Below are 121,896 nucleotides of genomic sequence, written 5' to 3'. Positions count from 1 at the left end.
CATGACTTGTTTTTCCTGGGGAACCATGGGAGGCAGCGAGATACATAGTACCCCACATCCAGGAAGGTGTAAAGTAGCAAATGGAACTGTACAAGCCATGAACCAGAGAGACTCCAGGCTGTCCCCTCACTCCAGCAAGACACAGCTGTGACTTGTGAGCCTGCCTGAAAGGTGGAAAAAATTAGCTGGCAAGAGGACCAGACTTCAGAGACTTTGAGACTGCAGGGAGGGGTGTGGTGGCAGATCTTGGATGGGCCTGTGGTTGGACATTAGACAGCAATGAGGACATTTCAGCATTCATGGATGAATGGTGGCTAGAGACCAGACACTTCCTGTAGGGCCTCAGACCATGAAAGCTGCTCCCTCATGTGGTCATGAATTTTACTTCAATGAAACTTTAGTTTTATTTTAAGTACAAATACATTTGAGTATAAATAAATAAGACTTATTTTTCCTTTGTTAAGATAAAATTAACATACCGCACACTTCACCCTTTAAAGGGTACAATTCAGTACTTTTGAGCATATTCACAGGCTCATGCAACTATCACCACTGTCTATTTCCAGAACATCCCATCACCCCAAAAAGAAACCCTATACCCATCTGTAGTCATTTCCTATTCCCCCCCTTGCCCCAGTCTCCAGAAACCACTAATCTACTTTAGGTCTCTATGGATTTGCCTAATTTCAGACATTTCAATATAAATGGAAACATAAAATACTTGTTCTGTGACTTTGTTCACTAAATATAATGTTTTCGGGTTAATCCACATTATAGCATATATCACTACTTCATTCTTTTTTATGGCGAAAAAAATTCCATTGAATGCATATACCACATTTTCCTTATCCATTCATCAGTATGGATGTTTGAGTTATTTCTACTTTTTGGCTGTTATGAATAGGCTTCTATGGATATTCAGGTATGAATTTTTCTGTGGATATGTTTAGAATTATTTTGAGCATTGTATTCATTTTCTATGGTCACTGTAACAAATTACCATGAATACTGGCTTATGACAAAAATGTCTTATCCTATAGTTCCATATTTTAGAAGTCTGAAATTCATTTCACTGGACTAAAATCAAGGTGCCAGCAGAGCTTCATTCCCTTCCAGAGGCTCTCCCTTCCTTGCCCTTCCCAGCTTGGAGAGGCTGCCCACAGTCTTTGGCTCATAGTTTTCTTCTTTCATCACCAAAGACAGAAACTCTGGGAAATGATCTTTACACATTCCCACCTCTCTGGATCTCCTTATTTGTATCTTTCTCTAATTCTTTTATTACTTTAAAGATTACATTGGGCCCACCTTCATCATCCAGAATAGATCTACTTATTTTGAGGTCAGCTGATTAATCTTATCTGCAATCTTACTATCCTCTGCGATTTGTGAATTCTTTGCTTTAATTAATGATTAATTAATTAATTAATTAATAAGCTCTATGCTCAATGTGGGGCTTGAACTTACAACCCTGAGATTAAGAGTTGCATGTTCTACTGACTGAGCCAGCCAGGCACCACAATACCTTTGTCATGTAACACATTATAATCACAGGTTCCAGAAATTAGGACAGAATTGCTGGGGCATTTGGTCATCATATCTCTAATTTTTTGATGAACCACCAAACTGTTTTCCTAAGCAGACATACCATTTTACACCCCAGAAGAAGAGTAAGAGTGTTCCAATTTCTCCACATTCTCAGCAATACTTGTCATGTCTGGTTTTTGATTATCGACATTCTTGTGTGTGCCAAGTGTATTATGTGATTGTGATTTACATTTCCCTAATGACTCATGATGTTGAGCAATTTTTCATGGGATTCAAGGCCATTGGTACATCTTCTGCATAGAATTATCACTTCATTTAAATTGGGCTTCTATGTTTTTTATCATACATTTGTAAAAGTTCTTTGTATATTCTAAATACTAGCCCTTTATAAGATGTGTGATTTGCAAATATTTTCTCCCATTTTATGACTTGCCTTTTCACTTTTTTGATGGTGTCCTTTGAAACATAAAGGTTTTTACTTTCATGAAGTCCAGTTTATATATCTTCAAATACATTAGTTATTTCTTCTGCCTGTTAAAATCTGCTTTGGGCCTCTTTAGCTAAATTTTCATTTCAGGTATCATCTTTTACAACTCTATAATTTCTATTTCATTACTTTTATAATATCTATATCTATATATTTACTGATATTTAATTTTGTGAATCATTGTTCTTACACTTGTCTTTAATTATTTAGACGTGGTTATCTTTAGTTCTTTGAACATATTTATAATAGCTGATTTAAAGTCTTTGTCCAGTAAGTCCAACATCTATCTTCCTTATAGATTTTTTTTTCCTGTCTTTGGACTGTACTTTCTTATTTGTCTTATGTCTCATAAATTTTTTGTTAAAAACTAGACATTTAGAATTGTATGATAATTCTGGAAATCAGATTCTCCTCCCTTCTCAATGGTTATTTTTTTTGCTATTTGTCTATTTAGTGATTTCTTCGAAGTACTTATGTAAATACTGTCTGTATTCCTTGTGTTTGCAGCCATTGTGGTCTCTGCTCAGTTACTTTAGTGTTCAACTAGTGATTGGTTTTTTTTCAATGCCTTGAGCCATTAAGCCACCTAGCCTTTGCCTAGGGGTCTAACGTGTGTTGAAGCATGTCTTCAACATTTGAATATTGGGTCTTTTCTGGGCATGCACACATCCCTGCATATGTGCATAGCCTTTCAGATTCACAGGAAGACATCAAAGCTTTTTCAAACCCTGCTACAGACATCTCTTTCCCAGTTTATTTTGTTCTAAGGTTTTTGGTCAGCCTCTTGTTAGCTTCAACTGGTTAGCTGTGATGTTAAAGAATTGCTGCTTGTTGTTTTCAAAAAACATCCTAGTGATAAGGCTGTTAGCCCCAGATGGCTCTGAGTTAGGTAAAAGACCTACACTCTCTGAGAAAGGCTTTTTGCAGTGAGCTGCAAGAAACGTCAAACAAGGATGGTTCTCTGAGGCTTTCAGGAAGCTCAGAAGCTGTTCTGGCCCTCCAGTGGCTGGTATGGTTGATAGCTATCAAGATTCTCTTGGAACTGGAGAGAAAGGGAAGAGAATAAGGCAAGTTAAAAATACTACAAAGCTCACTTGTCTTACTGTGATTTAGCCACTTTTCTTGAATACACTCTCCTTGGATTGTTTTAATCCCTTAGTTAATGTCCTAATGTCTGAAAATTTTGATTGCAACGATTTCTTCCAGTGTTCTTGTTGCTTTTATGGAGAGAGGGGATTTCTGAAAGGCCTTACCCTGCCACCTCAGAAGTACTTTTTTGCAGTTCAGAATTTAAATACAACTCTGGGAAAGAATGGGATTAAATCCAAGCTAGATTAGAAATATGTTTTTTCATTAACACCAAGATTTTTTCCCCTCATATTTTAACATCCATGAAGTTGAAATGCAATTGGCCATCACTATTTGCCAGTCAGCAGTCTTAAGAATTTGTTCTTATCTCCTTGTGGACATTAAAATTGCAGACTATATCAGTAGCTCCAAAGAAAATCCTGAAGATGATAGTAGTACACCCTTTAGAAAGCGGTGTATCATCATTGCTTCTGATGGTGTAGAGGACAACTGTGGGTTGAAAAATCATGGAAAATTAATGACTCTTATCCAAAAAGTGATTCAGAAGAGAGAACCTGTGAATACAAATGTTTTAAGAATACCTTAAGTAACGTGTTTCACTTGTATTTTGCTTTTCTATATATACAAGCATGCTAATGTAATAAAAATTTGTCAATAAGCCTAAAAGTCTTTTCAGCAAATATACAAGTTCAAAGTAACTACTGTTGACTGGAGATATAACATGAGTGTAGCTACTGCAGATCTTCTGGGAAACATGTTAAAAATGTAAAAAGGAACAAGTAAAATTAATTTTCATGTATTTTTATTTAACCCAAAATGTCTAAAATGCCACTTCAATGTCATCAGTATAACACAATGATTAAGATATTTTACATTCGTTTTTCATAGTCTTGGAAATTCAGGGTGTATTTTACATTTCACATCTGAAATCTGATGAGCCACACTTCAGCTGTTCAATAGACTTGTGTGGCTTGTAGCTACTGTGTTTGACAGCACACAAATTCTCACTAATTACAGCATTTTCTCCCCTAGTGGTACACAAAAGAAAGATGTATCTCATACTTAGTGATGTCTTAGATGAGATGAAATATGGTAGCTTTTACCTTGTGTTGGGAAAGGGAATTAAGATAGAAATGTTTAGTTATGAAAAAAACTAGCTATGCTTCTCGTACACACCGCCGTGTAGATGACAGCTGTCCAGAACACCATTGCTTGCTCAGGATTCCTAGGTCAGCTCTGAGCCTAGGTCAGCCTCTTGGAGCGCCTATGGTGAGGCAGCCATAGTACCATGGCCGCTGGTTCTTCGTTTACTGCCGCCCAATATGGCTTCCAAGGTGACTGTGTGTCTTCCCCTAGATGCTCTGTGCCAGACCTCACTCAAACAGGTTTCATAGAGGAGAAGAGCAGTTCCAAAGTAACTTCTGCAGTGACTTTAGGCCAGCAGTGTTTTTAAGACAGCCAAGGGGCATGCTGTTGTTCTAATCCTCTTTTCTTCTCCCTCCTTGTGAGGATCAGGAAGTCAGTAATGACAGGAAGACATTTCTCAAAGTCATTGATTTTTCTTTTATTTTTGTGATCAGTTTCTCAGCTGGCATCTCATTGTTTTCAGGTTAAGTACTGCTTGTTTCTCCAGCATGATGCAATTTAGTTAGGACAGTAGCTGGGAATACAGTTGATGGAATGCCAGGCCTCCATGCGTGTGCTTTCTCTACTCCACATAAGAGGTACTCTACTCACTAGGTGTGACGAACATAGACACTAGCTTCTAATAACAAAATGAAAGTTATACTTGCCTGACACATGTAGTTTAGATGCATTTTAGTGTTCTGGATATTCAGAGAACTTGAAAAGCCTGAATCCTTTGTTAATCTGCATACATTTCATAGCACGGTTTCTTAAAATATTCAAAATATAATTATCCTGAAAAGCTGAGCCCTTGGACTATTGGGGTATGGGATACTTGAATATTAAGGCAGTACCTCTAGGTACTAGAGACTGCTTTAAGAAGCCTAACATAATGGTTCTAACTGTGGGCTCTGAAGTCAGACAAGGGTTGCAAGCCAACCTCTGTCATTTCCTGGCTGTGTGATTATACACTGATGAATTAACCTCTCTGAGTCCCAACTTTCCTGGGGCTAATATAATATCTACCTTAGAAGGTGATTTTGTGAGATCTATGTGCAACCATCTACTACAAGTCTTGCTTAAATAGTTCTTGGTAAATTGTACAGTGCCCCCAACCCCCGACCTTATCTCTAGGGGATATATTCAAAGACCCTGATTGATTCCTGAAACCAAAGATAGTACTCAGTGCTATATATATTATATATTTTTAATACATATGTACCTATGATAAAGCTTAATTTACAAATTAGGCATGGGAAGAGATGAACAATAACTAATAATAAAATAGAACAATTGTAACAATACATTGCAATAAAAGTTATATGAATGTGGTCTTTAAGTATATGATTGTGCCACACTCATCCTTCTTGTGATGATGTGAAATGATAATATGCCTACATGATGAGATGAAGTGAGGTGAACGATGTAGGCATTGTGACATAGCATTAGACTGCTGCTGACCTCCTGGTGATAGGTCAGGAAGATCATCTGATTCTGGACCACAGCTGACCTTGGGTAACTGAACCATGGTAGGCAAAACCATGAATAAGGGTGGGGACCTCTGTATTTGTAGTGGGAGGTGGCAAACCTTTTTGTAAAGGGCCAGATAATTAACGTTTTAGGTTTGGCAAGTGGACTGTGAGGTCTCTCGCAACTAAGCTCTTTGTATGTGGCAGCATAGACAGCATGTAAACAAGTGAACAGGGCTGTGTGCCAATAAAACTTTATTTACAAAAATAGGCTGTGGGCTGCCGTTTGCCAACCCCTGTTCCAGGCAATGAGGTGCCAGTAGAGGTTTAGTGCAGGAGGGCGTTTGGCCTGCAGGGCTCTGTGCTCCAGGGTCTCTTGAACACAACATTTAAGTGCACAGAGCTCAGTCAGCCCGCTGAGCTTTTAGCCAGGAGGCAGTTTTGTCTCTGAGTGGATGCCTTTGCTATGCAAGTGGTGTCAAAGATCCCTGGCACTTGTAGTTCACTCCCCCTCACTTCAGCCTTCCCTTTCCCTACCCTGCTCTTCATCCCCGTCTCCTTCCCCTTGTTTCTCCCTCATCTCTGTGCAGCCTACCCGAAGTTGGTCCTGTTCTCCCCGCTCAGTCCTCCCAAGAGCATCCAGATGGCAGAGACCACCAGCCAGTCCCCCGGGGAGGCACCTCCACATCCAGGGAGGGGCCGGCTCATCACTGGCTGCTCTCTGAGCATCTTTCTAATCAGGGCCCTCGGGGCAAGGCCTGCGTTTTAATGATCTGGAAGCAGGCAGTCATGTTGTGGGAAAAGAAAAATGACAGTAACACAAAGGTAGTGGGAGCCCTCTCTGATTCAGCACAACAGTCAGAGGTGATTTATGTCTCCCGAATTCCCCAGCTGCTCCTATCAGTCCTCACATCAAACACCCCGAATGCCTCCCTTCAAGGCTTCCTTTACATTCCACCCAGAAAGCACAAAGGACTGGGAATTTCTTTCTGGGAGCCTGATTAACCGATTTTCCCTTCACACAGCAAGCACAAAAATACCAAGGCTGATGTGACATTGCAGTGGGTTAAGGTGACTTCACTGTCCCTAGGCCTTCCCTCTAATAACTTACATGTATTTTACATATATATAACTAATAACTTACATATTTTTTCTAAGACCCGAAACCCTGTCAAGCTAAGGAAGACTCTCCCAAGGCGATAAATTAACCAAAATGCTGGGCTACTAACTCCACCTAAAGATACGTCAGCCTAATACGCCTTTCCTGCTTGTTTTTGCCACTGTGGTTCTTTGCATTTGACAATTACCCCTCGGATGAAGACGGCCCCTGCTTCCGGTCTGAGGCCCCAGGGGTGGCCCTGCTCTCAGTTCCAGGGCATGCTGTTGTTACCTTGTATACAAATTTCTAATGAGATTTCGGCTTTGTGCCGCCCTCTCCTAGGGATGGCTCGGGATTCTGACGGTCGCTCATTTGTATCCGTGACTTTTACAAATTAAAACACAGAAACTTCTAGACAAATGAAAACATGTTTTATTTACAAGAAAAAAGTCTGTACACTGTGTATACATAAAAATATACAAAACCAAAATAGAAAATATCAAAGGTGTTAAAATGTATACAAACACTTTTAAAATGTGACTCCTGGAAAAACCTCAGGCCTTCATTAGTTTGAAGGGTACACATTCCAGTTTAAAAATTATCATACAAAAAAATTCCCAAAGCTGTTAAAAAAGTTCACTGGTTCCCACCGGAAAAATGTCATACGTGTTTTATCTGGAGTAGAACACGATGTGCGGCATCAGAAATGTTAGGTGTTAGCACTATCAGTGCAGTTAATTTGTGTGAAACCTACCTGGTAAGAAGACTATTTTCCACGAAGCCAATAATCACTTTTGCCCCTAACCTTGTAAAAGCCATGAGCTATATAATAAATAACCTTCTCATCAATGTTCAGCGTCACATTCTGATGAGGCCACAGTGTTCAGGGTTCTACCTGCATAGTGCCTTTTAAATATTTCTGCCATACTTTTTAACATACCCAGGGTGTGTAAAATATCAGTGTGTGGGAAGACCGAATTTTTTTCTTTAATAGAAGGACATATAACATTTACGTTTTTCTATTAAAACACTGGCGTTTGCATAATTAAAATAAAATTGGTTGTAAAGGTTTTAGGAAAAGTTTGATGAAAAAAGACAATATAAAACCAACATGTGTGTAGATACGTATATATACAATTATATAACTATATCTACATGCACACTTTTGTAACAAAAGTAAGAACTATAGCAATGTCTTTAATTCTTTAAATTCTATCATTCCAAGCTTGTAGAGGAGTATGCTGGATTATTACGTCTTACTAAAAGGCTTCATTTATTTAAGAAAACAAGAATCAGAACTTACATTTTATCCTTGAATTCACAGAGAGATACCTTTCATTTACCAATTGTGTAAATAATGCCCAAGTGACAAGAACATGCAGAATATTTTCACAATGGAAATGTCCAGAGTATAAAAAGAAACAAGTTTGAACGCAGGCACATTTTACCTAAGCAGTTAACTTCTAAATGTAGCTGCCTTCGTTGGCTGTCACAACTGAGAAAGAGTTCTAACCTATCAGAAAGTGGGAAGTCGAATCGGATAATGTGACAGAGTATCAGAATATATTCAGAGACTGTTTGGCCTGTCATGGATTTCTCGATAATTCCCTACCTCCCTCTCTGCCTCTTCCCATAGTTGAGCAGAAATGAGACCAGGTCACTCTACCTATCAGCCTTGAACATGCACTGTGTGTTGATCTCTTAAGACAGGCTGGAGAGAGAACTTGAATCATGTCACTTGTGCATAAAAAATGCTTCCATCATATGCCATTACTCACGTGAGACTGATCCCACTTAATGCAGCCGAACAGGACCTAGACCTAATTAATTCAGTGGATGTACGTGTTCCTGCCCGGAAGGGTCAGCTAACAACATAAGGTATTAATCTGTTCCACTGGAAGTAACTGGCTCATAAACACGTAACAGAGCAATCCCATGGTAGTTTCAAACTGTTACTTTTATTTCCCAATTTTGAAAATGCTAACGATTATTTCAGCATTGCTTTGTCCAGACACTATGGCTACAATGACAGATTATTACTGGTGAGTTCAGGATTGATTAACTGTCTGGCTCAGAGACCTAGGGCAGGACACACTGGAAGAGTTGTGACTGACGCAGGGCTCCTGGAGTTCTACATACAGGCAGACAAGGAAAGACCCAATAATTGGAAGATGTGCAAAAGTCCCTCACTTTTACTACATTTTATATTCATTTTAATACATGCCCTTGATGTTGCATGGTGCATATATGCAACTTTTAATTGACCACCTCTTGGCCTATGCACAAAGTTCCCGATAAAAGCAGCCTTGTTAAGGACTTGGGCTGGAGGGAAGGTCAGGTACCCAGGGCTGGCACTGGTATTCCCTGGGGACAGTGAGCTTTCAACACCTATTAAACCCCATCCTCATACCTGGTAGAGGAACTGGGGAAACTAGTCAGGGAAAATCTAGATAAAGGTGCCTTGTCATTCTTGGTCAACATTTGTTTTTTTGTGATAACAACCACCACCACCAAAGATCTCCTGAAATTATCTTCAATTGAAGATAATGGCTTCAGGTTGCACCTTAAGGATTTTATCAGTGTCCCTTCCAGAAGTGGATGGAGCATTTTAGAAGGGACAGAGCCTGGGAGAAATGTAATAGGACAGCATTTATTGTTAACTACTCCACAGAAGAGCTGTGTGTTTATTGCAGTTCAGTAAATGTAGCCTAGAAGGACTTAATCAATGTCTGGCAAAATACTACCACTTAGGACCAATTTAGCTAATACCAGATGCAGTCATCATGTTAACTGTAACTGCCTGATATTTTTCAGAGGCTAAACAATTTAAACTTTCAAACAGAAGAATGCCCAGCCATGCTATATTAATATGTGTACCACATTTTCTGAATGTTTAACAGACCCTGATTCCCAAGAGTCTTTAAGGCCATAATAAATTCAAAAATTTTAATTAAATTTCCTTTATGCTCTTCAGTCTTTCTTGTAACCTCAGTGAGACTGAAAGGACTTTTTAAAGTACACGCGTTACAACAAAATGCTATTTAAAAATCTTTGAAGTGTTTTCTGGGGCTTCTGAACTTGAATATTTATATTGACCCAGACAAATTTTCCTTTAGCCAAGCTCTTATGTCACTGAAGGGGGTTGTCCTGGATAAAAAGAAGGTAAGAAGGAAATCCACCAGGAAGGCTACCAAAGGAACTTCAATGTCATGGGCATTTGAAGGCAGAGCCTGGAAGGTCCAGGGAGAACCAAGGCCACAGGAGGACTGCTCACTCACCGTGATCAGAGTTACCTCACCAGCATCCAGTCACTGAACTCCTCATTCCACATGGGGACAAAACTAAGCTCTTTCAGGAAACCAGAGAGAAAAGTGGCTTGACCATGTCTGCTCACATATAAGCTAATGTGTAGGATAAAATTATGAATCTATTTTCATAGTTCAAGAAAGAAAGTTCTAAAAATAGGCTTTTAGTGGATACTGTCATGATTAAAACTTTTCAGTTATTCCTACACTTCACTATCATAATAAGCCATAGGAGATGTCTATTACCTAACCTGATTTCTGGGGAGTTAGCCTAACCAAACAGAAGCTGTCAATTTCTATAAACCATTCTTGCTCAAGAAAGTAGTTTTGAAAGCACTCAGGAAAAAACCAATCCTGGAACAAAAAAGAAAAAAGAAAAAAAAAACTTTCCCACAAAACTCTCTTGACATCTACACGCTTGCAAGGGAGAACAGATTTTTAATGAAAAGAAGTCTTATGTGTACTGCTGAAAAATGTTTCGGTTATATAGAGAGATAGCATGTTTAATTAAGGTATTCCAAAATGTTTCTGTTTCACTACATTCATAGCAAAAAAAACCTGTTTTTCAATGTATCAGTGACAAAAGCTGAGATAAAAACCAAAAGAAAACAGAACCGAATACAGTTAATGCACTGGGGTGACACCTTCCTCCCCTCTATGAGCTGTTGCCTCTCAAGCATGTAGGTATTTTCCTTCTTGTTAAAGAGCAACCTTTTCACACAATTTTACTTAATTATGTGGCTTGTGTGTTGCTGACATAAAATATATCTGTGAAAACAGGGGCAGGGTTCCTCACTGTCTGTCTGTAGGGAGAATTAGTGAAAATCCAGAACATCACTGCTAGGTTTCCAGCAGCTGATATTGACCTGAAAGAAATCCCCATGAAAGAGACAGGTGTGCATCCCCAGAAGCACAGAATGAAGGCTCTGAAATTCTCCTTCTAGATTACCCCCCCTCACGGACAAGGGGGTCACAAGTGTCTTGAGTGTAACAGCGTAAGGGCTGTGCGAACTGGCAGCCGAGGAGGTACAGTGCGCAAAAGCTGGAGCTGGGAACATCCTGGTCCCGGGCCACCCTGCAGCCAGCCCAGTGATTCTGTGTCTACTTGCCAGAGTAAGAAAATACTGCAGGAAAACAAAGTGTCTCCTTTGCAGTGCTATTCCAGGAGTGGCTTTTTCTTGGACTGCTTGAGATGGATGCTTTATGGTTTTAGAAACAAAGCAAAAATTCAGTGGGCAATGGGAAATGGAGCTGGGGAATATGCAACAGTTGGTGAACATGTGCATCTCTCAACATATACTGGGGATTCTGCTGTTAAACACATCTGAGTGATAATTCAGATGGTCGTCATAAACTCTAGGGTATTTAATAACGAATGAATGTACAAGGGACACATTAGGTGCTATAGATACCGTACCTTGACAAGGGTGTATAAACCATTTCATAGTATCAGGTATATCATGGAAAGAAACCTGTAGCTGAAACCCACCCTGATAAGGGGTGCCCATGGCATAAGAAAAGGCTAACATTTCTGGAGGTATAGTACCCATTCGTCACACATTTGCTTTTTTCTTTTTTTTTTTGCATCTTTCTTGAGCTTTTTCCTTTTAAACTCCATTTCTGTATTCAAAGTAGTAATAAATACTCAATGGCTTAGAAAAAGAGGAATTCTCGCGGCCACCACTAAATTACAGTCTAAAGACTGAAGACTACATTGCCTAAAATACATCTTCAAGTATTCTTCTGGGACTCAGAGTACGACAGTAGTACCTTATTGCACATGGGCTCTCAAGAACCCCTCTTCAAGAGTGCGGACCGACGCGCCTGGGCGCAGGGCAGCGCACCGCCCGGAGCCCCGGCAGGACCACCTTCCCCTTGCGGTGCAGGTCCCCCTGGGCGCCCGTGTTCAGCCGCTGCACCAGCAGCTTCTCGTAGAGCAGCGGGTGGTACGCGCCGAGCGTGCAGGCCGCGTCGTAGTACAGCTCGTGGTAGTGGCACAGCTCCGTCTGCCGGATGGACGGGATGTATTCATACACGTGCACTTCGCTGCACATGGACATCATGATGAGGATTCCTGCCGCAGGAAAGAAAGTTAGAAGCCAATGAACAACTCCGAGCGGGAGCGAGAATGTTCTGGAGCCGTGGTGGACGGAATGACTGTAGCAACAGGCGCTTGCCCTGGGCTCGTTTTCCTGTTACTTTTACCGTGGCAGTGTCAGAACCTCCAGCAAGTGGCCTGTCTGTGGCTCAGGGGCTGTGGGGGCCTGAGATGTGGTACTGTTATACATTCACAGGATTCATAGGATTATTGTGGGAGGCGCAGTTACTGTACTTAACAAGACATAATCTAGTGAGTGAGGTTCGCATTCTCCAAGTTCACGTGTTGCAGTCCACAGACAGGTTCTGTTCTCATTTGCAAGAGTAGGGCTCTTACATTCCAAACAAACACATGTTAAAAAAAAAAAAAAAACAAGGGCTATAAAATAGCTTCTTGATTATAAAATATATGAATGGAAAGAGATGGAATTGGGAAAGAGAGTTTAAGATTCATAATATCAAAATTATCTCCCTATGTTGCAAATAGAGTGCTATCAAACCTCATCCTAGGCTAGGCAGCTTTCTTTTCCCAGCACCACCACCACCTTTGTTCACATCCTTTAAACTTTAAGAAAATATATATGCTTATGCCTTTTAGGAAAGAGGTATCCTTTATGAAAACAAGATGGTGGCAACAGTTAGCTCCTGTTAGAGGCAATATCTATCTGCAGAGGACAGTTATATTTCTAATTAATCAACCATGAAAACCCTTACAGCCAGAGAAATTCACACATAAGGGCCACTGGGAGAGAAGAGAGCAGGGGCCAAATGTTGTCTGGGGGTTCAGAGGAGTTGCTCAGGGAGGTGAGGCCTGCACCTATGGGGCAGCCTGGCAGACAAGGGGACACAGGGAAGCAGGAGAAAGGGATGCTGGTCCAGAGGTGACAATGGCATCCTGTTTAGAAGTCAGTAAAGGTATGACTTGAGAGCCATGATGTAGTAGTGTGGCTGAGAGTAAAAGATATTCCTAACAGAGAGAAGGAGGTGCTTCTGTTCACAGTCTCAAAAGCAAAACTGTTCTCAAGAGCTATGTCAAAACTTCAAGCTACTGGTCTGTTCCTCCCCTTTTCCTCCCACAACCCACTTCTTCTTCCTCCTCTCCCATGGCTGACTTGCTGCCAGGTTGTGACCCCTTCCTTGGGAAGGCCGAAGGTGACAGCGATTCAGGTGGAGCTAAGGGCAAGAACCTTCCTCCTGAAGTCACCGAGGAGAGCGGGTATCACTACCTGAAGATACAGCACAGGTGATAATGGATAATCCTCCTTCTGATAATTACTGCTCTAGGAACATTTTGTCCCCCTCCTCATAAAATCATCTGTAAGGAACTCACATTGCAAATGAGAAAGCCATGTGCCCAGGGCGAACTAAATCCCCCACCTTTTTTCTGGTTACTTTACACCTGCAACAAACAATGTGTATGTTCTTCATCAGGGAGTGTCACAGGACCTGTGTCTATGGAGTTGAGAATGGCTTCAGTGTTTTCATTATATATTTTTTTAATGTTTACTTTTGAGAGAGAGAGAGAGAGAGAGAGAGAGAGAGAGAGAGACAGGATCCGAAGTGGGCTCTACACTGACAGCACAGAGCCAGATGTGGGGCTCAAACTCACGAACCACAAGACCGTGACCTGAGCAGAAGTTAGATGCTTAACTGACTGAACACCCAGGTGCTCCAGCTTCAGTGTTTTTTAATCAGGAGCTATGGAAGAAGTTCTTGAACCGCAACACCTGGAAGCTGGCTGCTCTCCCTCCCCTGGGCATGGTACGTGGCTATGCCAGCTTTGCACAAGGAACTGCTTTGAAGTGTCCTGGCATCCCTCGCCTACCTAGATGCCTTTCATTAATACAATTATGACAACTACTTTCCTGCAGATGGCAGTGAAGAGCCTTTGAGGGCGTCTTGCACAAAGGCATCTCGAAAACTAGCAATGGAATTGGACCAGTCTCCGTTTACCTGGGTTGTGTTGTCAGCCAGTAAAAGAAACTCTTCCCTGAGGGCTGTAGCCAAACGTGTACGAGTTGCCACTTTTGCAACTCTGGTCATTAGAGTGTTAGAGTGGATGGCTTTCAGAAGTTAATCTCATAGTTAAATGTCTTAGCCACGTTATTGGCTCTTCTCCTAAAGCAGTTCTCAAGCTTCAGCATGAAAAAGAATGACCAGGGCAGCATGCTAAATGTCAGTTCCTGAGACTTGTTCCCATCTCCAGAGATCTGGGTGCCACTAGTGTATGTTGGGATCCAGGAAACTGCATTTTTAAAAAAAATTTCCTCATGGCACAAAAACAGACACTCAGATCAATGGAACAGAATAGCGAACCCAGAAATGGACCCACAAACTTATGGCCAACTAATCTTTGACAAAGCAGGAAAGAATATCCAATGGAATAAAGACAGTCTCTTCAGCAAGTGGTGCTGGGAAAACTGGACAGCAACATGCAGAAGAATGAACCTGGACCACTTTCTTACACCATACACAAAAATAAACTCAAAATGGATGAAAGACCTAAACATAAGACAGAAAGTCATCAAATTCCTGAGGAGAAAGCAGGCAAAGATCTCCTTGATCTTGGCTGCAGCAGCTTCTTACTCAACATGTGTCCGGAGGCAAAGGAAACAAAAGCAAAAATGAACTACTGGGACCTCATCAAAATAAAAAAGCTTCTGCACAGTGAAGGAAACAATCAGCAAAACTAAAAGGCAGCCGACAGAATGGGAGAAGATATTTGCAAATGACATATCAGATAAAGGGTTAGTATCCAAAATCTATAAAGAACTTATCAAACTCAACACTCAAAAAACAAATAATCCAGTGAAGAAATGGGCAGAAGACATGAATAGACACTTCTCCACAGAAGACATCCAGACGGCCAACTGACACATGAAAGAATGCCCAACAGCACTCATCATCAGGGAAATACAAATCAAAACCACAGTGAGATACCACCTTACACCTGTCAGAATGGCTAACATTAACAACTCAGGCAACAACAGGTGTTGGCAAGGATGCCGAGAAAGAGGATCTCTTTTGCATTGTTGGTAGCAATGAGAGCTGGTGCAGCCACTCTGGAAAACAGTATGGAGGTTCCTCAAAAAACTAAAAATAGAACTACCCTATGACCCAGTAATTGCACTACTTGGTATTTATCCAAGGGATACAGGTGTGCTGTTTCGAAGGGACACATGCACCCCCATGTTTATAGCAGCACTATCAACAATAGCCAAAGTATGGAAAGAGCCCAAATGTCCATTGATGGATGAATGGATAAAGAAGATGTGTACACACAGACACACACACACACACACACACACACACAATGGAGTATACTGAGCAATCAAAAAGAATGAAATCTTGCCATTTGCAATTATGTGGATGGAACTGGAAGGTATTATGCTAAGCAAAATTAGTCAGAGAAAGACAAGTATCATATGACTTTACTCATATGAGGACTTTAAGAGGCAAAACAGATGAACATAAGGGAAGGGAAAGAAAAATAATATAAAAACAGGGAGGGGGACAAAACATAAAAGACTCTTAAGTATGGAGAACAAATAGAGGGGTTGTGGGAGGGGGGAATGGGCTAAATGGGTAACGGGCATTAAGGAATCTACTCCTGAAACCACTGTTGCACTATATGCTAACTAATTTGGATGCAAATTAAAATAAAATTAAATTAAAAAAATTTCTTTAAAGTTCATTTATTTTTGAGAGCAGGGGGGGGGAACACGTGGAGGGGCAGAGAGAGGGAGACAGAGGATCTGAAGCAGGCTCTGCACTGACAGTAGAGAGTCTGACGTGGGGCTCAACCTCATGAACTGTAAGATCATGACCTGAGATGAAGTCAGACACTTAACCAACTGAGCCACCCAGGAGCTCCAGAAAACTGAATTTGTAATAAGCATTCCTAAACTATGTGTGGCAAAAGGCTGTTAAAAAAAAGTCCAATCTATCACAGACCATTACTTCTACAAAATACAGTACAATGATTTACTAGAAAAGTTATCACATGTTTGGATGCCATGCTATGTCAAGTTACTACAGAAGTTTCTAAATACTGTCAATTTCTACGATGATCTACTTGTAGACCAATGCCGGTCTGCCTACAATGCACTGATGGCCATTCTTTGAGGATTATGTTGGTCTAACACACATATTCTTTGAAAACGTCTTCTGTCAGGGATGCCCATCCTGTCTCTTTAGTAGCTAGACATTCCACATATTAGATTAAATCTAGAGTTGAGTTTGCTACCCACACCCAAGTAAGAAGATCCTTGGGTGGTTTCTCAAGTACTTCCTATTGTCTTCAGCTCAAAGAGCATCTACTAACATGTTTGAATCAGATTATTTTTTTTCTCTAGGAAGTTTCCCAGAGAAAATTTTTACTCTTGCTGCTAGTTATTACATTTTAAATCATGCATTTGCTAGGTATACAATATAGATTTTGTCAGAAGACTGGGCAAGAAGTTTTGGTTTCCCTGCAAGTAAATAGGTACGTTTTAGCACTTTCATATAAAAATACTTTATATTTAAAAATAACTTCTAGGGGTACCTGGATGGCTCAGTCAGTTAAGTGTTCAGTTTCAGCTCAGGTCATGATCTCATGGTTCATGAGTTTGAGCCCCACATAGGGTTCTCTGTTGTAAGCCCAGAGCCCACTTTGGATCCTCTGTCTCCCTCTCTTTCTGCCCGTCCCACCCCTCTCAAAAATAAACTTAAAAAAAATTAAAAATGATTAAATGACTTCTAGAGCTTCAGAAATGCAGAAACTTGGTTCTTCATTTTAGACAAAATGAAGGCGAGTGGAGGTTAAGAAAGTGTGGGTTCTTGCCTTGAGTTACCTGCACAATTCCTCCTGATCTTTCCTTACCTGATACAGACTTACAGGAGCAATTATCCAGCCCAATGTGTACTCATACAAACTTGTGGCTTTCTAGAACCATGAGCTGAGAGCATCGTAAAACTTAAACAAAAGCAGAATCTGCCCTAAGTGTTTAAATGTCAGCCAGCTATAGCACTGACATCACAAATGGTATGGCAACACCTTCAAAAGGAAGGGGAAAAGCAATTTACAATTTGTTGGCTACACGTGAAAGGTGGACAAGATTTATGGCACCAAAGCTGGAGAATATTTTTATTATTCAAAAGTTTTTTTCAGACAGCATGGTCAATTCATTTGGCATATGCATACTCCACTTTTCGATTTATTAGGGCCATGATTACACACAGATGGGAGTTTAGATTCTGACTCTCTCATATAATAAATACTAAAAATCATTACTGTTAAATGTGGTCAAATAGATACAATAGTTATGCTAGCAGTTAAGAGTACTTAGCCATAAATAAAATCCTAAAGATGAAATTTCTTCTTGTTTTGCAAAAAGGAGCTAGGTAGACATCAATATTTGGAGTTATATAATAGCCCTGGCACAGTTCTCAGTACGCGTGTTAGGGAACTGTGGGATGTGGGTGTAGACACTGCAGGGAGGCAGGGCTGGGACGGGGCTAGGAAAGATCAAAGGCTTCACATTCTGCCGGAGGCCTCTTCAGTTAAATCCAACATTTATTAAACTGGGCACAGTGCTAATCATTGGGGATTAAGAGAAAGTTTCTTTAAGAAAAGAAAGTTAAAGAACTAACCTTTAAATATAAAAACAGGTAGCAAGCCCATAACTGGCAATTCTTTGGATGACTTGGAGAAAGAGTCTTACGTGATGCACTGAGAAAGAATGTTTGAGTACTACCACCAGCATTGCTTCTCAAGTGTTGTGACACTGAGCCCTACTGTTCACAAACAATGTAAATACCAACAACACGTGGTTCTCCTCTGAATTACCACCAATAAAGTGCCACATTGAGAGCCCCCAACTCACCCCCTCCCCAGGTTTGCTGATTCACTAGGAGGACCCACAGGACCCAGTATATAGTGCTACTCTGCTATGATGTATTAAAGCAAAAGGATACAAGGTAAAAACAGCAAAAGTAGAATTTATGTGGGCCAAACTCCAGGAAAAACTAAGGCCAAGTTTCCACTCCCAGTGGAGTCACACAGGGTTTGCTTCATACCCCTAGCAACACATGTGAAATGCTGCCAATCAGGGAAGCTATTGAGAGAGTTGGTGCTCAAGGTTTTAACTGGGAACTGGTCATGCAGGCAGTCTCTGCCTGGCACATAGCAAAATTCCAGACTCCCAGAATGAAAGCAGGTGTTCAGCATAAACCATAGTGCTTGCGTGAACAGTCTAGGCAAGGTGAATTACTCTTATTAGTTTCGAGGTTGGGAACCTTCCCAAATCAAAGATCCCAGATGCCAGCCAAGGGCCAGCTTTGCAGGCATGCCTTCCTAAATATCAGCAGTCAGGCCTGTCAGGTTAAATCTTTTCTGCAAAGATACCATACATGGATAAATTCACAGTATCATGTTACTTCATAATCAATTCCCCATGCCAGAATTCACATGGCAAATTCACATCTGGTTATGCTAAAAATGTTTTTAGTATTTTTTTTCATTTCCTTTCTTAGGACTGCTCAGGATCGCCTAAAAATCAAAAAGGATACAAATAATTTAATACTAGGCTATTCAGTAAAGAATTTTTTAAAAATCACTTAAACTTTTATGTCAAGTATTTTGTTTATGGACTACCAAAAAGTAACTGCTTTCATCACTAATAAAATTTTACTGCTTTCACCCAGCATTCAAAGAAGAATTAATACCAATCCTTCTCAAACTCTTCAAAAAACACAGAGGAGATGGGAACATTTCCAAATTCATTTTATGAGCCCAGCATTACACAGATACCAAAAACAGAAAAGGATACCACAAAAAAAGAAAATTACCAGCCAATATCCCTGATGAGCACAGATGCAAACATACTCAACAAAATATCAACAAACCAAATTCAGCAACACATTAAAAGGATCATACACCATAATCAAGTGGGATCTGTTCCAGGGATGTAAGGATGGTCCAGCTTCTGTAAATCAATCAATGTGATAGACCCACATTAACAAAATGAAGGAGAAAAATCACATGATCATATCAGTAGAGGCAGAAAAGCATTTGACAAAACAACACTCATTTATGATAAAAGTTCTCGACAAAGTGGGTTTAGAGGAACTGTACCCCAACATAATAAAGGCCATACCTGAACAGCCCTCAGCTAACATCATACCCAATGATGAAAAGCTGAAAGTTTTCCCTCTCAGATCAAGAACAAGACAAGGATATCCACTTGTGCCACTTTATCCAACATAGTATTGAAATTCCTAGCCAGAACAATTAGGCAAGACAAAGAAAAAAAAAGCATTCAAAGTTAGAAGGATAGAAGGAGAGAAAAGGAAGAAGTAAAACTGTCACTCTACAGATGACATGACACTATATATAGAAAACTCTGAAAACTAGCCCAAAAGCTATTAGAACTAATAAATGGATTCAGCAAAGCTGAAGGATAGAAAATCAATGTACAAAAATCTGTTTTGCTTTTCTACACTAATAACAAACTATCAGAAAGAAAAATTAAGGTAACAATCCCATTTACAATTGCACTATAAAGAATAAAATATCTAGGAATAAACTTAACTAAGGAGGTGAAAGATCTGCACACTGAAAACTGTAGGATACTGATGAAAGAAACTGAAGAAAACACAAATAAATAGAAAGATATTCCATGCTCATGGACTGGAAGAATTAATATTGTTAAAATATCCATATTATCCACAGCAATCTACAAATTCATTGCAGTCCCTATCAGAATCCCAATGGCATTTTTCCCCCACAGAAATAGAACAAACAATTTTAAAATCTGCATGGAACCACAAAAAAACCCCAAATAGTCAAAGCAATCTTGAAAAAGATCAGAGCTGAAGGCATTACCATCCCTGATTTCAAACTATGTTACAAAGGTACAGTAATCAGGACAGTATGGTACTGGCATAAAAACAGACGCATAGCTCAATGGAACAGAATACAGAGCCCAGAAATAAACCCACACACATATATGGTCAATTAATTTCCAACAAAAGAACCAAGAGCATACAATGGGGAAAGGACAGTCTCTTCAATAAATGGCACTGGGAAAACTGGACAGCAACACACAAAAAATGAAATCGGACTGCTATCTTATACCATACACAAAAAATAACTCAAAATAGATTAAATACTTGAACTGTAGCCATGAAACTCCTAGAAGAACACATAGATATTAAGCTCCTAAACAAGGATCTTGGCAATGAGTTTTTGGATTTGCCACAAACACAAAGGCAAAAAGAAAAATGAAAAGAAAAAAAAACAAAAAGAAACAAGTAGGACTACGTCAAACTAAAAACTTCAAAGCAAAGGAAACAATCAACAAAATGAAAATATAGGTTACTGAATACAAAATATTTGCAAATCATGTATCTGAAAAAGGGTGAATATCCAAAACATATAAAGAACACAGGCAAAAAAAAACCCCAAAACAAAACAACAACAACAACAAAAAACCCAACAATCCAATTTAAAAAATGGGCGGAAGACTGAATGGATAGATTTCCAAAGAAAACATAAAGATGACCAACAGGTAAATGAAAAGATGCACAAAATCACTAATTATCAGGGAAATGGAAATCAAAACCACAAGGAGATATTACATCACACCTCTCAGAATGGCTATCATGAAAACAATAAGAAATAAGTTTTGGCAAGCATGTGGAGGAAAAGAAACCCTAGTACAGTGTTGGCGGTATTGTAAATTGGTACAGCCACTGTGGAAAACAGTATGGGGGTTCCTCAGAAAATTAAAAATAGAAATTACCGTATCACTCAGTAATACCACTTCTCAGTATTTATCCAAAGAAAACAAAGCCACCTGGAAAGATATCTGCACCCTTATGTTACTGAAGCACAATGTTCACAAGAGCTAAGATACAGATACAACCTGAGTCCATTGCTGGACTCTGTTTCTCTTAACAAAGAATCCTTGAAGGCATTGATAAGTGAAGTAAGTTAGAAGATGTTATGCTAAGTGAAGTAAGTTAGACACAGAAAGACAAACGCCTTATGATATCATTTATATGTGGGATAAAAAAAAGCCCAAGGAACAAAAAAATACCCTTATAGATACAGAAAACAGATTGGTGGCTGCCAGTGGTGAGGGGTGGGCAAAACAGGTGAAGGGGCTCAAAAGGTACAAACTTCCAGCTATAAAATAAGTATGTCATGCGATATAACATATGGCATTGAGACTATAGTTAACAACACTGTATTGCATATTGGAAAGTTGCTAAGAGAGTCCATCTTAAAAGTTCTCATCACAAGAAAGAAAACTCTGTAAACCACATATGGTGACAGATGTTAATTAAACTTATTGTGGTGATCATTTGGCAACAGACACAAATATCAAATCATCATGCTGTACATCTGAAACTAATATAATATTGTACATCAATTAAGCCTCAATGAAAAGTTCCTGCTCCTGACACGAAGCCAGACTTTTAGATAGGCAGATCAATATTTAGACACATTTTAATGTATTTTCCTAAGCCAATCAGATGGGCACGTGGCCAGCTTTTTAAAATCTGTAAATATAATTCAATTAACATTCAGTTTCTTTGGCCGGTTTTTACAAACGAGTCCATACTAGGGATTCATTTAAAGGGGAAAAAAAAGTGCACATTTTTCTGGGCAATCATGACTCAAGAAGCATTCATTTGCCAAATTACATGTCTTTAAGTACTGTATAATGCAATGTAATTATCAAACCAATTAAAAAGCATTTCAACTGGTCTTAATAAAAATGTCACATTATCTGACTCAGCATACTAACAGTAGATACACTTATTTATTTGCTCCAAAGCCAGGATACAAAGCAAAGTACAACCCATGTTCAGAGTACCACAAATTCTAAATCAGTGAGGCTTCCTCTGTAAAATTCTACTTTGCGTGTCTAGCTGTAGTTGATGTGTTTTCAGATCAGGTATAGTGTGTTTGTATATTTTAATCGTGATTAAAATTATCTTGCTTTCACCTGAAGTATTCAAAGTAACGACCAAAATTGTTCAGGATGACAGAATTTTCTCCTTGCTGAATGGATCCTTTTAACACGTGGCAAAATAAACTATGGATATAAACAACACGATGCAAGTGACAGAAAAAAACACTGGCTTACATCAATTCCAGTTAACACTTGAACATAATTCATATGTGAGGTAAATTAGGAATTTCTGAGCATGACCAACACAACACTGCAAACCAGATTTCTGAATAAGTGGTCCGAGTGCAAGAAAATCTAAGTGTATGGAATAGGCCAGTCTCATAGGAATCTAGCACCCCTGTCAGGTTTCCCCATAAATTCATCATAAAAGAGAAAATTATGAAAATTATACTTAAGATTATTTAAAAAAATTGTTTATTTATTCTTGAGAGAGAGAGAGAGAGAGGGCACGCAAGCAGGGAAGGTGCAGAGAGAGAGGATGACACAGAATCTGAAGCAGGTTCCAGCCTCTGAGCTATCAGCACAGGGCCCAACACGGGGCTCGAACTCACAAACCATGAGATTATGACCTGAGCTGAAGTTGGATGCTTAACCGACTGAGCCATCCAGGTGCCCCTATGCTTAAGATTATTTGGGAGCAAAAGTGAGTCTTCAAGTAAGACTTCCAGAAAATATTTGTAATTAAAAGGTGGTTTGGAGATCTGAACTTGATGTAGCAAAATAATAGTTTAAGAAGCATCCACCTCATTAGATAAAATCATATAATGCAAGAATGATACCGGAAAGGCCAATTTTTAGCTGATTTCTATTGTATTTATTTCATCGTAACACACATTCAGAATTCATTATTTACAGGGAAATGCAAAGGTATTTCTAATCAATATAACTCTGACATGTTTTACATAATCATAAATATGGATGCTAAGTGGCTTCTTATTTTGTGTTAAACACCTGAGTTTGGATGATGTATTGGAAAATTAGAATCCTCCCCCCTCAAAAACAATACAACATGGAAAAGAAAGTTATGACTTGTTTTTAAGCCTATTATTCTTGTGCATAGTTAAACTGCCTGAAATTATAGTGTCTGCATTTATGAATTCCAGAAATATTAGTAATAATACAATCAGTACTGGCTACTGCCTTTTAAAAAGTGGCAGGAGGTGTTGCTGGTTTCTACAATAAAAATACCGTCAGTTGCTCAATTCCGGATTAAAGTAGAGAGTCTTATCTCTGTGCTGCTGGTTGGGATGTGTGCTACCAGGCCTGTCTGCCTGCTGGTACTTAGGCTATGCGCCACGGATGGCGAAGCTGGTGCCTCCCGGCCTGGCTGGATGCCCTACTGCACGTAGATGACAAACCAATCCAGACATGCTTTATGACCCCAGGTGAATTCACTGACCTTGTATAAAAATATCGGTCTTTATGAGAACAAAATGGAAGCCGTGAGACTCCAAGTAAATTATTCCTTATCCTCAGTCAGGCTATGGTACAGTCAAAACGACTTCAAAGTACCAAATAACAAGATAAATCTCTAGTATCCAACTAGTGATGAAAGACAGAAATGCTACTCATATGTGCACAAATCACTCCCCAGTGGGCTCAGGGTAAGGAACCTAATAAAATAAAAAAGTTGCTCCAAAGAAACAAGTCTTTATGGATCATCAAAATTACCTTGATCCACGTTACTTTCTTTTAACTTAAAAAATGCATGTGCCATCCAAGAGGTGTAGGAATCCCTTTACTGCTTCTCTGGAGAAGGGGATGGTACATGTAATACATTTCCAGTGTATCTACTAGTGTGCCTCTTTCTGGGAACTGTAAGGACAAATATCGTCCGATTAGAAATTCAAAGAAAAAGCATTATGTCAACACTTACCAACAGTCACCTACATGACATGTCATACACAGCCTTTGCCTGGCACTAATACCCTTGGGAATTTATCTTAAGGAAATGGTTTACAAGAAAGAAAAGTTTATGTATGCACATACCGAATAAACTATAGTACTATTCATACAGAGATAGTAATGACTCATCAATAAATTGATGATATCAAATACTTTGAAACAACTTAAATACTCAACAGCTAAAGAAAGGCCTAAGTTATGATATTCCTATTTGATGGACTGATATGGCCTCTGTAATATCAAAGGGAACAAGTCTATTTTTTATGATGTTTTTATATTTGCCAATATGGTCTTATTTGACTAAGCATAAAGTTTTAGATGGAAACATCACAATAATAGTAAAGAGCAAATATTGGCTATTGTGCTAAGCATATGATGATTCAAACATTATGGTAGTACTGGTATCTTCAGTTTCCAGTTTAAAGAACTGAGGTTTGGAGGTTTAGAGTAACTTGCTCTCAAGATCACATATCTAGTTGACAGGTAGAACCAAAGTTTGATTCTGGTCTCTGCAAAACCCAAGGTCTTAACCACAGCACACACATATAGTGTGTTATGGGAGGAAGTGGGCATCCTTCTAGATGTGAGAGCAGCTCTATCAGAGGGGAGAGTCTATAAGGAGACAAGAATCAGAACTTCCAATTCATTTTTTCATGCCTTCACTCATTCAGCAAACATTTACCATGCACCTGTTGTGTGGTGCCATACATTGAGAGAAGCCTCTTCATTACAACCACGTTAAGAAACCCCAATCCTAGATGTGGTTGCCATTTGGAAGAGCACAGACTAAAACAATCAGATGGCAGTATGCGAGGTGGTGGTGGGGTTACTGGGTACTTTAAAAAATGTTTAAATATTTAGTTATGTTATTTTCCCCTTTGCAAAGGAGATTCTTCAAAAATGTTACAAGGAGCCCTCAACAAATACAAAAAGATCGAGATCCTATTGTGCATATTTTCAATGCCATGAAACTTAAAATCAGCCACAAGAAAACATTTGGAAAGGTAACAAATACTTGGAGACTAAAGAACATCCTACTAAAGAATGAATGGGCTAACCAAGAAGTTAAAGAGGAAATTAAAAAGTTCATGGACGCCAATGAAAGTGGTAACACCATAACCCAAAACCTCTGGGACATAGGAAAGGCAGTCATAAGAGGAAAGTAAATAGAAATCTAAGCCTTCCTAAAGAAGGAAGAAAGATCTCAGATACACAACCTAACCTTACACCTTAAAGAGCTGGAAAAAGAACAGCAAATAAAATTCCAAACCAGCAGAAGACAAGAAACAATAAAGATTAGAGCTGAAATTAATGTTATCGGAACCAAAACAAAAAACAAAAAAACAGTAGAATAGATCAATGAAACCAGAAGCTGTTTCTTCGAAAGAATTAACAAAATTGATAAACCACTAGCCAGATTGATCAAAAAGAAAAAAAAGGACCCAAATAAAGAAAATCAAGAATGAAAGAGGAGAGACCACAACCAACACAGCAGAAATAAAAACAATAATAAGAGAATATTATGAGCAATTATATGTCAATAAAATGGGCAATCTGGAAGAAATGGACTAATTCCTAGACACATATACACTACCAAAACTGAAACAAGAAGAAATAGAAGATTTGAACAGACCCATAACCAATAAAGATATCGAATAAGTAATCAAAAATCTCCCCAAAAACAAGAGTCCAGGGCCAGATGGCTTTCCAGAGGAATTGTACCAAACATTTAAGGAAGAGTTACCACCTATTCCCTTGAAGCTGTTCCAAAAAATAGAAATGGAAGGAAAACTTCCAAACCCTTTCTATGAAGCCAGCATTACCTTGATTCCAAAACTAGACAGAGACCCCACTAAAAAGGAGAACTATAGACCAATTTCCCTGATAAACATGGATGCAAAATCCTCAACAAGATATTAACCAACTGGCTCCAGCAATACATTAAAAAAATTATTCACCATGACCAAGTGAGATTTATACCTGGGATGCAGGGCTGCTTCAATACCCAGAAAATAATCAATGTGATTCATCACATCAATAAAGAAAGGACAAGAACCATATGATCCTCTCAATAGATGCAGAGAAAGCATTTAACAAAATACAGCATCCTTTCTTGATAAAAACCCTCAAGAAAGTCAGGATAAAAGAATCATACCTCAAGATCATAAAAGCCTTATACGAAAGACCCAACACTAATATCATCCTCAGTGGGGAAAAACTGAGAGCTTTCCCCCTAAGGTCAGGAATAAGGTAGGGATGTCCACTCTCGCCACTGTTATTCAACATAGTACTGGAAGTCTTAGCCTCTGCAATCAGACAAAGAAATAAAAGGCATCCAAATTGGCCAGGAGGAGGTCAAACTTTCACTCTTCGCAGATGACATGATACTCTATATGGAAAACCCAAAAGATTCCACCAAAAAACAGCTAGAACTGATTCATGAATTCAGCAGTCACAGGATGTAAAATCAATGCACAGAAATCAGTTGCATTCCTATACACCAACAATGAAGCAACAGAAAGAGAAATCAAGGAATCGATCCCATTTACAATTGCACCAAATCCATAAGATACCTAGGAATAAATCTAACTAAAGTGGTGAAAAATCTATACGCTGAAAACTATAGAAAGCTTATGAAAGAAATTGAAGAATACACAAAAAATGGAAAAAGATTCCATGCTCCTGGATAGGAAGAACAAATATTGTTAAAATATCGATACTACCCAAAGCAATCTACATATTCAATGCAACCCCTATCAAAATAACACCAGCATTCTTCACAGAGCTAGAACAAATAATCCTAAAATTTGTATGGAGCCAGAAAAGACCCCGAATAGCCAAAGCAATTTTGAAAAAGAAAACCAAAGCAGGAGGCATCACAATCCCGGACTTCAAGCTATACTACAAAGCTCTGATCATCAAGACTGATAATCAAGACAGTATGGTACTGGCACAAGAACAGACACTCAGATCAATGGAACAGAATAGCGAACCCAGAAATGGACCCACAAACTTATGGCCAACTAATCTTTGACAAAGCAGGAAAGAATACCCAATGGAATAAAGACAGTCTCTTCAGCAAGTGGTGCTGGGAAAACTGGACAGTGACATTCAGAAGAATGAACCTGGACCACTTTCTTACACCATACACAAAAATAAACTCAAAATGGATGAAAGACCTAAACATAAGACAGAAAGTCATCAAATTCTCGAGGAGAAAGCAGGCAAAAATCTCTTTCGTCTTGGCCGCAGCAGCTTCTTACTCAACACGTCTCCGGAGGCAAAGGAAACAAAAGCAAAAATGAACTACTGGGACCTCATCAAAATAAAAAGCTTCTGCACAGCAAAGGAAACAATCAGCAAAACTAAAAGGCAGCCGACAGAATGGGAGAAGATATTTGCAAATGACATATCAGATAAAGGGTTAGTATCCAAAACCTATAAAGAACTTATCAAACTCAACACTCAAAAAACAAATAATCCAGTGAAGAAATGGGCAAAAGACAAGAATAGACATTTCTCCAAAGAAGACATCCAGACGGCCAACTGACACATGAAAGAATGCCCAACAGCACTCATCATCAGGGAAATACAAATCAAAACCACAATGAGATACCACCTTACACCTGTCAGAATGGCTAACATTAACTACTCAGGCAACAACAGGTGTTGGCGAGGATGCGGAGAAAGAGGATCTCTTTTGCATTGTTGGTGGCAATGCAAGCTGGTGCAGCCACTCTGGAAAACAGTATGGAGGTTCCTCAAAAAACTAAAAATAGAACTACCCTATGACCCAGCAACTGCACTACTAGGCATTTATCCAAGGGATACAGGTGTGCTGTTTCGAAGGGACACATGCACCCCCATGTTTATAGCAGCACTATCAATAATAGCCAAAGTATGGAAAGAGCCCAAATGTCCATCGATAGATGAATGGATAAAGAAGATGTGGTATATATGTATATATGTATATATATGTGTGTGTGTGTGTATATATATATGTGTGTGTGTATATATACACACACACACACACACACACACACACAATGGAATATTACTTGGCAATGAAAAAGAACGAAATCTTGCCCTTTGCAACTATGTGGATGGAACTGGAGGGTATTATGCTAAGTGAAGTTAATCAGTCAGAAAAAGACAAATATCATATGACTTCACTCATATGAGGACTTTAAGAGACAAAACAGATAAACATAAGGGAAGGGAAGCAAAAATAATATAAAAACAGGGAAGGGGACAAAACATAAGAGACTCTTAAATATGGAGAACAAACAGAGGGTTACCGGAGGGGTTGTGGGAGGGCAGATGGGCTAAATGGGTAAGGGGCATTAAGGAACCTACTCCTGAAACCACTGTTGCACTATATGTTAACTAACTTGGATGTAAGTTAAAAAAAATAATTAAAAAAAAAGAAACGAAGAAGTTAAAAAAATAATGAAATAGACATTCTTATTCTTGAAAAATCTTATTTTTATTATTTATTATTTGAAGTTAATTTTTAGAAATATTCTCCTGACTTTTTCTGAATGTACTTATTTACTTTATTAATCCGACTAGCTATTCTAATAACAATTAAACCATGTTTTAATTATTGAAACTCAAAAAAAAATGTTACAAAGAAAAATCTTATAAAGCAATAGAATCAGTCTCTCCCTTAAGGTTTGGTCAAAGCTTTGGACCAGTATCTGTGTTGGGATAAATAATCTCTCAATCTCCTTCGACTTACATATGTTAATAATGAGCTCTCTTAAAAGTCAGGTTTTCATTAATTTTCACCTAATGACCTTGTTAACAAAAGTCAGAATATATTCGCACAGTTGTATTACAATATTTGAAAGAAAATATTTGAAAGCACCTGGATGGCTCAGTCGGTTGAGCGTCTGGCTTCGGCTCAGGTCATGACCTCATGGTTTGTGAGTTCGAGCCCCATGTCGGGCTCTGTGCTGACAGCTCAGAGCCTGGAGCCTGTTTCGGATTCTGTGTCTCCCTCTCTCTCTGCCCTTCCCCCGCTTGCACTCTGTCTCTCTCTCTCTCAAAAATAAATTAAAAAATTAAAACAATTTTAAAAATATTTTGAAAGACAATTATCACTAATCAACGTACAACTTTGAATTAGGTTTCATATTTAACTGCAGTGAATATTCATCTCTTTAGGAGTGATTCTTCAAAATATTTTGGTTGGTAGAGTAGTTTGGTAATAACATGGGTTCGATTGTTATAAAAAAAGGGAGAAAACATAGTTCAAAAATGTTAATTTAGAAATCTGAGAGGACCACCTTCAGTACACATTATAGATATTAAATCTTTAATAAGTATCTTAGTAATATTAAAGCTTGTAATGAAAGTATAGTTTAATTCACTTGATATTAGTATGCATTTACATTTTGTCAATATTATAAAAATTGTTCACATATGTTCTTTAAGTCAGTTTTATTACAAAGAAAGCAAACTGAAGTGATTAGCTTTGATAAGTCCTTTATGTATGTGAATTAGAAACTTCTGGAATGTTTTGGGGGCGCCTGGGTGGCTCAGTTGGTTAAGCGTCCAACCTCGGCTCAGGTAGTGATGTCATGTTTCATGGGTTCGAGCTCTGATTCAGGCCCTGTGCTGACAGTTCAGACCTGTGTCTCCTCTGCCCCTCCCCTGCTCGTGCTCCGTCTCTCAAAAATAAATAAATATTAAAAAAAATTTTTAAGAGAAACTTCTGGAATGTTTTTCCAGTGAAGAGGCTCTCAGAGTTTGTTTTCTTCAATGCTAGGTCAATGTGTTCCTTAAATCCTACAACTCCCTGCTCTTTCTTTATAATCAGAAAAGGCAGTTCCTATTACTGTAGACAGAACAAGAAGAATTTATTCAGATGCAAGTTAAATATTTGTGACTGAATCTGATGTTACTAGGACATCTTGCCCAAAAGGAAACTTCTCCGTAGGAGCTGATAATACACAGATCCCACAGAACCCAGGAAAAAGTACAGTGCCTATTTGGGTATTGTGATCAGAGTTGACATTGATGCAGCAACTATTTCCAACCCTGTCCTAAGGAACATTCAGAATGGTGCAGTGGACAGAAGTTACTTCTAGACCCTTCTTCCCTTCAACATGGTAGTTTTCCCTTTATCTGTAGGTTCAGTTACCCATGGTCACCTGCAGTCAGAAAGCAGATGATTCTCCTTCTGATAGGTCATCAGAAGGTCAGTGGTGGCCAAATGCCACATCCCAATGCCCATGTCATTCACCTTATGTCATCTCATCAAATGGGCATTTTATCACCTCACACCATCAGAAGAAGGGTAAGCACATTGCAATACCAGTTTGAGAGAAAGACTGTATTCACATAACTTTTATCATAATATATTGTTATAACCCAGAAGAACACACACATACCTACCACAGCTCCTATCTACCAGGCAAGCCCACATGATTTGTGTGCCATCAAGGAGACTGCTAGTGCAGGACTAGGGGTTGCTAATGAAGGTGCAAATGCTTCTGGAATGGGAGATGTTGGCTGAACTATCTGCCTGAATATTACTGAGGGCGGTTTCCTGAAATCAATGAGAGTTGGGACGTTGCTTATTGGTGCCCGAACTTATACCTGACTAATCAGTACATCCGAGAATCTGGGTCCCAAGATGATAAACCAACCAACCAAACGAACAAAAATCTACTTTTAAGACGGACGTTGACAGGTAGCTGTTATGTATATCATTTCACAAGTTTTAGGGCATGAAAGAAGTCCATCAGTAATGATAAGAGTAAATTTTTTAGCTATGTCTTCAAAGAAACAAAGGAATAATGTATTATTGGTAGCATCCTGTGTTCTCCTGCTGAGCTAAATGCTTATCACCTTGATGGCATGTCTATCAATACAGGACCCACAGACTTGATTTCTGAATTTCCTTCTAACTTCAGGATTCTAAAATGCCAGAAGGGTGGTTCTCAAAGTACAGAACAAGGACCACAGCAGAAGCGTCACTTAAAAACCTGTTAGAAATGCAAATTCTTGCCCCTTCCACCTTCCCAGAAACTCTAGGGGTGGGCCCACTTGTCTGTGTTTTAGAAAGGTATGGTAGCCAGCCTCCAGCATGGCCCCCAATGATCCCTACCTGGTATCCCCATCTTTGGGTAGTTCCATCCCACAACAATGGGACTGACTTGTGTAACAAATAGAATGTAGCCAAGGGGATAGATAGTTTATGACACCATAAAAAGTACTGAGACCTCCTTCTTGCTCTCTTCCTTGGATTGCCTGCTATAGGAAAGCTGGCTGCCATGTTGTAAGAGCATTCAAGTAGACCTATAGAGAGGTGTGGTAAGGAACTGAGGCCTCCAGTCAACAGCCATCTTGTGAGTGAACCATCTAGAAAACAGATCAGCCAAGCCAAGTCCAGACAGCTCAATGCAATCTCATGAAAGATACCAAGGTAAGCCAGCCAGCCAATCTGCTCCTACAATACTGACCACAGAAACTGTACAAGATAACAAATGCTTATTGTTCTGTCCAGTAGCTAAGTTTTGGGGGTAATTTGCCTCACATCATTAGATATCTAATACATAAGCCCTCTCTGGGTGATTCTGACACATGTTAAACTTGAGAACTTTTCAAGTTCTAAGCTAAAACATTCATTCTCCAAATAATTACTTCTTGTACCTCCTATGCGCTAGGCTAAGAGCAGGAACACAATGGGAAAAGCACACACTTCCCAGCCCTTGATGCATCCTGTTCTCTTCCTTCATTGCCCAGTTTGTAATTTTATTTTATTTAGGGAAGGCACACCTATGTAATGTCTGTCACTCGGTGCACCATGAGTTCTTTGCCTGGTTTCCTCACCACTGGGCTGAGCCTGGGCTCAGCATCATGCTTGGCACATAGAGGGGCTTAATTAATACCTACTTACTGGATGACTTTCCCCTTCCATTTTCTCCACCTTTCTCCTGTATGATGAATTCAGGCACCAGGAACAAGTCTCCTAATACCACCAATGACATGACATTTAAAGGGTTCAAGGTGTGTTCCCCTGGGAATCTAACTACCATTTATTTCCATAGAAAGACATGTCTTTTGTGTTCAAAACAGTCAACTTTTAGAGTCCCTCTATTTCACACGTGCAGATTCACAACACGTATAAGGAAAACGTATGCAGCGGGTTTAGAAACATCAGTAATTAAATGTGACACCATTTTCATTTCCAGAAGAGCACATCCATAAAGCAAAGGGCCTCATCTTGCTTCACCTGCAATGTCTTCCCCACAGGTGGAGCCCTGTGCTAATGAGGAAAGCAGGGCGTCAGAATACTGCTCTCCTCTGATAGAAAGCACCCTGCTGATCGCTGTACCTGGGCAGAGCCCAGCGCTGTGCACACAGAAACATCCTGATCTCACCGACCAGCTCTGCAATGGCTTCTTTTTGTCCAGTAATGAACATGAGAGGTTAGTGTCTGGACATGATGAGGTGGTGACACAAGAAGTCAATAGTTTTTTTTTTTTTTTTTCTACGTGACCTTAGAACACGTATTTGGAGGACACTTCTTAATAACAGAAAATGACTCATTGATTTTTAGAAATTCTTATGGCCGACAGATTGAGATGTGAGCGACATCATTCTGCTAATATTTAGGAACATCAGATAAGTTATAAAACAGACTGGCTCTCAGCATATTTCTGAGCAGGATCAAAGAGGAGGCAGACAGATTGCAAAATCAGCAGAGTATTCAGAGGGCGACTGGGGCTCTGCTGGGCACAGCCCACCCCGACTGCATCTCCCGTCCATCCTTAGTGAGAGCTCACTCTTAAATCCGGCCAGGGACGGCAGGCCATGTCTTCTGTGACATCTGTATCCCCAGTCACAGAGCACAGCCCGCCCACTGGGAACTTAAGGCTTCCTTATCTGCTTGCTCTTTTTTCATTCTTCTGTGATTAGCAAAACTTAACAGCACTGTCCTATGCAACTTTGTGTGATGATGGAGATGTTCTTCTGCACTGTCTGTCAAGACAGTGGCCGCCAGTGCACGTGGATACTAAGAACCTGAAATAAGGCAAGTGCAAGAGGAACTGAAGCTTTTCTCTCCTTTAATCCTAATTAATTTAAATTTGCATAGCCACATGTGGCTAATAGTTGTCACTCTGGGCAGGACAGTGGTAGAAAACAGGAACCATTGCCCATCGGCACACCAACTCATCTTTAGAAAGATTTTATGAGTCTCATTTCTCATATGAGCATATTTAAGGCTCACGGGGGTAAGTGACATGCCCATGATCAAAAAGCTGGTAAAGGGCAGAGAAGAATTTACACTTAACCTGCCAGACCCAGCCTCCACTCCTGCAATGACGTCAAACTGCATTCCTCCATATTCGTGTAAAAGCAGCCTCTAAGGCAAGTATCAGCCTCTGAAAACTCCAAATTCTCAGTAAATAGCTATGAAAGGAAGCTGGCCATGTGTGGCAGGATTCCTTCCAACAAAAACACATGGGAAAATATTTCTCTCCAGCTATGACTATCTATGTGAGTCTTTCAACTGCACATTGCTGTAAGTATATCTGACAGCCCCCACTGTGCTCTAAAACTTCTGCTCCAAGCAAGCAGAAGCCCCATGAATTCGTGAGAAGGCAACAATATGAAAATGATTTTATTAAACTTCCGCCACATCCCGTTACGCTGTCTAAGCATTATACTCTCCTACTTACCCTTTGCTGACAAACTGGATTATACTTTCTTTCCTAAAGCAACAGGATCTCACGAAACTGTGCAAAAGATAAAGACACTACGATTTCAAAAAAACTGATTTGGACACAGAGTGTTAAAGGTATGACTTTAAAAGCGGGTTAGCTATACTTAAGGCAGCTAATCTACAGAGTCATATCGTAAATTCTGTCTTGAACTCTAGGTAAAATAGTTCACATTATTGCAATGCCAGAAACTCACTCCAAAATCCACAGGCCTCCATTCAGATACTTATGTGTCCCGTATCCATAATGAAAACAGTGCTATCTCCATAAATCTCTCCTTTATTCAGAGGGACCCAGTTTGCAGCCCAAATTAAGACGCAGGGTGGCTAATTCCTTGAAATTAGGCGGGGAGAACATCACAGTTTTTTGTGGACACAACTAACATCCTTTGGTTCCACTACAGCTTTCATATTGCCAAGGGGATCGAGGATATTCCTTAATATTACCCTACTCGGGTAAAATCAAAGAGATAATGGGATGATTAGCTGAATCATGGGTAAAGAAGTAGAGTAAAACCACAAATTTTGGAGGATCAAAGCCTGGCTGAAAAAAAAATATATATATGTATATATATAATAAGCTAAGTGTGATGATTCTGTTATATGAAAAAAATCCATTTTTTAGATTAGAGCTAGTGGACTCTGGCAGCAAGAGCTGTACAAGGTCTTAGAATTAGTCTCATCAAAGCCTGCACTTGCTATCTTGCAGCACATGACACTATCCTACGGTCACAAATTCAGCTCCTCAATCTGGTATCACGTAAACAATGTGAATGGGTGAGTGGCTAGTGGATCACAGATGACCCAGGTGGGGTCTGTGTGTCTTCCCCCTTGAATCCAGTGGGGCCTTGACTACTCTGACCCGCAGAAGAGTGCAAGTGACATTGTGCAGGTCTCTAGGCCTCAACCTTAAGAAACAGGCAGCTTCTATTTCCTGCCTTTTGGCACACTTGCCAGGGGCCATGAGCTCCCATGTAAGAAGCCCGAGTACCCTGAGACCACCATGCAAGAGACCACGTGCAGGCACAAAGTCAATAGTCCTGGCTGAGCCCGCCCTCCCAGCCATCCCCGCCAAAGGGGCCAACCACAGGAGTGTAGCCATCCCATGAAGCAGGTGAATACCATGAAGTGATTCCCACTGAAGCCTGTGGAACAGAAGAAGAACCCAGCCAAGCCTGTCCTGACCCACAAAACCGACAGAAAATAAAACAGTTTTTGCTGTACATCTTGCAATTCTGGGGGCAGTTATCACGTACCAGTAGAAAACTGGAAAAAACAGAGTGTTTCTACTATCTTCAGCTTATCTATGCTTCCTCTAAAACCACCTTTTAATTGTTCTGATTAAATAATATAACTGTACATTTGCTAAATACTAAGCCTAACCCTAACCCTGAGTGCCTGCCTGATCATCCATTTTTATATATACCTACCAATGAAGCCAGAAGATGGTGGGTTGGGCTGAATCTTCTCCTTGGTGTTCTCCTGGATAATGTCCCAAAGCTGCCATATAAATTTAGGATGAAGAATGTAAAATGGCTGATTTGGGTTTCTCTGCCGGTGCTGAACATATGGAGTGAACAGGTTGTAATCTGGCTTCTTGTACCACTAAGAAACAAACAAACAAAAAAAAATCAACGCAATCAAGTACAGAGAGCCACACTGTGAAAAGGAAACAGGGCAGCACCGGGGTGGGGTTGGAGACTATTTAGAGGCTAAGGGCCCGGGAGAAGGAGGTGAAGTACAGGCACTGCCTCATGGATGAGGGAACCAGAATAAAAAGAGATAGGGTCCCAGTCCTGAGGGACAAGGATTTGTTCTTTAGTGAAATATGGGAGATGAGCTAGGGCAGGGGCCCCACACTTTTCTGTAAAGGGCCAGGTAGCAAACCCTTGAGGCTTTGTGGGCCAGACAGTCTCTGCTGCAACTAGTCGATGCTTCTATTGTACTGAGAAAGTCACAGAAGATACATCATGAATGAGCATGGCTGTGTTCCAGTAAAACTTTATTTACGAAATGGGGCCAGATTTGGTCCACGGCTACAGTGTGCTGACCCTGGGGCTTCAATCAGTGTATTTCAAAACATATTTTTCATATGTAATACACAGTGACAGAAAGCATATCAGTTATTGCCTAGGTCTGGGGCAGTGCTGGGCAGACTGATAGGTGGGGCACAAGGAACTCTTGGGAGTGCTGAAAATATTCCATTTCCTAACTGTGGTGGTGGATACATGACTATATAAATTTGCTAATACTCATCAACATGTATCCTTCCACTGACTGTACATGTTACTGTATGAAAAAATGTACAATAAGGTTGATTTACTTAAAATTTTTTTTTGATGTTTATTTTTGAAGGAGAGAGACAGAACGTGAGCAGGAGAGGGGCAGAGAGAGAGGTAGACACAGAATCCGAAGCAGGCTCCAGGCTCTGAGCTATCAGCACAGAGCCAGACACGGGACTCGAACTCACAATCTGTGAGATCATGACCTGAGTGAAGTTAGTCGCCCAACCAGCTGAGCCACCCAGGCGCCCCTAGGTTTACTTTTAAATGTCTTCAGAACATCTGAGGTGCCACCATGAAAAAATGGGATTTGGAGGTATGTGGCGGAGAGACTTAGTTCATAAGGCTCTGAGGGCCCTGTTATCCCTTCAAACAGACACCTTCGGGAAACAGTAGATACGCACTGAGATCCCAAGTAATATTCCATGGTTGAATGGGTTCTGTGGCTTTAACAATTTTGAGAAGGACCGGGGCCAATCATCTTTTGTAAACTTTGCCCCAAGCCAAGAGGCAGCAGAAGGGAAGCAAGAGGAGTGTGGGCCTCAGTTTCTTCACCCCTCCTCCTGATCCCCAGAGCGCAGGCCACCCAGAAAGCAGCCCGGTTGCCTGGGTTTCAGCACTGTTGCTGTCCCCTCCATCGGGTTGGACAGCTCTGTGCCCTGGGCTTGGATGCTTCCCAAGGAGGAAGAAACAAGGTCCAATAGCTAGAGCTCTCAGTCTGTCCACAGATAGTGAGAAAGCTGTCAGAACTTAAAACCAGAGAACTTCAGACCGGAAAGGAAGCTGAAGAGTTCCAACATGCATTTCGTGCCGGATTCTCGGTAGACGGTACCTGTGAAAATCAGCCAGAGAGCTTTCTCAGAAACTACACACTGGGGCTGTAAGTGATATGTCAGGAAATGGGGCTCTGACAGATACATTTGAAAAAATACTCTCCAGGTGATTCTGGTTTGCGCTCCTGGTTAAGAACCAGTTAGGATTAAAAGAGAGAGGGAGGCAAACCATAAAAGACTCAAATGCAGAGAACAAACTGAGGGTTGCCAGAGGGGTGATGGTGGGGGGAGGGGCTAAGTGGGTGAGGGGCATTAAGGAGGGCACTTGTTGGGTCTTCTACTCCTGAAATCTTTACTACACTATATGTTAACTAACTTGGATTTAAGTGCAATTTTTAAAATTTTTTAAAAAAAGAACCAGTTAGGAATCATGCTAGTTAAATGTCCAGCCTTGGTCTCAAGATGAACAGTGACACAACAGCCCCGGAAGGACCCATCTGACCTTGGGCCGCTGCTCTCTTGGGAAGTCCTCTTGGTAAAGCCAAGGCCTGTTCCCTCATTTCCATCATCTTAAGAAGGATGCATCCTCTTGGGTCATGACAGAACAAGTTGAAAGACGCTCAGTGGCACAGCAGACATTATCTTTCATGAGGCTAAAACTATCACACTTCTTTCCCAGCCCTCCTTAAAAGACAAGTGCATCGGCTTTTCATCCAAGTTCTCACCAGAAGTAACTAGCTGCTTGTTTAGATAGGCAATGATTTGCCAGAATGCCATGAATGTAACTTGCTTATATTTTGATGGCTAGCAGTAATCTTGTTTACACTATATCACATAAGGTAAGAAAGGTTTAGAGGAAAAAGCCAGAGTTGCACACTCAAGAAAAGTCTGTAACAGGTTCCACTTAAAGGGCAGTGAGCTGTTGATTCACAAAGTTTAGATTCTCTTATCAAGCACTTTGAATTTATTTCAGAAGGTCTCGTAACTACGAGGTGTTACGGTGATGTAACCCTATCACAATGGAAAACTCTGAGTTTACTTGGCTTACGGTGATGTAACCCTATCACAATGGAAAACTCTGAGTTTACTTGGCTCAACTTCCAGTGTAACTAGGAATTTCTGAACATTTAGGGCACTGTGATTTGTTTTTGTTTTTAAATCTTCCAGAGCAAAAGCCCTTTTTTCATTAGATAGGTCATGTTCACCAAGTACGCTACCGGAACTGGGTATCAAAATGGTATGAACGCCCATGTATTTCAGTAGTGCCCATGATTGGTTTCATTCTGTGAAAGCTTAATCCTTGACTTGCTCCCATTATTAATTAGTCAAAGGCACTGTCTGATCAGTAGGGTAAGGGCACCAAAGGGAACACTTACCAGGTTAAGATTTGCAGAGTAAGGAGCAGGGTCCCAGGCCACCAAAATGACGTTTTTATACAATGAACTGTCAATGAAGTGATGATTGGGGTTGGTCAGAATCTGCAAATACATACAGAAATCATTTCAAAGCGAGTGGCTCTTCAAAATTATATTTTTAAAAAGAGGAAAGTTTAAAAAAAATGAATCAGAGCAAGAAAAACAAAGTTACTCAGACTTTACTATTTTCCTCTGGGGGAGTGAGAGAGGCAGGCATTGCATGCTAATGAACCTGAAGAAATGTCTGGGGAAACTAGGGTTAAAAATAAAATGTAGGAGGGGTGCGTGGGTGGCTCTGTCAGTTACCCGTCTTGACCTCAGCTCAGGGCATGATCTCATGGTTCATGAGTTCCAGCCCCCAGTCGGGCTCTGTGTTCACAGCCCAAAGCCTGGAGTCTCCCTGGGATTCTGTGCCTCCCTCTGTCTCTCTGCCCCTCCCCCATTCTTGTTCTCTCTCTCTCTCTCTCTCTCTCTCTCTCTCTCTCTCTCAAATATAAATAAACATTAAAAAAATTTAAAAAACAAAATGAAATAAAATTCACGAGTTCTTACATTTTCATCAGCATTATACCCATAGCCGGTGGTATCGAATCAGCTCCTGAAAGATGCGATGCCTTAGCTAATTTGGCACCCCCGACCTCCTCTCTAATTGCCTTCACAGACAACTGGAGAAGGAGGCACAGATATGAATGACCCACATTATTAAGGTGCCTTCAGAGTGCCAGCCTCAGGACAAATGGAACAGGGACAGCCAGCAGACTGGTGACAGCCCACATGCGACTTCCTCCCTCTGTGGTCCTAGAGGAGTCCTTTGATCTCACCTGCCAATCATCTTTTTTAAACTACAGCTTTGGAGGAGAAAAAAAAATTTGGTTTTCCTCAGTGTTGAGGTGCAACTTTTCACAGTTTTTAAGATGCACTCTCTTTCTTCATACAGATTTCTCAAGTCAGGACATATTTTACAGGTGGCATGTATTTTAATTTGTGGGGATGATTAGCTAAAAAGCTGGAAGTGTTAATAAATGAATGGCGACTCTTACAATCCATGCTGTCTATGAAGCAAGGAAACATGGCGATTGTTTCTTCCCTTGCTGCAGGCTGCCTGGCGCAGGGTCCCAGGCAGAAAGCTAATCTTTTCTTCTGCAAGCAACTTGTCATAAATCATCCATCACCTCATGTTCTTTCTATATAGTTTGAAACTCTAGAAACTGCCATGGTTTTGAGAATAATTTTGCTTTGAATTTGGAAAACATTTGTATGAAGAACACCAAAAAGAGAAATACTTCCATTTTCAACAATTTCATTTTTAAAATTTTCAGATAATGGACTAAAGTTTCCAAGCCATCCTACTGACCCTTGGATTTTGTAGCCTTTGCTTTTTCTCCCCTTCATCCCTTGCCTTTCACACCACCATGATTTTTTTCGAAATTTAACTGTCCTTTGCTCCATCTGTAATATACAACACACTAAGACTATGATTATATATATATGCACATACATATACATATATGGATATCCATACATGTTTCTATATCTTCTCTGATTTTTCCTTTTAATCTTATTTACTCATTTCTTCCTAGTCATGTCACACATAAATGCCTATTTATCTGCATTTTTTCTCATCAATTCTTTTATGATTACAAGAACCTACAAATAAGCAAGACCATGGCCATGTACAACTGGGTAATTTCTCTTCATTCACCCAGTTAAACTATTTACCTATAAAATGTACATGCATGAAAACACTCCATCCATCTTACCTGGGAATTAATGATGCGCACGGTGGTTTTATTTCCAACATCTTTCTCATAGCCACGTGTAGGTGCCGAGTTAAATCTCAAAACTGCATCATGAGAATCTAAGAACACATGAGTGACAAAGTTACTTAATTTTTTGCTGTAGAATCAACATAATTTAGAAAAAGTTTTAAAGCAAATTTTTTAATACCTGAAACTAACTGGAAACAACCAGTATAGTTAAGATACCCATACATGTCATTTTCAGTGTCTGTAGCGTTTATTTCGAATGAGGTCTTCGCTAGGGGACAAATCAACATGGGAACATATGAATCCATTACATGTGGTCCAATGTCATCTCAGATATATGTAGGTACTTGTTATGTGTCCATATTCTTTAAAGGGGGCATGCTTTATGCGGGCATTCTCAGAGATTCCAGGGTATTTCGAAGATGGAATCTATGGGAGCACAGAAAGGCTGCAGACAGAGGCTGCTTGTTTGTGGCCTCTTATTGCTTTAGAGCACGAAGGCTGCTCATGGTGTCGCTAAAGAGGCCCCTTGTGCCAGGACAAGGACATCTCCCACACAGTGAGAGCCACAGCCTTCAGTGCAACTTTTATACCTTGGGGTACTGGTTTGTGCTTAAAAAGAACACCAGCCCTATAGAACACTGTACGTTAACTATACTGGAATTGAAATTTAAAAGTTGAAAAAGAAAGAAAGAAAGAAAGAAAAAGAAAGAAAGAAAGAAAGAAAGAAAGAAAGAAAGAAAGAAAGAGAAAGAAAGAAATCAGTAAACCAGCTGATTTCTGTGCTTTACAAATTGCTGCTGATTCCCAGAAGGCCCATGTGAGAGCAATCGAGAGCATTCTGCATTTCCAGCAATGGTATGACCAACTGCCACAGGCCTGGAGGACGGGAGACACCACCAGTGGTACTGGCTGCCGAGGCTCTTGACACTCTTTAAGGGCACACCTTGGTTCACCGAGCCTCGACTACAACATAAATCTGTGTCTCTCTTCGTTCAACTTGACAGACTTCCTCAAGTTCTCAGGGGTCCCGGGTGAAAACACACCTCCCACATCCTGGAGGATGACGAGGACACGAAGAGCTAGAGGTAGGCTAGATGGGAATGGGGACACGTTCCCTTTCCACAAAGCAGTCTAGATGCATGCATATGTCTTGAAATCTCCCAAGCCAGCTACTGTGTTGCCCAGAAACCAGAGTTAATCAGCAATAAGGGAATCGCTACGGGCTATCTTTAGCTTCAAAAATTCTATGCACATTTCAAGCTTACCTTGGAGCAATGACAATGCCTCTGTCTGCGTGAGAGAGAGGTAAGGTTATGTATTTCTGATTCACCAAAGAGCCTGTAGACGTGCCCTATGTTTACCGTGACCATACCCCACACAAGTCCTTAAAGCAGGCCACCTCCTTGAGTGTGCTGCTCCCTCCTGAGCGGTCTTCCTAGGAGAGACTTTCCTACTCCCTAAGTATCAGAGACTGGGCACACATGCCACCATTGAAACAACGTTACCTTAGGGGGGGGCCTGGGTGTCTCAGTCAGTTAAGCATCTGACTTCAGCTTAGGTCATGATCTCACGTGGATTTGAACCCTGTGGATTTGAACCCTGTGTCCGGCTCTGTGCTGACAGCTCAGAGCCTGGAGCCTGCTTCAGATTCTGTGTCTCCCTCTCTCTCTGCCCCTCCCCTGCTCGCACTGTCTCTCTCTCAAAAATAAACAAACATTAAAAAGGAAAACAAACAAAACACAGTTATCTTAGGTGCCTTTCTTGACGGGCCCTGAACTCAGAAGAATTTGTATTCCAGTTTTGAGCACCAAAATTAAACAGAACACAAAGAAGGAATAACGGGTACTTGACTACGTAATTGAAAAAATTCTAAAGGGGAGCCTTGGGTGGCTCAGGGGGTTAAGCGTCTGACTTCAACTCAGCTCATGATCTCGAGGTTTGTGAGTTCGAGCCACATGCCAGGCTCTCTGCTGTTATCACAGAGCCCACTTCAGATCCTCTGTTCCCCTCTTTCTCTGCCTCTCCCCAGCTCGTTCTCTCTTTCTCTCTCAAAAATAAACAAATAAGCATTAAAAAAATTCTACAGTGTTCTTTTAGGGGAAATGGTGCAGGGGGGAGCAAGCTGTGACCACCTGTTTTAGTAAATAAAGCTGGACCACAACACAGACATAGTCATTTGTTTATCTATTGTCTGTAATGGCAGAGGTGAGTTGTGACAGTGACCCCCATGGCTCACAAAAACTAAAATATTTACTACTTGGTTCTTAAAGAAATAAATAAAGAGGTTTGCCAATGTTTACATTCTAGGTGATCCATGCTTTGAATAAATGATGCCTAACAACCTGAACACTTTCTATTTTCTTTACAATATAGGCACTTGTTCATACATTTTTTTTTGTAATGAGCTGTTTGGTTATTTATTTTTATTGGATAGTATTTTCTCATACAAATTCAAATGCTATTGGAGTCAGAAAAATTTGATTACCCAAAGCAGTGGTTCTCACGTTTTGGTCTTAGAATCCTCTTACACTCTTGAAAATTATTGACAACCCAAAGTTCTTTTGTTTATTTGGATTATATCTGTCAATATATGCCTACTTCGGAAGCAAAATAGAAAACTTAAAGATGTTTTGGGGCGCCTGGGTGGTTCAGTCGGTTAAACGTCCAACTTTGGCTCAGGTCACGATCTCACGGTCCGTGAGTTCGAGCCCCGCGTCGGGCTCTGGGCTGACGGCTCAGAGCCTGGAGCCTGTTTCAGATTCTGTGTCTCCCTCTCTCTCTGACCCTCCCCCGTTCATTCTCTGTCTCTCTCTGTCTCAAAAATAAATAAACGTTAAAAAAAATTAAAAAAAAAGAAAACTTAAAGATGTTTATTAATTAACTGATTATTACTTTCTTAAAGTAGGCTTCATGCCCAGAGTGGAGCCCAAGGTGGGCCTTGAACTGACCACCCTGAGACCAACACGTGAGCTGAGATCCAGAGTCAGATGCTTAACCGACCAAGCCACGCAGGCACCCTTACTTACTAATTTATTTTAAAATAAAATATTTTTATGAAAAATAACCATATTTTCAAAAAATAGAGGACTTGCACTGGTTTAAATGTCTGCAAATCTCTTTAAAGCCTGGCTTTTTAGAAGACAGTTGGTTTCTCTTAACTGCTTCTGCATTCTGTTGAAACATATTGCTTTAGTTGAAGTATATGAACCCTCCGATATATCTTTGAAAATGTAAGGAGTACTTAAAGTCTTTCCACATTACTGAGAATATTCTTCTTTGATACTTCATCAAAACTTGACAGGTGCTAGTTTCTTAAAAAAGCTTTCCTAATGTGGAAATGTGAAACCGTATCAATGAACTTGCCATGCTCCGTTACATTAAAATCCATTCAAATAGTTCATCTTGCTCTTAAAATGGATGATTCACCCACGCATGATTTTGCAGCATTGTGCAACGGTCATTTAGAACTACCAGTTTAATAAGTTATGCAGATCTTCCAAATATTGATGCACTTCATTATAAGGTATCCCCCCAAGTCACAGCAGTTAATATTACCATGCATCTCATCAGTTTTTAAGGCTGGGACACTTCTAAGTTTGAAAGAGTGCCTCATGGGGTTAATGAGGTTGAAACTAGCAGAAAGTTTAAAGCTTGTTTTTCTGAGAACTGTTCCCCCCTAATCAGCTGCTGTGTCTTTTCAGACCCCACTAACAGACTCACTTAGCTATTTCTGCAGAAGCCTGGACTCAAGGTCAACTGATATGGTTCCAGCCTAGGAACAAGCAAGGCCCGGCATTCCTTACTCGAGATTACAAGCCCAAGACCCCCTCCAGTTTATACTGGCTCTCAGAGCAAGCCCATAACCCCTCTCCTCATCTGGAGATAACCTCCTGACATCAGGGGCTGAATTCTGCCTCCTTCTGCAGTTAAGTCTCCACCTCAAGGGAACATGGGGTATATGTTACAATAAATGTTTGCTCAATGAACATGCTATCTTTCCTTATGAGTAGTTGTTAAGTTTCCTTGCGCTTTGCATCAATATGTATGCATTCTCAACCCCTATGATTGTAAAAAACTCATTCCCTCCTCCTTGGAGGAAGCAGATTTGAGGCTTATCCTCCCTTCTTCAGGTTTGGCTGCATAAATGAACCCTTTCCTTGCTGCATACCTGACGTCTCGGTGATTGGCTTTGCTGCTGCACATAGGGCAGACGAACTTGGGTTCAGTTACAAGTTCCTGGTTGAAAGCTTGAATTTTATTACTGGCAAAAAAAAAAAAAAAAAATACTGTCCGCTATTTTCCTAAAAGGGACAGGCTCACTCAATTCCTCTTTGAGAAAATATCTACCAAATATCCAGTGACTGAATAAAATATGTCTATCAGTCATTTGTTTCAAGTACACATGGCATCGCATGATACAAGTGGCTAGTTCTGCTCACTACTCAGCCACACAAGGGCTTTTCCACTATGTGCTGGTGTGCAGAAGCGTTTTCACGTCATTGCCTTCTTGGTCCTGAAAACACGTGTACTCAAAGACTGATATTTAATAAAGCCAACATTTTTCAATGTTTTCCTGCTTCCTCAAGGACATCCATAAGTGAAACTGCCACTCTTTTCTTCTCCTGCAGAGCTTGGCTGCAGAAATCGCAACTAGTACCATTGGGCAACACTGCCTTCATTTACACTAAGCAACGGTTTTACCTACCGCTGCCTCTGCACCACCAGTGCAAATGCCAATGGTTAAAAAGACTCCTGTGTGTTTTCATAAAACGTTTTCCCCTCATGAGCCCCTGAAGGGGTCTTGGGACCCCAAATGTAAGCACATCACAACGATGTGAACTGCTGATCTGGGGCAACCCACTCCCAAGCCAGAGTGAGAACAGGCTCCAGGCAGTGAGGTGACCTTTAGGAACAGACGTAATCAGGGCACTATGAGGGCAAGAAGGGTGAGGCCAGTGCTGCTGAACCTTAGTTCTCCTGCTAAACCATGCTGCCCTTGGACGCAGCCTCGATCTAAAGGAGAGGTGAACAAGCCAAGGCTTCCAAGCAGTGGGTGCTTTTCAAATTAATTAGGTAGAAATTCCAAATTAACGGTATCACCCTTGAAAATGTCACAGCTTTTAAATGCCAGTATTCTACACTGAGGTGTGTGTTAAGCCTTCAAGCGACCACACAAGGCACAGGGCACAAAAACATAAACTAGCTTAATTCCTTTGGAAGCGGTAGGAGTCTAAAGAGTTAAAAGGCCAATTTTTGTGCAGGAGGCTGCTATGGATGGAGAAGGAACCTCCTTAAAGCTGTCAGTGGGATCAGGATGGGAGGGGGGAGCGTTTTGGGGAGGATGAGCTGAGAGCGTGTCTATCACGCAGACATGTTTTGTAAACATATTCCTGGCTGTGCATCTCCTTGATAACGCTCTTGAAAAACTAAGCTGTCCATTCATATTTAGAAAAGAAGGAATGGATCAGACAGCAAGCACATGGGGAATAAAGTAAAGCCTCATTTCTGGAGAAGGCATTTCCAGGGTAGAGCCATTTTGTGTTGACCTTGAGAACAGGGCCAGGCTACATGCATTCACTAAGGAAGATTAAAAAACCCTTCAAGAAGCAGCCAGCCAGGAGGCGTACCAGCACTAAGTCAGTGCCCTGCCTTGGGCACTGGGCCCCACATCCCCCTCCTCCCTTCCCGCACTCCTCCAGAAAACAAAATCTGAAACAGCAAGGGAGCAAAAGCCTCCAGTCTATAGGGAATGGCCTGCCAAAGAGATGATTCATCCCTCTCAAGACTCCGCCGCCCCTGTGTGCCTCGCCTCTCCCTGGGACTGCTGCAGTGTGACTTCCTTTGTGCCCTCCACTCCAGGCTCTGGAACTCTCTCTGAAATGCAAAGCTGACCCATCACTTTCCTGCTTCAAAGATCGTAATGCCTCTCTCGGCTCCATGGACCCAGGGGTCAGAGCTAGACTTTCTGGAGACCCAGAGTGGGGTTTAATGGAGTCCAGGCTCCACCCACTGTGCCTGTAGGTGCCCCCATAAAACAGGAAGATTCCTTTTCTTGGCTTTGCAACAGTTTACACAAGAGCATTTAGAACAGGACTTTGCAGTAGACACCCTATAAGTGGCACCTTTTATTACAATTATTAAGTGAAATCTAATTTCTGGAGAATGATGTGCAAGCGGCCTGCCTGCCTATCAATGTAAGTCTCTCCCCACTCCCAGCCCCTCGTGCTCCCTGTAGATCTCATGCCTCCCACCTCCCCCATCTCCCAATCCCTGTGCCCTTCTGTGTGCCCCCCACCCCCCGCCCCGCCAAAGCACTTCTCATGCTGTGTCTCACCTACCTCTTACCCTAGACTTCAGCCTGGATTTCCCTCTTTGGGCAGTCCTTGCTAACCTCTCTCTACCCAGTCATCAGCCCTCACGGTGGGTTAGGATTCTGCTGTCATTTCTTCCCCGTCAGTATGCATATCTCTCTGTCCTTCTAACCACAATACTGAAAATGTCTGTTCCAGTTGGTCTTCTCCAATAGACTGCATAGGACTTGAGGTTTATCTCTCAGCCTTATTTATCTTTGCATCGCTAGTGCCTAGCATTGCATTAGGCCTCGGTGGGTTGGGGACTCAATAAATAATCAATTCCTGTTAAATAACTACAGGATCTTCTTTCTCCCCTTTTGAGGCATCAGGATCTGCCAAATCCTAAGCTATTACCACCAAGTCCCATATGCCCTGCTTCCTACACACAGCCCTCCACACCCTCCCACTTCCCCAGACCCTTCCCAGAATTTGAGTTTCAAGCACACAGTCCCTGATTTCCCACATCAGGGCTAGGGCTGTTAAGACATTTCTCCTCTGTAGTGTGTTTGCACAGGACTGCTGGGAGCTGATTTCACTACCAAATTATTATTGTTTATGTGTATGGCTGAAAAAAAAATCATCTCTTAGTTCTAGGAAAGAATGTTCCATGTTTCCAAAACAGTTCAGTTTGCTTTGCAATAACATATTCAAAGTGGAGGTGTTTACAACTGCTATACTGTTCTCAAAAACAATTACATGGCATGACTCAAGCCTAACAGAAGAGGGAGAAGCAAGACTGCATTGTCAGCGGAGCAACCAGCAGAGGGAGCTACAAGGTGGCCGATAAGCAAACCTAAGGCGCATGGGGTCTCCCACTCAGAGAGGGGAGACTGATGGAGCATTCTGGGCCAGTACAGCCTGGAGGGGCCTCCTGGCAGGGGTGACATGGAGGTAGGTACTTTCTTAGCTTCTTCCTCAGTCTTTCATGAGACCATGACCTTTCTGTAAGTTCTTTGATCTTCATTTAGCCAATTACACAAGTAGAAATGTAGGGGCCAAGATGATTTTAGCTAACCAGCATGGCATGCCCCAGCATTCCAAGTTGCCTGAAGGAACCTGCTGAGTGAATCTGTTTTTATCAAGAGAGACATTAACAAATATGTGTTATAAGCACATATACGTTAGAGGAGCAGGAAGGAGACATAGAAGCACCTGGCATGCACAAGTGCTGAGACTAAGAGACACCCTCGCTTATAAAAATGAAACTTTTTGCTTTTACACATGGAACTGTGATGATTCCACATTCTTAAAATGGTAGTAAAAAACTGGGTTCAAAGGAACTTGGGCAATACAATAAAGAGAATTTCTTAAAATTTCTGAGTTGCGTTCTTCAATATCATAATTGGAAGTCTATAGTTCTAATCATGAAGCTTCACCTAAAGGCAGACAATAGAAGTTAAATTTGGATGCTAGCAACTAACAAAGATGTAAGTGACATTTCACGTTCCCCAGAAATGTGTAATTCCCAGTGTCTTTCACACTCTCTTCCAAACAAACTCTGAATCAAGTAGAATTTATAAGACTCTGGTCAAGGATATTTTTGCCAGAATAAAGAGCAAGAGAAATCTCCCTGACACGCAAGAGCAATCCATATATGCAGCTACTGTGCAGAGGTGTTTAAAATAAAGCAAAACAAAACCGGAAGCAAGTTACTGCCTGCTTTAAAGCATAATACTTAAATTCCTTCTTACATTATTAATAATGGTCCTCGGGAATGAGAAGGAACTTCACCCCAGGGAGCTTTAAACCACTGTTCTTCCATAATCAATTGCAGACTACTCTGCTCCGGCTTTGGCTGCATATGACACATGGACAGTGTTATTATGAGCCTGCTGTAATGTCAGCACTGGGACACTGGGACCCTACACCTCAAGCCCGTGCTCGTGCTTACTTTTTTCAACTTTTTAAAAATTCACATTCAGCTCCATTCCCAAGAATGTCTGATAGGAGGTCTGGGTGGTGGGACCCAATTACAATGGCATCGCCCCATTTCCAGGCAGCTCTGGCATGTCAGCCCCTCCTCAGGAATACAGAACACTGACAGACCCAAGAAACAATGGTTATTCCTTTCTACCAAGTGAGCAAAAGCCCCTTGACTGAAACTTCCAGATTAGCTATGAGCTACAACACTGTCTGCTGTGAGAATGTATTAGACACAGTTGTTTTACAACTTGACTTCAGGCCAAGGCTGTGTCCGATTCACATTTTTTTCCTGGCACCTAGTACAGAAGTCTGAGCATAGTAAGGACTAAACACATGTTTACTAAATGAATGAATGATTCTATAGACTCAAACTGCTTGTTTGCCCGTGTGGCAATGGAATGAGCATGGGCACAGAGGGAAGGCTAAGGCCTTACAGCTAAGCCTGAAGTTTGCTGAGAAAGAAGGAATTCTGCCTCCAGATGCAAAAGAGAAACTCTGCCTCAACTTCCCACCTGCTGGCCTGCCCTGCAGACTCCAGCCTCCAGACAGCAATCTCAACTCTTATCCAAACTTCCAGCCTACTCACCTGCCCTACAAATTTCAGACTTGTCCGTCCCCACAACTGCAGGAGCAAGTCCTTTTTTTTTTTTTTTTTAATTTTTTTTTCAACGTTTATTTATTTTTGGGACAGAGAGAGACAGAGCATGAACGGGCGAGGGTCAGAGAGAGAGGGAGACACAGAATCGGAAACAGGCTCCAGGCTCTGAGCCATCAGCCCAGAGCCTGACGCGGGGCTCGAACTCACGGACCGCAAGATCGTGACCTGGCTGAAGTTGGACGCTTAACCGACTGCGCCACCCAGGCGCCCCGCGGAGCAAGTCCTTAAAAAAATCTCCTCTCTCTCTACATCAATCTGTTTCTCTGGAAAGGCCTAATACAGGAACTATGACCCAGATGTGCTCCTGGGCTCTTGACAGGGCTCTGAAGGCAGAGTTCAGAAGGAAAGACGGATACCCAAGGTGTGGTCATGTTATTTACCATCTTGGAGAAGGTCCCTGATGGGTGTCCTGGCCACGACTCAAAGGTTGGACATGCACTAGCTGGCGTGAGGTCAGAGCTCATTGTGCGGACAGGAAGGGCTCTTCTCTGAGCCACAACATCCATTTAGTCCCTGGGCTAACTAAAATTACCACCATGCATACTTCTCTTTGCAGTTGCGCCCTCTCTGTCGCTGCCCTGCAGACAGTTCTGCTCTTTTCTGGTCCTCTTGCTCCTCTCCCATGAGCCTACAACTTAGGGGTTCATCAGGTCTCGGCAGGCTAGGCCAGGAGCCTGGCCACGTAGAACACAGTCTCTTTGGGAGAAGAACTCGGAGCGGCTGCCAGGGGCAGGACACAGACCTTCCACTCCCCTGCCAGCCAGGAGAGGGGGAACACCACTGCTTTCAAATCGACCCCCAAAAAGACCTTTGCTGCTACCTCCAACAGGCTCGTTCTGCGCCAGTGAGGGAGAAGCACGGGAGACTCTCCAGCTGGCGTCAGAGACATCCAGCGCAGAACCCCCGTTCTGCCCAGCCAGCCAGACGCAAAGAACAAGGCCAAGTGCGCACCGTGGGCGACCATGCGGGACCCACCTATCTCCTCGCCCAGGGAGGAGTTGAGGATGGCGCCGGCAGACATGACCACGGCGCAGCTCCGCAGGCCGCGCGGGTGCAGCTGGCTCAGCGGCACGGCGGGGACCAGCTTCTGCCAACCGAGCGCGGAGAAGGGCGCCTCCTTGCCGTCCAGCGTGCGCACCCGCACCCGGCTCCGCAGCGCACACAGCAGTTCGGCGCGGCTCAGCCCGGCCGCCCGCCGCCCGCGGAAGCGCACGCCGTGCTTGTTGGCGCTCAGGTAGTCCTGCATGGCCTTCTGCAGCCGCGGGTTGAGCATCTTGGACGAGACGTTTCCCTTCCAGAGCCGGTGGAGGAAGGCCCTGGACATGGACGAGTATAGCCTGTCCCCGTCGTCGCCGTCCTCCAGCGCCGGGCTCCCGCCGGGTTTCCTCTGCCGCTTCCTCGACCGCCTTCTCTGAGCCAGGCGAGCCGGTGCAGCCCCCTCCCGCCGGCCTGGGTCCCCGGGGGAGAGGGCCCCCGGCGTGCCCAGAGTGTGGCTGTGCAACCCTGGCTGGCCGGCGGCAAAGAAGTAGTCGTCGTCCTCCGGGTAGAAAGCACTTTGCGATTTTCTCCCGATCTGGGATGAAAAAAACTCTTCGTCATTTTCAAACCCATCCTGCACCTGGGTCCATTGCGGCAGGTCGCCTGGACCAGCGCGGAAGGGGACAGACGGGCGTCCGCCCAGCAGCCGCTTGTTCGCACCCACGCTCTCGGGCAAGGAGGGCTCCTGCATGGCACCCATGATGGCTCTCTGCTTCCCCTGCATGGGCAGGAGCCTCCTGGTCTCCAGGAAGGAGAAGGAGCTGGGCGCAGGCTCAGCTGGGTTGCTGTCGGTGAAGTAAATGAAAATCACCACGAAGAGGAGCCCCCAGGCGAAGATCCCGCAAAGCATTCGTTGTCTCCATTGCTTCAAGTGTGGTTTCATGGCAGGTCTCTGGGGTCAGCACCTTGTGTCGGTAGGAGGCCGAATGAACCTGAAAAACAGCCAGGTCTGCAGTTAGCCACCGGAAGACACCTGCTCAGAGGTCCCTGGGGACAATCTGGCTTGAGCAGTGTTTCTGCAGGGGAGGGTTAGAAGGGGCATCAGAAACTAGGTTCATTTGGGAAGTTTGACTAAATTTAAGCGTCATATCCCCCAGCCCCACCCCACTTTCCTCCACTGGATCCGTGCCAGACAAGAGGTCCTGCCTAGAGTCTTGGGAGACAGCTGGAGGAGTGGCTGTATATATGGAAAACCTCTGCAGGTATAACCACTTCCCCCACCCTGACAGCTACTGAATTGGGGCCCATCCCAAAAGCCTCTCCCTGAAACTGGGTTTACAGAATTCCATTGGAAAAGCAAAGCAGTTGAGTTAAGAAGCAGAGTCCGTCCGCCCTCTCTTCCCTGCTTTATCAGACAACAAAGGCTCCTATATTGTACAGCTGTAGTACTGTGTGCTTTTAATGGGTGACAGCCGTGTCAGATTCTTCCTGGTCTCCCCCAGGCCCTGGGGGCTGCCTGAAATATACCAGAAGTCCCCTAGGGTCCTGAATAACCAATGCTTCAGCCAGGTCTGCAGTTAGCCACTGTGGGCGAATGTGATGCCAGGGTATCTGTGGACTTCAAAAATACACTCAAATAAGTAGCCTCCGACTTCATCCCCATCATGAGTCTCTCGTGGAACAGGAAAGTAGTATGTTCACATGTCAAACACGGGAGGAGATGAAGGAAAAGCTGCCTGATTCTAGATGAGCCTCCAACAGAGAAAGGGTGACGAAGAAGGCAGAGATGAAATGGACAAGATAAAAGGTAAGGGAGAAGGAACCTCTCCTTCACACAGTACTCAAGCCCCTGTTTACTGCTACATTGCTGTGTAGGTACAGTGCCTGGTACTAATAAAACAGTAACAAGAAACGCCCTTAATGTTCAGGAAAGTAAGCAAAGCCCCCAAAAGGGAAAAATACAAGGCACGTGTAATAATACTGGAGCTTTCTGGAGCCTACCAATGAGCACAGTGCCCAACACAGGCAGACACTGAATACATATTGGCTGAACGAATGGCGTGAGCCTGCGTGTGCGTGTTGGGGGTGAGGGTTGTGTGTTTGGGTGATGGGGTTGGAAGAAGTAGGGAAAACTGAACTGGAAAGTGACTCCCATCCAGCCATGGGGGACCCGGAGGGTGTATTTGGATGTTTGAGCCACAGGCTCTGTGAGAAACGGGGAGAAGTGAAGTTCTCTGAGCGAGGGTACCATGCTGGTTGCTTTCAGATTTCTCTATAGCAGGTAGGGGGGACAGGGAGGAGGGGTGTAAGGAGGCAATACAGGGCTCGAGGGGGTCATTGGTAGAAATCAGACACTCAGAAAGTAGAGTATGAAGAACTCAGAGGCGGACTTCCCTCCCTAGCATAGGCTGATCGATGTGACTAAAACTCAAAGGCATGTGAGGTGGGGCCATAATGCAATGGCTGGGTTTTTACTTAGATAACTCATATCAAAATGACTGATACCTACATAAACGCAGTTACTGTGGAAGCTGTCCTCTGTCTTTGGTGGTAAAAAACGATACGCCAATGTAAGAAAACCATGTTTTCTTTGTGGCTCTGTAGCCGACTAAATATGGACACAGATTCATTGACCCCCTTCCCATTGAGAGGTGGCGTCTAATCCTGTCCTTGCATTCAGAGGAGGGTTCTGTAACTGCTCTGATCCGTTTCCACTCCCTGCTTCCATTTTCTACTTCTTAAAACGCTCATCCGGAGGAAAGCTAGCCACCAGCAAGGCTGTCTCTCTAACCTCAGTCCACCCTACAGTCAAGAAACCCAAGCTAGCCATGTAGAAAGGCCACATGGACTGCAAGATGCCCTGCCAACCCCAAGCTCTTCCGGCTGTCCCAGCCCCAGCATCAAACATGAACAGCGAAGACACGTTGCGGCGCGTCCAGTCAAGTTGAGCTTTCAGATGATCCATCCCTGGCCAACCTCTCACTGCAACTGTATGGACGACCCCAAGTGAGAACCCAGCCAGAGCCCAGTCTACCTACTGCCACAGTGATGATGACAGGTTGTGGGAATAAGCCACACAGGTTTTGAGGACTTTGTTACCTCAGAATAGATCACGGGGGCCGGTGCTAACAGAAATGTGAAATGAGAAGTGCCCCAAACGCTTCCAACATCATGGCATCCTTGAAAGGAGAGCCCAGCCTCTCAGAGATTATATGAAAAGCAATATTCATTTCAATGGAGGAGTTGTGGCTTTTAAAAACGTGTTTGCTTTACCTTGTATTCACCTAAAGGCAAGGCTGCAGGTTTCATTTACGGTCATAATTCAAGCACACGCGTACAGAACATGCTTTCACCAAGCTGGGAACATTGATGCCAATAAATTAACACAGAAGAAACAATACTAATGGTTAACCTATGTGCCAGACCCTAGGCTTACTCTTTCCCCCGGATTAGTTCATCTGGTCTTCCCAGCACCTCATAAGGTAGGAAATACACTTTATAAATGAGGAAACTAAAGCCCAGAGGGGTTAAGTAACTTGCCCAAAGCCGGGGAGATAGCAAGCAGCAGCGACTGCATACAAAACCCATCTGCGTGACTCCAGGGCTCACACATTTAGCAGTAAGTTCTGACTCCATTTGATCACACAGACTGAAGCTATATCTTCTAAAGAAGGCTTTTGAAGCTCTCTCTGGTGAAGGATCGCTTTTTTTCTCCAAACTGTCACAATCTGATGCTCTTATATTTCCACTCCTGCATGTCTTGGCAATGCCCAATTGCTGTAAAAGACTCTAAATGCTTACTGTCAAGTTTTGTACACATCTCATCAGGAGCTGGTAACGGACAGTTTGCAGATGTGCACACGCAGTCTGGGGACCACACTTTGAGTAGCGTCTACCACATGATCTCTCTAAACCTGTTTTCTCGGGAGCCTGTGCTTCAAACTGTGCTGCCCAAGCTGAGGATCTAGATGCTATTTCCAGTATTTCAACATTTCTATTAGGAAATCAGAAAATCACCCTTAATGCCGGTTATTCTGCCCTTACCCCAGATGAGCACACTGCAATACCATTCTGACACTAAGCTCTGGAGTTAGCACGGTCCCTGCCAGTTAGGGACTCAGTCCCACAAGACTGCCTCCACCTCGGACACCAGCCTGAAGTGGGAACCCCAGGCCACATGCACTTAGGACCCTTTCTTTGGCTAGCAATCTGGGAGGTTCCCATGGCACCCCCTCGGGTTCCATAATTTGCCAGAATGAACTATGAGAGCCCTGTACCAACAATTACCGAGGTTTTGTAAGGTATACACGTGGTTCGAGGTCTTGCAGGGAGGATCCCTCTCTCTGTGGTGTCAGAGAACATCACTCTCCGGACTCCACTATGTTCATGAACCATGAACTTCCACCAAGCCCTGGCATCCAGAGATTTCCCACTACTGTCTGAACACACAGTTCATCTTTCTGGTGACCAGCCTCCATCCTGAAGCTCGGCAGGGACCCACCAAGAGTCACCTCATGAACATAACAAAGATATTCCTGCCACTCAGGAAATTGCAAGGCTTTTGGCAGCCCCATGCCAGGAACCCCCGGACAAAGACCAGAGAGATTATTCTGCCACAGCAAGGCTGCAGTTGCTAATTTAAAAGGCAGTCTTTCTGCTTCGGGTAGAAGTCCTCATTACATGGTTGCCTCTCGTTGAGCAACAGCTCTGGGCACACAGTCAGTGGCTTGCTGAAGAATGGGGAAGTGGAGATGTCTTTGTCCAGCATTTGCTTGAGAGACTGTTTTTAAAACAGCAAGTCAGAAGGGGAGGGCTGTGCACAGGGTTGCTGTGTGTAAAATGATGAGGAGGAAGCCTTGATCCTTTGGGGAGGGCCTAGAAACTTCTGGCCATGGGGTTTGGAGCTGAGGGCCCCACCCCCATGCCAGGTGACCCTGAGCTGCTTCAGAGCAGCAGAGCAGGGGGATGGGGGGGGGGAGGGTGGGGGGGGGAGGGTGGGGGGGGTGGTATTAGGCACACAGACTTCCTTATTTAGAAAACGCCTCGTTCCCAACCAAAGCAGGCCAAGACATTTTGTTTTTTAACTTTGGGGAGCTGACAGACATGGAAGGGAGGCAGAATCATGACAGGAGCTCTCTGGTCAGAAGGCAAGCCTAAAAGGGAAAAGCAGGAGAGAAGGCACTGCCATGGGGCCAGGACCCTGGGGCAGCTCTTGTTGTCTCTGCCCACTTTGTCAGGAAGCAGTAAGGTGGGATTTGTGAAGCCCTCTGGGCACCATGCAAGCACTGGGAAGCCCAATGCAATAATGATGATTTTTCATTAGGTAAGATTTCGTGGCTTCGGATGCACAGTAATAATAGAAAGGAGGGGGATCACGGTCTCAACTCATGATTAGGCTGAACTTTTAATAATCCAAAAGCTTCCCCGCAACCTCTGTCGCTGCAAACCTTCTGCTGCCAATTAAGGGAACATTCTCCAAAATGATTAAATCTCAAGGCAACAGCAAATCCTCCGCCAGCAAAACGCTACACACAACATTTTACGGATCATGGGGCCCAGTCCCCAGCATCTTTATAAAAATCCAGGTCAGAGACAGGTGGAGGACATCACCAATGTTCTGTCCATTGCTCATTCTTCTCCTCAAAATGACCATTCAGCCAGAGGAAGAAATATTCAGCTAAGCAACAGAAAAAGAAAAAAAAACAACACATTTTTTTTTCCTCTAACGTGGTATATTTAAAATATAATAACGTAGCTTAAACAAAGTAACGTATACTCATTGCTATTTCCCATCGTTAGCTGGTGTGATATAAATCACATCGGGGAGATATAAGAGCTACATCAGGCAAATCATCCGTTCCCAGGTGCCAATGACAAAGTGCTATCTAATCATACGTTCACGTGTGCTTTGTCGGGGGTGATTTTAGTGACTGCGGCAGTTCAGTCCCTGCCAGTTGTCCCCTGGGAAGAGAACTGGCAAGATTATAAGCATCGTTTGTGTGGCGTGGCCCTCTCTCCATAGGGATTTTTTTTTAAGTTTATTTATTTATTTTGTGAGAGACAGAGACAGTGCAAATGGGGGAGGGGCAGAGAGAGATGGAGAGAGAGAGAGAGAGAGAGAGAGAGAGAGAGAGAGAGAGAGAATCTCAGGCAGGCTCTGCACTGCCAGCACAGAGCCCGATGTGGGGCTCGAACCCACAAAGCGGCGAGATCATGATCTGAGCTGAAATCAAGGGTCAGAAGGTTAACCAACTGGGCCACTCAGGTGCCCCCTCTCCAAAGCGATTGTAATAACATTATGACCTACTACTTTAGCCGTGCTAAGGTATACATTCCAAGTAGACGTTCTCTGTCCACTTGAACTACTTTTCTCTCTTCCCACTTTTCTCCCAATTCCTATTGCCTTTCTAGCCAGGCCTCTAGGAAACTTAACAGGGTAACACTAAAGCAATGATCATAGACAAACAAAACAAAACGACCGGCTGCTAGAAATTATTTTGATTATTCCACTTGTTCAGGAATTTCGGTGCCCCTCAGATACTAATTCTCAAAGAAATGAGCCATGTTTCTGCACGGAGGATGTTGAACATAATACAAAAGAGTGTTAATAATCCTCCTTCAAATTGTTGAGGGAGAAATCACATTTTCCAAAAGGCACAATTCATTACAAGTGGTCAGATGACGTGAGGAAACGCAAGCTGCAGATGAACATTACAGTGCAGCTAAGCGTTAAGAGGGCTAGCTTCCCATTTTGTTCAAGAGTAGAGAGAAGTTAATTCTGGCCTTTGCCACTTCAACGATGTCCCTCTCATAAGCCCTCAGGTTGACAGGCTTGATCACCCGTTTCCTTGAATGGAGAGTATTTTGTAACACACTTTGATGGATGGGTCTCTGCTACAACTGCCATCTGGCCAGGTTTTCTGTTGGTCGGAGAAACACTCGTGTCTTTTTTGTGTGTCGAAGTTGTCTAAAGAATCTTAAATCTAAGTATTTATTTTAACATTGAAATAATAAAGAAGATTTAGGATGTGAGCTATAGTGAGATACTCATGTATCTTAGTAGCCGTCAGGAGACATTTGCTTTCAAGATTCGTTTTTCCAAAATTAGCTCTTGTCACATACCCAAGAAAACACTCAAGTCTGCAGAAAAGAGGGAGGTACCACCCCCAGCTGGAATCCTTCTCTTTCTTCACAACCCCATTGGCTCCTTTCACAAATAACCCCTTTTCTTTCTTTTCATTTTCTATAAATGTAAGAAAGCCTCCAGACTGCTACATGCACGACACGGAGGGCCCGCTCTTTCATTCTTTCTCACTCTGGTCTCAGCCCATTCTGAAGCTAATGCCCAGAAGAGCAGAAAGAAGGAGGTCAGCCTGGTCAGTGGGGCCTGGTGGTGGGAGGGCCGGCCCCCTTTCTAACGGTTCCGGCCGAACTGCTGATTCATTGTCCTACAAGGGCAGCCCTGCAGGTGCACTGGGCGCCCTGAGGGTGAGGCAGCTTGGCTCAGGCCAAGTATCCTTGTGACCAGGAGCCGATGGACTCCACGATAGATGTCGCCATCTCCTGTGGGAGGAAGGACGCAGTTATGCTAGGGCCAGCCGACCCAAATGAGCTCTCTTGGCAAAGGCCTGAGTTTAAAAAACCAGTGCCATGGCTTCTGGTTGATTTAAAATGTGGTGGTATCTTGAGTAATCTCAGAGGGGGACAGTGGAAGCTGCCTGAGGGTGGGACCGTATCAGATTCAGTCTTATATTCCCAGGAAACCAGTGTAGGTGGCCCCATGGAAGGTTCCCGATTAATGTTTTAAATAAATGAAATGAAAGACTGCAATTCATAAAATAAAATGAGCAGGACCGCCCGGAGGCGGACTCCTGGGTGGGACAGGCGGGAGGGGCCCCACCGCTTGCTGTCCTTCCCAGGCCAGCGGGAGTGTGTGGGTGGCTCTCTACACATTTAACCAGTTGTCATATGGTTGGCTTAAGAACAGCATGTAAGGAACAGAATGTAAGGAACAGCAGTCACAGGAGTGGTCAGGGAGATGGAATGAACGAGCAGTGACGGTATCAGATGCTGCCATGCAGCAGACGCCTACCACGTGCTGGGCCCTGTGCAAAGCCCCTCATCTGTACTGTCTCAGTTAAATGCTTCATTCCCGGTGTAATCCTCGTATCAAACTCTACAGTCAACATTGTTATTCTCATTCGGCATATGGAGAAACTGAAGCTCTGAGTGGTCCCCATCATATACACTGTTCCAAACCCCTTTTATACCAACTGTACAATGAAACCAGGAGATGTTGCACCATGCCTGAAAATGTATTGTATTTATTTTTTTTTTAATTTTTTAATGTGTATTTATTTTTGAGAGAGAGATAGTGTGTGCCCGCGCATCAGGGAGGGGCAGAGAAGGAGACACAGAATCTGAAGCAGGATCCAGGCTCTGAGCTGTCAGCACAGAGCCTGACTCGGGACTCGAGCCCACGAGGTGTGAGATTATGACCTGAGCCGAAGTCGGACACTCAACCGACTGAGCCACCCAGGCGCCCCCACCATGCTTGAAATTTTAATGAGATTTTTTTTCTCTCGGCCAGAAAGTATTATGCCAAATTTCAGGTTAGCTCCCTACACTGACCAGACCACCTGACATCCCGTCTTGCCTAACACGCTTTTGTCTGCTGGAGAAACTGATCTTCCCAGATATAGGCCTTGGAATCAACACCTCCCCAGAATCCACCTGCTTGGCCATTACTAGAGACAGCTTAGCCTGGGCACGCCAACCACGTGGATTTCGCCCAGTCAGAACAGGCTGCCAGTTCACTAACATTTCCAGCTACAGGTGGGAAGGTCTAAGATCTCAAGGAATTTGTTATCTAGGTAGGAAGACCACAATTCTGACTGCTTGGGTCTCTGTCCCAGGATAAGTGAATGTAGACAGGAGCTAAATGGACTAAAGACGCGGGGGAGTAGGTTTGGACACTGAAGCACACATTGGTTTGGAAGGGAGTCAGTCACCTCCAGCCAGTGGAACAACTGGGCTAAGTGCACCTGGGATGAGAATTTGCATGGTGCAAAGACAGGTGACCAGGAATGTTGGGCTCCCGCTGAACAAGGGTGGCCAATCTTATTAAGACGATGGTATTCTTTTTCTGAGCAAATAATTTCAGCAATACAAGATTTTTCCTCAAGTGGCAGGGCAGATGGGAAATAGTTTAAAAGGCAAGGACTCCCATATGTGAGCCACTCTGGGCAGCTTTTAGCTTTCAGAACTTTCTGCAATGAGGTGGCAGGTGCTGTTGGGGCAGAGGGAGGTGGAAATGATTCCAGACGTCTATTATTGGTTGTGCAGAGACAACACAAGCTGCCTACCAGCTAGGGTCTGCTGGCTTCCTGAAACAGCATTCATCTGCTTTGGACACAGTGGCCTGTTTGTTTTACGATAATTAGCATTCAAATATTTACACTTTATACCAATAATATGCCAAGGCTCATGATTGAAGCTGTAAATTAGCTTCAGCAGTGATGTTTAGTAGTCAAGAAGATGAAATGTTGCATACCTGCCACTGAGACTTGAAGGTTACACTCTGCTTCCTCCAATGTAACTGGGCTTCTGGGTCAAAGTGTAGGTGGGTCAGCAGGTGGCTCTCCCAAGGAGGCCTCTGGACCAGTGGAAGCCACTGTTTCATAGGAAAAGCATGCCTTCCTGTCCCCACAGGGGTCAGAGCATCAATATGGACTGGCAGTGGATGCATGTGTGATGGCAAGAGGGTGCCGGCACCAATCAGGGGCACATCAGGGCCACCATCTCTGGTCTACACAGTGTTGCACAGTGACATTGATGATTCCACACTGAGAAGGAAAGGCAACGTATGGTTGACTGGAAAGCCCTTTGGTCAGACAGCCTGTTCAGATCCTTGCCGGCTCTGTTATTTTGGATAAATCCTTTGAGCCTCAGTTTCTTCATCCAGTGTGAGTCATAACACTGCCTCGATCACCACTGCTCTGTGAGATGAATGAGTCAGGCGCTGCGTGTGACTTAACTGGCACAGTGCCTGGCCCAAAGGGAAAGCTACATAAATATGATTTCAGTCCAGGTTTTGAAATCCTGTAAAAGCAAAAAAGTGGTATAACCAGCATGGATTTCACTGTATGAATATTGGTCCCATGCGTAAACACATAAAGGCTCACCAGTAGGCATCCCTCTCTTTCAGTGGCCCCAAAAGGACATGCCCTCGTTGAGATCAGCACAAGCAGGGGACTCCAGCTAATAAGCATGGCCCAGACCCTGCCTAAATAAAGCCCTGTCTCTGGTGTCTCCGTCACAAAAAGCAGAACCCATCAGGGGCTGAATGCCTGAGAAGTATCTTCTTTGGGGCTCACCGTGTTAGCTTATTGTAATTCATGTTACTCTAATTCAACAAATAGTTATTAAACTTAATGTCAGGCTGAATATGTATCCCAGGAGACTCTGCCTTTGGGGGAATTGAATGAAGTTCTTGGGGAAATTAAGATTTAAAATCTTGAACACCAAGAGTGCAAATTCCAACATGTCTCTTCAGTCCAGACACTAGGGCTGTCATCAGAGCCCAGGAAGAGAGTGTGCTTAGAAGAATTCCCTTTCAGAAAACTTCAAACCAGGGCACTGGTTTTGCCTATCAGGGGAAAGAGAGTGTTTTCTATGGCAAGAGCCACATCTTAACAAATAGGGATCATAAAAAAAAAGCTAACTGCTTTAGATCCGTCTCCATAGATCAGCACAGGTGGATCTCAAGAATAATGCTGAGGGGAAAACACAAGCTGCAGAAGCAAACTCAGAAGAGTCTTAATCATTTCTGGAGGGTTATAAAATGCCAGTACAAACCTCAGCAGTGACCGCTGAGGAAGGAGGACTGAGATTTTGAGTGGGAGGGAGGGTGCTTGCATCATTGCTCAAAAATGTCCTTTCTTGAGGCACCTGGGTGGCTCAGTTGGTTAAGCGTCCGACTTAGGCTCAGGTCATGGTCTCACCGTTCGTGGGTTCGAGGCCACGTCGGGCTCTGGGCTGACAGCTTGTAGCCTGGAGCCTGCTTCAGATTCTGTGTGTGTGTCTCTCTCTCTGCCCTTCCCCCACTCAACTCTCTGTCTGTCTGTCTCTCTCTCAAAAATAAGTAAACAATGGGGGCGCCTGGGTGGCTCAGTCGGTTAAGAGTCTGACTTCAGCTCAGGTCATGATCTCGCGGTTTGTGAGTTTGAGCCCCGCGATGGGCTCTGTGATGACAGCTCAGAGCCTGGAGCCTGTTTCGGATTCTGTGTCTCCTTCTCTCTCTGACCCTCCCCCGTTCATGCTCTGTTTCTCTCTGTCTAAAAAATAAACGTTAAAAAAAATTAAAAAAAATAAACAAAAAAAAACTTTTAAAAATGTCCTTTCTTATAAAGAAAAGATTCAAAGTAGTAAGGTAGAATATTAATAGGTATTAAATCTGAGTATATAAACTAATTTATGTATTTTGTGTTTTGAACATATTTAAACATAACAATTTTACACATAACAAAAGTTATAAAAATAAAAGTTGTAATAAGAGTTGTAAAAATAAGAGCAATCACTAATTGTGTTTATATTTACATCTCTACTTCCTAATCTCTTTGGCTAATAATCCCTGCTTCCTCTGTTAGCACAAAGTATAAATCTAACGTTTAGATTCCAGCCTGGATTCCAGCTTTGGTTAAGACTCTCATGTGACAACATCATCAATCCAGCAATGAATAACTTACAGCTGTAATGATTTATGAAAGCATACAAAAGCAATGAGATTTTGGCCCTCACTCTTTCTAGCTATGTGATTTGGGGCAAGTTACTTTAGCTCTTGGAGCCTCAGCTTCATCATATGAAGATGAAAATAATCCTGACTTTAACAGACTGATACAGAATAACAGATTTTAATGAGAATATGCAAATAAAGTTTCTATTGTTGCTACCATAGGTTGTAAGTATCTAAAAACAGCTATGCCCTGTGGCCCCAGGCTCTGCCTTAAGCACTTATGGCTGCCATCTTGTTTACTCCTAACTACCTGAGAAGATGGAGTCTCTCAGTCCTGTGTTCTCTACACCACCTCTTAATTCTCCTATAGAGAAGTTCCCAGTCCACTGAGGGACAAGGATAATGGCATGAATCTTGGTAGCACCAAACTAAGCTGGCCCAAAGTCTAGATTTGACAGTTGGGGGAAGCAATGTGGGGGACTGGCAATCCAATTTGTTCCCCACACCCAGGCCACAAGTTATGCATGACTATCTGTAACGCATATAATAATTTAACCTCCATCTGTCTGACATTTGTGGTATCTTGTAAAATGCTGAACAGTTATTTCAGTGTCTCTCAAATCCTACCATCTGGGAACTATGGTGAAGCCCATTTTATGGGTGAGAAACATGAGTCCCAGGGCGGTGACTTAAAAGTCCCATTGTTAACCCGTGTGGGAGCCAGGACAGTACCTGGTAAAACTGGAAGCAGTCAAAATGAGGACAATGATGATGTGTATCTTCCTTACCTCCCAGGGTTGTTGAAAATGCCCAAGAAAAATGTGTTAGTAGGAACATTTAAAACTCAATGTCCTACAAATTCATTCAGTGTCCATGATATAAGGAATCATAAATACTTAGATTTCATTATTATGTCAAAGTTATCCTAGTTGATTTTTTTGTCCCATAACATATGTGTAAATAAAAAGATGAAAATCACCTTGGCAGATGAAGAATTGCCAGTGAAAATCGTAGACTGGTGAACACTTTTCTGGGCAAGTAAAAATGACAACAGTTTGCTTTGTAAGGCTACTTAGTGGCTTTAGTAATGTAGCCTTAACACTCCTAAAGTTTGGTTTTAAGAATGAAACTATTAAAACATTAAGAGAAAATGCAAGTTGTGAATGCCCTAACACCAAGTTCTTATGATAGGAAATATTTTCCACAGAAGTAGCAGAAGAAGGCAGCATATCTTCGAAATGCATTAACTCTTATATTAAAACACATATACATATTATGTTGTCAAATATAAATGAACTTGAATTTAACATAAAATATGAGACTTCAAAGAAACTTCTCGGTACAGAGCTTTCAACTCTGCCCTCTGACCTTCCAGAGCTCAGTGTTCTTCTCCCTAATGGAAAAGTCTGAGAAGCTGGGATGAGACTCCAGAGTAGGGACCCCAGGGGCACCTGGGTGGCTCAGGAAGTGAAGTGTCTGACTCTTGGTCTCAGCTCCTGTCTTGATCTCAAGGTCCTGAGTTTGGGCCCCATGTTGGGCTCCATGCTGGGTTAAGCCTACTTAAAAACAAACAAGCAAATAAACAAACAGACAAACAAACAAAGAAGGTCCCCAGTGCACTTAAGAATAACTTGGGTGGGGCCCCTGGGTTGCTCACTGGGTTAAGCATCCAACTTCAGCTCAGGTCACCATCTCCAGGTTTGTGACTTCGAGCCCTGCATCGCGCTATCTGCTGTCAGCACAGAGTCAGCTTCGGATCCTCTGTTTCTCTCTCTCTCTCTCCCTTCTCCGCTTGCTTGCTCTCAATCTAAAATTAATAAACTTAAAGAAAAAATAACCTAGGTATGATTCAAATGTTTCCTCTCTAGTATGCTTCTCCAGGTTCCATTTCCAAAGCCAGTAAAAAAATTCCAGATTATGGAATAATTTCTGAAGTTTCTAATTCTAAGGATTAGCTCACCCTTATAACATCTTCTAAGTGCCAACACACCCCAGGCATGGCCAGTCAACTGAGTTATGGTTCCCCTGGGAACAGCAGCACAAATGTTTTTTTGCATCTGAGCGCACGTGTACCTACGAACACAGTGTTGGTCTTAACATTACTTCACTCATTCATTCGTTCTACAGGTAACTGGGCACCTACTACACACTGGGTCCTGTGTCTACCATGTGGAGCAAATCAAATATAATCTGTCCCCTCCCCTGAGCTTATAGGACAGGAAAGGCAGAAATCAGGTATACAAATCTTGCAAGATACTGTGTAGTCTTAACTGATTTTTTTTTTTTTTTTACCACATTCCTTTTTACCCTGTGACCTTCCTGGTGACCCTGGCAGCTACTGCTAAAGGAGGAGGACCGAGATTTTTAGTGGGAGGGAGGACGCTAAACATAAAACAGGGGTGCTTGGGTGGCTTAGTTGGTTAAGTGTCCAACTTCAACTCAGGTCATGATCTTGAGGTCTGTGGGTTCAAGCCCCGCGTCAAGCTCTGTGCTGACAGCTCAGAGCCTGGAGCCTGCTTTGGATTTTGTGTCTCCCTCTCTCTCTGCCCCATCCCCACTTGTGCTCTGTCTCTGTCTCTCTCTAAAATAAATAACATTAAAAAAAAATTTTTAACATAAGACCTCTAGTGCCCAAAGGAAAATTGTCACAAAGGAACCAGAAGGCGGTGATGTCAATTCTTGCCTTTAAAGTCCAAAAGCTAAATGACTTATTTTGATTAGATGGAGAGAGGTGGGTGGGGGATGGGACAGATGGGTGAGGTGTACTAAGGAGGGCACTTGGGATGAGCCTGCATGTTCTATGTAAGTAATGAATCAATGAATTCTACTACTCCTGAAGCCAAAATTGCACTGTATGTTAACTAAAGTTTTTTAAAATTAATTTATTTTAGTATTAATTTACTTTAAAATTAATAAATTAATTACATTTAATATATTTATTTTGCGTGAGCAGGGGAGGGGCAGAGAGAGGGAAAGAGAGAGAATCCCAAGCAGGCTCCACACTGTCAGCACAAGAGCCCAATGTGGGGGCCAAACCCAGGAACCATGAGATCATGACCTGAGCCGAAACCAAGAAGTGGATGCTTAACCAACTGAGCCACCCCCTAACTAAAATTTAAATTAAAAAATAAATAAATAGCGGCATGTGGGTGGCTCAGTTGGTTAAACATCCAACTTCAGCTCAGGTCATGATCTCACTCACGGTTCATGAGTCTGAGCCTCACATCAGGCTCTGTGCTGACAGCTCTGAGCCTGGAGCCTGCTTCGGATTCTCTCTCTGCTTCCCCTCCCCACCCCTGACTCACACTCTGTCTGTCTCTCTTTCAAAAAGAAATAAACACTAAAAAATGTTAAAGGAATAAATAAAGTTCAAAAGCTGTATTTCAAGGGGTGGGAAAGGGCAGGACAAAAACTGGGAAGAATACTTGCTGAGCCCATTTTCTCTTGTCCAAAGGGAGACTGGAAAGATCTCTGAACTGATGGAAAAGGAGAGTGGGAATTGAAACAGAACAACTGGGCACTGGCCAGGGCTCCCGAAGATGGTTTCTAATGTCAACCAACTGTGGCCTCCAAAGTAGACAGAATCCACAGACCCAGAGGGGACGCGCAGCACAGGCACGGGATGGAAGGGGGACAGTAGAGGGTGCTGTACTATAATGTACTGCAAGGCAGAAGGCCAGGCAGGTAGTTCAAACCCAGCCAGCCCAAAATGCATGCACCTGCATGCTAAGGACTAGACAATTTCCCTGAAGTCATGAAGCTATCTAAGTTAGAAGAGGAAAAAAAAAGAACCTAAATCACCCACGTTAATGTCAATTTTGGTTAATTTACTCAACTAGAAAAGGTTGGCTGAATTGGTAGTTTGATTTTCCAACACTGGGTGGAATGGGGTCTCCAAATACAGCTTAAGTTGCATTGAGATAAATTTGCATTTCTTGAACATTTCTGGATGTGGACTCAACATACACACCTGCTACGTAAGTGTACGGATACAACTGTGCTACGTTTTCTATCTCCTGGTGCCGCCCACATTTATATCCACCGTGTTGGTTTCTTCTCTGAACCGCAAACCTATATATAACCAACTACTCCCCTTCTGTGCTTCCTAGCAATCTCGAACTTCATGTGTCCAAACCAAACACCTGTTACTCTCTACTCCTCCCTTAGCCTTTCCCCATCCAGTAACCAGCACGGCCATTCGCCGGGCTGCCTGGGTCAAAGACTTTGGTGTTACTCTTGCTTCTTCTTTCCACTTAAACCTATGTCCAATCCCAACCACCAGCCCTGACCTGACCTAGACAGACCCAATCCTAAAACATACCTGCACTCGCACAACTGGTTGCCTTCTCTGCCGCCCCAAAGTGGTCCACACCACCTCTCACCTGCACCAGTGCAACAGCCCTGGAACCGGTGTCCCTGCTGGCACCCTGCCTTCCCTCTGTGCTCCAGGCCACAGAAAGAAACTCTTATGATGGGAATTTAATGTAGCCAGTTACCTGCTGTCAATCGCCCCTCCCCCCTTACCTCCCGTATGTGGTATGCCTCCACTTCTTTTGCTGACCTCATCTTTTAAAATTTTTTAAAAATATTTATTTTTGAGAGAGAGAGAGACAGAGAGACAGAGAGACAGAGAGACAGAGTGTGAGCAGGGGAGGGGCAGAGAGAGGAGACACAGAATCCGAAGCAGGCTCCAGGCTCTGAGCTGTCAGCACAGAACCCGATGCGGGGCTCGAACCCATGAGCTGTGAGATCATGACCTGAGCTGAAGTCGGACACCCAACCGACAGAGCCACCCAGGCACCCCGACCTCACTTTTTTTTAAGTTTACTTATTTTGGGGAGAGAAAGAGCACAACCACAAGTGGGGGAAGGGCAGAGTGAGAGGGAGAGAGAGAGAACCCCAGGCAGGCTGCACACTGTCAGCATGGGACCTGATGCGGGACTCGAACTCACAAACCATGAGATCATCACCTGAGCCGAAATCAAGAGTCAGAGGCTTAACTGACACAGGTGCCCCTTGCTGTCCTCATTTCACACCACTGCTCCCTTTGCCTTCCTCCGTCCTCCTGGCCCCTACAGCTTCCTGCACACTCAGCTCCCACCTGTTGCAGGGCTGGGGCCCTGCCTGGGCCCTTCCTGCTGCCTGGGGCCATCCTCTAGAAGCTGACCTGCCTTCCTCCCAGTTTTTATGTAAGTCTCTGCTCTACTCAGAAGGGCTTTCCCTGAAATACTCCTCCTCCCGACCTCTCTCAGCCGGCTCTGTCTTCACTTTTGGTACTGCTCACCACCTGCTATGTTGTTTGTTTTATGCTATCCTTCTCCAACAGGCTGTAAGCTCTACGAGGGGGACCTGTCTTTCCTCACTCCCTAGACAGTGCCTGGCACATAGGAAGTTCTCAGCCACTCCAGGAACAAGGTGGGGAAATGAAGGAGGGACTGTAAGACAAAAGACTTTGGGGCCTAACTTAGGTTGGGGAGCCTGGGCGGATCATACGGTGGCAGTAAAATTTAAACTGAGAACAAATGGGTGGGAAGAATTAGGTAGTTGGGGGCCGGGTGCATTTCAAGTGGAAAAATAGGAGCTGTGAGGGGTAGGGCAGGTGGGAATCTGCGTGCCTGTATTGTGGTTTGGGTAAGGGCAGAGATACACAATATCTCCTCTTCACAAAGATCAAACCCCTTGTTACTTAATCCCCAAACACACCATGATAGGGAAACCCTGGCCTCTATGAAATATACTATCAAGAACTTGGGAGAAACACTATAATTTTAATGTCTTTATCACATCTAATGACATAAATAAAATGCAGTGGGTTTCAGCCTCCCCATCAGAGTCAGTAGACAGTTTTAGCTAAAAGTCAACCACACACAGTTGGCAAATGGGAACTTAGCACTATGACTTCTGGAAGTTTATTTGGTCATAGATGGAATGAGGAAAAAGGGAGAGATGTGAAAATAATATTGTGTCCACATGCACCCAGCCTTGACGGATGGCACAAAACTTCTGCAGGGCTCCAGCAGGACCAGAAATTTACAAACAAAGCATCACTGCCAGACGCTGGAAACCCAGATCTGCCCTGGAGAGGGACCGACCAGCCCCACTCCCGACATGGCAGGGACAGAAAAGTACAGAGGGAGGGAAGGGTGAGACCGGAGTCATGGCACAATTATCAGAATAGGAGTTTACAGCAACCAGGATGACACAGGAAAATAGCACCTCAAAGGAGATGAAAGATGCTGTCTGAAGACTGTGTCTCTGGGACGACAACAGGCATCATAAATCGTTCTGATGAATTCTGGTCCAGTATCTATGCTAAACAAATGCTCTGGTCATCTAACCCCACTCGCCCCAGCCCCTCCTCCTTCCAGCTGTAACTTTTCTCTGGGCTGCAAAAAGCTCTTTTATCTAATTTGTTAATAAGCCATGGCATGTAAGCTGCCCACCTACCCTTGATGGAGACACACACACGCACGTGCACACACACACACACCACATCATATACACACAATGCACGCATTACGCCTTTATTATATGCCAGGCACTGTGCTACGTGGTAGGGATCAAAAGGACAATACAACACCGTCTTATCCTTCACGAGTCTATAATTTAGTGAAAATAACTTTTTTTTTTTTTTTACTAAATACAATTTATTATCAAACTGGTTTCCATACAACACCCAGTGCTCATCCCAACAGGTGCCCTCCTCAATGCCCATCACCCACTTTCCCCTCTCCCCCACCCCCCATCAACCCTCAGTTTGTTCTCCGTATTTAAGAGTCTCTTAAGGTTTGCCTCCCTCCCTGTCTGTAACTTTTTTTGTTCCCCCTTCCCCTCCCCCATGGTCTTTTGTTCAGTTTCTCAGGATCCACACATGAGTGAAAACATATGGTATCTGTCTTTCTCTGCCTGACTTACGGTGAAAATAACTTCTAAAGTTGTCTTCATGGTACCTGCATCAGCCACGAACATTTCACTATTAAAGAGAATTTATGTTCATTTATTTTTATTTCTTACTCTTATGGAAATTTACAAGTAGTACTACATTTAGGCTATCTGTACCTAATTTCCATGCTGGGTAAGTGAAAGTTCTGTTAACAGAAAAAGAGAGCACTGATCCAACATTGATTCACTCAACAAACATCTCTTGTGAGGCCCACACTCAGACATAAAATTATCAGCAACAGCACCATATATTCCATGCAGCTTAAAGGAGATGCTACCACCAGGGCACCACGGTAATAAAACCGTATGGATATTTATGTTTTCTCTCACTCCACTGTGCATTTGTTCACTTTATTTCTGCTCTTGGCAAGATTTAAATAAAGGCTTTTTCTCCTCTGCTCTACAAATGTTTGCAGCAGCTACATTACACTGACTTAACACAGCATTAACTACAGTACAAATATACAGTCCTCATATTGCTTTTGGAACAAGGAAAACGTTTATGATCGCTGTCACAGAAACACTGAATTCACCAATCTAAAATTTATTTAAAATGTCAGATGACTTTGATAAAAATCTATAGCTCAAATTCAGCTCTCAACAGTGTGGAGTTATTACTTTGAATTTAAAAAAGAATGCACCCTCAAGTATGTTCTGGCTGTCTTCAGAATGTAAAGTTCAAGTCAAGCCATGTGGGCTACTGTGGGTTTACTCTGCATTATGTGCTAGAAAAGCATTCTGACTTGGTTGCCCCCTCATTTTAGTAAAAACTTCAGTCCCCATTTTATAAGAAAACAAAATACCAGCTCTCAGTGGAAACCACTGAGAATTGTGCACCCGGAAGAACGTAATTTCACTGTGCTTTATGATGTGGACGCTAAACAGAGGCAGGTCATATAAGTAAACCACATTTTCTAGATGGAGACAGGGTAATTGAGAAAACTGGCTTCACACTAAAGAAAACAAGTAAGTGAGCTATTTTAAGTCTAATTAATACAACGCATAAAATACATTTTGGTTTTCCCTCAACCCCAAAATAAGTGAATACAGTAATAGAATCATGAGTTCATGGCTTACAATGTCAATGCCATTTGTCTTAGAAAAGCCAAAGAACATGGCTGTATTTTCTTCCTCCATCCTGGAGACTAGGGAGTTTTCACAAAAGCCAGGACAGACCTTACAAGGACTCAAGGACTCCAACTTTTTTTTTTTTTTCCACCAAAGAGGTACCCACAGTGTGCGAAAATGAAGCACGTTACCTGTGTTGCAACGGTAACTGGAGGCAGATACTCACAATGCATTCCCTGTCATCTAATGATACCAAATAGATCGGATCACAGATTTTACTTCCGGAGTATTTTAAAGTTCTGTAGCCCAAGAGAATCCTGCAGGAATTGGGAAGGAGAAATCTGAAGAATAAAATTACTACATTGTAGCATCTGTAGAATCATTCCAATGGAGTCACAAATATTCTGGGGAGCATAGGTGGTCCCCTCTTTAAGGCACAGTATTTCTGAAGCTGACTGCAGAGCAGATCACCACAAGGTGGCATCCCAGGCACCAGGGCAGCATCCCTTAAAGGCACCATGCACCTGAGGGAAATATACTGGCAAGTATTCGGAAGTCTGGGTCCTCAGTTTGCCAATGGTGGAGCCTGGTGGTACTGGATTAAACCTCTGCCAAAGCTAGGAAGAGCTATTATCATTATTAGGTGCCGGTGCTTTCTTCTTGCTGGTGGAGATTATCATTATTAGGTGCTGGTGCTTTCTTCTTGCTGGTGGAGACAGCACAGAAGTTATAGAACAAGGGCCTGGTACCATCCCAGAATCTCTAGAGCTGCGTGTTAAAAAGAAAACTTCCTGGGTCCCACTGTGACTTCCTGAATCATAATCAGAGGAGGAGGGCCGCAGAGCGAGCATTGCAGACACTCCCCCTTGGGCCATTCGCCCTTGCCCTTGGCCTTACCAGGGCCAGTGAATGAGCCTGAAGCCAGGGAGGCCGGTAAGAATGGGCCACTGCATTCTAAATGCTCTTCCAAGGCGGTTGGGCAGGAATCTGCCCCAGACTACCCGCTGACGCCTGTCTGACCACAATCTCATAATCCTGTCACCGCTAACAAAACCAACCTGCACCACAACATGTTAATCCCTGGGGTCACCCCCGGGCCACATGTGACTGATGCCAGGCACACATCTGCATGTCTTTGAAATAACCTGTCACCTTTTAAGAGCCAGCTTCAGCATCCCTCTCAGACATTCCTTATCATTTCCTGCACTGCCCCAGGACTTCGTACACACTACTCCTCCCTCCTCCCTCGGGGCAGAACCTCTGCATGACCAATGGGCACCTGCCTTCCAATGCTTGTATGCACATGAATGAAAGGGGAAAAAAAAGCATTCATTACACTTGCAAAAACCTTACCACAGCATTAATGACACTATTTCCACTAGACATTCAAATTTCCATTCTATAGGGAAAAGACAATGAGTTGAGTTACAAACACCTACATTCAAATACTTTTCCATGTAAGTTTCTTCCCTTATTAACCATACCAACGTGGGTAAGTTATTAAACCAAAGACCGGTTTCTTCAACTGCAAGACTGAGGTAACATCACACAGCTTAGCCAGCCTTTAAGAGGATTTTAACTGACCTCTATATGAAAGTCAATTAATGCACTGCCAGGCACGAATGCTTCAAGAATGTTCGTTCCCTTCCCCTTTTCCTTTTGTACACTTTCTAATTGGCTCTGTAATGGTCTACAGGAGCCTATAGAGCTTGTAACAAATCTTCCAAAAGAAACTTCTATGCCAATTTCATTTCTCCTTAGTAATGTGCTGATAAATGTTTGACGACTGGCTCTTGGGAAAGAGAAGTGGGAAGTGGAGGGCTGATTTTGGCATTGTCCCATTTCCCTGGAGTACATCCTTCAGTCATGGCCAGTTTTAAACTACTAAGGTGAGGCCACTGAACAGAGAAGAGATCCACAGAAGCTTATTGTCGTACAGTATTTGCACCATCAGCCACGGCAGATGTGGACACCTTCGAGAGCATAGATGATAGTAAAATGTAACTAAAATAATTAGGAAATGATGAATGTTGAGAAAGGACTGTTTTAAAGTAGTTTAACAACTGGCTCACAAAATTCCCGAGCGAGTATTCACCGGCCGGCTCTAAGCACACCACTGTATCTCACCTCATCAAGAAAATGCTGACTACAGCTGGGGTGTTCTGATTTGCAGACTATATAGGGGGCTTTATTTATGCAGGACCCTTTAAGCAGATGCAGAAAGTATATGCTTTGAGTTTCTACAAGGGTGAAATATGGCTACAGAACAGTACACGTCTGTGCAGTACTGGGATAGTGCACCCTGTGCATTAGCTCTGCCGGGCAAAGCCCTTGCTGTAGAGGAGGAAGCTTCTACAGTGCACAGCTCACGGCCAGCACCCAGTCAACATGATGGCAATAATAAAACTGATTTATTGCCACTCTTCTTTCCATCAGGTCCTCATAACATACGTTTGTTAAGCCTTTGCTTTTTATCTTAGGCCCCTTCCAGTTGCTAGATGCTATGTCATGATGCAACGAGTTTTAGTATCCATGTCAGACATCTGACACTCTCCTGGACACAAGGAAGCAAGCTGCCCACAGGTAAAAAGAGGTGTGGAACTGGAAGCCATGTTTCACATTTTTATAAAACCAGTTGGCTCTTCAAAGCCCTCAAGGCACTACATTTTATTTGCTTATGCATCTGAACAGGCACTGAATTGTTTCAACTGAGATAATAAAATGCATTTGTGGCTTATAATTTTTTTTTTCCACCCTGCTCAATTCTAGAAGTTGCATTTCATGACTCTGGCTTGCCTCCACATTTGGTAGTCTTTCCAACAACAAAACCATCTTATTTGAAGATTCACCCTGTAGTCCGAAGTGGTTTCAGAATATATGGGGTGCCTGGGTGGCTCAGTTGGTTAAGTGTCCAACTCTTGATTACGGCTCGGGTCATGATCTTATAGTTAGTGAGTTTGAGCCCCGTGTCAAGCTCCACGCTGACAGTGTGGAGCTTGCTTAGGATTCTTTCTCTCCCTCTCTGTATCCCTCCCCCAGTCACACGTGCATGCATGCTCTCTAAATAAATAAATAAATAAATAAATAAATAAACTTTAAAAAAGAGTGAACTTTAAGTAAAGGCATGCTATGTAACAAGTGTGGTACTTCATACACCACAAACAGGGCTTCATTTAAACTTAAAACAACCAATGAGTTTGGTCATATTATTGCTCAATTTTTTTTTAATTTTTTTTTCAACGTTTTTATTTATTTTTGGGACAGAGAGAGACAGAGCATGAACGGGGGAGGGGCAGAGAGAGAGGGAGACACAGAATCGGAAACAGGCTCCAGGCTCTGAGCCATCATCAGCACAGAGCCCGACACGGGGCTCGAACTCCCGGAACGCGAGATCGTGACCTGGCTGAAGTCGGACGCTTAACCGACTGCGCCACCCAGGCGCCCCTTATTGCTCAATTTTATGAGGAGGAAAGAGGTTCCTTGAAGTTAAGAATCCATTAGATGTCAGCAGGGCCACCTTCATGGGATGTGACTTGTGTCGTGTCACAGGACCCCACATTCAGAAGGACCATGCTTGCTTTGATTTTCTCCTGCCACTGTCTTAAAGTTATTAATAATTTCACCTTTGAGTTTGTGTTTTCCAAGTAAAATCCAATGGGAAAATGGGGCAATGGGACAATGAAGCATTCCCATGAGCAGACCAGACATGTATAATGTGTGTGCAGTATGTGTGTCCACCTTTCCTTGCCAGCCCCTTCACAGACAGCATGCCTGACGCCCTGTGGATCCGGTGCATTGGAAGTTTAGCAAGACTCAAAGTGAGGACACAGTAAGCATGTTACCTCTGTGACTAAGTAGGGGGATCTGACAGCCACGAGGGGCCATGCTTTGTTAGAGCCAGAACTGTCTTCAAAAGCAAAAAGAAGCAATGGTGTTCTAAGGAACACAATAGGCCAAGGGCTCTCATCGTGTCCTTTCTCATTGCCCTGGATGAACTGTCCACATATGCTGAAAATAATGATGTAGAAGAAAAGCCTGGAATTCCTTCCTTACGGGAAAGCTGAGGTTGGTAGAATCGCATGTGTCACGAGGTGAAATAAAAAGAGCTGAGTTAGTTTTGAGTTATGTCTCCACTGTTCTGGTAAGAATGAAATATGTAAGCCTGTGCCCGCCAGGAAGTACACATTGTGTAATCTCACTGATTGTGCACAGGAGTTAAATGATCCTACATGTGGATTTAAAAGTGGCATTGCACAACAAAAATGACCAGTAAAATTGATGTTAATAATTAAATTTTAATTCTTCTTTCCTTAGAACATTAAAAACACCATGACACGCAAAAAAAAAAAAAAAAATGGAAGGAAAGGGAAGGAAAAAGTGTTTTGTTTGGGTGCTGTTAAGGGCATTATACCCCCCTGCTTTTTGAACAAGGGTTCCCCCTGCCCCCTCGCATCGTGCATGGAGTCCTTCAGCCAGCCCTGGGTGTCACGCAGCCTGTAAGCGGCAGTCAGGATCCAAACCCAGACTGACTGCAGAGCTTCCTCTACTTTCAGACCATCTTAGTCGGCCTCCGGTTAAAAGCAACAGTGCTCCCAGCTTCAGAACATTTTTGTCATTATTCCACTGTTAGCAATCTGGACAGCACACAATTAATTGTTTATTCCCTTTGGCTTTTCTTGTTTTCTTCTTGTTTTCTCTGGATCATTTAAGGCTGTATTTTCTCTATTCACTGAGTAAGTATTCACTCTGAGCCAGGAACATATAAGAGTCTCAGCAAAGTGTAGAATGTTAGAGTCGAAGATGGCAAAGTCATTTCTAAGAACCTTAATAAAAACAAATAAATGAGGAGTTTTATGTAACTTCAAAGTCTTTCTGCTTATTTTCCCCAATACTTAATTACTTTCATAACCAGAGGCTGCATTTTACAGCAGGTGTAATCCTTCCGGGGACTGGGCTGGTTAAGACGGAGGAGGGGGGGACTGAAATGAGCATTTGGTTGCTAAATGGGTGTGTTTGGTTGAACACCAAATGTGGGTGAGAAGCAGCAGATGAAAATTCTGTGTGCTTGAGTCCCACAGTGAACTCAAAGTCAGGGAATTTCCACCCTAGGAACTGTCTGCATCTTTAAGACCCCCAAATCATTTATTGTGTTGTAAGTCACATCAGCCAAAACTCACTTTAAAGAATAAGGTATTCTATAAAAAGGCAATGCAATAGCAAAACCACCACCACCACCAAAACAAAACCCCAAAACTTTTATGAGGGCTGATGAGGCAAAGGCCAAAAAAATGTGCTAGACCTGTGGCCAAGTTCATTGCCTTTGACTACTGTGTTGTGGTTCTACTAATATCAGCCACAAATGACCACCCTTGAGCCCGGGATAGGAGTGCTGGTTGGTACTTAAGCATAAAAAAGACGCAGAGGATTTACTCTCATTTTACAAAGGAGAAACTTAAGAACAAGTAGAAGAAACCACAGACCTAAACCCCAAACAGAAAACTATAAAATGCCTCAAAGATAATATAGGGGGGAATCTTGATGACCTTCAGTATGGCAGAACTTGTTAAATACAACACCAAAGGCACTCTCTATAAAAGGATGAGTTGATAAGCAGAACTTCCTTGAAATAAACAACCTCTGCTCTCTGAAATACAATCGCAAGAGTGTGAGAAGACCAGTTACAGACTGGGAGAAAATACTTGCAAAAGACACACCTGATAAAGAACTGTGAGCAAAATTATACAAAGAACTCTTAAAACTCAACAGTGAGAAAATAAGCATGATTAAAAAATGGGTTAAAGACCTTAACAGACAACGTGTCAAAGAACATATACCAATGGCAAGTAAGTGTATGAAAAGATGCTCCACATCATTAAGTCCTCAAGGAAATGCAAGTTAAAACAACCATGAGATACCCCTACACACCTGCTAGAGTAGCCGAAATCCACAACACTGACACCAGCAAGGATGTGGGCCAAGAGGAGCACTCACTCATAGCTGGTGGGAATGAGAAAATGGTACAGCCACTTTGTCGGCTTCTCAGAAAGCTAAACATCCTCTTGTCCTATGAGCTGGCATCATGTTCCAGTCATGTTAAAAGGCACTGAAAACTTACATCCACATAAAAACCTGCACATGGATGTTGACAGCAGCTTTATTCACAAGTGCCAAAACCTGGAAGCCACCAAGATATCCCTCAACTGGCTAAATGGATACATAATCCATTGGATAAATATGAACGGATAAATAAGCTGTGGCAACCAGATAATGGGAAGTTATTTGGCACTAAAAAGAAACGAGCTGTCAAGCCATGAAAACACACGGAGGAATCTTAAAATGTACTAAGTGAAAGAAGCCAATCTGAAAAGCCAATCACAAACTTTGTGATTCCAATTATATGACATTCTGGAAGAGGCAAAACTATAGAAACAGTAAGAGTTCAGTGGTTGTGGGAGCTGGTGGCGGGGGGAGGAGGTGGTGGTGAACAGACTGAGCGCAGAGGATCTTTAAGGCAGTGAAAATACTCTGTATGACACTCTAGTGGTGGATACATGTGAACATTTGTCCAAACCCACAGCACGTACAACCCCAGGAGTGCACCGCAATGTGAACGGCGGACTCCGGGTGACAGTGATGTGTCAGGATAGGTTCACTGGCTGTAACAAATGTACCGCTCTGGGGGGAGGGGGGGGCGGTGCTGATGGTGGGGGAGGCCGTGCACCTGTGAGGGCAGGGGCCTGTGGGTAATCTCTGTGTTCTGCTCAATTTTTGGTGCAATCCTAAAGCTACTCTGAAAGTCTTAATGCTAAAAGATGTAGAAATAAAAGGAGAAGAGAAAAACTCACACACAAATCACCCCAAAGTGGAGGCCCTGGAATCTGAGACTGGGTCTGTTGAGTCCAGGCCTCTCTCCTCAGGCAGCCCCTCCATGGCTTACAAAGCGCTTTCATACACTGTGCGACTCAGTGCCATATGGATTTTGGATTAAATGTTCAATTCTGACCTCAGTTACACCGAAAATAAACTTTTCACAGGTCATAAATTTTTAGAACCTGCCATAATAAACGAAATATCTGTGTACAAGTCCCAAAGCAAAGATAACGGTCCTGAAAACCTCCAGCAGTGGTTCAATAGTGCTTGCTGTTAATGCTGAAGTCCTGACATCATGTGTCACACCAAAGAGACGGGAGACCAGAAACTGAAGAAAGGTGGGGGTTGACGAAAAACTGTCAACCATCTACCATCGGTGTTGGGGCCGGGGAGCTTAAGAGACAATACAAGCCTACGTGTTCCTCTTTTTAAGAAGGAAATTTCTAATCTCAGAAGGTACCTTCTACAAATTTCTGTTCCCACTTCTGTTTATTATGGCTGAAGAGCACGAATCAGAAAGTGCAATAGAAAAAAAAATGATTAAATACATTATTTGTGGAAGGAGTGCCATTACATTCCATGCTAAGTTAGTAGTAAGATCGCTGTGTCCAGCATGAAAGCAGCTTCTTTTATTCAACAACTGTCTATGGAAGGTGAGAGAAGATCCCATATTTAGGAATTCTGGGGGTGGCAAAGGGTGGAGAAGATCTGTGGGTGGTGACCAGAATTCCCAGGAGTCCAGGACAGCCAGGCCAGGAGATACAAGCCACACTGTGAAAGTCCTAGGGAGGGAGTCATGACTCACTAGAATCAGGGACTGCAAGGGCTCCCCTCAGGCAGGTGCAGCCAGGGAGTGAGGGGAAGCCATCTGGGTCTCTGGCAGCTTCCCCTGCATACAGAGCTTACCTCTTCCATGCAGATATTCCAGGAAATACCAAAGCCAGGCAACTCTGTTAATTTCCTTCAGCAAACAGAAAACATATTTCGTCTCATCTTTTCACCTTGTCCTCTAGAAGCCCCAAAACAGCTGCCCTTTGAACTCAATGGGAACTGCTCCTGTCCTAGGAAGCCTGCCTGAGATGGGGCCCAAGGGACCCCTTTCCTGCCTGTTTTCTAGGTCAGGGAGGGGAAAGACTGACAGTTTACACAGTACAGAAGCCCCCTCTGGCCGCTTAAGCTCTCTGGGCAGGAGCAGGGCCTTCAAAGCTGTCAGTCAGACCCTTCCAGAAAGCTGAAGAACCCTGGGGAGGGAAGAAAGGATTTGTTTGCTTTTAAGCCTTTCTCATTAATTTGACTGATAGCTGAGGCCTCACTTGCATGCCCAGCCATGTGGGGATTTGGGGCTGAAGCCCCCTCTCCCAGCTCCAAGGGGGTCCCAGCTCCCCCTTACACCTGCGCCTCACCCATTCCTGATTCAAAGCAGGACTGAACAGAGGGCCCATCCTGGAAGGCACCTGACCTTTGAGCCTGGGAGAAAGATTATCCTTTATTTATTTATTTGTGAAGACTATAATCGAGCTGACCCTCTCTGTGTTGAGCCACATTCCACTTCACCTGGTGTGGCCGATGTGATGTGTCTGTGGTGACTGCTAGGGAGCCCATCCACAAAACGGCCAGGGAGGGGGGCACAGGGAGAGCCAGCTCTGTACAGACAGTCACCTGGGAGATCCCTGCATTCAGCCACTGTTTGGACAAGGAATTCTCCCAATCACTGCATGGCCACCTCTCCATTTTTCCCTTGGCAGGGAGGGCGGCAGGCACAGTTCACATCACCCTGCAGGATGCTAGTCTTCCTGGGAGAAGGCTTTGCCTCCAAAAAACAAAACAAAACAAACAAAAAAAAAAGAATAAATAAATTATTTGGGGGTGTCTGGGTGGCTCAGTCAGTTAAGCATCTGACTTTGGCTCAGGTCATGATCTCACGGTTTGTGGGTTCTAGCCCCGCGTCAGGCTCTGTGCTGACAGCTCAGAGCCTGGAGCCTATTTCAGACTCTGTGCCTCCCTCTCTGTCTGCCCCTCCCCTGCTCGCACTCTGTCTCTCTTCCTCTCTCAAAAATAAAAGTCCAAAAAAAATTTTTTTAAATACGTTTTTTTGCTGTTCAAACTGAATGTTTAATAGTAATTCACTAAGAGGGCCTTCAAAGTTACAACTTTGAATTACTTCAGATATTCATGAAAGGTAAATGCAGGACTTCCTGTTAGATCCATATTATTCATCACTAGTTTCTAGGAAGCCACAAAATTGTGTTTACTTTGAGGCTTACTGCCTGAGAGTAAATCTTCTGAAGGAGTCTAAAGCATTTGGGGGCGGAGGGGGGAGAACAAAGAAAAGAAAACCAAACCAATAAATAAGCAAAACACCAAACCCATTACTAAAAGCACAGGCCAAATTTGGTGCCTCCCCACACAGCCTGGAATCCATCTGAGACGAGTTCCAATATCCAACGATTGTGAGTTTCCTGAAAGGTTCAACAATTGTTGGTGGGTTGGTTTGTCGCAGGGGTAGGCCTTCCTGGCTGGCACCAGATTTCCAAAACACAGTAACAGAATCTTTTAACCACATCCAGTTATCAAAAGCCATGTCTGGGACAACAACATAATTAAAAAGCACCAAGAAACCCACTGGCATAGAAAGCCTTATTAAGCTGGCATAGCATGACTCATAAGGAAAATTAAAAGGGCTTGGGGGTGTGTAGGGATCTAAGGTCATTAAGAACAATGAAATAATTTAAACAGATATTCAAATTTGAATACATCACTTTAAATAACAGCCATGCCCTGATGCTCTGGTGCCTAACCCTGACTTCTACCCGTAGTTTTCTTACTTTAAAAGCTTCCTTTGCCTGGTGTGTGAATCCAGGGACAGATGTGAGCCTGTGCTGATGATGTGGAGATGTACCCATAGCCTCCGGCGGAGGAGGGGTCACCAGAAGGAACTGTCTGAGTGCCACAGTCAGCAGCATGACAACTGCTAATAGCCAGCACACATGAAATCATTAAAATCCACTTAACTTGACTATGAAAGCGATTTAAAGCTATTTCCGTGGGTGAGAGGAAATCCACACTTAGGTTCTTCTTTCTTTACTCCCAAGTGGTTCCATGATCTTAAGCATATGTAAATGGAGCACGGAAATAGTTTATTCAAACGCTCCAAGCATTTTTTAAAATTCCTCCAGCTTTTGTTAAATTCCTGCAATGTTCTATTTACTGCTGGGGACCGCCAAAGGTCCCTAACTTCAACCACGGGTAACATTTTTTATTTTAATTCTAGAATGGGTTCAGAGTAAGGGAAAGTGTCCCCTTAATTAAATGACTCATCCCAGGCATTCCCTATCTAACCCAGTGTTTTGGGAGACTGCAAACTTTAAAACAAAACTCATTTAAATAGTGGGGAGAGAAATGCACAACATTTGGCACTCTAGAGGATGTGCATCTGGGAAGATACGTTGAAAATACACTAAATTCCACATAAATTTTTGTGGAATGAGTGACCCCAGACACGCACTGACCCCCCTGTCGGGGAAGGCACCTCAGCCCTGGGGGCTGTCTCCTCCAGGGAGCACTGGCAGAATGAGGTCAAGGCCACACCATCAGACACACAGGAAGAAGGCACAGCACAGTGCCTTCTCCAGGCTTTCAGCTAAAGGTGTGCACCTTTCCGCTTGCACCTGGTTAGACTGATCTCAGGATAAAGGGATTGCACTTATAATTCCTCACAGACAGCTCATATTTCATACTGTCCCCGGGCTAGCAGCACCTTTCCCAGTTTTAATACCTATTCATAGATGATTTGTGGGCAGCCAGAAAAAATGCAAGCCCACAACAAAATGCTGCTGAGCCCATTCGCTCTGGAGCAGCCTTTATTATCACACCAGGTGCTGATAATGTATGTAGCTCTAATTGTTAGAATTTGATACATTTATGAATCCTAGACAAAGTGCTTTTATAAAACCTCCCTGGGCAGATCCTCCCCAATTTATTTACTAATCACTTACCAATTACACATGTCCCTTGCTTGGGAATGCTTTGTTAAAGGAGGAACAAAGACGCCCAACCACATTTCTACCACTTATGAAAAGAAATGTGAATTTCCAGTGTTCTCGGTGAGATTCACAAGAGGCATAAAGATTACAAGGTTGAACAGTTTAACTCTGATTTCCTAATATCACTAGTAAATGTGTTTCTCCAAAGTGATTAACTGCAACTCTAAAGATAATGTATGTACAGAATGGTCCATTCAGTCCATAGTCCCTTGTCTTTAGAATAGCCTGTTTATAAATGGATGGCTAGAATTGGAGGAGCTATATACGTGGGGATTTGCCTTGAAAAAAAAGGCAGAAAGGATCTCACCCTCTCCCCTTCATTTGTAGAAGTCATGTTTATGGAGCGGACAGTAGTCCTTTCAAATCTGAAATACTTTCAGCTCCGTTCATTCAGTTAACATTGATCAAGCCATCTACTGAGCTCAGTATCTTGAGATGTACTAAGGAGCTGGGGACACAGCCTCACAGGGCTGCCTGCAAGCACCTTACAGTTAAGCAAGGGAGAAAAAAAAGTAAAAGGTTAATTACAATACAGACTGGGAGGTGCAACAAAGACGAATGGTGCTATAGCACAGGAGGGGACCACACATCGTGTGTGTATGTGTGTGTGTGTGAAAGAGACAGACAAAGAGACAGCAGGAGGAAGAAGCAGGTCCATCCTTAAACTCAGCCTAATATAGTCAGAGACACCCTTAAAGTAGTAAAGAGGAGACAAAACTGGGGCCCAATTCAGAAGCACATGATATTCTAAAAATTCCAGGCTGGGTCCTGTATGCCATGGGGTGGAGGGGGGGTGGGGGGAGGGCGCGGCACTAAGGAGAGGAGAAGGTCACATGATCAAGCTTAGGGTTTGGAAAGATGACTCTTTGCCAATATGGACAACATACGGGGGTTCAGGAGGTGAGCAAGAGTGGACAGAGCCATCTGTAAAGTGAATTCCTCATTTAAATGCTCCTTCTGCTAATAGAGCAGGGCTTCCCTCCATTTTTTCTGTAAAGAATATGATAAACAATAGAAGCTGAAGCCCAAAAAACATTTTGCCTTCCAGAAACAGTAAATGTCAGGAAAGAAACTCTGGACAATCACATGAAGTATAATCACATATTTCTGAACCACTTAAGTAGTACACGCCCAAGGGCATGCTGTGCAAAAGCCAGCATTTTCAGAGGCAGGTGAGAGATACAGCTTCCTCTTTAGGAGACAGAAACCAAATCATGAGACTCTTAATGCCATGTGAGCTTTGACTGCCAAATGCCCTGCTCTCTACCAACTGGGTTCCAATGGCATCTGGCTTTGGGTTTAAGCCAATCTCTTTGGCTTTAGGCAAATCCTGAATTTATACAATATAATCCAAGTACATCAGACTATTATTAAGCAGTCTGCCTGTTAACCTTTTTACTTTTTAAAATCATATTTCCAATTTTTAATTCTTTTCTAGTAAACGTTAAGATATCATTCTATCTTTTCTTTATATCCCTTTGAACTTTACTTTCTTTGGTACGGTGAAAACCTTTTTTCAAGTTGGTCAGTGTACCAAGTACAGGCCAGGCAACTGATGGCCTGGAACTGAGTTTTCAGGGTTTTTTTTTTTAGTTTTTTCAGTTTATGGATTTTTATTTATTTCCAAATAGCAATGTAGACTATCTCTAGGCAGACAAAAACTCTAAAGAATCTATATGATTTTAATCTTCCATGTCCTGCTGAATTTTTCTGAGCTAGTCCCTTAAAAAATCTAAAAAAGTCGTATTATGTAAAATATCTCATAGAACTATCCATCTATCAGTGTCCACTTACAGTATGAAAGTATGCCAAATTCACAAATCAAAGGCTAAAAGTTGCCAAATGAAACTAAATTCAGTTAGTAAAGAAAGCTTCATTTTGAAGTTTTTTTCCATAGAACTGTCCTATGTTCAATTTTATTTTTTTAAGTTTGTTTGTTTGTTTGTTTGTTTAGGCAGGGGAAGGACAAAGAGAGAAGGAGAGAGAGAATCCCAAGCAGGCTCCACACCGTCAGCACAGAGCCCAATGCAAGGTTTGAACCCACTGACTGTGAGATCATGACCTGAGCCAAAACCACGAATCAGATGCTTAACTGGCTTAGCCACCTAGGTGCTCCAGTTTTATTTTTAATAAGGGGAAATATATTAAAATATATCTTCAAGATTTAGAACATAATGTTACTAGCTTTTAATACACTTAAAAAATATTTTGATCCTGTTGTGTAGCGAATGGAAAGGAAGATCTGTAGCATCCAAGAAACAGCAAAACTAAGTGACATTTATGTTACTAACAACCTACAATTGTTAATAACAAAATGCACTTTTGTTCCATGCACAGCATGGAAGTTTCTGAACCAAGAGTAAATTTCTCAACTTTAACAGCACAACCTATATTTCACTGCTGGTTAATGTTGCTTTAACTCTAAAAATATATATACCATACTGTTAAAACGTCATTTTGTTTAAAACTGAATGCAAGCAGGTGACACAAAACTCCTCTGTTCTGTGAGAAATCAGGATAATGGTTACCTTCCGCTGGACAGTGACCAGAAGGGTCAGGCTTCAGGGATTGTTGGCAATATTTTACTCTTTTTTTTTTAAGTTTATTTATTTATTTATTTGAGAGAAAGAGAGAGAGAGAGAGAGAGAGAGAGAGAGAGAGAGCATGCGTGTGCATGTAAGGGAGAGGCAGAGAGAGAAAGAGAGACATAGAGACAGAATCCCAAGCAGACTCCATGCTGTCAGCATAGAGCTCGATCTCATGAACCGTGAGATCATGCCCTGAGCCCAAACCAAGAGTTGGATACTAAAAGGACTGAGCCACCCAGGTGCCCTGGTAATATCTCATTCTTGATCTAGCTGGTTATATGGGTGTATTTGGTTTATGAAAATCCATCAAACTTTTCACTTATGATCTGTGCACAGTTGGCACTGGCTAAAGATTTAATAATTACCTTTTCTATGCAACACTTCTCTGGTTAGGAACACAGCTGAAGAAAACAAGCCAGGTAAGGCAGTTGCCCAAAATCCAGAGAAAACTGAACTTTGGGGATGTGATACAGCTTCCCTCCCACGTCCCACGGACACAAGCAGCACATGACGCACACAGACACATTTCGAGAGTGAGGAAGAAAATAAAAGCTCTGAAGTCTCTGGAGGAAAAAACAAGGGTCACGTGGGGATATGGGGTACAGGTTTCTATGTACTTCATTTCTCCCCCCAGACTGCATCTGATGCCATCCATTTCCAGTTTCATACTGATTAGTGTCTGACAGCCCTGAATGTTTTAGCAAATCTCTGATGGCCTATTTGATCTTCAAGGGATAGCTAAGCTGGATTCTCTGTATCTTCCTGAGACCCCAGAAGGTGGTTTAGGGGCACTGCTCCACCTCTGTCTTTTGTATTTGAGGTTAATGTCATCTGCTTCTTGAGCATACAGGTAGCTGACAAGAAGAATGTCACATGAAAATAACTGTAGTCTTGTGAACTTAAAAAATAAATAAATAAATAAATAAAAAAAGAAGAAAAGACATGCCCTAGACCTGTTTTGTTCAATGATGTCACTCTTCCAAGCTCCCATTCTACCAATGTATCTACACGTATCTCCCATTCTACCAATGCAAGCAGTCCATGACTCAGTCACTGCTTTTTCTCTCTCTACAAACTGTCAGCACCAAATGAAGGATGCTTCATTAAAAAAAATAATAATAATGTTTATTTATTTTTGAGAGAGAGAGAGAGAGACAGAGCATGAGTGGGAGAGGAGCAGAGAGAGAGGAAGACACAGAACCCGAAGCGGGGCTCGAACCCATGAGATCATAACCTGAGCTGAAGTCAGACGCTTAATGGACTGAGCCACCCAGACGCCCCAAGGAATTTCATTTTGAAATTTCACACAGATGAAAGAACAGTCCAAGGGACTTCACCTCGAAAAAAGATTTGCTTAGCAACTATGCAAAACAAACAAGGGGAAGATTTAAATACCTCATTGCAATCATCAATCCTTGTTTTCTACCCTCAACATAAATAAATATATATATATATATATATATATATATATATATATATATAGCAAACAAAAGGCACATGACCTTCCTCCTATAATTTTGTTCTATGTCTACCTTTCCCCACATACAGAATTTGAATTTTTTTCTTGAGAAAAGACTATGTGGGTTCATAGAAAATATGTACCCTGGAAAGTGAATTAATTGATCTGTGGATGCCTTTCAGTTCAACAAGGAATGATTCTAAGGAATGGCCCTCCTTCCAACCTGTAACTGGTGAGGTTGAGCACGGACCTGATGGACGACAAGCCCGGGGAACCTGGCTGTGCACTGCACCAATCACAGTAAGCATTTAGGGTCACCACTATGCACCACAGTCATTCCCAGACCAAATGTGTGGGCCATAATGCAGGGTCACTCAGTATATTACAAACTCATATTCATTTTCAATATGGTGTAATGAATTCAAGATAGATCTAAGTTGGGCAACTGAGAGGCAGGGACCCACTGGGGGAGATTTGGGGCAGGTGAGTTTAGTTTTGCCAGTAAAACATGCACATCATGTATGTGATTATACTCCTGGAGTTCCATGCTATAATTGGGTTTTATATACCATCTACAAAAAACAAAGCTTCCGTGTTCCAGGAGTCTTTTGACTCTCCTTTGTGAAGCACATTGTTTAATGCAATTTAAAGCTTTTCTTTTACCCACTTCTGGTTTTACATCTAATACTATGCCTACCAGTCATGAAAATACTGGAAAACCCCCAAACCAAAAATTAATTCTGCTCTTTCAGCATATGTATCAAACAGTAATACGAGGGGTATTACTGGGGTATGATTATATTACATTAATGGTATGTTTTAATTATGTGAAAATTACAGAGTGTGGCCAGTAGAGACACGTTTGGGTTTAACTTACGGAAGCAATCACATTATTTTCGAGTCACATTAGAGACTTTTTCCTGTTACTATCAAGTCAGTTTCTGAAACCCTCCCACCTCAAATAGTTAATGAAGCAATCTATTTAATGGCTCTCTCTGAATGTTATTATAAAGTATCAAGTATTTAGTCAGACAAATTACTTAATTATTTCAACTCTCCCGGCTACTAATTTTGAACATAAGGCAGAGGAATACTGTTTGTACTGTTATTGTAAGGAGGAAAACTGCCCTTTGAAAATTGTCAGTCAAATACCTACATATACATGACATACATACAGATACACAAATACTAATATAAAGTAAACCATGTTGCACTTGTCAGCTTCCTGATATTCATTAATTGCTCCAAAAAGTACCTTATGAACCAGAGGGTTTCAAAAAAAATTTTTTTGAACACTTGAGCTTGCTGCCGTTTTAATTATTTTACCTAAAGTTTAAAGTGATGAGACGACATCGGGGCAACTTCAAATGGTTATCAGAGAAAGACTAACTCACACCCACTATTGGGCCAACACCACGTTGACCCCGAACCCTCTAAAATGGCTCCACTTCTTTCACCCAGCAAGTAGCTAACTAATGTATAGGACCCCAGCATTGGTTTTCCAGGCTGCCCTGCCCGAGAGGCCTCCCTCGTGAACGTCAACAGTCAAAAACATTCTGCAAACCACCAAAGGGACCTTGAAGACGCTACTGTTGTTAAAGAATATTTACAGATACACACACTCTCACACATATACACATAGAAGTAAAAGTGTGTCGGGGCGCCTGGGTGGCGCCGTCGGTTAAGCCTCCGACTTCAGCCAGGTCACGATCTCGCGGTCCGTGAGTTCCAGCCCCGCGTCGGGCTCTGGGCTGATGGCTCAGAGCCTGGAGCCTGTTTCCGATTCTGTGTCTCCCTCTCTCTCTGCCCCTCCCCCGTTCATGCTCTGTCTCTCTCTGTCCCAAAAATAAATAAACGTTGAAAAAAAAAATTAAAAAAAAAAAAAGAAGTAAAAGTGTGTTTTCCCATACCCATCCTATTAATAATAAATCCAAGTAAAGCTTAAACGACCTTAAACATTTCTATCTTCACACAAGCCACTGGCAATCTGGAACATGCAATTCTCTCAGAGATAAGTAATACAGGAAAAAGAATGTTCTTCTCTCTGTCAGAAGGCCAAGGCTCTAGGTCCTGATTTTCTCACTCAACAGTTGTGAATCCCAACAATTCATGCATAAGTATCTGAATTCAGGTTCCCACTCCAAATTACTAATGGTAAACCATATTAATGCAGGGATGCAGTCCCCCTGTATTTGCAAGTTTATGTGTGCACACGTCTGCGCACGTGTGTGTGCGTGTTCCTGTTATATTTTTATTTTTTACTTATTTTTTTAAGTTTATTTATTTTTGGAGAGAGAGAGAGCAAAGGCAAAGGGCAGAGAGAGAGGGAGAGAGAAAGAGAATCCCAAGCAGGCTCTATGTTGTCAGCACACAGCCTGACACAGGGCTTGAACTCACAAACCCTGAGATCATGTCCTGAGCCCAAACCAAGAGTTGGATATGTAACCGAATGAGCCTCCCAGGCATGTTCTTTTTAATGACAGTGGGAAGGAAGGAAGGAAGGAAGGAAGGAAGGAAGGAAGGAAGGAAGGAAGGAAGGAAGGAAGGAAGGAAAGAAGGGAGGGAGGGAGGGAGGGAGGGAGGGAGGAAGGAAGGGAGGGAGGAAGGAAGGGAGGGAGGAAGGAAGGGAGGGAGGAAGGAAGTCCTCTTTTCTGTATGGGAGATATAGTTTTACTAATTTTAAAATAGAATTTACAGAGCAAGATCCCTCTTCTCACAGTAAACCCAAATCCATTCATTCAATCACGCACTTACAGTTCCACAGCATAACTGGGTTAACTGTATCATTCAGAAAATATACCAATCTTACCAGTACCTTTTCTACCTGTTTGTGGTCAGAGGTACAAAGACAGGTTTTAAGCACCTAGTAATATACTTATCCTCCAGACAAAAAAAATCATCACTACACTTTCAAGGAAGCTACTTTTCAAATTTCTTTCTGAATAATGAAAGCTACCGGATTATCTAAGAGATTTACCCTCTTCCAAATTTAATTTAAAGCTAAGTCATTTTAGAAACCACAATTACCAACATGCAAGAACCTCTACTTGAAAAATTTGTATAATTTGAACATGGAAAACCAATTGTTTTAAATTTAATAATGCGTTTCCCTCTCGGGCTCAAAGACTAGGAGCAGCCAAGAGCAGAACATAACGTGTGAATTATAAACTTCTGAAAGCAGAAGGTTATAATCAAGATATCGCAGGATTTTTCTTTACAGTGTCTTCTCTAATGCTTTAGCCAATATATTTCTCAATATCCCAAGAGACTACTTTCTGAGCTTCCTCTCCTCACTGACCCAATAACTTAGACAGTAGGGATCATTTTCTCAAGTCTTTGCTTAAATTTTTCCTTAGAAATTTCACTTGATGAGAAACCCTTCATATGAGCCTGATTTTCATTAGAATACTGACTGCCTGGGATATTCTCAACTGCAGGGGTCGTTTTTAGGTTGCGTTTCCTGCCTTTTTCTGCTTCCAGGTTCCAGTGAATCTGCTGGCTTTGTGTAATGAGTGCCCCACCAGCCCCTTCCATCCTGTTATAAAAATCTTTCTGATCCAGCAAGCTCAGCCATGGTTTGAGACGGGCAAGCTCAAGGTCACAGCCCTTCTCTGACCCCAGCATACAGACCACGAGAGGAGTCATGCCTTTTCCTCCACAGAGTCTGAGCATAGTCTCAACAGCATGGACTTTGGAACACACAAACCCAGGGCTGCTTTCCCACTGTGGGACTTTTGAGGAAGGCACTTCATCTTTCTGAGGCTCAGTCTCCTCACCTATGAAATGGGGATAACAATACACCCCAGGGTTGTGGCTAAGGTATACTGGGATAACCTATACAGAGCAGGTGGCAGGGTATAATCCATAATAAGTCTGAAGCAATTGCTGTTATTATTCTTTGAGTTACTACTCCCTTCTGGGCTACATGGTGTTTGAAGGGATACGAAGCACAGTAACTAAAGGTGAATTCTCCTCTGAGCATGGGAATTCACTTTTAAGTATGTCAGAATATACAATTCTCAATTTCACGGAATCTCAGCATGAGGAGACACCTTGGAGAGGATTTAAGCTAAGCCTCCATTTCCCAGCCCTGGAAACCAGGCCCTGGGAAGGCTCAGACTTGCTCCAGTGACCTGTGGTGCAGGGACAGCACTCCCGAGAACTCAGGTTTGAGGGCGCCAGCCAAGAATTTCCTTTGCAGCTTCTTCACTGAGAAAGTCCAGTGCAAACTGCAAACCCAACCCTCACACCCTTCTAGCTTGTTAGAGCTGATGTCTGCCTGGAATTCAGAATTTTTTCCTAGAGAAGACCACAGGGGGCAGCAGAACCTGGAAGGGGGCACAGAGCACGTCTGTGCAGACCAAAATCCCTGAGAGAGTGGGTAGTATTTCTCTGATGCCACTTCCATCCAGAGAGCAATTCTTCCCCAAATCAGAAGGGTCTTGGCACAGTGGGATGGCCAAGAAGAACCTGCAAGTGGCCAAGTGAAGACACCGGCCAAGCAGCTGCTGGTACCCCATTTTTACCAAAGCAGCAGGTCTAGGACCTATGCTAGTGCTGGACCAAACCACTGATAAGGACAAAGCCTCAGGAGTGCCAGTTCATATATCACATCCTTTAAATGCACGGCCGCTATTTCACCCACAGCTTGGGTGGGTTCCAAGCATTACAACTGTTCCCCATCCATCCCGGGGGGTGGGGGGGCACGGAATTTCGGATCAGGATGGGATTTGATAAGGGGCATAATAAATCCATATTTCTCTGATGCTTCTTCCCCCCCACCCCCCCGATTCTTCTGTCTGTGCTCTGTGTACTTAATAATGCTTCCAAACAAATCTCTCCAAAGTAGGAAGGAGTGCTTTCAGAAAAATGACAGATAATGCTAAACAGAAAGTCTGAAGTTTATCCACTAACACCAAGCAGCTGGGCAACTTCTAGAGCACACTCAGTTCTTGCCCTTGACCTCAACCTGTTGAGAATACTGAAAATTGCTATGTAAATGTACACCTGCACTTTCTGGATTCCAAAATTAGCGTCTGATTCTATGTAATTATTTCTCTGACTGTCAGTTGTGAACTTCATCCCATAGTTCTTCTTTGAGGAGGCTCAAAAACTTAAAACTTAACATACACCTAGCACGAGGGCACTATTTTTCGCTTAGACATGTAAACAAGTCAAATTAAGTATTTCATTTAATCTAAGCAATTAAAATTTATGATCATATAACAGAAGACCCAGGAGGGTAAAACACATTACAATGAAAGAGAAGGTGAATATTTAACAGACTGTCCCTATTATCAACACATAAGATATTTTCATTCAAAAGTATCAGGAATGAGGCATGAAATCTGAAAATCAACTAAGTTTCTCAAAGGGCAAATATTTCTAAGTTTTTTGGAATGCAACCCATCATGTATCTATCTAAGCAGCAGATGCAGGAAACTGAGAATTAGTTTGTCAATTTAGGGAAGATTTAAGCGCTTGGCAAATGCTCGGATACATTCTGGACCCACAGTACACAATTGCAGTTAGTATAAGCAATAGATAGAGACTCACACAGGTAAATCATCTCAGAAAGAGAATCTCAGGGGAAAAAAGCTCTAGAGAAACAAGCACCTGGAAGAATTTCTCAGCAACCCCTTCGCTATTTAACCTATCTCACTGGCTGACCAGAAATCCTTCCCGACACCAACTAATTCTTCACCCCCTTCTTAAGTGTCCTCATCAGTAACTGAGTCTAGTTGATTGACTCCCCTTCCCTGCCTAATAAATCTATTCACATATTTTCAAACATTAAGTTATCTCAGGCTTGAATCCTCCTGCCTGCATATCCTCACTTTATCTTTACTTCCTAGATGGCGTGCACAACATAAGAAACCCCCCAAATGCTGGTCTCTGCTCTGAACACTCTCCAACAGTCTCTACCTTCTGTTTGAACTCTGGGGCTCAGGATTCCACAAAGAGCTGAGGCTCCTACCACACGTTCGTCAAGAGACTTTCCTCAAAACTAAGCGTCAGCTGCATTTTACAAAAAGGTAAAATGCTAAAATTCATATTAATCACAATAAAAACTGGATCAAGAATTCCAACATGTTTGAGTGCCCCCATTTTTCACTGTGGCTACAAAATTCAAGGCGACTGCCCTACTATTTTAGGTTGTTCTCCATTTTCATCATAATATCCATTCACCATTGTCATCAGCTTTTCTAAACCTTTAGTAGGAAATGCAAACCCCGGAGTGTTGCAAAAGTCTGGCGGTCAAGTTCAGAAAAATAATGGAGGAGGAAAGTGGGTAAAAATAAGTTCAAGGCCATTTAAAGGAAGTGTTAGCCATAAGTTTGCAACAACGGGATCACACACAGCATTTCAGGTTTTGAAATTCGTCGTTAGTCACAATTATTTCAAAATGGCAAAAATATGTTGAGCAAAATTTCAAAAAGAAAAAAAAACCTGTAAATATCTAGTAACTCGCACGAGGCTTTTTAAATACGTACAAAGCACTTCACTCACAATGTGTTGCAAGCGCTCCAACAATACCCTCACCCAAGCAGCCAGTCCCCGTGGGAGATCAGCAAGCCCCTTCGCTGTTAGAACGCAAACGGTACAGAAAACAAAGATTGCTACCAAATATGGTTTGCGTCTCCTCCAATTTTCAATATGACCCTGTAAAAATAAGTTCACAAAAAACCAGCCAAGCATTACTTTTCTCCCAAAGTGCTTCTCGGATTATAAAACAGCTTTGAAAGTTCAGCCTGACAAAACAAATATGGTACTAGGAGGAGAGACCTGGAAGGCAACCACAAAAAGTCTCATTTAAATTCCTGGAAAGCAGGGCTTCTCCAAACACAGCTATTCAGCTCGCTTTGGAAGGCATCACTCGCTGCGAGCCACAAGTTGAACTTCACTCCCCGCCCCAGCAGCACCGTCACATCCGAAAGAGACGGGTGTTAACGTTGCTTACTCAAAAGAATTCATCAAATATCTTCTCCCTACACGGTGAAAAGTGTAACAACTTAAAAGCAAGAGTTTTCCCCCAGCAAGCGCGTAAGAATTAACACCCGGGTATTTGGGATTCTAAGGATCCCTTCTGTCCCTAAACATTATACCTACAGCAAACTAGAAACCAATAGAACACACTTTAAGCCTTAAGAAGCGCAGTCTTGCATGGGGGTGGGGTCAAGAAAGGCAATTAAAAATCTCGATTTCCTCCCAGAGCCAAATTAAATAAAATAAAGGATCGCCGTTTTATTGATAGAACCGCAGGAGCACAACTGTGTCTGCCCGTCCCCAAAGCTCAAGCCCTCCGGTTCACTCACCCTCTCGAAGAATGTCCTGCTTCTCCCCCAAAACCCTCAGCGTCCCCTCACCCCCCTACACAGGTCTGGCTCCCGGCCACCGAGTCTAACTCCGCGCCGAGCAGCGCACAGGCTGCGGCGACCCGAAGGCAGACGTCGCCCCACCGCCCGAGCCCCGCGCCCTCCCCTACCAACCTTCTCCGGACGCCGCGCCTCGCACCGTCCGACCCCGCGGTGCTCCGCGCTCCCCCGTCCGCGCGGCGCTGGAGTCGGAGACGTGCGTGTTACATTTTATTCTCCGGCAGCCGCTCGGGCGCGCGCGCCACGCGCTCCCACACTCACACGGCCGCCCGCGGGAGCCGGGACCCGGGGCCGGGGGCGCCCGACGCGCGCCGCGGAACTTGGGGACTGCGAACGCCGAGCGCGCGGCTCAGATCCTGCTGGCGGTGGCCGCCCCCGCCTCCGCCGCGCAGCCTCCCCGCGCCACCTCGGGAGCCCCGAGCGACCCGCGCTCGCGTCCCGGGCGGCCTGCGGGATCACCTCCCCCGGGCCAGAGCTGCTCGGCGGCGGGCGGCAGCTGCGGGCGCGGCGGGTGCTCGGCCTCGGGCCGGCGCGGCGCTGCGCTTAGCCCCGCGCCGCGCGCCTCATTGTTCCCGGCAGCGCGGCGGCGGCGGCGGCGGCGGCGCGGACGGCGGGAGGGACCGCGGCCCCGAGCCCCGGGGCTAGGCGGAGGCTCCCGGCCCCCGCGCTGAGCTTGCGCCGCGCCCCGCCCCCGAGCTCCGCGCGTCCCCCCCGCCCGCCCAGGGCCCCCCCCCACCCCCGCTCCCTCCTCCCGTCCCCCAGTCCTCCCCCTTCCCGGCCTCGGCTCACCTAGCGGCCGGGCGCCGGGAAGTTGCACCGTCCGCTCCCCGCGCCCCTGGCCCGCCAGGCGGGGTGCACGGCGGGACGCTCCCCGGCTGCGAGCCGAGCCCTGCCTCTGGCAGAGGAGCGACTGCAGACTTGGGCTGCGTGGGGCGGTGCGGGCGGCGCGGCTGCCTAAAAAGGCATGCCTCTCCCCGGCCGCCGCCTGCAGCCAGCCCTAGTTCCTCCGAGGGTTACCTGCACCCGCACCGCACTGGGCGCCCGGCGGGCACGCAGGTCCCGCGGGCGTCAGGGATGCAGGAATGTGAACAGGCTGCGAGTGGCCCCGCGGAAGTGAGTCTTTGTGTTCCCCGCTTGAACACACCCTCCCGCCTTGCCGCAGGCCGGGCTACCTGCACAGGAGGCAGCGCCCGAGAGCCGGCCGGGTGGGGCGCGGGGGAGCGCAGCATCCTCCCCGGCCCGCTGACTCCCTTTGTTCCGCCCGCGCGGCCGCCGGCTCCTCGCTCCGGGGAGCTTCTCCGGGGCGCCCTGGGGTCGGGGTTGGACTTGGGGACAAGCCACTTTCCACTTGCGAAGGGCCGCCCGCCAAGTCCCGGGAAGGAATTTCGTCGAGGCCCCCACCTAGCCGCCCCCTCCCCACCGCCCGCCCCTAGCCCCGGGAGGATTGGAAAGTTCTCGGGACGGTGGCGCCAGAGGCTGCTAGCTGGGCGCGTGGAGAACCCGCCGAGGAAGCGGGCGGCGACTGTGGGCCAGGCAGCTGGAGGCGGTGGGTGGGGCCGCCGGGAGCCGCAGATCAGGTGTCCGTCTGCTCGCGTGCGGAATGTCCATTTGTCACCGCGGCCCTCCTGCCCCTCCCGGGAGGCCGCAGCTGGTCCCGGGACCGGAGACCGCGCCGCCCTTTGTTTGCTGGTTAAACACGCTCCTTTGAACTTCAACGTGGCTCGCAGCGTGCGTGCGTGTGGCTTTGGGCCTCCGTCTTTCCCCGGGGGTCCTCTCGCTGACCGTGAGCTGTACCGGTGTGGGGGAGCCTCCAGCTGGAGTTAGGTTGAGTCGGATGATATTACCAGATAGTGCCCATCCACCTCAGAGGGACAGGTTGCCCACTGTCCTCTCCATCCCAGGGCCCTGCAGGGGCTCACATTTTGGAGACACAAATCCTTCACTAAATATACCATTTTAAAATTTGCGTGTACGTTCGTTTAACTGAGGCTTTTTAGAGTAAAACAATTACCTGGATACCCAATTCAGTCAGTGTTACCGAGTGACTGTGGGTTGGGGACTGGGTTCAACAGTAGTCCTGTTAAGGCAAATAAAATCTCTTTCCTACCCTCAAAAGGCTTGCAGAAATGTAAAACATCACGAGGGTTCGACTAACACTGACTGGGCAAAATGCGTTGCACTCAATCAAAAGCGTGGGCCGAAAAAGCTTACTCAGTATTTCCCCAGTTACATTAATGGTTTCTGACACTTGGAATTCTGCAGAACTGCACGAAGGGGTAATGTGTCACACGGATTTAACAGCAACAACAACGACTCTGTTTCACAAATGTGAAATATTATAGTGTGGCTAAAAGTAACTTTTAAAACAAGAGAGACATGATAGAGGCCATTGGCTGGTGGGGGAAGGAAGTAATGCAGAAAAATCTACCCCTTATCAGCTGAGAGGCCTTGAGCCAGTCACTGTCTTGTTTTCTCCTTTGTCTAACACATATAATAGTGCCTACCTTCAAGATTTGTTGTAAGAAGTAGAGATTACGTGTTGAAAGTGTCTCCCCTAGTGCCTGGAATCTGATACTTAATAGTAGTAATTCATAAACAATAGTGTTAAATACTTTGGTGAAGTATTTGGTGAATGATTTTTATACACTTCTTGTGCTGTATTTGTATTTTATACACTTCCGTTTCTTTGCATTCTTGCTGCAAAAGTTGATGTTGACTACCTTAAAGAAGTCTTAATGAGAAGTTAAATAAGAGTAGCCATGGGGGGCTCCTGGGTGGCTCAGGTGGTTAAGCCTCCGACTCTTGATTTCAGCTCCCTCATGATCTCACCGTTCAGGGGAAGGAGCTTGCTTCCGCTGCTTTGGGCTCTGTGCTGACAGCATGAAGCTTGCTTGGGATTCTCTCTCTCCTTTCTTTGCCCCTCCACTGCTCTCTGTCTCTCTCTCTCTCTCAAAATAAATAAATAAACTTAAAAAAAAAAAAAAAGAATGGCCCAATAACAATTAACTTGATGCTTGTAGAAAAATTACCACCTGAAGGCAAATATGCAAATCATTGTTGTAAAATTTTAAGTGGATTGTATTTATTATTTATGATTGGGGGTAGTAAATGAAATGATGCTAAACTAACTTAATCTGTTGCTTCCTGAAGAAATCAGAAAGCCAGTTGATGTACATAAAACTATCAACTGATGATTATTTCTGTTAAAGTGTAACGATAAATAACATATTTTGACATCTTTTAGTTTCATTGCCTAGAAGGTATGCCAAATAGGAACAAATGATTTAATTTTTGTGTTAGTCTACTGATTTGTAAGAAATTCCAGGGCTCATCTGACACTTTAATATCCCTTTTCTCAAACAAAACAAAACCCAACAAAGGGCCAGAATAAACTTACTCCTGCAAATAAGAAAATTCCTGCATCAGAAGCCTGCTTGCTATTATCCACTTACTTATAAAAACTTCAATTTCTTTTTCTGTTTTTAAACTCCGGGCTCTTCCCCTGACCTTTTTTTCACATCCACTCTTGACCGATGGTGGGCTGTGTTTCACAGGAAACATTCCTTCTGTTTTCAGAAACTTGTTATTGGTAAGCAGTCAAATCGGGAGCCTAGGTGAATCTCTCAGCGGAGAAGTATTTGAGCTTGGGTAGGAACTGAAGAGTCAATATTTCCTAACTGTACCATTGCTGAATCTGGGGGTTTGTTTTCACTTAAAGTACTGTTCATAGAAAATATTTCTCTCCTATTTATTTTGCCATTCTGCTGTCACAGTAAACCCAGGGATTCTTTTACAGATGAGGAAACTGAGGCTGGCAAGTTTTGTTTTGTTTTTTTGTTTTTTTCCACTTCTCCAAGCATGACATCTTCCGGTTCTGATTTACTTGTGATTGCTATTCTATAAGTGCGTTTAGTACCTCAGGGAGGGAAATCACCTATAGACGTGTTCCTACTTCATCAGCGAAACAATTCTGTGTGTGGTTGGTGTAAAAAATGAATTTCAGATACTCATTTGTTTGGATCCCATATACAATGCAAAGATCAGGAAGAAACATTTGTTTTCCAGCCAACCTATAGATTTTTAAAAATAAGATTAATTAATTTACTCTTTAGAAACGTTAATAAGGAAACAGACCAGTATTAAGAAGAAATAGCCTTGAGTGTGTGGATGTGTGTAGAAGCTGGAATCCTGGCCATACAGGAGTTCCCTCCCCCATTCCTTCAATATTTGCAGGTGGAGAAAAAAAAATCTTTGCTAGCCTAAGAAAGATAGCTTTTCAGCATGTGATATGGAGGAGAGGACAGAGAAATGCAATTGGTTGCCCTTAGGCTTGCCCCGTCCACAGTTTGCACCCCTTCTAGCCTGCCCTTGGACTCCAGGCAAGGTCACTGAGCTGGCCTCAAGGTGGGGTCAGGAGGTCACAACCTGACCTCCCATAGGCCATCCCTACCTTTCATACAGAGCAAGATGAGAACAGGTCAGGTGTGAATGTTTTCTTTTCCTAAACTTTTCCTTCCTCTCTGAAGGACTGGATGGAAAGCCAGGAGCTCTGGGCTTTGCTTCTGACCTTGTCACGCTTAGTGAATTTGTTTGAATTTTCTGTACCTCAATGACCTCACCAACACTACAGATTAACCCACTTCACAGTTATCTACAAGAATCTGACCTCACGTCGCAAGCTTAGAAACATTTGCCAGGGTACACAGTTTCTGTAAAGGCTTTCCTGTGAATTGTTTTCCTGGATTTTCCACAACTCTGAATGAGGAAGTGAAGGTATGCAGGGGCAGAGTGAGGTGGCCCCATCACTTCTTAATTGTGCGGTAATAAGAATACCTAGTCACTAAAATTTTAGGGCCTGTGTTCTAAGTCCTTTATAAGCATGAACTCAATCCTTACAGTAAGGGTTTTAAAACCCCTTTTCCATCTTTAACCTTTTCTTTTGAAATAACCTCAGACTTAGAGAAAAATGGGGTAAGTAATACCTCCCCCCACCACTCCCCACATATTGACACTTTGCTGTGTTTGCTTTCCCATTCCTTTACCTTCTCTTCACGTCCCTGCCCTCCCCCCCCCCCCACCAGCAGTCGAAGCATGCATTGCATACATCATGCCTCTTTTACCCCTAAACACTTTGCTTTAGTTTTCTGAAAACAGGGACATTTTCTTACATAACCAAAGTGCAACTATCATACTTAGGAAAATAAAATTGGTTATACTGTTGTCTAATCTCTGACTGTATGCACATGTCAATTGTCCACTAATGTCCTTTATATCAGGTGAAGGGGTTCAGGACAGCCCCCCCCCCCCAAGGCTGTGCCCCTTTGGCATGTGGATTATTTGGAGCTCAAGATAATTGAGACCTGGTGGGCTCAAGAGAAACTTTTGCCCCTCCCTTAAGTATCCAGAAGAATCTAAATTGGAGGATCTTACCAGAATAAGGGTTATTAACAAAGATACATTTTATCTGAGTGACCCATCTGTATGGCAGGGCAAACATCTAATTACCAAACATCTGCTGTCTTATCACTTGTGAAGTGCCTTTATTTCCCCTGAAACCCCAGACCCCTGCCTCCTTCTGCTTGGTTCTGGATGACATAGATCCATCATTTTACCCCACTGTCTTTGGAATTTCTCTGTGTATGTGATTCCCCAAACATACACCTATTACATTTTATTTTCTCCTGTTAATCTGTCTCTCCTTGATTTGATTCTTAGTCCAGCTAGAAGGACCTTGAAGGGGACAGGAAATTCCTACTCCCTGTGAAGGGGGTGAGACACTCTTGCTCTCTGACACAGGTCATTAAGGAATAATAATAATAATAATGCCCAGAATCCGATCCAGGATCATCTGTTATACTTGGTGTCTTTTTGGTTTCTTAATCTGGAACATTTTCTTACAGTTTCTTTAACCTCAACACTTTTGCAGAGTTCAGACTATTTATATCATTAGATGCCCTCAATTTAGGCTTGTCTGCTGTTTCCTCACGATTAAATTCAGATTAGATTCAGGTTATGCTTTTTTCCTTTTTGGCCAGGAATACCAAAGTGTTATGTATCACTCAGAGCATCGTTTCAAAGTTAGGCTTTCTGTGCCTTTGTTCCAATAGCAGTGGGCTTAACTTCTGTTCTTGGCGAAGGTGGTGCCTGCCACCTTGCTCCACAGTGAAGTTACTATTCCTTCCTTTATAATTAAAAAGTAATTTGTGTGGAAATACTTTGAGGGCATGCACATATTCTGTTCCCTTCAAATTTGTATTCGCTAGCTTTAATCTCCACTCATGACTCCTATAAGCAATGGTGGCACCTTTTTTTCTTTACACTTAGTTGTTGGCATGTTGCCACAGAAAGAGCTTTCCCTTTCCCCCATTTATTGATTTTATAGCAGGATTTTGATATGAGCATTTTTTGTTGCCCTCTTTCTAAAGACGATGAAATGAAGGGTCACAGAGAGGGGACGTGGATTGTCCTGGATCACACATCTATTAACTGTCACTTGGGCAAGGTAGTGCCTCTGATTTCTCTCTTTCAGTTTATTTAATTGAAACCATTTTTTAATGTTTATTTATTTTTGAGGGGGGGGGTGCGTGAACAGGGGAGGGACAGAGAGAGAGAGAGAGAATCTGAAGCAGGGTCCAGGCTCTGAGCTGTCAGCACCACACAGCCTGATGCGGAGCTCGAACCCGTGAACTCTGAGATCATGACCTGAGCCGAAGTCAGACACTTAACCGACTGAGCCACCCAGGCATCCCAGTTTATTTATTTTTGTGAGAGACAGAGTGAGGCAGGGGAAGAGAGAGAGAGGGAGAGAGGGAATCCCAAGCAGGCTCTACGCTGTCAGCACAGAGCCCAATGCCAGGCTTGAACTCACAAAACTGTGAGATCATGACCTGAGCCAATGCTTAATGCCACCCAGGTGTCCCATCTTTCCTCATCTATAAAATTAAAACAATAATCCATGTTTTGAGGCTGTTTGGAGAATTAAATGAGATAGTGACTCCAAAGTGTCTACCTCTATTGAACATATAGTAATGGTCATTAAGATGATGGGAATATGCCCATTTTGTAGAAGAGGAAATCTGGTTATAGAGGGTAAGAGAAGTGTGTAAGACTTGTTACCAAGGGACATTGTGACCTTGAAATCTTTCCTTCAGCAACTATTATTTGAGTGCTAGCTGTCTACCAGGTTCGGTTCTAGGAGCTGTGGCTGTAGAAGTCAACGACACAACATCGCTTGCTCTCGCTGCCTCTTTTTCCCAGGTGAGACTAAATATACGAACCAACAACAGCCAGATCGTATGTGATGATGAAACTCTGACTCACAATCTGCAGCAACCAAACCAGGAAGCCAGACCTTTGTGTGATCCACCCCAAACAGTCAGGGCTTAATAACTGCCGGCTTCTCCAATTTTTTGTCCCCACTTTCAATTTAAGACCATATGTAGAAAGCCAAATATGCTCCTCTAACCAATCACATGGGATGCCCCATGTCTAGTTACTCCATGGTTATAGATTACGTCCCACCGAAATTCATGTGTTGAAGCCCTAACACCCTGTACCTCAGAATATGACTCTGTTTGGAGACAGGGCCTTTCAAGAGGTGATTGATTAAAATAAAGTCATTAAGCAGGCTCCTAATCCAGTCTGACTGGGGTCCCTATGAGAAGGAGAGGGTAGGATACACAGAGAGACATGAGGGTTCCCTCTCACGGAGGAAAGACCATATGACATAGCCAGAAGCTGGGCATCTGCAGGCCAGGAAGAGAGGCCTCAAGGGACGCACCCCTGCCACTCCTTAATCTGGGATTTCCCGCCTTCAGAACTGGGAGAAAATGGATTTCTGTTGTTTAAACCACCCCCTCTGTGGTATCTTATTCTGGTGGCCCTAGCAGGATTGCACACCGCCTACAGCTTCCTCTGGCTGACAGTGTCACTCAGGGCACCCCTGAAGCCACCTCTTTTTTCCATTTTAAGGCTTTCCCCCTCCTCAGCCTGCCTTTGAGTCCTTGCCAAATGCCTATGATGGTGGCTGACTCCCTCCCTTGAGCCAGCTCCCAGCAAATAGCCTTTGTCGGTTCTCATTTGGGTGGGCTTCATTTATTTCCACACAGGAAGGGGGAAGACCCATCAGCGCGTTGCCTGAAAAATACCTAATCCCACCCCCAATCCTTGGCAGGCTATGGAGGCAGACCAAGGCTAGTCAAGAAACTTCCTTTCTAAACACAGTGATTCAGGAACAAACAGCCCATATGTGCTGATTCTTTGATTACCTGTTCAAAGGCCTCTCTTCTAACAAACTAGCAATATAATTAATTAAAACCCTACCTCAACTACTGGGTAATTTTCCCATTGATTGGCCTTGCAATTTGTTATACATCCCTCACAAAACACTAATCATTTTAAGGTGAAGCAGCCTATCCCGACATATAATTACAACAGAGGTGAAAACACCGTTCCATTTCAGTGTCTAAATCCTACAGCAATTTACACTTTTCTCAGTCAATACTAGAAATGGTACAAAATAGCTTTAGCTATAGAAACTAATGGATAATAATGGCACTAATTTAAGAGCCACCAGAAGCATGAACACAAAGTAGAAACTTTGCACCAAAGTTTTCTTAAAAAAAAAAAAAAGAAAGAAAGAAAACCTACCAACCTGTTAGTTTTTTTAAAGAAGTGCTAAGTCGTCTTGATATTTCTCTTGTTCAGTTCAAATTATTCTCCCCAATGTGTTTCTCATCCAACACAGTTTAAAATCAATTCTTGCATGACTGAGGTTGATTGTAAGGTATATATTAAATACTACAATTTTTATTTATTTATTTATTTATTTATTTATTTATTTATTTTTAAAGTTTATTTATTTATTATTTTTCTGGGAGAGAAAGAGACTGCATGAGTGGGGCAGGGGCAGAGAGAGGGGGCGGAGAGAGAATCCCAAGCAGGTTCCACATTGTCAGCAAAGAGCCCAATGCAGGTCTTAAACTCACGAAACCTGTGAGATCGTGACCTGAGCCAAAACCAAGAGTCAGACGCTTAACCTACTGAACCATGCAGGCACCCCTAAACAGCACGCTTTTAGACAGCTATACTTCTCTCAATTCGAAAATCAACAAAAGTGAAAAAGAATCACCAAAGCAAACTGTATCCTATTACAGGCAGGAAATAATTTGTAGATTTTTGACTGACTTGGTTAAGGGGAACCAATTACCTCATGGCATGTAAAAATATTAGAAAGACACAATCAAAGTCCGTTGCTCTATTTGTTCAGCTGGATCTTATGGTGCAAGTATTGATGAGACACAGTGAATAATTTATTCTTCTGAAAATGTTAGCACTTTTAATATATATATTTTTTTCAACGTTTATTTATTTTTGGGACAGAGAGAGACAGAGCATGAACGGGGGAGGGGCAGAGAGAGAGGGAGACACAGAATTGGAAACAGGCTCCAGGCTCTGAGCCATCAGCCCAGAGCCTGACGCGGGGCTCGAACTCACGGACCGCGAGATCGTGACCTGGCTGAAGTCGGACGCTTAACCGACTGCGCCACCCAGGCGCCCCAACACTTTTAAAATCTTACCTCTTTTTCTCTTTGTTTCTTTCTCCCTTCCTTCCTCCTTCCCTCCATCCCTCCCTTCCTCCCTTCCTTTCTTCCTAGTTTACATGGATTCTGGAAGATGCTGTTATCTATGGAATCATTGAGATATGGTAAAAGAAAAATACACATATTCATGATTTTACTCTTTTTTTTTTTTTTGAGAATAACTTAACACTCTTGAAGGACACCTGGGTGGCTTAGTTGGTTAAGGGTCTGACTCTTGGTTTTGTCTCAGTCATGATGTCACAGTTCATGGGTTCGAGCGCATCGGGCTCTGTGCTGACAGTGTGGAGCCTGCTTGAGATTCTCTGTCTCCCTTTCTCTCTTCCTCCCCCTTGCTTGCACATGCCCTTTCTCTGTCTTTCAAAATAAATAAATAAAATAAACTTAAAAAAAAAAAAAAGAACGCTTTTGAAAGAAGAGTCCAAGATGGGTTGCATTCCACAGGCATCTTCCTGAACGAGAGAGCAGCCCCCTCTATGTGTGGCCGGGGTTTGGGGGCCTCAAGACCCTCTCCAAAAGAGCTCTTGAAGTCAAAACTATTTTCCTAATAATACTGGATATTATTTTCCTTTTTCATTCTCATTCTGTCATGAGTGTGCACTAGTTTTCTAGATGCAGGGTGACATGTGACATGTGATATTGCAGCAGATTGATGGCAGAAGCAGCTGTGAATTCACCTGTATTTTCAATCAGACATTAAAGCAGTTTGCAAAAGTGTCGAGCAATGTGGTTCTTCTTCCTAGATTTTGTTTTGCTTTGTTTTGAAAACTAGTTACTTTGTCACAAAAACATGTGATTTATGTTAACATACAATAGCTTTATATTATTGTTACTTTTTTAACTTTCAAAAAAATTCCATTATAAACACACAGTGTTATATTAGTTTCAGGTGTACAATGTAGCGATTCAACACTTCCAGACAACACCCCATACTCATCATCACAAGTGCACTCCTTCATCCCCATCACCTATTTCTCCCATCCCCCCACCCACCTCCCCTCTGGTAACCATCAGTTTGTTTTCCATAGTTAAGAGTCTGGTATTGTTGTTGTTGTTGTTGTTGTTGTTGTTGTTTGTCTCTTTGTTTTGGTTCTTAAATTCCACATACGAGTGAAATCACATGGTACTTGTCTTTCTCTGATTGACTTATTTTGCTTAGCATTATACTCTCTACACCCACCCATGTTGTTGCAAATGGCAAGATTTCATTCTTTTTTATGGCTGAGTAATATTCCATTGTGTATATATACCAGATGACATCCATTCCTCTATCAATGGATACTTGAGCTGCTTCGATAATTTTGCTATTGTAAATAATGCTGCAATAAACATAGGCGTGCATATACTTTTTCACATCAGTATTTTCATATTCTTTGGGTGAATACCTGGCAGTACAATTGCTAGATGGTAGGGTACTTCTATATTTAGCTTTTTGAGAAACGTCCTTACCGTTTTCCACAGTGGCTGTACCAGTTTGCATTCCATTCAACAGTGCACGAGCATTCCTTTTTATCCACACCCTCACCAGCACTTATTTCTTGTGCTTTTTTTATCAGTTATTGTTATTTTTAAATTAATTAAATATTAAAAATATTTTGGCTTAATTTTGGTAAATATGCAATAAAGTTTGAGAACCACTAAGCTACAGCATTAGAGCACATTTGATCATGAAAATGTCCTGAAATGTGGTGAGGTCCTGGATTAGTGGACTCGGCTTGTCCCCCAGGGCTTGTGTGAACTGTTTCTCCTGCCGCTTCCCTCTTCCTAGCACAGCACTTCTTTGGCTCCCTCCACTTAGGGGTCTTCTGGTCACTGGGCCTTTTCTTGCTCACTTCCTAACCTTTACATCTCAGTTTCAATCTAAATTTTTCCTGAAAAAAAAAAAAATGACCCCAGACCATGTTAAGTACTTTTCAGATATAACTTCATGGGGCACCTGGGTGGCTCAGTCGGCTAAACGTTGGACTTTGGCTCAGGTCATGATCTCACGGTTTGTGAGTTCAAGCCCCAAGCCCTACATTGGCTTGCTGCTATCAGCATAGGCCTTGGTTGGGATACTCTGTCTCCTTCTCTCTCTGCCCCTCCCCTGCTCACGTGTGTGCACACTCTCTCTCTCCCTCCCAAAAATAAAGAAACATTAAAGAAATAAAATGAAATTCATGGCACATGGTACTTTTCTTCTGTTGCATATAACAAAACTATATTCACATTCAAAACACTTGTCAAGTAATATTTTTTGAGTGTCTTCTATATGCTGGGGCCTGTTCTAGGGGCTGAGAAACATGAGTGAAAAACATAACAATAATCCCAGGCCTTGTGGAGCTAATGTTCTGGTGCAGGGTGGGTAGGAGACAGACAATAAGCAAATAAACAGATAAATTATATAGTATGCCAGATGATAATAAGAGCTCTAGAGATTAATAAAACAGGGAAGGAATATACAGGGTCCTATCAGTGGGAGAGTTGCTATTTTTAAAAGGTTGATCAGGGAAAGGCTCACAGAGAAGGGGAAGGAGCAAACCTCCCTGGAGAGGGCCCCAGAACAGTAGAAGAGGGAACAGCAAATAGCAATGATAATGGATGCTATTCATTTGTTAAATATTATAAGGAGGTATATATTTTTAAAGCACAAGTATCTAATTTCTGTGGCATCCCATTTCCCTGTTTGAATCAATAAAAACAAGGATGACATCTCTTGCATTCAGTGCTCTGCGAATGTCTGCTAGGTGCAATCAACAGGGCTAGCTGCGTCCAACTCTCTTCTGTCCACCCTTCAGCCCCGCCCTAAGGCACGGATTCACCCTTGGTCCTGAAACCGGCTCTTCCTGGAATCTCTGTGGGTCCTTCTCTCCACCCGTGTCATTTAACATTGACAGAGAAATAAACCAGTGAGGGATACCAGCAGAAGTACTAAAGATTACTGGCATCTGGAGTAAAACTGAACTTTAATTCATCCTTCTCATCTAACACCGGTGAAGAGAATTCTAAACTCGAGTCTGAAGATAGCTCGGTTAATGGCATCATCGTTCACCCAGGAAGCTGAAAGTGAAACAACACCCCTCCCTCTCTATCCTTAATAACTAGTTAGCTTCTTGAGCTCCTGTATTTGCTTTGCCTCTTAAAATGTTCCTTTCCTTTTCCATTGCTTTGGGTCAGATTCTTAGCATCTTGTGCTGAAATTAGCTTACAGTCTGGTCTTTCCACCTCCAGTTCTCCCTGATTCAATCCATCCTTCATAGCCACCATATTGTGTCCCATATATATATATATATATATATATATATATATATATATAAAATTACATATAAATATACATAATATATATCTTTTACATATTACATGTACATATGCATATTTTATTACATATAAATATATCTACTCATTTATATTTATAATTTTATATATTATATAAAATCATATATGATATATTTATTCATTCATTTATATCATATACATTTTTATAACTATAATTTTAGATTTACTTATATGTATAATATATATTTTTCAGATATATTAAGTATAATACATACCTGAATTCATCTATTTCTATGATAGCTATGTCTACATATCATTGAAACATATCTACATACAGATTTGCCAGTCTGCCCTTCCTCCTTTAAAATCTTCTTTGGCTCTCTAATGCTTTGAGAATAAAAGCACTTTTAAAGTGATGTTCAGAGTCTTTCTCTGCTAGTTCAAACCTCATCTTCTGGCCTCATTTTCTACCATTTTTCTCATAAGTATGCAATTTTTCTCCATATTGGAAAAATAACCAAATTGGTTATTCCTGAAAAGAATATTCAATTTCAGTGTGTCTTTCTTTTTTCTTTAATTAGATCCATGGTTCTCAAAATGTGTGCACAGGGGTTGTTGGTGCCACAGCAAACTAAGCGAGATGCTGCAGAAATATTTTAGATTCTCAAGGGAAACACAGTGGTACCTGATACCTGTAGGATAATGCAGTTCAGGCAATCTCAATGCTAGATTGTGCTACATTGTTACTGGTGATATCTCATCTTTTTGAAGTTGTGTTTCCAGCAGTTGTTGTGATTGAATTAAGTATCATCTACAAGCTAAAGTGGAACCAGAAATGAAAGCAGCAGTGTTCGATCTGATTTCATGTGTGAGAAGTTGTGCAGTGCCCAACTGAAACACACATTATTGAATAATTTTGGATATTTAAGAAGGAAGAGAAAACATGTTGTTTCTTCAATTTATATGAATTGTTTTCCAAATAGCTACAGTGGATTTGGGTTGTTTGTAGTAGTTATGTTCCAGAATGTTCCCACAAACAGTGAATTCGCAAATACTGAATCATTGCTCTGAGAGGAAATACAGGGTTGGTTCCTGGGAGGTCCTGACCACAACATTTTCATCAACTGATCAATTTATAAGCGTGTTTATTAGTGGTTTTGTTTAAAGGCATCTTATGTAGTATACATTGTTGCGTCTTTAACATTCATTGAACTCACAGCTCCTGGCAGTAACACATTGCTGAAGGAAGTTTATCTAACACATGTATTTTCTCTGTAGGCACCTCAGAACCTTCCAGCCCTTAGGAACTTCAGTGCTATACTTGGGGTGTTTTATTTTTATTTATTTTTTTAAAATTTTTTTCAACGTTTATTTATTTTTGGGACAGAGAGAGACAGAGCATGAACGGGAGAGGGGCAGAGAGAGAGGGAGACACAGAATCGGAAACAGGCTCCAGGCTCTGAGCCATCAGCCCAGAGCCTGACACGGGGCTCGAACTCACAGACCGCGAGATCGTGACCTGGCTGAAGTCGGACGCTTAACCGACTGCGCCACCCAGGCTCCCCACTTGGGGTGTTTTAAATGGCAACGTCACCAGTGAAAAAGCACAGAAATGTGAGAAATATGGCACTTAATAAACACTTAACTATAACTAACACTTAACTATAACTAACACTTAACTATAACTAACACTTAACTATAACAAGAAGGCAGAGCGTCATCTTGTTTGACCTCAACTGGAAACATGTTCTCAAAATTTGACTCAAGATTTTCAGTGCTCCGTGTATGTCTGCAAATGACCATGGAAGTGTCGTGAGTATTGATTTGGGGATGAGTGATACATGGAGCAAGTAGGTGAATTTGCAAATATATAGACGCCACGAATAGTGAGGATCAGCTGTGTGAAGATGTCAGACTGCATATACTTTTAAAGTTGTTCGTCTTAATTAATTAATACATGAATCAAAACTATTAGACATTCCTTCTGGCCTAGAGGCATCTTGAAAAATTTCTGAGACACTGAGGGCACTGTAAACTACCAAAGTTTGAGAACCTTTGGTTTCTATTTTTCTTTTCTCCTCCCCAAGTCGTTGACATTTGGTCTTCTTTCTTAAACCAACTTGGTGCTCCGCCCCCACCCTTTAAATTTTTTTTTTTTTTTTAAGAAACTGAAAGAGAAAGAGAGAGAGAAGGGGGTTGGGGGGAGAGAAAGTGCATTCAGGGGAGATGAGCAGAAGGAGAGAAAGAGAGACTCTCAAACAGGTTCTGGTGCAGGGCTTGATCCCATGACCCTGGGATCATGACCTGAGCTGAAATCAAGAGTCTGATGCTCCACCCACTGAGCCACCCAGGTGCCCCTGGTGCTTTCTTCTTCTTCTTCTTCTTCTTCTTCTTCTTCTTCTTCTTCTTCTTCTTTTTAAAAATGTTTATTTATTTTTGACAGAGAGAGAGAGGGAGACACAGAATCCGAAGCAGGCTCCAGGCTCTGAGCTGTCAGCACAGAGCCTGAGGCAGGGCTCAAACTCATGAACAATGAGATCGTGACCTGAGCCGAAGTGGGACGCTCAACCGACTTAGCCACCCAAGCGCCCCCACTGGTGCTTCCCTCTTATCTGGCCCCTTTTCCCTCTCTTCAGTTAACATCAGCCACTTTCTCTTTGGAGCTGATGTCATAAGTGGTAAGTGGTACCATGGTACCACTTATCACAATACAAAGGATGCATCTCTGTCATGAGATTGGAAACTCTGAAATCTGGAAAAGTATTTCATTCTTTGCCCACTTCCCTCTGCCCCCCTCAGGCTACAATGTCCTGGTTCTGCCACCAGTAACAAAAAGAATTTCAGCAGATCTAGTTCCCTGTTGCTGGACACTGTGAATTGTCTCACAGTCTTTCCTATTTTATTTTCAGTTTCCCTAGATTTGAAGGGATGGAGAGAGGAAGGAATAGGATCTGACTGGTGCTCAAAAATCAGTCTTTTCTGTGTTTCAGCCCTCGCTGAGCACTATCTACCTCTCAAGCAGCCAGTGCCAAAGTTGCGCCACAGAAGCACCCTTACTTATCTTACAGACTTCATCCTCCTTCCCAGATGGTGCCATTGTCATGGGAACAACAAGCATATTGGCCTCTCTGTCACCTTGGGATAGGAAATTTCTCTGTACTGTCTGAAAAGAGGTTCATCCAAAGATATTGTTAAGAGAATGAAAGGTAAATTCACAAAATGGGAGAAGACACTTGCAACACTTATAAATTAGCAAGAGATAGATAGGCACCCTGTAGAAAATAAATAAGAGAACTGAACAGGTGCTTCATAAAACAGGATATATAAATGGCCAATGAATCTGAAAACGTGTTCAGCTTTCTCAGTAATCAGAGAAATGCAGATTAAATCTTTAATTATTCTCTACAACAGAAAAACTAAAATTAATAAAAAACTGACAATACCAATAAGAAAAAAATTTTTTTTTGTAGCAGTGTCATTTCTATTCCTCCAATCTGGAAGCATCCCAAAGTCCTTCAACCATAAAACATACATAAATTATGGTATATTCATCATGAAGTATTATACAATAATGGAATTGAACAAACTGTAGCTACGTGTGACAACGTGGCTGAGTTCCACAAACACACCGGCTTGAGTGAAACGGTTCAGAAACAAAAGGACATATGGTTTTTGAGAGTTGCTCTCCCATATTACATTCCCACCAGCAATATATGAGTGATTCAGTTTCTCTATACCCTTTCCAGCATTCGCTATTGTCACCATTTTCTAATGTTTAATTTCAGTTGCTCTGATAAATACTTATAATTCGTTACCCTAAAAATATGTGTGTAGGGATATCACACCTTGGTCTTAATTTGCATTTCCCTAGTGGCTAATAATACTGAACATCTTTTTGTGTGCTTATTCGCCACCCATATTTTCCTTCATGTCTTTAGCCATTTTCTACCCAGATTGTTTGTGTTTTCAGTGTTGATTTTTGAGTTTTTGCATAGTGTAGAAATGAGTCCTTCATCATGCATGTGATTTGCAAATATTACCTTTTCTTTCCATTACCTTAACAGGGTCCTTTGCAGAGCAAAAATTTGAAGTTTTGATTTATTTAAATTTATTATTTTTCTCTTTTGTGGTTCATATTTTTAGGGCCACATATTAGAACTCTTTATTGAGCCCTAGGTCCTGAAGATTTCTGCCTACATTTCTTCTAAAAGTTTAAAATAATCTTATGTTTTACATTTAAATCTATTTTGATTTTTGTATAAAGTATGAGGCAGGTCTAGGTTTATGTTTTTGTCTATATATACCCAATCACTCCAGCACCATTTGTTGAAAAGACTACCCCCTTCCTCTATCAATTTGTTTTCCCATCTCTGTCGAATACTAGTTGGTCCTCATTATAGGGCTATTTCTGGGCTGTCGAAGCTGAACCATTGACCTATGTATCCAAATCAACTCCAGTACCACTTGATTTTGCTTACTGTATTATATAATAAGTCTTGAACTTGGGCTGAGTGATTCCTCCAAGTTCATTCTTCATTCTCAGAATTATTTTAGTTAATCTCATTACTTTACCCTTCCACATAAATTTTAGAATAATCTTGCTTATATCATGAAAATTCTTTCTGAAATTTTGATGGGAATTTTGTTAAATCTGCCCATCAGTTTGGGAGGAATTGACTTCTCTAATATGTTGAGACTTCCGTGACTATATGACTCTGGTATGTCTCTCCATTTATTTTTATCTTCTTTTGATTTCTTTAATAAACATTTTGTAGTTTTCAGTACAAGTTTTGTTAGATTTATTCGTCAGAAAATTATTTTTTAAATATCAGTTTCCATGTGTTCATTGCTATATAGAAACATAACAGATTTTTGGATGTCGATCTTATCTATGCTAATGTATATATTCAGGGCTATGAATCTCATTCTTGCCACTGCATTAGCTGCATGTCATACATTTTGGTATGCTGAGGATTCATTTTCATTCAGTTCCACATATTTTTTATTTCTCTTGAGACTTTCTCTTTGACTAATGGATTATTTAGAAAAGTTCTGTTTGGTTTTTATGTTTTGATGATATCTCTTTTATCTTTCCATTATTGGCTTCTGGTTTGATCCCATTGCAGTCAGAGAACCTGGTCTTTAGGATTTTTATTCTTGTAAGTTTGTTGCAGTTGGTTTTATTCCAGGATGTGGTCTAGGTTGGTATATGTTCCTTGGGTATTTGAAAATAATGTTTTCTGCTATTGCTAGGTAAAATGTTCTTAAGTATCAATCAGCTTCTGTTTGTTGATGAAGTAGTCAGGTTCTTCAGTGTCCTTGCTGACTTTCTCTTTAGCTGTTCTATTAATTCAAGAGAAAGGAGTATTGAAGTTTCCAACTGTGTGGATTTCTCTGTTTCTTCTTTCAGTTATGCTCACACACATTTTGTAGCTCTGGGTTTTGTTGTTGTTGTTTGTTTGTTTTTTGTTTTTTGTGTTTGTTTTTTTTTGGTTCACACACATTTAGGATTGTTGTATCTACTTGATGGATTGACCTTGTTATTATTTTGTGTATCCCTCTGTGTCTCTGATAGATTACTTTGCTCTGAAAGCTACCTTATCTGATATTAATATAGCCATCCTTCCTTTCTTTTGATGAATATTTGCATGGTATATGCTATTTCATGTTTTTACTTTCAAACTATGTATGTCATTATACTTGAAGTGAATTTCTTGAAGAAAACATATTTTTGGGTCATGTTTTAATCCACTCTGATAGTCTCTTTTAAAAGTCCTTTACATTTAATGTAATTATTATACGCTAAAACTTAAGCGGATGTTTTATATTTTGTTTTCTGTTGATTATCTCTGTTTTTCACTTCTGGTTCTCTTTTCCTACTTTCTGTGAACTAACAACCTTTTTTCTTTTTTAGAATTCTATTCTCTTTTGTGTATAGAGTTTTTGAGTGTGTCTCATTTATAACTTTTTTAGTGGTTGCTTTGGATATTATATTACAGGTACATACTTATCAAATTCTACTGGTATTCATATTTCATTAGTTTAAGTGAAGTGTAGAAACTATACTTCCCTTTGCATCCATATATTTCCCCCATTTATAATTGTCTAAATATTTCCTCTACATCCATTGCAAACCACACTAGACAGTGTCACAATTTTTACTTCCACTACTGAACATGGTTTAGAAAACTCAAGAGAAGAGAGAAATTCTTTTGTAATTACACACATGTTTGCTTTTACCAGTTTCTTCTGTGTCCTGATGTTCAAGATAATAATTTCCTTTCCATTTGAAGAACTTCTGTTAGCCTTCTCTATTTTAAGGAAAATATGTTGGTGACAAACTTTCTTAACCTTTCTTTATCTGAGAATGTCTGGATTTCCCTTTCATCCCTGAAAAGTAGTTTCCCTAGATATAGAATTATAGGTTGTCAGTTCTTTTTTTTTTAAGCATTTGAAAACTGTTGTGCTATGTCCTTTTGACCTTCATGGTTTCTGATCAGAAATTCTGTCATTGGAAAAAAAAATTTCTGTCATTTGAATTGTTTTTCCCCTGTTGGTATGTGTTATTCCTTTCTGACTGCTTTTAAGGTTTTTTTTTTTTTCCTCTGTTTTTAGTTTTCAAAAGTTTGCCTATGTATCTTAGCATGGATTTCTTTGGTTTTATTCTGTTTGGAGATTGCTCACCTCTTGATTTGTAGGTTATGCTTTTGTCAGGTTTAGCAAGTTTTCAGTCATTATTTCTTCAAATATTTTTTCATTCCCATCCCCTTTCTGATCTCCTTCTGGGATTTTAGTGACATAAATGTTTGATCTTTTGTTGTAATCCCACGTGGCTCTGGGACTCTGTTCAATTTTTATTTTTTTTTCTTTTTTGCTCCATTTTTTCTCTGTGTTGCAGATTTGATCATCTTTATCATTCTGTCTTTAAGTTCACTTATTTTTTCTTCTTTCCTCTCCACTTTACTATCGATCCCATCACTGAACTTTTCATTTTGTCTATTGTTGTTTTTAGTTCTAAATTCTTTCTTTGGTTCTTCTTATATCTTCCATATATTTGCCAAGATTTTCTATGTCTTCGATGTGTTTCAAGTTTCTGTATTTGATCACTGAAGTATTTTTATGATGGCTGCTTTAAATCCTTGTCAGATAATTCCAAGATCTGTGTCATCTTGGTGTTGATGTCTGTTGATTATATTCTCTCATTTAGTTTAAGATATCCCTAATGTTTTATATGACAAATGATTTTATTTTTCAGACCCAGATATTTGGATATTATAAAAGTCAAGATCTTGTTTAAAGCTTGTGTTTGGGAAGGGCCTCTCTGACACTACTCCAGTAGGGGAAAGGGGGTGCGGCTTTGTTACTCCTGAGTGGCCATAAAAGTCTCAGTTCTCCACTTGACCTCTATGGGGACAGGTGGGACTCCTTTGTATTGCTGCATGGGTAGGGTGGGGGTTTAGTTGCCCCCTAGGCCTCTGATGATACCACCTTGGCACCCTGGCATACTTTCTTTTCTTCACATATTTAAAATGATAGATCTAAAAGTATTTCTCCATCAACAATCAAATCATAAGCCAACAAGGAAACTACGTATTTAGATCTGGTAACTGTTCTGGCTGGTTCCTTTTGAGAGGGTAAGATAGCACTCCTGGCAGGAAAGGCCTTTGTGAATGCAAAGCCAGCGGTCATTTAGGCAGAGGAAATTTCTGGTTACGGCTAACCCTGCCAATTGTTTTAGTTTGGTTTCCCCAGAAGCAAACCTTGAGGTAAGTAAGCATTTGTTTGAAGGTGCTCCCAGGAAACAGCAAAGGAGGAGGAGCCGGGAAAGAAGGAGTGTAAGTGGAGGCAGCCAAGAAAGAGTGCCTTGTGAAGCAAATAACCAGTGTGGGCACTCAGAGCTCAATCCTGCTGTGGTACTGTGGGCACGGGCATAATACACACAGCTCAGGGTATGATGGACCTGGGGTTTTGTACATTAGTTCCTGTCTGTTTCTGCTCAAGGGCTGCCTGGAATGTGGGGGTGGGTGTGAGGGGGTGTTCATTTTTTGATGCTGGCTAAGAGGATTCCAGCTGTCACAGAAAGTCCCCAGCGCAGAGCTTAAATGATGGCAGCTGGAAGTCAGCCTGGTGCACTACTGTGACAAGGCCTGATGGAGAATGGAAGAGCACCAACAGTATTAGCAACACTAACCGAGTAGTTAACTAGAAGCTACCTGCAATGCTTTACTAGCATATTTTGGTACCTGGATGAAAAAAAAATGTGGTCGTTAGCTGGATCCGTCCCTCCATGATTGTTTCTTTATAGGTTGCAGGAACACTGTTCACTGGGGGAGCTTATCTGCCCTCTGTCTTGCTTTGCCATATTCACTGTCTTTTTTTTTAAGATTATTTATTTTGAGAAAGAGAGAGAGAGAGCAGGCACATGAGCAGGGAGGGCGCAGAGAGAGGAGAGAGAGAATCCCAAACAGTCTCCCCTCTGTCAGCGCAAGCCCCATGCAGGGCTCGAACTCTTGAAGCGTGAAATTATGACTTGAGTGGAAATCAAGAGTTGGTTGCTTAACTGACCCAGCCACCCAGGCGCCCCCTTCCATCTTCACTGTCTTTTTAAAGAACTTTCCCTATTCCAGCCTTCTTCAAAGCCATCCTCAGTGTTCACCAACAACCCCGAGTCTCCTCTCTCTAAGGTGGTTTTGGGCAAATCAAGGATGAGAGGCTAAAAACTGAGTGTGCTACCATTGCAGGTGGAGCTACATTCTAACAGGGGAATGAGTGAACTTCTTGCGGGCAGGTTCAGGCCTCTGAGCCTCTAAGAGAGGCTGCCTGTAGTAAAGTGGGAAGGGAATGCCAGCCTTGCTCTTTTCAGGCTTTGATAACATACAGTAGCAACTGCAAATGGGTGGCCACCTACCGCTCTTCTGGATCCAGTCCACCTCTGGTTTCAGCTTAAGGACAGAGCGCACCCCTCTAAAGGTTCCTTCCATCGGGCAAGTGAGCCCCGTGACCCAGTAAATTAATAGTAGGCCCAGTGTTGTAATGCAGATGCCTGGGGGAAGAGGTCTGTCATTTCCTGAGCCACTCAATGCTTTGGGGGAAAGTAATTTAGTACTTTGGTTCTTCACCTGTCAAAGGATTAGAAATAATATCGAACTGTCTCACTGAGGCAGATTGTAAGAATTGATTGCATGAGTCAATTGAATGTACGGTTGTTTCATTTTCCCTGTAATCACATAGGATGCTTTCCTTGCTGGGACCCTAAGACACTATAAGAAGGAAGTGTTGCTTCTGTGCCTTGGTTGCATCAAGCCTCAGAAAAATGTAAAAATGTGAAGACCCCAATTTACATGTATGGAGACACCATGTCTCTTATTTCCTAAAGGCTAAATAGAAATATTATCCATTCTTTATGTTTTGTCTAGGCTCAGAATGGAAGAATATGGAATCAAACAATGAAAACCCTTTTAAATGCCTTCAATGTACCTGTAAAATACTCACATGGTTAGAAACCTCCCACCCGCTGTGAGAAATGTGAAATTTAGTGAAGATAAAGATTCCCTCCGAATGATCTTTCTCTGCCATCTCTAGTGGCAGCCAAAAATGACATTGCTTTTGACTTAAGAAATAGGACTCAAAACCAGTCCGTGAAATCAGTCCAGGACTTTCCCCAAATCTGGCTTCGGCTGAAAGAAAATCTTTTTGGATAAACCCCAAACCCCCCCAATTAATATTCTTTTAATGTCAGACCAAGAATTAACATGAACAAGAAATTGGTTTTAGGTATACACCTCATGTAGCCAAAGTTTTGAATGATTGGATGATTCAGCAAACTATTCTTTTATTTAGTGTTTGTATTAGTTTCTTAGGGTAATAGATGAAGATAAGCACGGTGGGTTACAACAAAAGAAATGTATTCTTTCATGGTTTTGGAGACTGGAAGTCAAGAATCAAGGTTTGGGTAGGGTTGTCTTCCCCCTGAAGGCTCGAGGGGGGAATCCTTCCTCACCTCTTTGGGCTTCTGGTGGCTCCAGGCCATTCATGGTTTGTGGCTCCATCACCCCAATCTCTGCCTCTGTCTTTACATGGCCTGATCCCCTGTATGTCTCCTCTATCACACTGGTAATTGGATTTAAATTTCACCCAGAGAAGCCAGGATGACCTTATCTGGAGATCCTTAACTTAGTTACATCTGCAGAGACCTTTCTCCTAAATAAAGTCATATTTTATTTTATTAGGGGCCACTATTTAATCCATTACAGTATTTCTTTTTAAATTTTTTTTACTTATTTATTTTTTGAAAGTAAACTCTATGCTCAATGTGGGACTTGAACTCAGGACCCCGAGATCAATAGTCACATGTTCTACTGACTGAGCCAGACAGGTGCCCTAGTATCTTTTTTTTTTAAATATGTTTTTCATGGGATTAAAATTGTAGTAAAATTATGGCTGTCTCAGAAAAGCAAATTCCTTTTCATTCTTTATTCATATTTTCTCTCTCTAGCATTTCAGCTCTTTGAGAAGACAAAATTACTTAAAGGTTTACAAATCCACTTAAAGGTTTAAAAATCCCTCTAAAGGTCTCCAAATGCCTGCCATTCTCTGTTAGTTCAAGAAGGATTCTCTACAAGGTGATAGGGCTTCATGAATTGAACCATTTCTGGGGTGCCTGGGTGGCTCAGTCGGCTAAGTGTCTGACTCTTGGTTTCAGCTCAGGTCGTCATCTCGTGGTTCGTGAGTTCGAGCCCCCAGTAGGGGTCTGCTCTGACAGCTCCAAGCCTGTTTTGGATTCTCTCTCTCCCTCTCTCTCTGCCTCTCCCAGCTAGTGCTCTCTCTCTCTCTCTCTCTCTCTCTCTTTCAAATAGATAAACAGTAAAGAAAAAGAAGAATTGAACCATTTCACTTTCAGTTATCTCCTTTATCTCAAAAGTTAGAAACCAGTGAGGAGGAAGGACTCTGATTAGCAAGGCCAGGGTCATGTGTGCTGCCCTCTCTCAACCTCTGTATGGGGGTATGGAGTGAGCAAGAACGCTGAGCAGGGGAAAGCATGGCGTTCCCACAATTTCTGAAAATAGTTCTCAGTGAAGGATTCTAGTGGAAAGGGGGTACTTCCAGAGAAAGAGAGAAAATTTCCATAGCTGATCCAAAACCTAATTTTCAAAATTGATCTTCTCCCCATTTCCATGTGTTTCCTTGGTGTGTCTAGACAGCCTGACAAGTAATTCCTTTTTTTATGACCATAGACATCTCAGGCCACCCGTGGTTGCTACCACTTCATGCTCAAATGGACTGATGCTGATGATATGCACACAAACAAACTTGTGATGATCAGGCCTCCCGTGTGGCTTGCCTACTGGGAGAGAATTCAACAGTAGGCCTGAAATCATTTTCTGGCCTGCTTGACTGTAAATGTAAGAGCTGGCCTTCTGGTTGCATACTTTCATGACTTGGGAGCTTTCCCAGGGAGAACCAACAACCCCAGTTCTTGTCAGATTTCAGGAGTCATGCATGTCTCTCCTTCCATTTACAATTCTTGAGGATCAATTTAATTTGAGTCCTTCCTGGTTCTATCAAAGAAGGCTAAGAGTTTAGGGTCAGACTTTATAGACACAGCTGCTCCGGGTCAACTCCTATACCTGGTAACATTGACGGTAGGGGGATAACTTTTTGTGGGGTGGGAAAGTATCTTAAAAGGTGTCTATTTTACCCAATATCCCTCTTTCCTATGCTTATAAACGTTTCTTTTTCAAAAGAAGTGTATGAAAATACTGTTTTAATAACCTAAAGGGAGAAATGGGCCTGGAATATTTCTTAAAAAGGATTATTAAAAAAAATTCAGTGGCTCATGATACCTTTTACTCTGAAATATTTGTGCAATGAATAGGTTATGATTGTTAATATAACATTTTATTATAATCCTATATTCATGTAAATGCTTCTTCAGCTTCAAAGTAAATTTTTTGAAGGCAGGATTGTGCCTTAATAATCTCTGTTTTAGTTTCTGCACACGGAAAGCTCAACTAAGTTTGCTAAGTTTGTTATTCTAGGTAAGTGCTGCCCAACAGAACTCTCCGTGAAGATGGAAATACCCTTTATCTATGCTGCCTGCTACAGTAGATACCAAACATTGTTGGCTGCTGAATATTTGGACAATGGCTGCTGTGATTACAGAACCAAGCTTTTTATTTTATTTATTCTTAATTAATGTGAATATAAATTGAAATGGCCACATATAAACAAGGAGGAAACCAAGTATTACCTGTAATTGCAGCTACCGTATCAGATGTGATCTCCTTGCTTGAGCAAATTAACGCATCACCTGGTACCTGGTATGCAGCTATTGACCATGCTGATGCTTTTTTCTCCATACCTGTCCTTGGAGACCACCAGAAGTGTTTGCTTTCACCTGGAGTCTAGAGCAAGAGAAGGCTCCGCAATCGGTTGAGGTTAACTTCCAGTTGCTCTGCCCCTTGGGCCATCTGATCCAGCCGATCCACTGGTGCTGGATGTGTCAGTGGCAGAAAAGGGTACATTTGGAGTCTTTGGCAGTCACTATAGGTGAATTGAAGAGTGGCCCGTTAGGATCTAGGGGCAAAGTCCTGTCACTTTCTGCACATAATTACTTTTCTTTTGAGAAAAAAGCTCTTGGCCTGCAGCTGGGCCTTAGCAGAGACTGAACGCTTAACCCTGGGTCCCCAAGTTACCATGTGGCCTGAGCTGCCCAATAGGAAGTGGGTGTTACCTGAACCACAAAACTATAACGTTGGGTGGGCACCACAGCACTCCATCATCAAACAGACGTGGTATATACATGATCAAGCCCAAGTAGGTCCTAAGGCCCAAGTAAGTTACATGAAGAAGTGGCCCAAATGCCCATGACACCCACTCTTGCCTTTCCTCACACACTGCCTTCTCTTTCCCAGCCTGTGTCTATGATCTCATGGGGAGGTCCTTATGATCAGTTAACAAAGACAAGATTACTCAGACCTGGTTTATGGGTGGCTCTGCCTAATATACAGGCACTGTTTAAAAATGGACGGCTACTTCAGCCCCTTTCTGGGGTTTCCCAATAGGACAGTGGTGAAGGAAAATCCTTTCAGTGTGCAGAACTTTGAGCAGTGCACCTGGTGGTTCACTGTGCTTGGAAGAAATGGCCAGGCATGTGATTATATACTGATGCATGGGCTGTGGCCAATGGTTTGACTGATGGTCAGGGACTAAAAAGGAACATGATTTAAACATTGATTACAAAGAAATTTGGGGATGACGTATATGGATAGACCTCTCTGAATGGGGAAAAAAATGACAATATTTGTGTTACGTGAGAATGTTCACCAAAAGGTGACTTCAACAGACAAGGATGTTAATAATGGGATGGACAGGATGACCCATTCTGTGGCTAATATTCAGCCCCTTTCCCCAGCTACCCCTGTTATTGCTTGATGGACACATGAACAAAGTGGCCATGGTAGTAGAGTGGAGGTTATAAATGGGATCAGCAACATGGACTTCCGTTCACCAAGTCCAACCTGGCTATGGCCACTGCCCAGTGCCCTGTCTGCCAGCAGCAGAGACAAGTGAGTCCCAGATATGGTGACATTTCCCAGAATGACTAGCCAACTACCTGATTACATTGGACTACTTCCATCATGGAAGGGGCAGCACATTGTTCTTACTAGAACTGACATTTACTCTGGGTATGGATTTTTCTTCCCCATGTGCAGTGCTTCTGCCAAAACTATTATCTGTGGACTTACAGAATACCCTATCCATACGTGGCATCACTTCTGATCAAGAACATCATTGCACAGCAAATGAAGTGTGGTGATGGTCCCATGCTCATGAAATTCACTGGTCTTACCATGCTTCTCACCATCCTGAAACAGCTGGATAGATAGAATGGTGGAATGGCCTTTTGAAAATTTGTTTACAGCATCAGCTATATGGAAATTCCTTGCAAAGCTAGGACGAGGTTCTCTCAGAAGCTATGTGTGTTCTAAATCAGCATCTAATAGATGGTGTTGTTTCTTCCATAGCTAGGCTTCCTGGATCCAGGAATCAAGGGGTGGAAATGGGAGCAGTATCACTCACTGTTACTTTTATTGACCCACTAACAACTTATTTGTCTCCTATCCCTGTGATCTTATGTTCTGCTGGCCTAGAGGACTTCTTTCTAAAGGGAGGAATGTTCCCTCCAGGAGACACAGTAATGATTACATTGAACTAGAAGTTAAGACTGCTACCCAGCCATTTGGAAACCCTCATACCTCTGAATTAACAGGGAAATAAGGGAGCTGGTTGTGGTGACTGAGTGTGTTTGGGAAATTGGACTGCTATGCCACAACCAAGGTAAGGAAGAATATGTCTGGAATATAGGAGATCCTTTAGGCGTCTCTAAGTATCACCGTGCTCTGCAATTAAAGTTATGGACAACTACAACAACACAATTCAGGCAGGACTAATATTGGCCCAGACTCTTCAGGGATGAAAGTTTGGGTCATCCCACCATGTAAAGAACCACAACTGGCTGAAGTTCTTGATGAAGGTAAAGAGAATACCGAATGAGTAGTAAGATGGTGATTATAAGTACCAACTAAGACCATGTGACCAGTTACAGAAAGGAGAGATGTAATTGTCACGAGTTTCTTACTTCTTATTTTCTTATAAATGTGTGTTTGTGTGAGTGTGTGTGTCCAACAAGTACCTTTGTTCTCTTCCTTCTCTTACTCCTTTATTATATAACCACGTTATATTGATTTTATATCATGTTATTGAAGTATTAACTTCGTATCATAGTATTTAAGTTATAGCATATCAGAGAGAAGAGTAAACATCCCTCAAGAACTTTGTGTCCTCTCTGGGGAAAGAATTTAGTGAGTTTTTGGTTGTTGCAGGAAAGTCAAGTGGAAGTATGACCTTGTTAGTGTCTCTCTTTGGAGACTAACAATGGTATAAGGAGAACCAAATTGACAGGGGGTTAGCTTGTGTTGGTTAATTTTATGTGTCAACTTGGAGGGTGTTTTGGATGAGATTAACTTTTAAATCAGTGAACTTTGGATAAGAAGATTGCTCCCCATAATGTGGATGGGCCTCATCCAATCAGCTGAAGGCCTGAATAGACAAAAAGAACTGCCTCTCCAAGCAAGGGGAAATTCTCCATCAGAAGACCTTTTGACTGGAACTGTACCACCTTGGGTCTCCAGCCTGCTGACCCATACTGCAGATTTTGCACTCACCTATCTCCATAAATGTGTGACCCAATTCCTTATTACACACACACACACACACACACACACACACACACACACACACCTTATTGATTTTGTTTCTTTGGAGAATCCTGGTGTGACAAATACAGGTGATTCCAATGGTGGAAAAAGATTGAAAATCAATAGTCAAAACCAATTATGGTTATTCTATTCCTCTTAGCACAGATTGCTGTAAGAATGCAAATGTGTTTCTGCCTATTGCTACAACAATCACTTGTAAGAGGAATGGAATAACAGTAATTTTAAAATGCAGAATCATAAAATTTCTCAAGGATAACACTGCAGAAATTCTAGATGGCTTTGGGTTTGATAATCTACTTTGTACATACAACACCAAAAGCATGATCTATGAAAGAAAAAAAAATAATGAGTTGGACTACATTAAAATGAAAACTTTTAGCTCTGTGAAAGATACTGCAGAGAGAGGGGTGCCTGGGAGGCTTAGTCAGTTAAGTGTCCAACTCTTGATTTCGGCTCAGGTTATGATCTCACAGTTCGTGAGATCAGGCCCCACATCAGGCTCTGTACTGACAGCACAGAGACTGCTTGAGATTTCTCTCTCTCTCTCTCTCTCTCTCTCTCCCTCTCTGCTCCTCCCGGCCCCCTTCCTCTCAAAATAAATAAAGAAACATGAAAAGAAAGATACTGCAAAGAGAATATAAAGTTATCCATTACCTAAGAGGAAGGCTCTGCAAAAACATGTCTGATAAAGGATTGGTATCTAAAATATTCAAAAACCTTTAAAAATTCAATAATAAGACAACAGAGAATCCAATTAAAAAATGGGTCAAAGGTTTGAACAGAATTCATCATTGTGGTAGTGGGATGTGGAGGAGGGAAGGGTTCTCATCTCTAAAAAGGTTTTCTTCTTTATTAAAAAGTGATGCAAATAAGGACCATTCTTTCCCCAGGCCTTGGATGTTGCCATATGAAGATGAGATGCTCAGACCTTCTCCAGCTGCCCTGCAGCCATGAGGAGACAAAGTGTTTTTAATTTTAAATTCCAATCATTTATTGTGTGTATATAAGCAATTGACTTTTGTATATTAACTTTATATCCTGAAATTTCACTATACTAACTTATTCGTTCCAAGAATTTTTTTGTTGGTGGTGGTTCTCGAGGATCTTCTATAAAAACAATCATGTTATCTCTGAACGAAGCTTAATTCTTCTCAATTTATATATTTTTTTCTTTTCTTATCTGATTGCATTAGCTAGGACTTTTTTTTTTTTTTAATTTAAAAAAAAATTTTTTTCAACGTTTATTTATTTTTGGGACAGAGAGAGACAGAGCATGAACAGGGGAGGGGCAGAGAGAGAGGGAGACACAGAATCGGAAACATGCTCCAGGCTCCAAGCCATCAGCCCAGAGCCCGACGCGGGGCTTGAACTCCCGGACCGCGAGATCGTGACCTGGTTGAAGTCGGACGCTTAACCGACTGCACCACCCAGGCGCCCCTAGCTAGGACTTTCAATAGGAAGTGGTAGAAGGGGATATCCTTGCCTTATTCTTGATTTTTGGGAGAAAGTTTATCACCACTAAATTGCTACCAGTACACTTTTCATTGATATACCTTGTCAAGTTGTGAAAATTCACTTCTATTCCTGGTTTGCTGAGGGTTTTTATCATAAATGTGTGCTGGATTTTGTCAAATGTTTTTCTATTTGTATAATTATGTTTTTTCTCTTTTAATGTATTTATATGGTAGATTACATTAATTGATTTTTA

The 121,896-nt window shown here is 42.5% G+C and overlaps 1 protein-coding gene and 1 long non-coding RNA gene across 5 annotated transcripts; one reads left to right on the top strand and one right to left on the bottom strand.

Moving 5' to 3' along the window:
* Positions 1–7,229: 7,229 nt before the first annotated feature.
* Positions 7,230–93,356, bottom strand: ST6GAL2 (ST6 beta-galactoside alpha-2,6-sialyltransferase 2). 4 transcript variants are annotated; one of them, XM_023251538.2, is made up of 6 exons: positions 93,226–93,356; positions 49,971–50,965; positions 40,053–40,150; positions 38,254–38,355; positions 35,253–35,427; positions 7,230–12,193 (listed from the first exon to the last, which is right to left on the bottom strand). In XM_023251538.2, exons 2-6 carry the CDS (start codon positions 50,914–50,916, stop codon positions 11,922–11,924), a joined length of 1,593 nt encoding a protein of 530 aa, XP_023107306.1. In that variant the 5' UTR covers positions 50,917–50,965; positions 93,226–93,356; the 3' UTR covers positions 7,230–11,921. The 4 variants fall into 4 exon arrangements, with proteins under 4 accessions (XP_023107306.1, XP_023107307.1, XP_023107305.1 ...); XM_023251539.2 differs by lacking the exon at positions 93,226–93,356 and adding an exon at positions 92,843–92,970; XM_023251537.2 differs by lacking the exon at positions 93,226–93,356 and adding an exon at positions 92,168–92,320.
* Positions 31,282–44,047, top strand: LOC109498110. The gene is made up of 4 exons (XR_006595449.1): positions 31,282–31,521; positions 32,352–32,527; positions 33,018–33,900; positions 43,763–44,047. It is a non-coding gene; the product is annotated as an uncharacterized LOC109498110 (long non-coding RNA).
* Positions 93,357–121,896: the final 28,540 nt, after the last annotated feature.

Source organism: Felis catus, chromosome A3 (assembly GCF_018350175.1).
Source record: "Felis catus isolate Fca126 chromosome A3, F.catus_Fca126_mat1.0, whole genome shotgun sequence".
In the NCBI taxonomy this organism is placed as follows: domain Eukaryota; kingdom Metazoa; phylum Chordata; class Mammalia; order Carnivora; family Felidae; genus Felis; species Felis catus.
Note: the sequence above shows the minus strand (reverse complement) of the source record. Positions and strands in the feature narration are given on the sequence as shown.

What these genes read in the sequence shown, in the direction of transcription:
- ST6GAL2 (XM_023251538.2), bottom strand. Translation starts at nt 50,916, where the DNA reads ATGAAACCACACTTGAAGCAATGGAGACAACGAATGCTTTGCGGGATC. An exon ending in TGCGCATCATTAATTCCCAG is followed by an intron (nt 38,356 to 40,052) that starts GTAAGATGGATG and finishes ATGTATTTGCAG; the next exon opens with ATTCTGACCAACCCCAATCA. An exon ending in ACCATCTTCTGGCTTCATTG is followed by an intron (nt 12,194 to 35,252) that starts GTAGGTATATAT and finishes TTCCTGCGGCAG; the next exon opens with GAATCCTCATCATGATGTCC.